General features: G+C 39.3%; 1 protein-coding gene and 1 long non-coding RNA gene across 2 annotated transcripts; one reads left to right on the forward strand and one right to left on the reverse strand.

Moving 5' to 3' along the window:
• Window positions 1-10,027: 10,027 nt before the first annotated feature.
• On the reverse strand, window positions 10,028-10,476 carry LOC146579011 (uncharacterized). The gene is made up of 2 exons (XR_014891657.1): window positions 10,262-10,476; window positions 10,028-10,171 (listed from the first exon to the last, which is right to left on the reverse strand). It is a non-coding gene; the product is annotated as an uncharacterized LOC146579011 (long non-coding RNA).
• Window positions 10,477-28,465: 17,989 nt separating this feature from the next.
• On the forward strand, window positions 28,466-112,152 carry npy2rl (neuropeptide Y receptor Y2, like). The gene is made up of 7 exons (XM_085260565.1): window positions 28,466-28,758; window positions 28,973-29,107; window positions 69,950-70,192; window positions 79,287-79,419; window positions 99,618-99,783; window positions 105,395-105,548; window positions 106,199-112,152. Exons 3-7 carry the CDS (start codon window positions 70,013-70,015, stop codon window positions 106,781-106,783), a joined length of 1,218 nt encoding a protein of 405 aa, XP_085116691.1. The 5' UTR covers window positions 28,466-28,758; window positions 28,973-29,107; window positions 69,950-70,012; the 3' UTR covers window positions 106,784-112,152.
• The last annotated feature ends 32,027 nt before the right edge of the window (window positions 112,153-144,179 follow it).

Below are 144,179 nucleotides of genomic sequence, written 5' to 3' on the forward strand. Positions count from 1 at the left end.
AGCTGTGAGAGCAGTCCCGTCTTTCGAATGTTGGAACACTGAGCACTGAGTTGTTTCGCCGTCATTGTGGATGTTGGATATCGAAGAATCCATAGGTCCCGCATCCTATTCATGTAGCCCCTTCCGCCGGGGTTACTTGCGTAGTAGCATTCCAACAACGCCCTGTTTTCGTCTCTTGCCCACCCAGGGGGTCTAGCCTTAGGACCCTTACTGGATATATATATATATATATATAGTCTCTTGCCCACCGATGCCTTCTTGTTCCAGTAGCCCACTTTTCGTCAGGGTGCCCTGGTTCCTCAACACCTGACGCGGACCTTGTTGATCCGGGCGACGTCCGAGCCGGCATGCCTTCATATTTATCTGTCTCGCTCATGTCTGCGGTAGGCTCGCTTAGCATAGGGGGTCTAGCCTTAGGACCCTTACTGGATACAGACGCCCAAGGCAGGAATCTAACTTGCGATCCTGGGTTCCAAAGGCGTGTAGTCTAACTACTACGCTATCCAACAACAACAGGGCGTTGTTGGAATGCTACTACGCAAGTAACCCCGGCGGCAGGGGCTACATGAATAGGAGGCTCGGAGCACTAGGTGCGGTGACTCCCAAGCTAGGCGAGTGGCTCCAGCAGATCCCGGGAACAACATCGGAGATCTCTGTCCAGAAGAGCGCAGTCCTGGGAACAGCTAAGATACTGCGCAGGACCCTCAAGCTCCCAGGCCTCTGGTAGAGGACCCGAGCTTGAAGGATAAACCGCCCGCAGGGGCGTGCTGGGTGTGGGTGTTTGTTAGGAATCACCTTGTGCTCTGATCTAAAACAAATACCTACACAAGAATGCCAAATAGTCTGCAGTTAAGGGGAGAGTTTTGGGGCCTGCTTGAAAGGAAACAATCAAGGCAGCTTTCGGATAGAGGGACAAAGAGAAGGATTAAACAACTCCTTCAAAAAGCCAATCCAACACAGGGTATGGCAAAGGGTGCTGGTTGATCCCAGAGAGCAAGTACAAACAAAGTGGAAGGTTAAAAAAAAAAAAAATCCCCCAAAACATATGGGTTGACAGAATCAACGCTTGAAAATAGAAAAATGACAACAAAACAAATGGGCAGAAACAGTTGTGTTGTTAACAGAATGGTTAGGGATAGTCTGGTTAGTGTTATGGGTCGTCAGGTTCGCCCAGTTGCCTGAGTTCAGAAGCTGTTAGTTATTTTCTTTTTATTGCAATCACATTAAAAAACCTTTAAAAGTGTTATACTCACATCTTGACCATTCTCAAAACAAAAAAATTGTTTTGTGTCAAAAATGAACTGAACCTTGACTAACGTCACATAACTGCCTCTGATCTTTTATACCAGAGCACCCAGGGAGGAGAGTTGGGTCGATTGATGGGTCAACAAAACATCACAAGTACTTGGTTTTACTCAAACATTGACCTTTCTCAAAACCTACCCACATGGAAAAGAAATAGGAAAAACTTATAAAAGACTTCATCAGCTTTAGCTTGCTTCATATAGTGAATCATATAAGGCTTATATGAGTTACTCATGAAAGTGGCCACTTTCTCATTACTTTCATATATTGTTTTAGGAAGTATCCAAAACATACAAGTTTCATTTATATAATTTTTCAAGAGATCTTATATCTGTTTTCACTCTTGTATGCTTTTCATATAAGTTTCACACAAGACAGATACAAACTTTATAAGATTTATATATATCTTTTCCATATGGGTAAACAAGTTGACCTTGTGCCTAATATCAGACAAACCTTGAACACAATCACATGTAATGGTTAGTTACTGTTTTATTCAACATGTTATCAATAAAAAATTAATTCATGCAAGTGTCAGTGCTTCTACTGAGATTGTTTTATTATTATTATTATTATTATTATTATTATTTTTAAAAACCCCTACATGGTGATGGTCTGTTAGTCTCTGCTCTTTGTAACAGGAAGACAAGTTAAACGGAGAGCATCATTCAGCTTTGATGTAGTTTGTGGAGTTGTACCAATTTTAAAAGTAAACTGACTTCCAACTTTTTAACGTGTACTAATTTTTCAATTTTGTTGTGGTGCTTTTACTCATTTTATTGAAATGATGGCAGTTACGTCGGGGCAATGAGTTCTTGTCACAAACAGATGCCGTGACAATCTGACTTGTAAACAAGTCAGATTTTGTTTTCTCAACCCTCCTGCTGTCTTAGAACATAACAAACCTCTTAGGAAAGTCAGTGGAGATTTTCGTAATGCATGTAAATCTATTTAAACCACAGTCAACCATACGAATGTTTAATTTGCGTGGCGCTTTTGTGGACGTGATGTGTTTTTCTTCCAGTCACCAAGCGGCTCAACATGAGTATGCTCCATTATCACTGTCAGATTCAGACACTGATTAAATATAAACACTTGTTGGATAATTAATAGCCGCAGTGGTAACAAAAAGTGTTCGTAGTGTTATTTTTTTGGTGGGGGTGAGTGGGTGGGTCAATAATTAGAAAGAAATCTCGATTTTTAAGGCACTTGACAGCACTATTGAACCACTTTGCAAATTAATTGGTGATTTCAGCGTGCACTCATTAAAAGTTTGGTGTATTTGTTTGCAAATTAAGTTTCTGTGGAAGTTTTGTTCTGCAGCCGAATATTTGGAGTTTGTCATCTTCATTTACTGTTTCCTAATGTGGCCATTACCCAGCTGTTTAATATCGCTGCTGTGATGAATAACATTGCAAATAAAATTTGACACCCGGAAATGTAACGGGGAAAAAAACAAACAAACAACAACCACAAGGACGGGACAGAAACACTGAGCTCTAATGTCTTTTTTTTTTTTTTCCCACACAAACAAACTGTGGCATGCTCTAACTGCTGGGTCATTAGTACTCTGCTGCAGTCTGGACAGATTTGTGAGTTTAGCTTAACTGTCCTTGAAGTGTGTATTTGGTCTACTAAGTATTATGATGCAAAATGACTGCAAATAGTTGGGCTATTGATCTTGTTTGACGTTTACAGCAGGAGTCCTCGTAAAGGCAGCAATACGTTTCTTCTTTTATTCCTCCTAAGAGCTTTTCTTGAAGCTGCTGAAAGAACATTTATAAAGGAACTCAGAGAAATCCTGAAAAAATACTTTGTATCAGTTTTGCTTTCTGCTGTTTGTGCCTCTTTTGAAATGTTTTCCTGCTTTTGATGACAGTTGATTAGCATAACACCAGGATAGAAACACAAATTGTTCATCTCTATATGTTGTTCATTTATATTTTTTGAATGATTTTTTTTCACTCATTTTTATTTTCTTTTTTAAAATATATTATACTTTTTATTATTATTTTTTTTACCCATTTACCTCTTTTAGATTTAATTAATTGCTTTTTTCATTGTTATTTTTATTAAATTATTCATTTTAGTTTTTTAAATTTGTATTTATTTTTATATAGTTTTGTATTTGTTTGTTCTTCTTCTTCACTATGTGTTAATAGGCCTCTCTGCTTTGAATCACACTTGCTATTAATCTCAGTCTCTCTTCCACAGCATGTCTTTCATCCTTTCTTCTCTCACCCCAACCGGTCGCAGCAGATGGCCGCCCCTTCCTGAGCCTGGTTCTGCTGGAGGTTTCTTCCAGTTAAAAGGGAGTTTTTCCTTCACACTGTTGCCAAAGTGTTTGTTCATAGGGGGTCATATGATTGTTGGATTTTTCTCTGTATGTATCATTGTATGGTCTACCTTACAATATAAAACGCCTTGAGGCGACTGTTGTTGTGATTTGGTGCTGTATAAATAAAATTGCATTGAACTGAATTCTTATTTTTTTTCTTTTTCTTCTTTTAATTCCTGATGAGGTCAGAACAGGTAGCTGATCAGTGTAAGGCTGATGTATTTGGTCCAGGTGAACCCTATATTGATGTTATTGGACCATATAATATAAGATAGCTGATGAAATTCAGGTGTGCTCGAAAGGCCAGTTTCTGTGGTGCAATAACGAGGTAAAGCTAGAGTCCTGTGGTATGTAAACTACTAAAAAACATTCTAAAAAAAGAAGACTTAATCTGAACCTGACCAGTGAGTGCAAAACACAAAGGTTTTCAAAAGGCACATCAACCATGGTGACCACCTCTAGCCCTCCAGCAACCTGATGTAGACTATAACGCTCTTTTAAATGAGGACTGTAATCTCCCCCCAAATATGCCGAACGTTTAAAAGACAGAAGTTTATTGTATAACCTCTTACCCTTTGTTGTGTTGTGCTTTCGATTTTTCTCTCCTAGGTCTCCTAATGTGAGGTACAAGGCTGTTAGATACAGAACTACTCCTTACAACACAAACACAAACCCTAAATGTCAACCACAATATGGTTTCCATTTTGAAGAACTGTTGGCTCTGCTGATACACTCCTACTCATTTTTGTTTCTCAGCAGGTTGGCAGAGCTGACATTTTACAGATGAACTTGACTCCCTGCTGCTTCTGCCAACCAAGGTTAGGTTTGTTTGGCAATCGTGGCTCAAGAGTTGGCAGTTTGTCTTGTAATCAAAAGGTTGCCGGTTCGAGCCGCTGCTCAGACAGTCTCGGTTGCTGTGTCCTTGTGCAAGACACTTCACCCGTTGCCTACCGGTGGTGGTCAGAGCGCCAGTGTCCGGCAGCCTCGCTTTGGGGTCCTAAGGGACTAAGTAAAGCGCTATACAAATATAGGCCATTTGTTTTGGTATTCGTTTTCCACAGACCTCCGGGGATCTGATGACAACTCATCAGTGACACTTCTAAAATAATACTCGTGTCCAAGATGGCTTGTTTCACAACTTCACAGTTTTCAGTTACCAAAAGGCGAAGGTATTACAGAGAAGAAAAAAAAAACAGTGAGAACAAAAGAATAGCTTCCCACAAAGCTTTGTTGGTTGAAACACACCAGAAAAACAGCCATATGTCACATTTATAGGCAGGTCTCCTTTATTTTCTCATTTTGTTTTATTTCCTAATCTACACAAAAACGTTTGTTCTGCCTCTTGTAAGACGATGTGAAAAGTTGAGAAGGTTGAATTTTAACTGAATGGTCAAAATTCTTCTTTTAAGCAAACAGTTTTATGGACTTAACCAGTGAGTGAAAGTACGTTCAAAAACACACAAACAGAAAATGTACACTAATTAGAAGTTTCTACAATCCTTTCAATATGGACTTCATCATGTTTTGTAGCCCCGTAACATTCTCTTGGTCACTGGAGAGCTATCCAGGATTAGCTTGGGGTTTGGGCTTGGTCAACACCCACCGCTTTTCTATAGAAATTTAACCCATTAAACTCATTTTAATATCTGAACCTATGTACTTATTATTACCTAAACTTAGCTGGTCAGTTTTTCTTCCTACAACATAACCAAGTAGCTATAAATGCCTCAAACATACTGGAGCAGGATCATTACTTAATGTTTCTGAAATCAGTCTCCTGGAGAGGATACCACCTACTGGGACTATTAGACGCTCACATAGGCAACAACAGTGAGATGTGACAGGGAGGATCATCCTGTCTGATATGAACCCGAGTGTCATTCTGTTATTGCACTTCTGTGCCAACCACAGTTTGTCTATTACGAACACCATGTTCAGTCATACAGAGTATTTGTAACTGCATTATCATCTTATGTTTAGATTTGTCCAAGAAAATATGTTTCTTGGACATTCAGGTGAAGAAAGGAGTTGAAGTCTCAACTGATTGTCACCTGGCAGGAGTTGGATCAGGTGGTAGGGAAGGATGCTGGACAGGCCTGGTGCACCAATATGTAAAGTGAGGGTGCACTGGGAGTGTCTGGTGAATGCCTCGGTCTGTGAAATCCTTTCAATTTATTACTTGATCTCCAGACTGTTTTCTTTTAGTCATCCAGTGTAATTTACCTTTACACGTATCACACCATATTCCTTCACAGCTCCATTACAAAGCAAGTCACATCTCCTCACTGCCGTCTTCTGTTGTTATTATCAGCTCTGGTCATGCACAACCTTCAGCATTCACTTGTCTGGATGCGTCAGACATGACGCACACTCATTCATTGCATTCCTCCACCTTCTCTCTGTGCATTTATCCTGACTGCTCTTCTGTCGGATTCAAAACGTGAAAACATATTAGTCACGTCAGTGACATAGTTTCTCTTTGAATATATTGTGTAATGAGAAAAACACCAAAAAGTATTTTCTGCTGTAGCAAACAGTGTCGGTACTCTGCATTTATATTGGTTCTCTGTATTTACATTAGCTTCTCTTTCCTTTTGCATCATAACCAGTATCAGTCTGTTGTCAGTTCTGAAAATTGGAAAACACATGATGGATGGATCCGTGTGAAAATTGTAATTGAAATTCCTTATTATGAATGTGGTCATGGATCATATTGAGCATGGCGTTAATGTGTTTACATGCTCTGAGATTTTGGTAATCCCGTCATTCTATTAGAAGTGCAACATGTGTCTAATAAACCTGGCAAGGACATCAAGTCACACAGAGTCATGGTTGCTATTATTTCCCTTTCTTTACATGCTTAACCATCCTCAATGCAATTACCATAACAGCTGAAGGATGCATCATTTAAACAAGCTATCCTAGCTGTCACAGGGCAAGAGGGAGGTTATGGCCTGAGCAGGCCACCAGTCTGTTGTATATATAAGTTGTATATATAGGCATAGAATGGGTTAACATTATCTTCATGAGCAAGAAGGATAAAACTAAAGCAACTTACCTTAAACAGAATACTGCCTTGAAGTTTATCTGCTTTTCAAATGTGGTTAGAAATGGGTCATGCTGTTCTTGAATCCAATCACTTTGTGAATAAGATTCAGAATTTCAAAAGGCCAAAGGGCCCAAAATTTGGAATCTTCTGCTGTAAAGCAATCAATAAATGTAAAAATATGATCACTATTCATGTGGAGGCCTGAGGCCAAGAACACTGAGCTGATCCCTCCTGGCTGAGGAAACATTAACCCTCACTTAGCGGTACTGCTGGAGGAAGGCAGTAATGTTACTGGCAGCTGGCTGTTGCACTTGCATATATAAAAAACATATATTGGTCCCAAAAGGTTTGCTGAAATAAATTACACAGCCAAAGCAGCTCTATTAAGGTATTTATCTTGATTTAACTAACTTTTAATCACAGAAGCGACATTTACAAAGCCACAAGATTCACTTATTTTAAAAGGTAGGTCTGTGGTTTGGGGGTTTGGTCTGGGGACCACAAAGGACTGCCCACTCACTCAAGTGAGGCAGGTAATCCATGTAGCTGGCCTTGCCACACCTTCCTCTGGTTTGGGAAGGACATACAGTATTTTGGTAAAGTATCAAGAAGGTATGTACCAGACTATGGTGGACTCCGGTTGCACGCATACCCTTGTCCTGTTGAACCAGGCCTGTGGGGCCTTTTGAGGAGACACAATGCTTTTCCAAGCAAAAAAAAAAAAAAAAGAAGATGGTCAAATGGTGTGCCCAGACACTGCACAGTGATACCCCCATTTTGTGATGAATAGGCACAGATTGTATAAAGCTGTGACAATCACACTAAAACACCCAGTTGTTGATGCCAAAAAGCTGTTGGGAATTAATCTTCCAGATGGCTCATTATAACCCAATGGTTCTGCACATGGGATATGATAAAACTGTATCAAATTATGACCAAGAGGTTACGATCAGGTTTGTGTCACTGAGGCCCAGTGTTGGTCAAGTTACTTGAAAAAAAGTAATCACTAACTAATTACTGATTACTTCCTCCAAAAAGAAATCACATTACTTTACTGATTACTTATTTTCAAACGTAATTAATTACTTAGTTTTTTTAAAAACGATTTACAGCCTGAATAGGTGATAAAGCGATAGATCTTTCAGCCCAATTCTACTTTTTCTGCATAATCCATCATAGAAAATGTAATCAAATGAAAAAGTTTCTTTTTAAAACTTGTTTTATTAGTTTTAATCTTTTAACTTTATGCATCAAGCAAAAATTTAATTATATGCAACATTCTCTGACTTGAATAAATTAGTTTAACATTTAAACCTATTTTCTGCACATTCCAGCACATAAAATAAAAAATTTTTGTGTTTACACTCACTCTTTCAAATAGATGCAAGTAAAACACAGCAGAAAATAAATAAAGTCAAAGACTCAGCGGTCCTGTTGCTCTATTTTCACCTGTGAAGCAGGAGTGGGGTAGCTTAACACTGCTGTGTTAAGTTCGTTTTTGAATGGTGGGAGTCACCACTTGGACCCATATTTCTATCCTTCATGCTAAGCTAATCTGAATTCACTCTAACTACTGTTTAACACACATAGATTAACTGTATGTCAGTTTTTATGTCAAAAGGAATAATTAAATGGCACCTTCATGCTTAAAACTCAAAGTTAGACAAACCTTGTGAGGACTTTGTCCTCAGAATGCACCATGTGATCAGAGGCCTGCTTGTAAAATTCTTTCGGACTTGAAATTTTATTAGGCTTGCCATATTTAGTAAAATGTGCCAAATCAGTTTGGGAAGTCTTGATTGACAAAGCTGCTAGGAAGGCAACTCTGTTTGCAGTGACTGTCATCAGGACAATGATTTACTGTCAGTACACATGACACGCAGTGTGAAACACACCCCAAAGAGCTTTGTCATGGGAGAAGGCTTCACCAACATCAAGCTAATCTTTGGCGTTTGGTGTCAACAGATGAAGAGCGCCATTCTAGCTGCGATGGAAACACTTCACTATGAATTTAGCTTGCAGATATCAGTTTCAGAGCATATTGATTGTAGATGGGTAGGTTTGACTGATGCACAGCTATCTGCACCTACACAATGTAAAGCAATATGAACAAAAATCCTTATTTTAATGTAATAGAAGAGGAATGCATGTGAAGACATGTCTGCCTCTGAAATCAATGCAAGCAAGCGGAAGAGCTGCCTGTCTTGAAATGATGTTCAATCACGTCTCATAAAAGAGTTAAATCTTATTTCACAAAAGGAAAGATTCTCCTCGAAGGCTCGGGGCTACGGTAGAGCTTTTAAGGTAAATGATAGCAGGGGGCATTTGTTAGTTTACAAGGACCACCACACAGTTATAATATTATTTAAAGTCCTACTTTGAAATGAAAGTTCTCTGATGAGTTTTTGACAGCACTGCTTTATTACAGAAGTTCTTCAAATGAAAAAAACAAAAAAACAAGCTGGTGTCCTTTGAAATAGCTCATGCATTAGATGCTTGACTCATTTATTACGTCACTTATGTTTCTTGGGTCAAATCACAAATTCAGTCACATTTATTTCTCATTAAATGTACTGTTATCACTACGTGTTGGATACACTGTGTATGTTAACGCAGGTCAACAGCAAGCCAAGCTCAATTTTCATCAGCCAGAAAACTAAACTGATGGTGTATATAAAGATTCAGGACACAGGAGGGGAAGTTTAAACACGGATAGGCAGGTTTTCTGTACAATGTTTTTTCCCAACTGACTGCGGCTTCTGCTTCCCACAATCCATTGCGAACACAGATTACTCCTTCAATATAAGATACAACAAAAAAAAACTAATGCTGACTGTATAGAAAATATTTTTAACTAAATGATTCTTTTTTTAACATAAATTACCACAGATGAAATATGACATTTTTATCACTAAATTATTATGAACCATTTTTAATCTTTTACTTGCGACAGAACATTAAATCATTTTTATTAAAAACTGTTTTGTGTAATCTAGTGGGGATAACAAAACTGTCAAAGTCTTCTGAAATCTACAAAAACTAATAGTTCCAATATTTCAGTCCGAACTGCAGTATCAGATTGGCTAACCAACACTGTCAGTGCTAGTGTTTGAAATATTTCTCCTATAAAGATATATTATATGAAAAGTCAAGGAAATTTCCAAGGAGCTGAATGGTTCCTTCGCTGCTTCTGCACCATGGTCTAAAGTTCTGGAAAATAAAGGCAAAGTTCTAAATTTCTCATTTCTATAAAAAGTAACAAGACCAAAACATATATGTTTACAATTGTAGATTTGTCACGGACGAGAATGCGGTGGACTCAAGAGCAGACTCAATTTGCTTAGAACTGTGTATAATTTATTGAAAAGAACAAAACGTGAACGGAACTGGGTTTAACAAAAACCATACGCAGAAAACTAAAGGAAATCCGTGGGCGGAGAAACCGGCGTAGAGCACGGGGAGACTTCTAACGGGAACTTCTGTAAACACAGGGGAGAAATGTTACTGAATGGGAAACAAACGAGTAAGGGACAAAGGTACGGAGTGCCAGTGAATAGTCTTGGGCTTACTTGGCGACCCTAGTCATTTAACGGGGAAAAGGCTGCCAGGGGTGTATTCCAAAGAGGGTCAAGAGTGGAGAGTCCGGTCCAGATTTCGAAGAGATGGAGAATACAGACTGAAGGGCAGGCTGAGGAGAAGTGGAGTATATAATCCTCAGGCTCCGAGCAGATGGGAGGACAGGATGGAGACCAAAAACAGCACTACTGGTGAGTGCGATGGGTGGAGAATCTGAAGAATACAGGAAACAAAAACATATTAACCCAAGGTCCAGATATACAGAGTCAGAGCTCAGAGGAGGCCGAGTTTACCACAGATGGTAGCAGGACGAACTGGCGAGGAGTGGCAGGCCGTGCTGGCTTAAAAACCCTCTAGGTGGAGCCCCGGAGATTGACAACAGGTGATGAGCTGGCCAACTCCACTCCCAGGGACAAATGACAGGAACCTGGACCACGCCCAACCAGACACTCCCACAGCATATGACAAGATTGTTTGTGAAATGCTAGAGCACTCAACAAATTATAGCCAAACATACTTAAAAAGTTCCTATAATTCCATAAAGAACTACAAAGTGTTTAGGTACATTTAACCCTAGAACACTATCGCTAAAAATAGTAACACCATCACTAACGCCGGGTGATTTTTACCCAATATAACAAAAAGTACTTGTCATCAAAATATATAAAATATATAACAACACATGACAAATTAGAGTGGTTTTCTTTTATTTTCAGCTGTGCCATATCTAACAAAATGGAGAAAAAAAAGTTTCATGGGGGGACCTTAAAAAATGCTCCAAAATTTCTGGAAAATTAGCAGTTGGAGAACAAAACAAACCCTAAAGAATCAGAATCAGAATACTTTATTGATCCCTGGGGGAAATTATTTATTGTTACAGTGCTCCATTTTAAACCAACATTAAGACAAGACAGACAATACACTAACTAAGAATAGTATAATATATACATATATATACATACATACATACATAAGTCACTCATAAATAAATAGTTGGAAAAGAAACATGTGTAGCTGTAGTAGCAAACAGTGTGTTAAGTGGATGCGTTGTACAGGGAGATGGCCACAGGCAGGAACGATTTCTGTGTCGTTCAGTGGTGCTTTTCGGTAATCTCAGTCTCTCACTGAACGAGCTCCTGTGACTGACCAGCATGTCATGGAGTGGGTGGGAGGTGTTATCCAACATTGTCTTTATCTTGGACAGCATCTGCCTCTCCGACACCACCTTGAGGGAGTCCAGCTCCATCCCCACAACATTGCTGGCCTTACGGATTAGTTTATTAAGTCTGTTGGCATCTGCGACTCTCAGCCTGCTCCCCCAGCATGTAACAGCATAGAGGATCGCCACAACAGACTCATAGAAAATCCTGAGCATTTTCTGGCAGATGTTGAAGGACCTCAGTCGCCTCAAAAAATAGAGACGACTCTGGCCCTTCCTGTAAAGTGCTGTGGTGTTTTTAGCCCAGTCCAGTTTATTGTCAATGTGTACTCCAAGGTATTTATAGTCCTCCACAATGTCAACACTGACCCCCTGGATTGAAACAGGGGTCAAGTGTTTCCTGGTCTTCCTGAAGTCCACGATCAGTTCCTTGGTCTTTGCCACGTTGAGCTGCAGATGATTCTGCTCACACCACGTGACAAAGGAGTCGACCACAGCCCGGTACTCCATCTCATCATCCCTGCTGATGCATCCAACCACCGCAGAGTCATCAGAAAACTTCTGAAGATGGCAGGTCTCTGTGCAGTGGCTGAAGTCTGTGGTGTAGAGGGTGAAGAGGAAGGGGGAGAGGACAGTCCCCTGTGGTGCCCCTGTGTTGCTGATCACCTTGTCAGACACACACTGTGGGAGACGTACATATTGTGGTCTTCCTGTCAGGTAATCAACAATCCAGGACACCAGAGAAGCATCCACCTGCATCGCTGCTAACTTATCACCCAGGAGGGTCGGCCTGATGGTGTTGAAAGCACTGGAAAAGTCAAAAAACATGACCCTCACAGTGCTCGCCGGCTGGTCCAGATGGGTGTAGACACGATTGAGCAGGTAGATGATGGCGTCCTCAGTTCCGAGACGAGGCTGATAAGTGAACTGAAGGGGATCCAGGTGTGGTCTTACTATGGGTCGCAGCTGGTCCAGGATGAGCCTTTCCAGGGTCTTCATGATGTGGGAGGTCAGTGCCACGGGCCTGTAATCCTGGGGGCCACTGGGACGTGGCGTCTTTGGTACAGGGACGAGGCATGGTGTCTTCCACATCACCGGGACCCTCTGCAGACTCAAACTCAGCATAAACAGTTTATGAAAGACTCCACACAGCTGGGGGGCACAGGTCTTGAGGACGAGGGGACTCACTCCGTCTGGTCCAGCAGACTTGCCTGAGTGAAGTCTCCTCATTTGCATCTCAACCTGGTATTGAGTGAAGGTGATGGGTGGGGGAGGGATTCCAGGCTGACTACAGGTGAGGTTGTGGGGGTGGGAGCAGACACTGTGGTGTCGAATCTATTGAAAAACAGATTCAACTCGTTGGCTCTATTCTCACCTCCCTCAGTTCCCCTGCTGTTGGTTGGCCTGAACCCAGTGATGGTCTTCATGCCCCTCCACACCTCTCTCATGCTGTTCTGCTGGAGTTTCCACTGTATGCATCCTTGACGTTAGCATACAGTAAGTCTAAAGTTTTCTCTCCCCTGGTGGGACAGTCCACATATTGTTTGAATGTTGGTAGTGTATTGTCCAGTGATACATGGTTGAAGTCACCCGAGATCACAATAAAGGCACTCGGGTGTTGAGTCTGTAACCGAGCTATGGCAGAGTGGATAGTGTCACATGCAGCTGTGGGGTTAGCAGAGGGGGGAACATAAACAGCCACCAAGATGACGTGAATATAATGATGCTGGAAACTTGGTCTTTGGTCCACCCATTCCTGGGATATTTGAGTCTTCCCTGGTGAAGGCACAGTCTCCTTGACACGCGAACAGCTGCAGGAGAGAGAAACAAAAAAATGGCATTTTTTGAGTGGGTAAAAATGACCAGTTGACTAAAATATTTTTTTTAACCATATGAATTCACTTGGAAATCACCACTTGTTGATATTTATTCATAACCACTGCACTAAATAAGGATAACATGCAAATTCCAGGACCACTCTTACTTACCTATTCCTTACATGCAGTCAGTACACACAGGGTAGTAATGGCGTGGACACACCGGTCGACGGCAGACATGGCACCTGTATCCCGTCTTCCTGTCCAAGCCTGTGGGGCAGTCAGCACACCTCACTAAGGGACCACTGCTTTCTGCTGCCACTGGTCCTGCCTCGCCTTCAAGAGTGCCAGGGGTAGGGATGTCGAGCACGCTACAGATCAGGACTCTGAGTTGACGTGACAGATTTGAAGAGGGGAGCCTCTGCTCTGCCCATGGTTTGATGAGTGCCAATGCCAAAGCCTGCATATAAGGCCTCTTCTGCATTTGGTTTTCATCTCTCTTCATTGCATTCTCATTGTGAATGATCCATGAGTTTATCACACCAGCATTGATCATGCCATAGAACACGCAAAGGGGCCATCTCTTGGTTTTTCTTCCACAACCATAGTGAGCGCACATCTGGCCAAAAGTATCGACACCTCCCTTTGTTTTGTTGTAAAATTCAATCACTTCGGGCTTACGAGTGGGTCCTATGCTTGGTTGTGTATGCATGGATGACAGGAGCAGTACAACCTTCTTTTTTGAAGCTTTGTCAGGGAGGAAGGACACCAAGGTTAGTTCTTTCGTAAAGAGAAATGCACTGGAGCCTGGCGCGTGATTTTCTTTAACTTTCATCCCTTGTGGGATCTCCCTTTTGTTTGCTTTTATTGTTCCCACTAAGGTCATGCCACAGCTAGCTACATAACATAGCTTTTAGATAAAAAAAAGAAAAGAAAAAGAAATCTAATCAGCTAACAATTGCCAAGTTAAACAAACCTTACCTATGTGTTACTCACTAGCTGGGATGCCAAAGACACTAAACCTGCAACAGGGTGACGGCTGTAGTTGAAGAGGTACAGTAGAGTACGCTTGGGGAGTGTGATCGTGTGTACAACGTCTCTTTATGTCTGTCTCCACGTTGGTTGAGTGTGGAGTAAGTGCATATGAGAGCATGAGGGTGGGAATGGATGTTTGTATCTGTGTGTGCCTGTATGTCTGTGTCTATATGTCAGGTTGGGTGTCAGGCGCCACCTCTCTGGGGACATCTCAGGCCCTCCAAGGTTTGGAGGCCTATCTCCCCGTACCACCACTTCCCCTGCCAGTGGCGGACCCCCTCAGACATCGGTGCGTTGGTGGTTCTTTGTGTCCGGGGATGGGCGTCCAGGTACACACCGGCTCACTCCTTGGCGGCCGCTTATCGGGGCCTGGAGCCTGGGGCTCGCTCGGGCCACTTCGGAGGTGGGGTGCCCCCGGCCTCTCGGCCTGGGGCTCGGTCACTCAGGCGCAGCTGGCTACCGGCGGAGCTCACGGGCGCGTCACTGCAACTCCCCCTGGCTTCTGCTCCGCGGCTGCTGAGTGAGCCCTCATCTGGGACTCTCCTCAGCTCTTTCCGGGACAGTGGCGCAGCTGCCCCTCTGTTGGTCTTCCTTGGTCTCTTGTGTTCTGGGGGCCTCTGGATGTCTGGAGTTTTGATCTCCTCCACACCTGCTTCACGCCCTGGAGGACGGGGCTGTGGCCCCCCCACACCCTCTAGCAGATTATTACATGAAGGAACCTTTAAAAAAAAACAAAAAACAAGCGCGTCCATGCTCACAGGTGTACACACGGGTGATCACACCCACAAACTACACCCTTTTTGGCTCCTACCTCAAAGCACACTGTGTTCTGTTGATCTTATGTGCTGCACAATAATGTTTAACATTTAGTATTTACTGTCATATTCCCATATATCATTGTGATGTTGTTTATTCTATTACTCTTGTTCTCTTCTGCTTGCTTTCTTTTTTCTTTCTCAGCAGGTGATCCAGGTGATTGATATATGCATTTTTTTTCTCTGCCCGTTCTGTTGGTTTTTGTCTTTTGCCCTTCTCCCCCGTCCTTCTTCTCAGCTGTTTCTCTTTCCCTCTTTCTTTCTCCCCTTCTTTCCCCCAGTCAAGTCTGTCCCGTATTCAGTAAGTGAAAATAAAATAAACAATAAAAGGTGAATCAAATGGACCATTACGGCAAGGCTGGGATGGTCAGTTTGGTAAAGTAAATCCGTTGGGCATCTTTCTTTGCCTTTAGACAACAATTCTGATGGCAAAAGAGCCAAACGGGACAGGCCAAAAAAAAAAAAAAAAAAAAAGAAGAGGTACAGTAAATATGGTGAGCCTGAATGTTGTCACCCTTGAAATGCGGCAAGATCGCCTGATTTTATACACTAACACTATCACCAGGTGAAATCCACCCAAAACCTACTTTATCCTCTATCACTATTGCCGGGTGAAATTCACCCGAACACATGCCTGTAGGAAAAAGCGGGATTTGGGGTAGGGAAACACCCACGCCTTCAAAGACGTCAAAGACAATGCTGAAGCTACCCAGGGATCCACCACACTCAGACAAACGCAACATATTGAAAATTATGTAAATACATTTGCTCGGGTGAAAATCACCCGGCGATAGTGTTCTAGGGTTAAAAGAATATCACAATCTCAAATGTTGTCTTTGGGGGGCAACATTAACTATAATAACCTCTTGTAGTTGAGATTAAATATTCATAGTAACTAGAATTATGACTTTCTTTAATGCAATTGAAATGAGAAATTAGCCATTATTTGTGTTGTACTCATGGTTCTTTCTCCCTGTCACCCAAATTGAGCAAAAGTGGTTAAAATTCTTCAACAGAGATTTTTTTTGTATTGGAAAGTCTAACAAGGACATCCAAGTTCACCGAGTAGACGACACAACTTTCATTCTGAACAACAACCTTTTATGATATCTACCTGCTTTCACATGAAAAAAACTGTTAGGAAGCCTCGCTGATGTAAGCAACCAGGGTAATCTTCTTATGCATCTCACAAATATAAACCTCTTAACTTATGTTCAGTTTTGTCATATTAAACTCTAAGCTAAACACATTTAAATTGTTTGTCTGCTGCTGACAAACACAAGCAGATTGTTGGATATCACTCAGCTCTCTCACATGCTGATTCTCATTGAAAAAAGGGAAACTGCACATGTTCATTCATTGGTTGGATGAATAAAAGTCAGACTGCAATGCACAGGTTTCATTTGCGAAATAACATCCATCTGTCTCAAATAGCAAGTAGGTGCTGCAATTGAACTGACTGCAACTTATTATTTTCTGTATAAAAAAATACAATTTCTGATGAGACACCTCATGGGGAAATAGATTCACAACAATGAACACCATGGGAACAGTGTTATATGACAACAGCAATAAACAGTGAAAGCAAGAAATAGCACACATCTGTACCACAGAAAGTAATGGGAATGCCCATGTGCATGTTTCAGCACATTCCCTGTAAATTGCTGGTTGGTTCAGAGTGCTGTCATCCACACTCTGAATCGGTTTAAATTGGTGCCTTTCAAGCTGTCCATAATTATGAACATAATAATTATCCATAATTTATCCATTTAAGCTACACCTGCATTCATATCTGTACCTCTAACATAATCGGTTCAGGGCATTTACAGGATCCAGTTTGAACACAAATGTCACCACTCCAGCAACATTTAACCTGCCTTCTTTTGGAAATAATTTATTCATTAATTATTTTATCTATTTATCTGTTTTTCCTTACCCACTAGAGACAAAATTTCAGGAGTGGGACCACACCTCCATACACGCCCCTTCCTGTTCTTTGTTCTTGTTTCCATGCCCCACCCTCCCACTTTTTTGAATTCATTCACTTCTCACAATTCATTCACACTGGGATCTGCCCGGCCTGGGAGCCACTGCCAGTCCGATCTGACACCTTTCCCACACCACACCGTCAATTTGTGCTCAAGCTATTTGCCATTATCTGCTGAAATTGACCTAAATGAGAATATGAATTACCCGTTATTGTTACTTTTGCTCGTTTTTCTAATGTGTGTATGGAAGTTTGTATGGTGTAATAAATGGATGATTGTATGTTAGTATCTGTTTACATTTGTATAACAAGTGTTCTACAAATAAAATATTATTATATTTATATTTTTTAACAGGCATTGACATCCCAGCAGTATCGCTACAATTGGTTTAAATCTGGTGCTTTTAGTTTCTCTCTGAAAGGATGTTTGTTTCTAAGTGTTTTTTTTTTTTTTTTAACTTATGGCCACATGTTACCATTGGCAAACTTCTCCAAACAAGTGATGGCAGCTCCCAATTTTCTAGCTGGATGCTGAATATAAACACTGGGGCAACACTTATATCTGCATGCATGAATAAATGACAGGAATGAAAATGGGACCAGCTATGAGGAACGCCTGGATGCGAGTCATTAAAATAACTTGTTTACCATTATTATGCATAAAACTAGCTTATAGAGTAACTTCACCATAATGCCATAACAGGTCTGTCTTAGTTCATTTTGTCTTACGTCTCGGCTCCCCTGATTCTAACTTGGACTTGGCCTGCATGAGAATCTTTGTTCCCTTACTGATTTATACTGAAGCTTAGTTTGCTCAAGTGTCCTGTTTTTACTTCCTGCCTTTCATTTTGTTGCCTTATTTCTGCTCCACCATCATTGGTCCCACCAATTTAATTTAGTTCTAGTTTTACTGATAAACTCTGCCTTTATCCCCCATCATGCAGACCCTGGAAACCTCCAGCGGGAGGGAAAATAGATAAATAGATGAAAAAACAGATATTGCCTATCTCCAGAGTGATCGGTTCCTGGAAGTTGCAAGGTGAAATTAGTCACAAGTCATATACAGTGTTGTACCAAAAACCTCTGTGCAATTGCTCTGGTTGCTAGCAAATTGCTGCAGCTGATTGTAGTTTGCATGAACGGTGCTGCTAATGCTCACTGAGTCGTGTGAAACTGTGTGAAAAGTGAGACACAAAATGTGTTGGTTGCCACAAGAAGCCATACATTTGAAGCTAATAGGTCTCCTGTTCCTGGTGTGTCACATCTTTCATAGTGCACATAGTGTTTCTTCCAAAGTATGATCAATTTTGGCAATCCACAAGCAATCATAATGATCACAAGAGGGATTTTACATTAATCCTCCAGTTTTTCCATGTGTAGTTCAAGCATGTGTTCCTTGAGATCTTCATTTTTTTCCATGTTTTCTCAGTTTAGGTACAGTTTTTGTGCTTCTGGTTTTTAGTTTTTATCTACCTCTGACCTGCATGTGATCTGCAGTACATGTTGTTCAATTTCATTGTCAGAATTCTTAACTTCCCCCTACAATCTAGATTAATCACACTTTAGAATAGTTTTCATCTGTAGCATTTTTCAATCTACTTTTAATCAAGCTGTACTTTAGACTGCAGTGTAAACATTTAATAGGAACTGGAATATGTGTGCATTTTGAAAGACTTGGTTCTTTTGTCAGTTTTTCCATCTCAGTCTTTGCGATGGCAAACATTTCACGACAGCTCTGATTTTGCTTTCTTTTTGCTTTCATCTTTTAACAGTGGGTTGTCACTGAAGGCTTTTAGGTCTTGTTCTTGTTAAAGAAACAAACACTAGTTCTACTTAACATGCAGTTATTTGATTAAGGCATGACGGAGTAAAGCTGAGCCCAGAAAGCTGAATCTCAGAAGAAAATGAACATATTAAAGTATCGTGGCAAAACTGTCAAAAGAGATATTTTATTTTGGATCTCTGGATTGTGTCTGACAAAATGCATCCAGTCTATACAGCAGAACAGGGGAAGGACTCTGCTTACAAAACACCTCCTTTCCTGCAGGCGGAAAGTTGCATATTGTGGCACTTGAAAAGAAAGTGTCTTCTCTTTTCTCTTGGTCTCTCTCGCTCTTCCTTTTCACCGTCTCCAGCTGTCATCATCGTCATCTGTGGAGCTTTTCTGTGTTTTAATCCCAGACACTGTGACTGGCACGCTCATTACAGCGAGGCTTCAAACGCTGACGAGGAAAAGAATCGACTGTGCTGGAGTGGTGACAAATATAGCTCTCTGCAGCCAGACGCATTACAAAGTTTTCAACAGAGGTACTAGGAGAGGTTTTCTATGTGTTCCCATTAAAAATGTGTCAGAGAGTTATTCTCAGCATTTGTGACAACCGTGGGAAATGAAATTCCCTTGTACTGAGTGGTGAATATTAGAGCGTCCAAAAAACTGTCTGATGGAAAGTAAGACTGTGTGCGACCTGTGTTATATAACTGTGTATGAGTGAGTGTGCTGGGTAGATGAAACCTTAAGTCTGATATTCACACTCGGCTGGTGGTCCTGACAAGAGTAATCTGTCTTCTGACAGGACACGAAGCACCACAACGTATTCAGGCCACTGGAAAGTCCTGCAAATTTCTGAGAAAAACAAGGAATGGCAGACCAAATATTAAAGTTCACTTCAGTTCAGTTTCATATTTGTGCAATTTTTTTTTAACTTGATGTTGATCTTCTAATGAAATTTTGCAGTATTTTAAATCTGTGCCATCTAGGACTTGTTAGAGCTAAAGAAAAAAACTATTGCTTACTATGTAAATCACCTTTTATCTTAAGACACTTAACATCTGATGTTTCATGTGTAGTGATGATGCTCATGATGATAGCAAAATAACCAAACTCGTCTTTTCTGCAACTTTACAAAACAAGGTAAATACAATGTATTTTACTAAAGCAGCTATTACATTACTAGAGCTAACATTTGAGAATGTAAATAATAGTTTGACTTGTAACATTGTGTTAATGGGGCCTTGGCCTTATGGTTTTTTCCTTGATATTACCTGATGTGAGTTGAAAAAAAAATAGAGGATGTCACAAAGTGTCAAACTTACAAGGAATCAATTCATTGCAATAGTCATTGCGTGTAGGATCAACATTAATTCTAGTAAAAGCTTCTTTGACATGGCTTCATTAATGGTTCAGTCTATCGTCTCTGCTCATCCCATCAGAGTCCTGAAAAACCACATAACCCATAAAGAGTACAGTTTCCTACATCTTTATTTTGCTTTCTAGTGGAATTATGCCTTTTCCATTTCGACTTTTTAACCAGTATATCTTACCACAACAATTAACATCTGTCCTTTATTTTTTATTAAAATGTTAAAGTAGGTATAGCTAGGTATAGTTTTTTTTCCTTTAAGCAGATTAAGACTTTTATTCATTACTTTGATAATGCTTCTGTTATTCTTCTGATGAGAAAAAGAAATAGAAATATTTCAAATGGGATTACAAAAATAAAAAATGCTGGACGTTTGTAAAGTCATGCTGCTATTTTGAAGAGCTAATAGCTAGTAACATACACACACACACACACACACACACACACACAGAACAAGGCACTGTAACTGGAAATGTACCATAGACTGTATAAATGGACTGTATATGGATGTAGCCACCATCAAGCCATACAAAGGTCCTATTACAAAGCCTAGACTGAGTATTTTATCTGTTTATCTGATTCACTGGTAACAAGCCAATAAATATATCCACAGTAATCCTCTTTTCTGACTCTCAGGATGACTATTTAGAGAATGGACTTCATGGTTTATGGAATATGATCTGAAATGAGTAACTGAGAGTATGCAATCATCTGAAATTATTTAGACAGCTCAGGGTTGAGGGCCATTTCCCATAGATTTCTAAATGACGTCAACTTTTGCATACAGGCTTGTTTTGAGCTACTAGAACAATAATTGTTTTGTCTAGATTTTATGTTGTACAAGTGTATGGCTTTGGTGAACTGGATAAAGAAATATATAATAAGTTGACTTAATTTAAAAAGAAAATGCAGGCTTTGTGTGCCCACGTAAAAAATGAAAATGGGAAATGAAATGGAAATTTCAAATGAAAGAGAACCGTACTCATGTGTGCGTGTATGTGCAAGACTGTTGTAATTAATTAAATACAGCTCGTTTGACTAAAAGCAGAGGGGCCAATGTACCTAATAAGCCTTTTAATGAGGTTAACCCACAAGCTCTTAAATAATCAATTACACTGCAATGACTACAACAAAGGGCCTGTACCACCATATTGGATGGAGACAGAGCGAGTACAATTATAAACCCAGTGGAGATCCGCTGATGAGTTGGCTGTTCACTGTAGATGTGTAAGCTGTGGTAAGAGAGTCAATATTGGTGTTTTAAGTAGCTGTCTTTACTTCAAATACCTTAAAACTGGTGAGAATCAAATGATTCCACTTTCCATTTCCCATTGGTCTCAAATGATTTAACCTTGATCAGCACTGGGGCAGCAGCTCAGAACAGCTGCAGAATTTTCTTTAAATAAAGCAAAAGAGAATCAATCAGTCAGAAAATGGTTCACAATGTCAGGAAAGTTTTGAATTTTTAACCTACTGTTGGTTTTTGAATTTGATGTGTTGACTTTATGAACAAAACACATGACCTTAAAAAAAGTTGAATTAAAGTCTGTATTCTAATCTATCAAGATACACATGGCCACTGATTTTGAGAAGAGTAACCAATGCTTAACTGCCTTAGACTTCATTCCTTGTTCTGGCCAATAGGGGGCAACTTGTCTGGTTGCAAATGGCAAGACAGACTGAGAACATTATCCTTGTAACCTTTAGACAGTGTTGGGAAGGTTACTTTTAAAATGTATTCCACTACAGATTACAGAATACATGCCCCCAAATGTATTTTGTAACGTATTCCGTTACATTACTCAATGAGAGTGACGTATTCTGAATACTTTGGATTACATATTATCATGCTTTTTTTTTTTTTTTTTTTACAACTACATGAATGTACTATTGCTGTGATTTATTACTATTACTGAAGGTCTTGCTTCTTATTTTGTGTTTCAAGACAACAACAGAAAAAATTACAAGCTTAAGGCTTCAGAACCTGACTACACTAACCAATGGAAACATCACAGTAGCTATTAGCTTACAGTCTAAAGTGTTTTCCACAGTATAGATTTAATTTGTGTTAGTCACAGTAGCACGCACCTAAGCTTTCTTAAATACATAAATGAAATATACAACTGAAGGCCATAATTGGTCTTCACTGACTTATTCGTCATGTAGATTCTTGGACTACAAATAGCAGTAGACGAAGTGCCAGGCACTGCACGCTCTGCTTGGAGTGGCCCTCCAGCTCACAGAGCATGTGTCTGGATAAACAAAAAGTCTGAAATACATAGTCCATAAAATGTAACATTGGAGTACATGAAGGTAAACAGATGCTAAAACAAAGACTGGGGTGAAGGACAGGACTATTTATACACAAGGTGATCAGGGAACTCAAAAGAGGACGATAATGGGACATAGCTGAAACAAATCTAGACAGCGACGGAGAACTGAACGGAAAAAGGAAAAACTAACTGCACAAAACATGATAATTATCAAAATAAAACAGGAAATTAATGAGAACCACATTTGAAATTAGGAAACCCAGAAACACAAAGGAATTTAATGGTGGGAAAATACAAGAGGATGACAGAAAAAGAAAAAAAAAAAATCAGCAGACTAACTAAACTTCCAAAAAATGGACAGAAACTAGAATGAGTTAATAGCTGACTAACCTCCCAGCATACATTTTGCCTTCCAAAAACAGTTGACTGATCATATTTTCTTAAAACAGATATTTCTATCACAACTTCAGCTAATTCCAAGGTGAATGCGCCAATGAAGTGCATTGGTCAAGTAATAAAGCTGTTCTTTATAGCACAATAGATCATATTTTCTCCATTTTGTTAAAAAATGAAAGTTTTTTAAAATTACTCAGAGATCGTTGTTTCACTTTCTAACCAAGTAAATGTAGGCTCAAGAATTGATTCTCTTATACGTTTATCAATTAGAAACATTTTCACAACACATTCTCTTAAAGCAACAAATGTGAAACTCCTGACCTGCTGTTGTGAGGACCACTTCTTATCCTGCTGAGTTATTGGGTAGTTAAGCAGTCACATGACAGGATTTATGGGTTCAGAATTTACATATAGATGAACATAAATGACTTACAAGCGCTGTTAAACAATCACGCTCTGTTTATAAAACTCATCTGTCTACATGGAGAAGATCTAGTGTGACTATCTCTTAACAATTTAGTGACCAAATTAGCGGTGAATCAAATCTCATTGAATAAAAAAGAAAAACACAAGCAAATAACTTCTGTTATACAAGTTAACAACATCAACACCCGCATACAGACAAGCTTTGATCCAGAACACAATGCTGCTGATCTACTATGGGTTTCTTTTTTTTTTTGTGTGGGACTAGCAGTGAGGAGATTAAGGTGTTCTTGTCCAGCTGATGAGCTAAGAGTGAATTTTCAAAATGACAGTGATAGTGCACCAACACACCCATAAAACTGTTTTTGCAGGTGAGTTAAAAATTCAAATATATAAATCACAAACTGAAGACCAAGTGAGCTCTGTGTGCAGTCTGTCATCTCCTCCTGTGGCATGATGGGGATCTGAAGTCCATAAATGCTGGTCTGTGATAATTTTGCACGTTCAGCTGACTCCATTTTCAAATTTGCTTCTTCAAACTGATAGTGTCACACACACACACACACCACACACACGCTGACATGCTGGCACCAGACTTCACACTTCATTTTGCTTTAGATTTGCACTCTGCCAACACACATCAGAGCCTCACAACACACACACACACACACACACGAGCTTCTTCAGCATCAATGAATAGCACACTAAAAGCCAACACGTGATATCCTCCTCACAACACATTTGCAGCACAAGCTCTGACACACACACACACACACACACACACGAAGCGGGCTTTGTTGCAACACTCACACATGGCTGGTTGATGTAAACCGTCGCCCTCAGCAGCTGGTGGACACCAGATTCCCCAAATTTGTGTCGCTTTGACTTGAATCAGCAGGCTGTTGTGACAGTGAGCGAGCTGCACTGAGAACCTCAATCTGACTCATTAATTTACATGAGTGTCCTGTACAGAGGCTTTTCCTCCTTTTATGGATTATGTATTTAGGCATGTATTATGCATTTGAAGAGTGTTGCTGCATGTTACATTCCACAGGAGGTCCAGGGGAAAAGAAAGACGGTCAAGAAATACATTTCACCCATTTTCCTGTAAGTAAAACTGTACTTTCATTCTCGTTTACGTTCCCCACCCTCCCTCCTCTTTTCAATTCTTTAACTTCTTCACTTCTATTTAGTACAAGGGGATCTGCCAGGCCTGGGAGCTGCCGCCAGTCTCCTTTGAGGCCTTCTCCAAACTGCAGCTCAATTCATGTCCAAGCCTTTCACCTTTATCAACTAAAATGCTGCCAAACCTCAAATGAGGACGTGGGCCCAGTGAGTGATCTAGAATATAACTAGAGTAAAGACTGAGTCTTTGATATCAGATGAAAAACAGTCAAATTAAAAACTCTTTGTCTCCCAGTCCCAAACTTTTGTTCTCATACGTCAGTGAAAAATCCATAAGTGGTTCCACCACATATGTGAAGGTTTCTCATTTATACCATAAAAAATAAGTAATTTTGCCCAGTGGCAGGTTTCATAGCATGTTGCTTTGTGTAATGCTTGATATTTTTCTTTTCCTCTATAACAGTTCTATAGCTCTAGTTTCATTTAGTAGCCTCTTTCCCGTGGAAGACTTTTCTTCTCCCAAACTGATTATCTTTTCTTTACTCCAGAGTTCCTTTCACTTCATTACAATTCATTCAAACATCTGGAAGATCTGAGCATTTTTTAGTTTTTTCTGGTGTTACATACTGTCAACGGCCACTTTATTAGGTACATCTGTTCAACTGGCTTTGAATGCAATGATCTAAACAGCCAATCACATGGCACCAACTCAGTGCATTTAAGAGTGTCAACACAGTCAAGTTCAAACCAAGTATCAGAATGGAGCAGAAAAGCTGATTAAAATGACCTTGACTGTCTAGTTCATTGGTTGCAGGTGCAAAAACATTGCAGTTGCTCTAATGTCCATTGGAGGGTGGCTGACAGATAGATGGCAAGACAGGCAGCGGTGAGTGCCGGCTGTATGCTGGGCTTCATCTCAGTGAATCAGAGCCACTGGACTTGTCTGCTGGACTGTGTGTGTGCTCCTGGTGACTTTTTGAGCTTTCAAATGTAACTATTTAAGGAAAATGTGGCTTGCTGTGTGGTTAATTGTCTGATTAGAGTATCCAAGAAGTCTGCACTTCAGTTTTGCTGATTGAAACTCTAGGAATTTGTTTTTATTTAGCACTAATTAATAGGAATCTGTAACTATGCTATGCAGGTATATACTTTATGAATGACATCATAGAGCCCACAATTATTTGCCATAAAGTGTATCTGTGTAGCTGAAATGTTAATTAAGGTCTACTTTAAAACATATGCAGACTATACATGGATATTAGACACACATAAGTAACATAAACATACACTTACTACTGCCTTGGACAGATGCTAATTTATGGGTATTTATAGATTTGGACTGTAGCTGCAGACATATAATGCAGATAAAAACAGCTGCAGAGTTATATAACCTGAACAATAATCAGTTTTTGGTGGACACTGATTATTTTTACCTATTTAAGTTATTATGCTCTGGACCTGGGCCCAGGCTTCTGGATTAAATCTCGTAGAAACCCTGAGATGACAGCCATGATGCCTCTCTCATTCTGTATAAAACAAATTGTTTAACCTCCACTTGGACTCCGTGTTGTTTGTCTTTGACAGATACAGATTCTGAATATAAGATCAATTTGAAATAAGGTCTGGGTTGCAAAAAGCACAAGTGGCCTGCAGTCCTTTAGAATAACATGTGGAGAAAAACATTTCCAGCACGATTATTAAACATGACTGACAGCTTGTTCATGAGGTCGATTCAGTCTGTCTGTTTGTAAAACGACTTTGTCAGCGAGATGGCTTCATCCATTGTTTTCTGTGGGATTAATTAAGATGTATTACCTCACTGGATGGTCAGCAGTTATTTTACCACTCAGAGGAACCAGTCAGGCTGAAAAATCATTTGTTTCAGTGAGCTGAATTAACCGGGTTGCACTGTAATATGATTCTACTGCTGAAGTACACACAGGTACAAGGATTAATAAGGACATCAAGGTTTGTGTGTGTTGTGTGTGTATGTTGTGTGCGCAACTATGCAGCTCCATATTCGTATTCTTGGACTCTGCTAGAATAGCTTTGTATGATTCCCAGTTATCAACTGAAACAAGCTCCTCACCTTTTTAGCAGCGGCATCCTGTCAGGGCAAGTAAGGCAAGCAGTGTTTGCCAAGCAAAATCTAAAATCAGACATCATTAAAATCTACCAAAGTGGAAGCGATCTCTCTCTTTTCATCTTAACTAGCTTTCTGTCATAACATTTTTAAATTCATCCTTAAGTTACTGTAATTTTGGAAGCAAGGTTAAAAAAATAATAATATTGTTAACTTCTTTATGATCCAAACAACCTAAACGTAGAAATACTTTCTCTTTTCACATACTGTAATTTACCGGCAGTGCTGGGATCCCGACAGCAGGAATTTCAGTGCATTTTAATGATAAAAGTGGATTAATTACATATTCAACAACCTTGCAGCCTTTGACTCACAGGGATTACTTGTACAAATACTGACCTCATAATTTTAAACTTTGGCATGTTAAATGTGAACATCTGTCATTGAAAAGAGAGAGAGAGAGAGAGAGAGAGAGAGAGAGAGAGAGAGAGAGAGAGAGAGAGAGAGAGAGAGAGAGAGAGAGAGAGACTGAGCTAAAAAAAATCCCACCGTGACGCCACAAACACACACATATAGTTTTCATCTTTCAGCACGTTCGTCACTCACCGATATAATAAATGAGTGGCTCCTGTTTCTGTACTCTCCTCCCTCCTCTGCCTTGTCTTCTACCCACTTTTCCTCCTCTGCAGCCTTTATCAAAACACATTTCTCCTCCTCTTCCTCTTCTCATTCTCTAATTTTCCTTCCCTGGTGTCCCTCCTTTTTTCTTTCCCCTATCTCCTCCGTCTACCCCTCTTGCCTTTGTCTTCCTTATCCTTTAAATTCCCTTTAAATCTCATTCCCTCCTCTCATCATTCTTAATCCCGTTTCTTTGGTCTTCTTTTGTTTCTGCCTCTCTCACCCCTCTGTCTTCATCAGAGAAACACAATTAAATCGAAAATAAAAAATAAGATCATTACAACAAATTATAAAGTAAAATAAAAGAATATGAAAAATAAAGATAAGAAAATGAATTAATGAAGAAGTCTATTAACCTAACCCTTTTAAATGATTAACTAAAATGCGAATAATTAAAAAAAAATACAGAATTCCATTATTTAGTTTAAATGATTTAAAATTGCTATAAAAAATTGGCAAAATAGAATTTGTAAAGTATTTCTTCTTAAATCTGGCAGCAGTCTGAACCCTTTGTGGTCTGATTGTGGAACTGAAACTGAAATGTTATCTCTCTAGTGGGGAGGGAGCGTGAGCTCGTGTGTGAGGTCAACAGTTATGTGGTGGAGATATCACTCAAAAAAACACTAATTGTATTACACATTACTCTTACTTTTCTTTATAGTAATGCAGATGAAGTTGATCTACATTCCTACACTCACCTGTCATCACAGTTGTGATGATACAAGTGGCAGACATGTGCTTGCCCTGAAGGGGGCTCAGCCTTTGCAGTTACAGTAAGGAGCTCAGTTATTCTCAGTCATAAGAGCCTCAGAGTGACCACAGCTCCTCATTAGTAAAAGAAGATAAGGCAGTTCAGAATGCCACCTGGATACGTTTTTTGCATATGCCGCAGTGAGAAAACCCTTGAGCCCAGGCCACAGTGGAGCAGCTATGATCTGGGATCACCTTTTTCTGTGCCCACGTTTGAAGAACTGGAAGTGGAGGGTGAGGAAAGGGAGATCTAAGCATCTAAGCCGCAGAAATTCAATGGATGGATGAATAAAATGAAAATTAACTCCTCCCTCACATAGCTTCCAGCACCTCCATAGCCCCCCCCCCACACACACACACGCCCCGTTGTCTCTTCCCCCCCTCCCCCAGTCTTCACCACCTTGTCTATCCTCCCTCCCCACGTTCTTCTCTCGCCCCCCCTCTTAAAAACGAGAAGCCCTCCTCCTATGACCCTCCACTCCTTTTTACGCGCCGTGCGTAAAGCTTTTCAGTCCGTGTCCAGAGCGCACAGTCCAGCAGAAGAGAGAGCAGGAGAAGAACATATGTGCATGTTTTAAACACCGATGTAGAGTGTGTACGTTTACATTTGGCTCTCCGTGCAGGAGGTGACTCCGTCTTTAAAAGTGTCCTCGGCTCCTTGGAGGCTCGTTTGGGGGCCGAACTTACCGGCGGGTTCCGCTGATCCAAAGTGACAGAGGCGCGGATGTCAGCGCTGCCTCAGACAGCAGCCGAGCGATTGTTTCCTAAAATAGGGCAAAGGACAACCGAGACCTCGCTTCCCGCTCCAGGTTGGGTAAATTCAAAAAGACATTGGAGAGAGAAAGAGGCGGGCAGAGGAGAGAGACTTGTAAGCGGGACTTACACACGAGGATCCAGAGGATGGGGATTTAAACTCTCAACCAACGTCAGACACCCGCCCCTTTCTTCCTTTCTTTTTGTTAATTTTTTCCCCTTTTAAATTAGATTTCAAGTTTTTGTTTTATTTATTTATGTTGATGGCAGCCGGGAGCCGCGTGACTCTTCCCGGAGTTTTCCGCTCGGGCTGCCAGGGAAAGAGAGAGGAGAGATCCGAGATACGAGAGCGGTGCCGGGACCCGAGCTAAGCGCTGAGCGCCTGAGAGGAGAGACTCGGAGCAGGTCAGTGTGTCAGGAACGCACGCACACCACGCGCTCACACATGCACCTGCTGTGTCAGTACAGGAAGCATGCTTGTACTGTAAGCGCGCACACGTGCACTTATGGACGCACGCGCACGCTGATTTACAATGAATACAAAATGCGCGCGAGAAAAAAGAGCGAGCCTTCAGATGTCGGGCTAATTTACTTTTCGCACTTTTATTTTTTATTAATAGGACGGCCTTATTTTCTTTTCACGGTTCATTTCCGTTAATCCAATTTCACATTGTTATTTAATTTATTTGATTTTCACGTAAAAAAAAAAAAATTACAAGTAATTTAATACTTATTTTTAATATTTTAGTTCATCCTATTTCATTTCATGAATTAAATTTTTATATTTTCTAATATTTTCCTTTTTTTGATTTTTATAAATTTATTTTATAAATTTACATTTTATGTACTTTTTCACTTCATTACACACACACACACACACACACACACACACACACACACACACACACACAATCAAAATATATATTAATTTCATTTAAAATTATTTTGGAGTTGTTATGTATGCAGTATTGTGTGTGCCTCACTGGTCTCACTTAGACTCTGGTGATTATAAAGAAGACACCCAAGAGTATGTCTTCTTTATATTGTGACTGTGAATGTACACACCAGAAGTAGGTACTGTGTTCAGAAAGTTTTGGCTCTAAAAGTTCTAGTGTTATTTTGGTTTCAATGGTCTCCACGTTGAAAATGTGTCCTTTAAAAGCAAATGTTGGTTTCGCACGCAGCGCTGATATGCTGTTAAATGAGAGAGAAACAACAGCGCCGTGATTGCACATGTTCACTGCTTGTCTTATCCTCCCTGCGATAAGGAGCGCAGCTGTTTAAATATTAAACCATCATTTCCAGCAGAAATCTGTCCTGCACACTTCTCCTCCAACGATTCGCCCACAAACACTCACTTTAATGTGTGCGTCTGAGTGTCAGTGTGGCTTCTGAGACGACAGAAAGCTGCAGGCTTAAGAAAAGTCCTAATGTTGGTTGTTTCTGTCGGAGGTCTTAAAAAGAATCAGAGGCTTAGTGAGGTTTCCTCTCTGAGCTGATAGCTGGTGACTTGGGATGGGTACCGCACCGGTTCTGACATAAATGGTAGTAACCAGATCGAAAAGCAGCGCACATTTCGGTGTTTTATTTCCTGAGATGTCATACACTTTGGATTCTAGCCAATCATTTTACCTTTGCAAGCATAGTAGGCGGGCCCAGGTACGTACATTCTTTTAGAGCAGAGCTACAGATTAAAAATGCCCAAGGCGAAGTGGTCAAAAGTCTGGCTGTACTTCATAGCAAAAGATGTAAACTCAGCAGCCTGCAACAAGTGCTTTAAGCTGATACTGTGCAAAGGAGGTAACTCCTCAAATCTGATGAAACACCTGGCAATGTATAGCATTTTTTAAAAGCTGAGAAATGCACCGTATTTGATAGCTTGCTGCGAGACCTCACATCGAGCACATCTACTGCGGGTGTGGTGCCTGTTATCGGATCCGGAGTTAGCAACATCCCCCAAGAACCCGAAGACGAGAGTCCTGGCCCCTAGCCCTGCCAGTGTAGCAGAAATGATGAGGATGATGATGGCAGCAGCAGCCGTTCTTCTCTGCGTGAGTAGCTTAATGTTGTTCGTTTGTAATTTACGCTGAGCACAAGTGTAATTTACGTTGAGTAGGCTAACCACGTTATTAAATTAATGCATGTAAGGTGAACTAGCAAACACCGTCGTAGTTACATGCGGCTGTCTTCTTGTTTGATGGCAGATACTCCCTTCACCCTGGCCAAAAAGGCTAAAATGACCAAAGAAAAAGTGGAAAACAGTTAAACATGAGAGGTTTAGGACAAAGTTTGTGTTTTTTTCCATTGTTTAAGCACTGCTTCCAGCTAAGAGTGATACCATAAATCCCCTATAGCTGCAGAAAAGGCTAATATTGTTATCTTTTTACAAAAAAACAGCTAAACATAAGAGGTTTTTGGAGTTTTGAAGTTTCGTTCTTCATTCTTTAAGCACCGGTTCAAGAACTGTTTAAGCACCAGCACCGTTTCAAAAGTACCGGTTTGGTACTGGTATCGGATAAAACCTAAACGATCCCATCCCTACTGGTGACCTGCTTCCAATAATTCATCCGTCTGACCACATTTTAATGTGGCCACCTTTTAAATGGTACACACTGTTCCTGGATGTTGAAGTTCTAACATAGATGTTGTTCATTAGATGAACGGATAGTAAATCCAGCTTGAGGAAAACAAGCTTTTCATTTCTGTGTACCATCTGATTCAGAAGTCAGCAAATTACTTAATGGACCTTTGAAGTCCTATGTGACAACATTTAGTCCCATTGACATAAAACCTGAGACCAGCTCACAATATCAGCTGTGGGAAATTAATTATTAGCTATCGATGACCAAATTGGTGCTCCGCTCGGCATGTGTGTCCAGCGGCCTTAATCAAACACGCCTACGCTGCCGCCTGGTCCAGAGATGCACATTGGATCCTGAATCATGTGCAGCTCCTTCCTGTTTGCCATTTGTGAGTCTGTAGAGCAGCAACAGCTCTCTGAAAGCTCTCAGTGGAATGGAAGCTGAGTGATCAGGGAGAGTTTGTGCTGCACAGGTGAGTTCACGAGCACCTTCCTGCTCCTGGAGGAGCTCCCGTTTAGCTTTACAGTATTCATGCTACAGGTGCTTGTTGACTCCAATATATCTGGTTAATGTTTACTGTGAGAACGCCTGGGTGTCAAGTATATTCAGGTGCGTATTATGTTTGGAATGACCGCTGAGTCAATTTTACTTTTGTGTTTGGTCAGTTTTGTCCTGTTTTCTGATACTAGGAAGGCAACAGTATGACAGTTTGAATTGAGGCATTAGTGCTTTGAGCACATTGTTTGGAAGCATTGCCAGCAGAGACGCAGCTCTTCTGTTCTGTTCATAGAGTTCTTTAGATAAGTGTACTTTTTCAACCCAGTCTCGTGCCAAACAGGAAGGTATCATTTCCCAAACTTAACCAAGTAGCTTTTTGTGCATAGTGCGACAGTCACGTTAGGGAAAACAGTGGCTGGAACAGCAAAGGTTATGGTGAATATATGTAATGAACTTGCAATCTAGATGCATTTAGAATGGCTTTGATGATGGAGATCTGGTCTATAATTGATCTATATGAGTTGCTGTTTCAGAGCAACTTTGCTGCATCAAGTTGGCAATAAAACAGCAATAGGATAATAATTTTGCAATTGAATGAGGTCAAGTTGCCAATTACATTCAATCTCTATCCATTTTTTTCTCTTGCTTTTCAGGGTTACAGAGCTGGAGTCTATCTCAGCTCATGCAGGGTGAGATGCAGGGTAAACCCCTGGACAAGTAGCCTATTTATTGCAGAAAGAGTTATAACCATTCCTAGTCAATTTAAAATCACCAATTAACCTAGCATACATGCTTTTAGGATGTGGGAGGAGTCCGGTGTACCTGAGAGAACACACATAGACATGGGGGGGAAATTAGCAAAGTCCACCTAGAAGGGTGCTAGCCGAACAGTAGATTCAAACTGAGGACTTTCTTCCTGTGAGGGGATGGCGCTAACCACCACATTACCATGCCACTCCTACATGATTATCTGTTTGTGATAATACAGCAATTAAGTTAGACGTCTAAGTTAGACTGCATAACAGTGATAGCAGCCAGTCCAAGTTGGGTTTGGAGACAAACTGCCGCCCACAAGAAGACCTATGCAATGACCTTGTGAAGTTGAATGTGCAACACCTTCAACATCTGGGGGACTATTTGGTCTCCACAAATTTGCAAAAAACAAAAAAAACAAACCCCTAACCTAAAATCAAAATTAGTACAGGTTTAGTCTAGTTTTTACTCTCGACTGAGCAATGGACATAAATCAGTAGCTTTCACTACCTTAAGGTTCTTTTCAAGAAGAAAATTCACAAAAAGCTTTGCAATACAGATGCATCAATTGAAACAGTATAAAGATATAAAACCGAATACAGGGAAGTCTGTACAAGTGAGTCTTGAGTTAGTTTTTAAAAGTATCAATAGTATTCACAGTCCTTAGGTCCAGTGGAAAGGAGTTTCTATCCAGTCTTAAAGACTAGTTTTCAGTGGCTAAACCTAACCAAGTAGCTTTTGAGAAAATGTCCAGAATCACAAATTAATAGATTAAATGATGCAAGTGTTTTAGTGTTTGATGAACTGACAAGAAAATGTGTTCCTTTTGCAACCAGAGTCGCCCCCTGCTGGTCATTTGAGAGAATGCAGGTATAAAGCACATCTGTATCAGCTTCAACTTTTAGACCCATGTTCTTCATACATATATGGTCTATAGTTGCAGCAGAGGTGGGACCAAGTCATTGTTTTGCAAGTCTCAAGTAAGTCTCAAGTCTTTATCCTCAAGTCTCAAGTCAAGTCTCAAGTAATGTCAGGCAAGTCAGAGTCGAGTCTCAAGTCACTGGTGTAAAAGTCCGAGTCAAGTCACAAGTCTGAAACTTTGAATTTCAAGTCCTTTCGAGTTTAAAAAAAAAAAAAAAAAACGAAAAAATAATGTTGCAGTTATATGCTAAATGTAAATATTAGACCATGTAATTTTAAAATCTGTGTTTTTCTCAACACATGACAAAATAGTGAACTTAGAAAATATACACAAATTGTGAAATTGCACCTCTTTAAAATGCAGCTCAATTAAACCTAGCTCCAAGAATAGTTTTCACCGACAGTTCTGAGATAAGCTGCATGTTATTCTTGGATGCGGTTGTAGGACCGGCTTTAAAATCGCATGACAAAAATATCATACACATTAAAAAAAACTGTATCACCAACGTAGCCTGGACAACATTTGCTAGTTAGATGAAGTCAGCTATCTCATCTTAGCATATTTATATGCATATTTATAATCATACGGTTCTTGGAGTGAGTGCACACACTCATGAAGTTTAGTAACTTCCGGTCACTGCAACAAGCCCAGGTACAGTTTACCGACGGATGGGTGCAGGACCTTGAAATGCACCGTGTAGAAAGTAAAGACCATCGTACATATCATAAGTTTACCAGTCTCACAAATCGTCGTCATAAATATACATTCGTTAACCGTTTATTAATATAACCTTTGAGCTCAACGGTAATTAATTAGTAGTGGAAATAATTTCTGGTAGCATCACAGAAATGTAGCAGTGACAATAATACTGTATGCTGTAATCGTACTGGGCAATTAGTGATACAAAAAACCTGTTTTATCCTGTGAATAAAAGTATATGTTTTTGTCAATGTGCCATAATAACAGAAGCGAAACGCAATATTGTGTCAGGACAATTCACTATTTATGCACAATAAACAAAGGAGCATAGCACGACAATTTCTGTTCAGCGCCAGACTTGCTTGTAACCTATATCACCAATTATGTTAAGAAAATGACGTATTAACTACTAAAAAACACTGACCTTCGTGTAAATGCTTGGAGCAGACTAACCTGTGAGCTGGAGTGTTCTGGGACGTTATATTTGATCTTTGAATGGCTGCAATCCAGGCCACCCATCGCATCTTTGTTACTTCGGAAACATGGCTTGAACAATTTCTCTTCAACGAGGTAATCCGATAACAACCGATCTCTTTACCCGTCGGCTTCCCGTGGCTGTCATGCGACCGGCTATTGCAGTTAATAATACAACGGCTTCTTGACATTTTTGTGTTTCTTTTTATCGCTGTGTAACTGATTTTAATTGAAAGCCTGCGTGCGCTATTACCGCTTGCCACGAGTTCCCAGAATCCTTTGCGGTTCTACCCGTGAATGACGTCACATTTTCAATCCCTATATAATATGCATGTTAAATTTTATATTTGGGGTAAAATATCAAGTCTTTTCAAGTAAACCGGTTCAAGTCCAATTCAAGTCCCAAGTCATTGGTGTAAAAGTCCAAGTCAAGTCACAAGTCTTAGAATATTTTTTCAAGTCAAGTCTAAAGTCATAAAATTAATGACTCGAGTCTGACTCGAGTCCAAGTCATGTGACTCGAGTCCACACCTCTGAGTTGCAGTTCTACACTTTCATGGATATTTTCATGTGCACTGAACTTTATGTTTGGCAGCTTTACAGTGAACTTTGAGCTTTCTGAGTCCAACACAGAGTCATAACGGGTGCATTCAGAATTTGTTTTGAATGTGGTTTTTTTTTTTTTTTTTTTTTTAAACTGTGCAGGTATATTAACAAGGAGAGGAAGACTTACTTCACATACACTCACTCCATCTTGACTGCAGTAGCAGATTGTGACTGACAGAGCTGGTTTACAGTCACTCGATGTTCCAGGCTCTTTAATCTCCTCCTCTGTTGGATATGCCACTTTTGATTGATTACAGTGAATCAGACTTTGATGTGTCAGTCTGACCGGTCAATCGATCAGTCACTGTCACTCACCGAGCTTGTTCTGACAGTGGCATCACTCATACTGCTAGTTTCCTCCAGCTGCTTGCGCTTTCTCAGGCTCATTTAATCTCATTGAGTCTTGTCAAGAAGTAACGGCGTCTGCTTGGATTGACCGTTATAAACTGAGACTGATATGTGTTTTGAAAGAGTGCTAATGGACATATCAGAAAAATCAAAACATGAATACTGAATAGAAATTGATTCACGCATGAATGATATAGCGCTTTAAATCTGTCAAACTGCAGCTCTGAGTTGAAGTTTTGTCTGCTTTTGCTTGCAGGGTCTAAATGGCTTTCTGTGAAATACAGTTGTTGGGCTTTCAGATCTCTTGTTCAGGTTATTTAGCTTCGGTGTTCTTGTTTTCAAGGGAGATGAATGTTGAGATGTCTTTTGAATGGGAGAATATATTGTTCTAAAACCTGCATATATGTTTAAGCATTGACGAGCAAGCTGCTGATTCCATATAAGACATTGAAGCACTTCCATACCATCAGTGATGCAGGTCTTTGAACTGAACACTGATAAAAAGCCTGGGTGGTCCCTCGCCTCTTTACTCCAGGGACACAGCATCTGTGGTTTCCATTTTAGTTCATTCCACTTTAAATGAGCTCTGGTTTAGAGGCGACAGCAGTGTTTCTGGATCATGGCCATTCAGGTTGTGTCTTTTTTGCATGATAGAGCTTTGACTTGCATTCGTGAATGGCATATTCCTGAGCCAGCGCTGTAAATTCCATATCAGAGTCATTCCTGTTTTTAATGTAGAGCCACCTGAGTGCCTGAAGACCACCAGATGAGCATCCAGTACTGATTTTTGTCCTTGTCCCATGTGCTGAGATATTTCTCTTTCTTGATTTTATTATGTGCAGGAGATGATATTAAAAGTCTTTAGAATTTGACCCTGAGGAACATTATTTTGAATATGCTTCACTTTTTTTTTGTGAACCACTGCCTGTCTTTACTTCTGAGAAACTGCCTCTGTAAGATCCCCTTTTTGTACCCAGTCCAGCTGTTTCTTTTTAGCACCAGTTATTTTTCTAGCTTTTTGTTTTGTTGTGTTTCCTCACAACATTTCTGAGATGCATTCATTCCATCAAACTCAAACTAATAATAGTTTTCTCATGTATTTAATATCTGATATGTTTTCTATTTGCTGTTGTGAATAAAAAAGGTGTTTATGATATTTTCAGTTACTGCATTCTATTTTTATTTGCATTTTGCACAACATCCCAACTTTTTTTGTCATTGTTGTTGTACTTAATAATAATAATAATAATAATAAAAAAAGCAGTAGCTAATTCACCTTCGACACAGTTTCCACGGTGTCAGCACCATCATTTGAGCTGCATATGTGCCACCACAATGCTTAACCTGAATGAAAGGGCATAATATTGTGGTATCTATCTTTTCTGCAGGGGACTGCATCCATACCATTCAACCAAATATTGGTCCTAATTGACTCTCCTTTATCAGTGTTACCATGGCACTGGCATCTAATAGGAACCCACAATGTGCCACCACAGTGCACTCACAAATGTGACCAACAGAAAATGGGAATGATCCCGGCATGTACAACCAGCGCTTCTCTCAGTGTGTCTGTTCACATGGTTACATAATCACAAAAAGCCCCACACTCGCGCACTCAGGCCTCACCACCAATCACCCCGCTGCTCGTGTGTGTTGTCTGATTTCAGGGCACACACATAACACACACCAGGACTGAGGATGTCGAGGTGTGATTCCCTCAGTGTGTTTTCCCCATTGTTTCACTGTTTCTCCTGTCTAATGAGCACACCATGGCTACAGATGTTGGGCAATTAAAGTTACAGGAAGCCGTGTGAGAGATTATCAACAGCCACACACACACACACACACACACACACACACACGGAGGGTGATCTAATGGCTGCTGGCAGCTGAGCTTCAACACGCAGCTTTGCAGCTTTTCCCCCTGAGGCAGCAAATGTTCTGTTTTAGCCCCGCCCTCCATCTCGCTATATCACCTTTCAATCATTCTGATGGTCAGCCTCCTATCCTGAAGGTTGTAACCCGCCATCATCTCCTGAAATATATTTTCTCTCTTGTCTACCAGAGATGGAAGTGACTTCTGTCTTACAAATCAAGGTCAAACATCCAAAAAGTTGATTGATGGAAAACTGTAACAGAGACCAGTAAGTCTCAAGCTGTGGTTCCTAGTGTGAGTGGTATAATAATTTACTCCACCACCAACCCCTCCAGCCTCTAGCTTTGGACTTTGAAGAGGAAAAGTCATGATGTTGTGATTTAAAAACAAGAAAATAATGGTGGGAAATTCAACAGCCACTTTATTTGGTATGTCTTGCTAGTACCAGGTCAAGACACCCATTGACCTTCACTACTGCTTTAATTCTTCATGGCATCGATTCAACAACGTGCTGGAAACATTTCTTTGAGATTTTTGTCCTTATCTACACAAACAAATCTGCAGCAAATTTGTCAGCTGCATATCCATGATGAGAATCTGCTGTTCCACCACATCCCAGAGGTGCTCTACTGGATTGAGACCTGCTGACTACTGAGGCCATTGGGATACAGTGAACTCTTTTTCATATTCAACAAACAAGTTTGTGATGAAGTTTTGTGAAATGGTGCGTTATTCTGCTGGAAGCAGCCATCAGAAGATGAATACAGATTGGTCACAAAGGGATGCACGTAGTCAGCAACAACACTCAGGTACACCGAGGGCTGTAAATTTGAAAGTGCTCCATCCAAGCAGGATGAATCTGTGCGTTCATGCCACGTTCTGACGCTACCATCCAAATGTAGCAGCAGAGATTGAGACTCATCAGACCGGCCAACCTTTATCTAAGCGTCTGTTGTGCAGTTTTGGTGAGTCAGTGTGAATTGTAGTTTTGGTTTTCTGTTTTTCCTTGCACCTGGTGTGATCTTCTGCTGGTTTTACTTTAGCCCATCTGCTTTAAGGTTTGACGTGTCATGCCTTCAGAGATGCTCTTCTGTATTCCTTGGTTGAGTTGTTATTCGAGTTACTGTTGCCTTTCTATAAGCATGAATCAGTCTGGCCGTTCTCCTGTGTCCTCTAGGATCAACAAGGCATTTTCACTGGATGTTTTCTCTTTATTTGAAACATTCTCAGTAAACCCAAGAGATGGCTGTGTGGGAAGATCCCAGTAAATACTTAGATCACCCTGTCTGGCATCAACAACCATGCTGTGTTCAAAGTCAGTTAAATCACCTTTCTCCCCATTCTGATTCTTAGTTTTAAAATGCAGCATGATGTTGACCACATCTACATGGATGCATGTACAGTGTTAATGCCATGCAATGTGACCATATATACCAGGTGTACCTAATAAAGTGTCTGGTGAGTGTCTATAAGTGATCCATTTGTTTTTAAACGGTTAGCAATTGTTGAATTTGTTGCTGTAACATGAACTTTTGGGTTGAATCAAATCTTTTTAATCTGAAAGATAGCTGTGACATGAATTTAAGCCTCTTTTCTAATTTTGCCTTTTGCAAAGTGTTAACCATGAATCTTATCATATCTGTGCACGTAAATCTGTTGTGGGATGAGTTTTTCATCATTCCGTGTCTTAAATATGATGCTTGATGTGCAGCTCTGATCATTTGCATCTCATTTGCATTATTACAGAACGTTCAATATGATTTGTGCTCTCAGACATTATTTGCTGATGATGTGCTCGTGCCCGTCGGAGCATCTTGTTAGTCTGAATGAGCAGAGAAAACAAAATGAGCTAGGCGGGTTAATTAAGAGGTCTCATTTAAAACTGTACATGTCAGCAATCAGATAATCGAAGAGCATGGTTGCACATGGCTTCATTTGTTCATTTCTCTAATATTCTTTCTTCCTCATCACTTCCTGTCTGTTTTTTTTTCTCCATTCTTCTGTATGCAACACATAACTCAAAGTATGTGAACGATATCTAAAAAGAATAAAGAGCAGCAAGCCATTTACATTGGAGAATTTCCAACTCGATGTTGGAAGTTGGAGTTGATTAAATTATTGTCTTTATCACACCAGATTGCTTCATTCATTGTTCAGAGTTGTAAAAATGTTTGTGTAGCTGAACAACTTCTCCGAACCACCAGCTTGTTTGCCTGCAGTGGCCACCCTTAACTTGTCCCGTTTCTGATTGATGTTAATCCTCTACCGTGTGCCCGTCTTCATCTTTCTCAGATGAGTTAATTAAACCTGACATTATTACTGAGCTTACAGCTGACTTTGTTTCAGCATTCAACCATAAAACCACGTGTTTATCTCCTTATCAACAGACGATTACCACCCACACTCGCAGGGGCTGTTCGTGTTCCATTAGTCGTGCAACCACCAACTTCACTCTTTTAAGAAGTCCACATATATTGATTCGGTTTATGTGTGTTTGTTTTGTGTGCTTATATCTTTATGGCTTGAAAACATGTTGTAAACATGGCTTTGAACTTTACATCTCATTTTTACTACCTTTAAAATCACTCACTGATGCCATAAGGTTTATGACTTCGGCTGACCCATTTCTTTCAGTCTGTCCTTGCATGTTTTCTTTTTCCTGACTGTCTTTTTATGTAAATTGGATTTTGTGCATTTTTATTGCATCTGTGTAGTTCTTGTTTACTGCTTAGCTCCTACCTTAGCAATACAAGCAAAAGGTCAAATGCAAATTATATTATACGAATCATAATAACAAACTTTTGTAGCTTTTTTTTTTTTTTTTTTTTTTTTTTACACATTCCAAAACTATCTTACGAAGTGGTTTTTAAAGAATACACAGAAGGAAAACAAATACAAAATAAAAGTATAATAGAAATGAGAGAAAACACCCCAAATTTGAATGTGTTACTTAACAGGCCATGGGGCAGGCCATGATTTCGGCATGCAGAAAATACAACGAAAATGCAAAATGACCAGAAAGGGACAAAGTAACTATAAAGACTGCAAACAATGAATAAAAATCTTCAGAATTAGATTTTAAATGACCAAAAAGAATGCACAATGCCCACAAATGGATGCAAAAGGATAAAAGATCTAAAATGACCAGAATGGCACACAGAAATAAGACACATACTAACAAAACAAGACAATGCCCTCCCAGATCCAAAATGACCAAACTGAGACCTAAAAAGAGCAAAATGACCATGAAACAATCACACTGACAAACAAAAGAATCAGCATTAAACACAAAACATGCAAAATAAAACACAACTTCCTTAAATAAGAAAGAAAACCCTCACAAATGGCTGCTATAGTAGGGTCTACCTTACAATATAAAAAGGGCCTTCAGGCAGCTGTTGTTGTGATTTAGTGCTTTACAAATAAAACTGAAATGAATTGAAAGGTTAATGCTAAAATGACCAAAATGGTGAAAAGAAGACTGAAAATACTAACCAATATCAATCATAAAATGTGTGCAATACTGCATGATATTAGTCAAATATAACACAAATTAGAAAAGATACAAACCCCCACATTTTACAAATTACAAAACCGAGGCATACAAAATACCCAAAACAACATAAAACAATGTTACTGTGAATATTATGAAAAAAAAAAAAAAAAAAAAAAAAAAGAATCACAAAATATTGCTGTAAACTTAGCAAAATGCGTAAAGTCATACAATATGGCAAAATTGGAGAATTAAAGAAAATTATAAATGGGCAAAATGACAACAAAATCAGACATAAACTTAACAAATTATGAATAACAGGTACAAAAGGACATAATTTCCATGAAATAAGAAGAAAATGAGACAAAATTAGATGTTAAGGAAGCACAAATCACCAAAATCAGACATGAAACCACCTAAACATAATTTGAAATCCCATATGGCCATAAAGACAAGAAAAAAAAAAAAAGAGATATCAAACAAGCAGAAAGATGGAAAACAAGACAAAGAAAATTAGATGAGAAATGATATATAAAATGATATTTTAGCTATCTAGAACTTTGGAGGACTTACTTTGACCAAATGCCAGCAAAATGTGCATGTTTTAACTGAGAATCCAGAAGGAATTATCATAGAAGGCAATATATAGAGAAAGACAGGGGACCAAAGGTAGAGCCTTGAGGAACACCATGAATAAATCTAATATGGGTCGGAGATGTCACCATTCTGGTCTATGCATCAACTTTGTTTTGCATTTCCATTTTCACTAAATAGGAAAAGAGTCTATTGAAAGAGGTGGATGTTAACCTAACTAAAACCCTAACATAGGGTGATTGATGGTGACCTGGATCATGTTAATAGATGAACCATTATTTGAGTTTGTGTCCACTTCCTAAGTTGTCATTGTTTCTAAAATTGAAAGATCTGTATTTATATCCACTTTATACCTCAATAAACTTTTTGAATTAAACTGTAAGTTTTTAAAATGCAATTTACCTAATGTAATAATTCCTCATACCTTCAATAGGAAAAGTCACCCCCACAGTACTGTTTGAGGGTTGTGAATCACTTTTTATTAGACCAACAGATAAGGTCCCACTGGGTACAGAGGAGGATTAAGAACTCCCCAGCAGAAATGGACTTTTCTGTGTAAACAGCAGCTGCGCAGATGTTATAAAATCATAAATCTTAAACACTTTAATTTAGCAGAAAAATACACAAAGCACCAAAATGGTTTTTAAGTGTAAAAGTAAATAGACGTCTTTTCCTTTTTATCTCCTGTCTCAGCTGAGTTCGAAAGATTTTTCCCGGTGGATAGAGTTGACATTTACATCCTGCAGCTAGACTTTTCCCTCCCCTCCCTCCTTCCGTCGTTTAATTTCACTGCAGTCCATCTCGGCTTTATTGCTTTGATAAATCCTAGACTGTCAGACAGGTGGCCTGCAGGTGAGGAGCATGTGAGCAGCTGCACAAATCCAGCAGTGTAGCTTCAAATCTGCTCATACACGCCATCTCCAGTCACTTTGTATTATTCACACTTCAGTCCTTTTTTTTTTGTTTCTCATACTCCTCTCTCGTGTTTTGTCTTTACCTTCTTTGTCTCTTTGTTCTTTGATTCCCTCCCATCATTCCTCCTCTCTTTCTTGTCATCTTCTGTTAATGTTTGTCTCATTCTTTTCCTTCATTTCTTTCTCCCTGACTTCGTCTGCTTCTCTTCCCACATGTATCTCCTGTTTCAAAACCTCTTACCTGATAAGAGGTTTGTGTGGGTGTATGCAGACCTTCTGACTGCTACAACTGATATGTCGCAGTTCTGAACCCTCTCCAGATAAATAAATTAAAATTAAAACCAGAAGTAGAAGTAGAATAAGTAGAATGCATTTGTCCTATACACCTGTGTAGGTGACATTCACAGCAGAATAACAACACAGAGGCACCTGTTAGAACTAGTATTAATAAAATACATAAAAAATTTTTTTATAAATAAATAAATCAATACAGTTAAATTGAGACTGGTATTGTCTTGAATTCCTCAAAATTCATAAATCAGGAAAAAAATATGGGACTGACACATTAAATTAAAATCCCAACAATCAGATAACCCCATATGTTGCTATGCTGCTTTCTTTGAGCCAGAAGTGACCATATTTGTAGAATAACGTGACCACACCACTAAGTTTAAGCCTCAATATGATCCAAATGGTTGAATTATACCCACATTTTAAACTTGCTTTCCTTTGGTCTTTCATTGGTAAATATGCGTTTTGGGACGTGTAGCTGGAGTCAGGATAATCTTTAACCTCACCAATTAGCCCGTCCTCATCTATTGTTCCCCACCCATGAGCAGCAGGATAGCAAATAAGGAACAGGAGTTGAACAAGAAGCAGAGGCAGCCAGACTGGAAACAGGGCAGTGTCCCGAAGTGCTGGTGTGCCTAACTATTGCCTGTATGGCCTGAAAATAATAGGGACAGCATTTTTTGTTCCTCAGACCTTCAGTTTGACTCCAATTATTTTTGTCTGCTGTTTATCTGAAGTGTCAAAGAGTCTCCGAGAAAGGCTGTGAAAGTTATACTATACTGTACATAACTACAACTTTGTCCCAGAGGGTTCGGTCTCTCACTCTGTTTGGATAACAATATACAGTAAATACTGAACAGATAACTGATTCAGACTGAGGAGATGGCTGCACTTTAAAAGGTTGAGTATTTGTGCTGCTTACATTTAGCCAACCCCCCCCCCCCCCAAAAAAAAAAAAAAACAAAAAAAAAAAAAAAAACAACCTAAGAGTTGTTCTGTCAGTTCTGCTCAGTGTTGACAAAATCCCCCAAATGTTAAACATGCTTTTGTATTTTCTGGTCTCCACTCGTACATAGATACTCATCCTCTCAGTCTGACGCTCTCTCTGATGCTTTCTCTCTCTCTGTCTCCATTTAGCTGCACATCACCAGTCCGCTGATTTATTCATCTCTCATTTTTTTTAATTCTCTGTCACATGCAGCACCTCTATTTTTGTCCTTGTCCCAGAGAGCATGAGCAGAAAAAGCATCAAGTATAAATGTGCATCACTGTACTGAGTGTTTGGCAGTAACAAGCCTTCACATATGTTCAGATGCTTCACCTAATTCACAATTGATCACTGGAAGTCTTTAGTTTCCTGATGAAATTAAGTGTTTTCCCTCAAATTATACATGATTATCATATTCAGCTACAGTTTGAATTAGACTTAATCAATTTCAGAGAAAATCAATGCTGAACTTTAACAGTCCATCTGTCTCCAACACTGCACTGGCGTGGCCTGGAGTCAACTTGGTGACCACCCGTCACTAGGTACATACATGCATATTCCCAGACTGGTTGGTGAGTGGTTGTTGAATGTTGCCAACTGTGGGTAGATGTATTTGCAGGAGTCCACTCTGCAGGTGGGGGAGAGTCATAGGAGAGGTAGAGAATAAACTTCTGTCTTGTGAAGTCTGGGAGATGATTGAATGTTAGGGTGGGTACAGTTTCCTCTGGGGTGGGGTCGGGTGGGCTGCCCCGGGTCCTGTATGGCTGGGTGGTCCTGCTGCCGTAGGCCCTGATCTGGATGGGCCTGGGCTCCCTTGCCTTGGTGGATGCCGAAGGACGGGGGTGCCTACTGGGGTCAGTGGGGGAGCTGGCCCCAGGGAGGGGCATCTTGCTCCTCCCTTCTTTTCCTCCCCATCCCCGGCTGCCTCCCTCTTCCCGCTCCAACACACCCACCCACACAAGTAGGGTCTTGGGGTGCGGGTGTGTCACCAGGGTGCAGGGGAGTTTGTTTGGGGAGTGTGTTTGTGTGTACAGTGTCCATGTATGTCTATCCCTACGTTGGGTGAGTGCTGAGTATTTGTATATGTGTGCATGAGGGTGGGAATGCATGTTTGTGTCTGTGTACCTGTTTGTGACTATATGTCAGGTCGGGTCTTACACTCCACCTCTCTGGGAACTCCCAGGCCCATCTCCCCTCACCACACTCCCTGCCAGTAACTGATGCCCTCTGGGGTCGGTGCGTTGGTGGTTCTTGGTGTCCGGGGCTGGGCGCTCAGGTATGTACCAGCTCACTCACGATGACTACTTGGCGGGGCCTGGTGCCCGGTGAGGCCTCTTCTGGGGCAAAAGGGGCCCTCGGGCCTGCGGCTCATTTCACTCTGGCACAGCTGGCTGCCGGCAGAGCCGGCGGGCACGGGACTGCAGCCCCCTCTGGCTTCTGCTCCGTGGCTACTGGGTGACCCCTCATCTGGGGCTCTCCTCAGCTCTTCCCAGGAGGGTGGCACGGATGCGCCTCTGGTGGTCCTCCTTGGGCTCTCACACTCTGGGGCCTCTGGATGTCTGGAGCCTGGATCTCCTCCATACCTGCTTCATGCCCTGGGAGACAAGGCTATGGCTCTCTACATCCTTTAGCAGACCATTACATGGGGAAACCTTTTGAATACAAGTGCGCTGATCCACACAGGTGTGCACACAGGTGTTCACTGTTCATTGGCATAAACTACACCTTTATTGGTGCCATTTCCAAGCACATTGTGCGCTGTCGGTCCTGTTTGCTACACAACAACATATGCAACAACACACAGATTGTGTGTTGGTGTTGTGTTTAGTATGTTGCTCTGTTTTTTTTCTTTTGCGTGTTTTCTCTTTTTCTCTCAACAGGTGATCCAGGAGATCTTTTTTCCTTCTTTCTCTTCCCTTCTGTTTTTCTTTTCCTTCATCTTTCTTTCTCCCTTTCCTATCGCTCAGTCATGTCTGTCCCGTCTGTAACAACTGAAAATAAAATAAAAATAAATAATAACGAAAGGTCGATCAAAAAAAAGTATTTGGTTTCAAACAGCTATGCAGTGCTGCACTTAAAACCTCCCTGTTACTGCTTTGATCCCAGTAACCCACATTTTTCATGGAAGACGTCACTAGTCAGCAAATGCTCAGCAAAACTTAAAGTGTGATACAAACTACAAATGTTAGTGTTTTGCACCATTTGAAATGTGTTGGAATAGCAGGGCATAACTTTTAGTCTGAAGGCAAAAGTTATTTTCTTCTGGAGCAATTACAAAGAGGGTTTTGGTGCATTACCCTCTCCAAATCCTCCAGAATCCTGGACAAAATCAAATCAAACCAAGACCCCATTTGTGCAATATGCAGTCTTTGTATTTTCATTGTAAATTCTTTCAGAGGAAACATTTGAAACACTTGATGTGTTATATGTGATGGGTATAATTTTGTAGTTTTTGGGTTGTTCTTGGACATATATTTTGGAAAAACACTGTGGGAGTCTGATACCATTTTCCTACTAGCATTAATCAGGAGAAATAGGCTTGAAAAGGTTTTGGCTTCAACTTCACATAACAACAGAAGCAGGAGGTGCTAATGATAAACAGCTGCTTGAATCTCACTAACCACACAGGGAAGGTATATTTTTAACAGTCAGGCTCATTTTCAACAGTTGATTTTTGCTGAAATGGGTTTTCGTGCTTGGGTGAGAAAGATAGAAGAGGCTTGTGTGTGCCAGAGAGCAGCTTGTCTCTCCATCTGTAATCAACAGTGTGACACTAATCCTCAGACTGTGTGTCGAGTAGGGAATCTCAGTCCCAAAAACTGAAGAGTACGAGCCACAGGCTCTCATTCGGCCCATCCAATCAGGCAGTGATTTATACCTGAATAGGATGGGACAACAGCTGAACTGAAGATGTTGTTCAGGCAGTGACTTCTCAGGGTATTAAGCAACATATTGCTTATTTCATTTCCATTTTGTGTTTTTGTAGCTCAGCTCTCATTTTTGGATTGTCAGTCACATATTTATACATTATTCATTGTTTTGTTTCTGTCATATAAGCTGTCACCAATAACAAACAAATTATGGTACAAAACAGGAAGAAAAATACACAACTAAAAGTTTCACTATTGATTTTCATGACTTGATAAATTGTTGGTTTGTTTCCCTCGCAGCTTGTGATTTACCATCCTTGCTACTCTAGAATTACTAGTGGATTTGTTTGGGTGTTTGTATGTTTGACACTTGTGCAAACTACCTTTGTGTAAATGTGTAGCTGTCTGTAAAGGAACAGCAACAGAACACTGATGCTTTGACTGTCACAATCAGCAGGGCTGACTGTGTGTAGAGTGAAGGGTGGACCCAAATGCAGACGGAAACAAAATGTGAAACATGACTTAAATAACAAAAAACGAGCCGTTTGAGGCTGGCAAAATAACTGTAAACAAAAGGCAAAATGCAAGGCTAACAATGAACTAAACTGGGTGAGCTAAATTAACTAAAAACCTACAACAGGAACATGGACCTGACATGAGGAAACTTGACACAACTTCTTGGCTTGCAAACAAAGCAGACAATCTGACAATGACACACTGAAAACAGAGGACTTAAATGCACAGGAGGTGATTAGGGGAAGTGCGAACACATGGAGGAACAGCTGACTGACATGAACCTAATGACAGGACAGGGGAAGTGAAACTAAATACAATGAACAAAGAACACACGACTCCTTCAAAATAAAACAGGAAACACTGAAACTAGACATGACAATACGAGCTTAACAGACCTAACGCGTGATGAACGATACAAGAACTCAAACATAGAAACCAAGGAAACAATAAATAATAACTGCCTTTCCTTAGCTAAAGCTAAATAGGAATGACACAAACTAATCACAAATCTAAAATGAGACAAATACAAAATGAACTCAGAGCGCTGGGTCAGAGACCCAGCCTGTGACACTGACTTCATCTAATGCCATCAGCAGGTTGTATTTTTTTTTTAGTTCAGTCTTTTGTGGGAAAATACTAAAAAAAATATAACAAGAAGATTAAAATTGGATTTCACATCTGCAAATATTTCTTCTCTCTGTAGACACCAAAACCATTCACAAATGCTCAGATGTCATCATCTTGCTAAGCCAAGACAATTTTTATGTTTTTTTGCCTTTAAAAAAAGTAAATCAATAAAGGCCATGGGCTGGGTTAAAATGACTTGGTTTTGTCAGATTTAAGTTGCAGTTATAGTTTGGGTGAAGAAAGATAGTAGATGAAGCGTGAATGGTGGAGACTAAATCAGATCTTCAAAAATTAGGAAAAAAGAAAAAGAAAAAAAATGTATGCAATGATACACTGAATACCCTCACTTGAATTAAAACCTTTACAATTAAAAAATAAATTAAAATAAATATATAAGGTCTTATTAAAATTAATCATGACCTCTTCAAATACAAATGTATAATTTTTCACTTCCTAATTCCTTTTGTTCTGGAAGACTGCATGCCAAAAACTCTATAATTAAAAACAGGATAAGTTTTACAACATTTGCTAAAATATATCATGCTTATAGTTTTTCTTCTGTGATCTAACATTTAATACATGTTCATAAATGCAAAACGTTGGACACAAGGAAGCTATTTTTAACCATAACCATTCAGGTTTACTAAGAGTCTGTTTTCTGTTAACCCACCAAACAACTGGTCTAATAGTTTAAACAGCATATCATAATCTCTAATAATACAAACAGAAAAGTAAATTATGAATAACTTAATAAAAAATCAATAAAATTCCAACTATAACTACGGCGACTCCTTTAGTCCTTGATATATAATTCATACCTCCCATGTTTTATTGCAGTTTCCTTTCCTTAATTCATTCCAAACAAATGACTGTTAAAAAAAATAAAATAAAAATAAAAGCTGACATTCAGTGAACATTACAAATACCAAAAGGGAAAACTGTAAGATCTGTGAAAGAAGGCTATTTATTCATTGACATGTAAATGTCACGGATAATTTCTTTAATTTCACCTGCAGCTTTATTCTGGCATTTAGACAATGGTGGCATTTGGAATCACTGATACTGAGTGGGTGACTGAAATGTTAATTATATTCAAGCTAAGCTGCTTTTCAGTTTGTGAGGAAAACATTTCAGTTACAAATCAAAATTAGAAGAAACAGTAATTGGTTATTAGCTGCGTAGTCCTTTCCACATCCAAACATTATGTTACTGAGAGACTTTTACCGCTTCAGCCGCTATTACTCCACTTCTTAATGTTAGACATCAAAATTTAATGAAGTGTTGGGATTTTGTGCAAAAGCTGCCAGCTGCTGTTTCACTTCTCACCAGTTTGGGAATATATTTCTTTGTCTTGTTGGTTTAATTCCCCTACTTGGCTTTTTATTTTTGTGTTGCCCATTTCCCCCTATTTTAAATCATTTTTTCAGGTTTCAGGGTCTTTTTAACATAGAAATGACTCAGCAGTTTTAGTAATTATACTCACTTCAGGAATTTTTGATTAGCACACACACATCACATTACAGTCATGACTTTCTTTGCCCAACTTCAGTTTCTATCAACCATTGAAAGCCTTTCTCTAAAATTCTACTCCATGTTACATGATCAGTCACAACATTGCTGCAGTTAGCAGCACATTCATCCTGCCCGTCTCCAAATCTGCCACACCACAGAGATGCTCTGATGAATTCAGGTGCTAACTGGGTGAAGGCCCCTGAAGTACACTAAATGAACGGCCATATTCAGTTTGGCTTTGTGCCATAGTCTATTTTCTTGCTGGAAAAAGCCAAGAAATCTGAGGCCATATATGGATGTACATCTGAGCAGCAGGAGCAAGACCCAGCTAGATTGTGGCATTCAAAGTGATTACTGATTGCAATTACAAAGTGGCCCACAAAACCATCCCCCACACCATTACAGCAGAGGCGGCAAGTCTGCATTATTGATACCAATCAGGTTGGGACCAGATATTGGTTGCTGATTCTGGCTAATAATCTACACCCTCCAAAGATGTGCAGGATTATCAGACCTGGCATATTTTTCTTTTAATCTTTAACTTTTTTGGGTGTTTCTCTTTTATGGACTTTGCAACCTACATCTCTGTTCTCAGCTGACATCAGAGGAACTAAAGTATTTGTGTTGTTGTTAGCCAATCAACTCAACGCACTTGTGGTGTGTTGTGAAGAGTGAAAAATGAGGTGCCACATTGCATTGCTGATTGATTGGATGATGCTTATCAGGTGAATGTCTGTGTCAGGACTCTCCTTCCTCACATTTGACCTCCTGGAATCATATTTAATTGAGACCACCATATTTTCCTTAACCTAACAAACGAAAATAAATTTCTGAGTACATTTTCTGAGCAAAACCCAAGTAAATCAAAGTGCAAAACACAGAGATTTCAACTGGATTCCAACCACAGTTTCCTAACAAATATCTAACACTGCCATTCCTGGAGCCTTCTGATGAACACTTAGCAGCTCTTTGAAATGGGAGCATTACCTCACAGCTCAGTAAGTGTAAAGATGAACGCTTGAAAAAGCTGCCAATTGCTAAATTCCCAAGGATTTCCAAGCCATATTCCAAAGGAAAAATATGCATTTGCATTTGATTTCAAAAGACTTAACAGTCAAATCTAATGAAGAAAGTGGACAATTGTTAAATCTGATGTGGGTAAACAGTCGATTATCACATTCTGTTTTTTGCTCTTGTTTTTTAAGGTCTATTCTTTATGTGTTAAGGCAAAGAACATTTGTGATTGTTTCTGTTATTTCTGTGCACCTATGTCACTTTTTAAGCAGTGCCAGTTGGAATATTATATCATAAGGACATATAATTCCTAGCATTTTGACTGACAGCTGGTTGATTTGATTAGGTGGCTTCATCGTGGCTCATCAGCTCATCAGAGAATGAAGTCTGAGCAGTGTTTTAAATATTTTATCTCGTGCATTGTCTTTATTCTCTGATTTGTTTTAATAATTTAAATGCTGAAGGTGTGGGAGCAGCTTTGGAAAGGCTCCCCAGTGGAATGTTTTTAGGTTATGTTCTCCAGTTTTGTTGTTGTGTACCAGTAACATAAAAAAAAATAACATTAATTTCTCACAGTTTAGTTCATAAGTTTGTTCACAGTTTGGGTTTTTTCTTTTGTTTTTGGTTTGATTCCCCGTCATCAGCACTTCCTGCTCCTGTTATTACAGCTTAAATGTAATTCATGGTTCTCCTGGCATGCTGTCTTCTGGGTCTCCTTTCTGATTAAATTTACAGGACCTTGTGCTGCTCAGCTCTTTCCCTGATGCACTTCTTATGTAGGTCAGGAAAGATCAATGCGAATTAGAATTTACTAACTTTTAGTACAGAGCGTACGTCATGTTTAATATTCTACTTTTTGATTTTTGCCATTCTTGAGGGTCAAAGAGATCACCTTCTTCCTCAGGATGACAGTGATGTGATCACATTTTCCTACGTGTCACTGCTGATTTGCACAGGATTTACCATTTGTCAGTGCACACTGTAAAACATTTTTATCATCTATAGGGAGTGCAGAATTATTAGGCAAGTTGTATTTTTGAGGAATAATTTTATTATTGAACAACAACCATGTTCTCAGTGAACCCAAAAAACTCATTAATATCAAAGCTGAATGTTTTTGGAAGTAGTTTTTAGTTTGTTTTTAGTTTTAGCTATTTTAGGGGGATATCTGTGTGTGCAGGTGACTATTACTGTGCAGAATTATTAGGCAACTTAACAAAAAACAAATATATACCCATTTCAATTGTTTATTTTTACCAGTGAAACCAATATAACATCTCCACATTCACAAATATACATTTCTGACATTCAAAAACAAAACAAAAATAAATCAGCGACCAATATAGCCACCTTTCTTTGCAAGGACACTCAAAAGCCTGCCATCCATGGATTCTGTCAGTGTTTTGATCTGTTCACCATCAAGATTGCGTGCAGCAGCAACCACAGCCTCCCAGACACTGTTCAGAGAGGTGTACTGTTTTCCCTCCTTGTAAATCTCACACTTGATGATGGACCACAGGTTCTCAATGGGGTTCAGATCAGGTGAACAAGGAGGCCATGTCATTAGTTTTTCTTCTTTTATAGCCTTTCTTGCCAGCCACGCTGTGGAGTACTTGGACGCATGTGATGGAGCATTGTCCTGCATGAAAATCATGTTTTTCTTGAAGGATGCAGACTTCTTCCTGTACCACTGCTTGAAAGTGTCTTCCAGAAACTGGCAGTAGGACTGGGAGTTGAGCTTGACTCCATCCTCAACCCGAAAAGGCCCCACAAGCTCATCTTTGATGATACCAGCCCAAACCAGTACTCCACCTCCACCTTGCTGGCGTCTGAGTCGGACTGGAGCTCTCTGCCCTTTACCAATCCAGCCACGGGCCCATCCATCTGGCCCATCAAGACTCACTCTCATTTCATCAGTCCATAAAACCTTAGAAAAACCAGTCTTGAGATATTTCTTGGCCCAGTCTTGACGTTTCAGCTTGTGTGTCTTGTTCAGTGGTGGTCGTCTTTCAGCCTTTCTTACCTTGGCCATGTCTCTGAGTATTGCACACCTTGTGCTTTTGGGCACTCCAGTGATGTTGCAGCTCTGAAATATGGCCAAACTGGTGGCAAGTGGCATCTTGGCAGCTGCACGCTTGACTTTTGTCAGTTCATGGGCAGTTATTTTGCGCCTTGGTTTTTCCACACGCTTCTTGCGACCCTGTTGACTATTTTGAATGAAACGCTTGATTGTTCGATGATCACGCTTCAGAAGCTTTGCAATTTTGAGACTGCTGCATCCCTCTGCAAGATATCTCACTATTTTTGACTTTTCTGAGCCTGTCAAGTCCTTCTTTTGACCCATTTTGCCAAAGGAAAGTACGTTGCCTAATAATTATGCACACCTGATATAGGATGTTGATGTCATTAGACCACACCCCTTCTCATTACAGAGATGCACATCACCTAATATGCTTAATTGGTAGTAGGCTTTCGAGCCTATACAGCTTGGAGTAAGACAACATGCATGAAGAGGATGATGTGGACAAAATACTCATTTGCCTAATAATTCTGCACTCCCTGTATAGAAATCTACAGATTTTAGCCAGATATTTGTCTTTAAAACATTTAAATTTACAGATTCGTCAAAAGGTACGACAATGATGATTTTTGCTTTTTGCTCAGGCATAACTACTAAAAGATTGGGGTTTCTGAAAGTTTTTCTGGTAATAGGAATATTTCATTTACATTAATATGTTGATAAAACAGCATTTAGCTGAAATGTGTTCCTGATAACTGATTGTTCTCTGAGGATTGATCGTGTTTTTTAGAGGGGTTCACGGTTTCTTAAAGATTCCTGCTTTGATCAAATAGTAGGACCACATTTTTGAACTGTTGACTTGGTCGACTGACACATACATACACACATAATAATGGATTGTATTTATACAGCGCTTTTAAAGGCACCCAAAGCGCTTTACAATTGCACTATTCATTCACTCTCACATTCACACACTGGTGGAGGCAAACTACAGTTGTAGCCACAGCTGCCCTGGGGCAGACTGACAGAAGCGAGGCTGCTATATCTCGCCATCGGCCCCTCTGGCCAACACCAGTAGGCGGTAGGTGAAGTGTCTTGCCCAAAGACACAACGACCGTGACTGGCCAAGCTGGGGCTCGAACCGGCAACCTTCCGGTTACAAGACGAACTGCCAACTCTTGAGCCACGATCGCCCCAGCATTCATGGTTTTGCAGAAGAAGCACACTAATGACTGTGGTGCTCCAATATGTTTGCATGTATGAAGTAACGGTAAAACAACTGTTGGACTTCCTGTGATGAAATTTGGTTTTGATATTGTTTCCAGAGGATTAAAACCTTAGTGCTGGTAATGATAGTTGTCATGATAAATTTTACTGAATTTCGTGCTTTGGTTCCATTCCTCAATGGTTTGGCTCACAGGTGAGTCCAGATATATAATTTCAGGAAGATTGACCATTCTCCATTAGGTTTCCTGTTGTGGCCATCATTTTTGTTTTTTATTGAAAGAAAACTTCTACTGAATGGGATCAGACAGTCATTGTACCCAGAGGTATCACAAGTTTTGTAATTCTTTGACTGCTACAGCTAGATCAAAATTCTGACTGGTCACTCAAAACCACTGGAACAAGTTCATGGTGTCCAGAGAACGCATCCTAATGATATGGGTACTCTGTATGTTTCACCACTCTGAGGCTGGCATGTTGTGCTTAGCCTTACAGTTAAATTTTGTTTCAGTACTCTTTGTCTCCCGTGGTTCTTTTTAACCGACTTTTCAACTGAAACAATACAAATGTAAAGTACAGATTCTTGTTTTTTTTTTTTCTGAAACATCTACTAGATGGGTGGTAAAATAATGTTTAGATCAGAAATTCATTGCTACCATGAATTCTGATAACCTCTATAACTCTTAGAGTCTCTCTATAGTGCTGCCGTGTGGTCAAAGTTTTGACTCATGTACTTGGGCTCAAAATGTAATCCTCATTCCCCAATGCAGTAAGCAGTGTTTATTTTGGGGTCCTACTTTGGGTTTGCTTTTGGTGAGACTCAAACACTGATGTTAGTGGACGCATTTATGGAAGGCATTCCTCAAATCATTACAAAAGAGATACAAAAGGTGTACTGGTAACCTGTCCACATATATCTTTGGTGATTTTTGTATCCGAGTGGTTAACATTTTGTTTAAATAGGATTTCTTACTTAAAAGTACTTCACACTTTTTTATGTTTTAGTCCAACATTAAAGAAAAGAGTCTGTGTTTCTAGGCTTAGATCTTTAATCTCTTTCATCTCTGTCGTCAGACTGCTTTGCTGGACTGATGTGGATTGAAGTGGACATCTGGCCTTATGTCCAGCGGCACGATTGTGATTTCACAGTGATGCGATCCCATCAAATCCTCCCTAATGAGCAGCACTCTAAAGGCTCAGTGATTGATTCTCATTTGAAACTGGGGTCGGGGGAAAAAGGGAATTAGAAACACTCCCTTGTGCTCTGTTTCTGCTTTCTGACCACATAACCAGGACGCTCCTTGCTGTCTTTTTCTCTGACCTTAGCTGTGACTCAGACCGTGTCATTTCCTGCTCGGCAGCAAAAAGAAATGGTGTGACTTCCTGTGTTAAAGTGTCACAGCCCGCCGGGTGACTGTTGTTTCCTTTGTCTAAATCTTTTCTCTTTGCATTTGATGGGAGTTGTGAGCTTGTTGTGACTCTTGTAACTTTAGTTTTTATTGCATTTTGAAAGCTATGTCACGTTAGAAAGGGATCCTTTTGAAGAAAAAAATGAAAAGCAGAAACACCCACAAGCAACATTCTTGACTTTTAACGAGTGTTTGAACTTAGTATGTTAGTCCCAAAAAACCTGGCACTTATTGGAGTTCTTGAAAGGTGGTGACGACTTCTGCCTCTGTATGGACTATTTTGCATTTAAAACCTTTTTTGGTGGAGGAGTATCTATGCTGGCCCCTGAGGACAAATCACACAAGCATTTTTCAACTTCAACAAATTGTTTTCAAATATGTACAAGTTTGCTAAGTAATGCTCCCCATGAATTTTCAAATTTTGGAAGATGCACATATTTTACATCAGAAAGGTCAGAGGGCCCGGTGGCGCCAGTGTCTGACAGCCTCATCTCTGTCAGTGCGCCCCAGGGCAGCTGTGGCTACAATGTAGCTTGCCATCACCAGTGTGAGTAATGCGTGTGTGGATGACTGAATGTAGTGTAAAGCACTTTGGGGTCCTTAGGGACTAAGTAAAATGCTATACAAATACAGGCCATTTACCGTCATATAAGCACTTAACCCTTTAACTTATTTACAGTCCTTTTTTTGCAGGTAGACTTGATTAGACAGTGGTCTAGGCTATGAACTGGATTCAGGAGAGTCCAACATTTAGCCATATTTTCAACATGTTTTGCCCTGTCTGCTGTTGAGGCTACTTGCAATACCCTCAAGGTGTTTTTTACGGTAAGGAAAGGAGGATATAATATCAAGTTAGACGAAAGTAGGGGTGCTGAGAGTACCGCAGCACCCCATCACAACAAATAGATAACACAGCACTTCCTGCCAAATGGAAAACATAGATAAAGGTGTTAAAACATTTTATATGCTATTCACGTTATCAGTTATCACAGAAGTGTGTAAAGTTTAAATTTTTCTTCAAATCAAGCCTAGCGTCATGGTCAAATGACACAGGCTATCATAATAGTAAGGAAATTAAATATAGTTCAAACATCTGGTTAAATCTCTTTCCTCTGCAATGAGAAATTAATGAAGCCACTGAATCAGAAGCGCTTCCATTTCATATGAACAGGATTTTAATATTTTTGTTGCTCTGCTGGTGTGCAGTGGTGCATGTTTTATTTCTTAATAACTAGTCCTTATGAGGTATCTGGCAAGTCTCCTGCCCACTGTTATAAATTGGCTTATTATTAACTCCCCTGGTTGAACAGTGCTTAAACGACTGAGTCATAACAAGCTCAAATGCAGTAAATTAAAACGATCTTGCTCTAGATATCAATAGAAACTTTTTTTTCTTTTGCTTTAACACATTTAGTCATCAGCATTTAAATCACTGATGTGATCTGTGCTTGTTTGATCTGAATATGTTGAGGCCTAAAGCTTAGTCATTTGGCTTTATACCTCATTTTTTACCACTGACACGAGGGCTGTGTGTAGGCTTAATGAGCCAGTCATTTAGGGGATTGATTAATGACTGAATGTGAAGTTCAGTCACCCAACTAATTTGTCATTACACCAAAGAGTTGTCAAGTTTATCTGGAACTGTCCTGCTATTTAGGCCCAGCGGTTTACTAATGGTGAAATATATTTCCCTGGAGGGAACTGTAGGCTAGTTAAACAGAGAGGCATCAGGTAAAAGTGACAGAAAGTTAGTTACTAAAGTTTGGCTTATTGATTTGTCCCCATTACCAAAAGGCCAGAAGTTCAGACAACAGCAGCAAAGACAAGGTTAAAAAAAAGTATTTTGCATTAAAAAAGAAAAAGAAAACAAAATAAAACGTCAGTTCTCAAATTTACAGCTTATTCACAGGTAACAATACAGATAAATGTTATTTTATATTCACTGTTACCTCTGGGAGATATCACATCGCAGAAAACCCTCCCCAAATTTGGAGCGATATTCCACCCTTTTCTGACTGACAACCATGGCCTCATATGTGGCAGTGGTAGTTCCCATACTAGTTATAACCATGTATAACTGTCGGACAATCTGAAGCCTGCAAATAATAACAGAGCACACAGTCTGATGCCAAAAACAGAGCTAACGCCACACACCTTTGAGATTGTGAGACCAAATCTTGGTCTTACTTGTCCAGATATAAATCCAGGAACACATTTTTTCAAAAGCTCAATTTTCTGTGACCTAAAATGCCATTTGGATGTAGACGATAGAGATGGACTGATCCGATATTATGTATCGGTATCGGTCCGATACTGACCCAAATTACTGGATCGGATATCGGCGAGAAATAAAAAATGTAATCCGATCCATTAAATATCAAAAAAGCACCTTACAAAACTTGCTACACGGCGTAACTCGGCTCATAACCGTAGCACGGTGCAGCAGTGTGCATCACGTGATAGAGCGGCTGTGTGTATTTGTAGCCTTGCTAGCAATCCGGCATTTCATCTCCGAGGAAGTTTTCCCAGAGAGAAGTAAAGCAAGTGTGTAAGTTCATTTCTGAATGTTTGTAAAGCATTCCCACGTTAAGCTTAACAACCGATATATGGAGCGACTGCCCCTCTCTCTCTCCTCTCCTGCTGCTACTTCAATCGCGAAACTGCTTAATGATCTTCTTTGTTTTTGGCCCACTTTGTGCCAGAAAGAGGAAACCAGCGGCTGAACAACAGCAGCACTATTAAGCTTGATAAGCTGTTGTTAGAATTTATTTAATATTACTTTCTACACCAGGATCTTTTTCTACGTAGCTGACAGCTGGTAACTGTGCAGGGGCGGATCTAGCAAAGTTTAGCCAGGGGGGCTGATAGGGCATGAACAGGGAAAAGGGGGCACAAAGACATACTTTTCTTTCTTATTCTCATTTAAAACGTCTAGCTTCTAATAAATAATTATCCGAATCTTACACCCAAAGTTCTTATCTGATGTAAAGTGTATAGAAGTCCATTACTGTATATAGTAACAGTTAAGACTAATATATCCTAATAAGATATAGTACTTTTTCCTTTGGGAAAGTACCATCTGTGAATTCTGCAATTCTGTTGAAGAAAGATGTTGAATCTATTTAATTATTCTTGAAAAATAATTTATTTCTGTGCATTTCCCCACACTGCATCAAATTAAATTTCATTACATCGATTAAGCATCATGAGGTGGAGGGTGGTTCCCTATTTTTTTTTTTTGCTGGGAGTTTGCAACCCTATTAGTTAGCTTGCTTTTTTTTTTTTTTTTTTTTTTTTTTGCCTGTCCCGTTTGGCTCTTTTGCCATCAGAATTGTTGTCTAAAGGCAAAGAAAGATGCCCAACGGATTTACTTTACCAAATTGACCATCCCAGCCTTGCCGTAATGGTCCATTTGATTCACCTTTTATTGTTTATTTTATTTTCACTTACTGAATACGGGACAGACTTGACTGGGGGAAAGAAGGGGAGAAAGAAAGAGGGAAAGAGAAACAGCTGAGAAGAGGGACGGGGGAGAAGGGCAAAAGACAAAAACCAACAGAACGGGCAGAAAAAAAAAAGAAAAGGAAAAAAAAGCATATATCAATCACCTGGATCACCTGCTGAGAAAGAAAAAAGAAAACAAGCAGAAGAGAACAAGAGTAATAGAATAAACAACATCACATTAGTTAGGTTGCTTAATATTTCCACTAAGTACTCTTTAAAATACCAGAATAGGGAGGATGGAGTAGGTTTAAGTTTATTAGATTGATCAGTGTTGCTGAACTATGAAATATTTTGGGCGCAGTGTATTTTTTACATACAGGTATAACAGAATAGCTTTAGTGTTGTTGTTTATTTAAACTTGAGTATGAACTTATACAAAATGCAGCAAGATATTTAAAAAAACGTTTTATTGATTAAAAAACACTATATCGGATTCATATCGGTATCGGCAGATATCCAAATTTATGATATTGGTATCGGACATAAAAATATGGTATCGTGCCATCTCTAATAGACGAGAGGGCAAAATGCACAAAAACCCCCGGAGAATAGAGGCATCCTAATCCCATGACATGATAAAGACCAAGCCTCAAGCTCCAAAATATAGTTATATCCTTCATCTATCCAGAGGTCTGTATTAGGCCAGGTTGCATCCTTTGGCCAGCTGGGTCTGGCTCCTGAACTTTAAATTTGACATCTCTGATATGTAAGAACTTTAGAAGGTACTTGAAGGGATGAATGGATAATCATGCAGTTTTTAAATAATGCCAACGTTACTCAGAGTACAAAAGGATTTACTCTTATCACCTTCTCGCTCAGGTCCACTCGGCTGTTTTGCCCTGTAAAACCTTCAACCAACAGTACTGCCTGATCTTAGGAAGCCAGTTTGTGTGTAGGTGCTCAGACAGACAGAAAAGTCAGCAGAGCTTTATTAACCCTCGTTTCTCTTTGGGTCACTGAGTTTTATGTAGACTCCCCCAAGAACCCCTGTATGATTAAACTGGTTGGTTTACAGCACTGTGTTGGCTTCTGGAACAGATGCATCCTCTTGATGTTTTCCTTCTCTTTGATTTGACCCAGCTTGTACAAATAAATGAGGGGCAGTCATCCGCAGAGAGATGCACCAAGATCTGAGGCATCTGTTGAATGTCAATGAAGCAGTTTGACAAAAATGAAATAAAATCAAAGTGTTTGACTCCGTGCAGCCAATATGTAATGATAGAGACAGACAGCGTGTTAAATTGAGAGTTTAGTCAGGAGTGATAGATTTACAATGTAAACAGTTGTTTAAGGTGTAATGAGAAGATTAGCAGGAGAAACACATGAAGGGGATTTGCTCTGTTTCTGTCAGAGCTGGCAAGAAAACAAAGGACAAATAACAGCGAGAAGAGGCGTGCAGCCGTCACACTATTTAGATTATATTAAAGGCACCTGCTTAGTGAAAACATGGACACTGGCAATCAAGTGTTTGAAGGAGTGCATTTTCAGCCCATCATTTAAAATAAAAGGAGCCTGTTCTTAAGCCATAAACACTCTTTGAGACATTTCTTTCCAAGATGCTGTGTTTTCAACTCAAATGGCAACAGAAGCTCAGACACCATTGTTTTGTTCGGGATTTGAAATACAGTTCATTTCGTTTTACAAACCAGTTTTTCCTGTTGGCCTACATTCTAACAGAGTTAAGCTTAATTGCAATTTGTAGCCAGAGTGGGTGTTAATAGTTCTAAAGTTAGACATTTTGTTTTTATTGGAAATGTATTTGCTAAATATATTTAGAACAAAAACTTTAGTTTTTGAAAATGTGGCAGTGTCAAGAGGTTGGATACTTTTTATGAAAGTTAATACATTATGAAATACAATTATTTTAATCAAGCTTATGAGAAAATCGTAATGGCAGCATTATCGTAGGGCTATTTCACACAGGCCTTAGAGATCAGTCAGCTTCAGGTCATAAGGGAAATGTGTATATACGGATGTGGCTGGCTCACTTAGTGAAATCAGTTGCAAAGAGGCTGCTACACCAAAAAAAAAACAAAACCCTGCTTTTAATTGCTTTAGTTGTGAGCACATTGCCTCCACTGCCCATAGTTTGCCCTGACTTAAATAGTGGATGAACGTCAGTGAAACTCATTAACTATGAGTCAGACCAACAATGGAGAAAGTTGGCCTGGTAAAAGTTGTGCCTTACTGCTGCACCCATTACTCTTCAAAAGGTGTTGAATTCTCATGATTTAAAACCATATTAGCATTAAAACATCCCGCTTTTACAGGAGTAGAGGATGAGGAGTAAATGTATCCACACCACCTCCTCTTGTACTGATTCACTGAGGCCCTTCACATTCTTATAGCCTTACAGGAAAGTTGAGGTCTGGTTGTATGAAGCAGTGCCTCTGGAGCATGGAGCTCTTTTGAAATAGCTTGTGGTGAACTTTGAATGACCAAAAAGATTTTTTTTTATATATCAGTCGAGAATAGGGGCAACTTCTTCTGCATATTATGCCAGCTGCTTATCTGTCTGTGGTCTTGTTTGAAATTCTTTGCACATTATTGGTTCTGCAATGTTTTAGCTGTCTAATGTAACATCAGCATTGTTGTTGCAGCATGCTGGAACTGTTCTGGAAATCCCAGGCCGCTAATTTGAGCTTGTTCTTCACTTTAATATGTGCAGCAGGGGTGGTTTAAAAGAGTTTGAGTCCAGCCTACTCCACATTAATTTCTGTAACACCATTCTGATAAAAGAGAAATGGATAAGTAAAACATCGGCCAAAATTGTTCGCCTTTGCTGTCATGCATTCATCCATGCATGGTCTCTGTTAGTTACTAGCCTATTTAATGACCAGCCTTAGAGCACTGATCATTGATTTTAGATGATTGAAAATGATTATTCATAACTAATTAATGTGATTTTTAGGTGTGTGATATACAAAAATAGTACAAGGAAAGTTAGTATTTGTAACATCACTATCAAGTCTGTGATGTCCCCAAAGCATACAAACAATGTCATTAGAAAATGAAAAATAAAGATACTTCCCAAATCTGGGAAATTATTTTGTTATAGCAGCTGAAATGATTATAAAATAATAACAATGATGGTAATAATATCTGCCAGATGCTTCTCTGCCAGACAGATGTATTACAGAGCATGTGGGTAGCTTAGCTGATTCAGACTGTTAGAGACAGTGCATCAGAAATGGATGACCCCATTTGTAGCCAACCACAAAGCACCTACCTGATCAGTTCACTCAGTGTCACCTACTCCGATGCTGCTCCCACAGCAGACGGCAGCAGAGTGATAAAAATCTCTATCATGTTGTTGCTTAGATTGCAGTTTTAAAAAATAATTTATTATTATTATTATTATTATTATTCAGTTCAGTTTTATTTGTAGACTGCCAAATAACAATAACAGAAGCCTCAAGAAGTAGTCTTGCCCATCACTAGTTCTCCAACCATAACCACTGCAGAACTGTTAGAAGTATTTCTGTAGGTCCTATGAACTGTATGATCTGTCTGAGAAACAGCCTTTGTGAAATCGTGTCCTATGATGATTGTACTGAAAGTCTGCACTGTGCGACATCAGCTGGTATATTCATAACATTTCTCTTACTCTTAAGCTTTCAGTGCAGCTTTTATATATAAAAGCTAATTGTAAATCAACATTAGTGGGTCCCTCAAGAATTGAAAATTATGTGGCAAAAAAGGTGATTATTAGAACCCGGATATCCGAAAACACACAAAGACATTTATTGTTTCTTTATTTTTGATGTGATATACTTAAAGTGCACAATGAAAGCCATTATTTCTTAATTTCTGCTCTTCAGGTTTCAAGTCAGCCTCAGTTCCCTGTGACTCAAGATCAGGCTCCTCGATCATGATCCTGTAGAACTAGCTAACATTATTACTTTGCTTTGGCATCCCCAAAGAATGCAAAGAGTAATTTCTAAGAAAAAAACGTCCCTCTGCTTCTTAGAAATACTATTTAAAATCACCAATATTCAAAAATATGCCACACTTTACTATTCCACTCTTGGAAAGCCTTCAAACAACCTTAAAAGACGTTTAAGGATTCTGTGAATTGGGAAAACATGGCTGGTTTATCACAACTGTAAAGAACTTTAAAGTTGACACTGAGATCCAAACGTATCATTTGTGAAATCATCCCCTGGTGCAGATGCAAGATTTATGTCTGCAGTCACAGAGAAAAGACAGAAACAGATACTGTAACGTGGCTCCAGAGGTTAAGAGTCTTAACTGAAACAATTTAGTTTCTTGCTTCTGGAGGCAAATCTCAGCAAGCATGCGATGCATAGAGAAGGCATCTCTTCTGTCTGTGTTCAGTAACAAACAAAGTATTTTAGGACTATATGTGGCTTTGAGAGAGGGATTAATTGAAGAAGTCATTTAAACTTTGGTCACCAGGCATGAGACTTTAAATATATTTTTGGAAGTGAATGCATCACATTTACAGAGAGAAGCCAGAGGTCTGGCATCAGTTTGAAGCTACACTTCACTTATTAGTTCTTCTAAGCCTGTGCTTTGATCCATTTTTTTCTACATCAGCTCTTTTTAATTTTGAACCTTACACAGGAGGTTTGGCACCAGAAAGCTTTAATTTACATTTTAAAGGCTGACCTTTATGTTGTACTGTTGAAGTTCTGTGTTACAACCGAAATTAGCTGTGATGTGACAAAATTAGAACAAAGCTATTAAATGACTAACTAACGGGTTTGGCCTCTGCTCTTCTTCTTTTACTTAGTGGACGTGATATTATTTAATCGGTGGTTGACGTCAGATATGAGTTTATTAAATTCAGTTTCATTTTAGGATATCTTTCCAACAGTTGTTCAGGGTTCATGGATAGTTTCCTTAAAGGCTTTCAGTGCTTCTTCTTGAAATTTTGACACAACACAAAAGCTGGCCAAAGAATCCCAGCTATTCCAAAATTACAAGCCAAGCAATGGTTCAGTCAAGAACAACAATTTGTATAACAGTCTAATATTATTATCTAGTGGTGGACCTCGATTTTTTTTCTACTATTCTATTACTACTCTTCTACTATATCTAGATGATATCCTGGTGGCTCTTTTGACTGGCTCCCGGAAAGCATCCGGGCATTTTCCAATGCTATGCTCTGCATTAGCTTGTGCTGCCGTACTGGCCCACCTATCGCCGTCTGCTGGAGTGCACGCCAGCAGTGCCATTTGGTGGCTATTTCTGAGTTTACGATGGACATTCAGCACGTGGTTGGTAAGTCCAACCATGTGGCTGACTGTTTGTCCCACGCACTAGTTTCTCCTATTTATGTTGGCATAGACTATTACGCCATGACTGCTGACCAGAGTGGTAACTTGGACATCCTTGCCCTTAAGCCTGCTCAGACAGGCCTCATCCTGGAGGACAGACCAGTGCAGGATGGTGGTCCTCCCCTGGTCTGTGATATTTCCACCAGTCACCCACGCCCGGTGCTTCCCGTTTCATGGTGTCGTCGCATTTTTGACTCATGCATGCTCTGTCACATCCAGGGGTCCGGGCCTCTGTTAAACTGGTCAGCTCCAAGTTTTTTGGCCAGGCCTTCACAAAACTGTGAAGGAATGGGCCCTAGCCCTGATACCTTTGTCCCAAAGACTTTAGAAACTTATAAGTTTGTTTTGTCAGGCAATGCTCATAGTACACCACTGCGTCTGCTGTATGACAGCCCGTTTAGAGTCCTCGAATCGGGCCGGACTTTGGAGGTTGTAGGGAGACTGTGTGTGTTGATAGACTTAAACCTGCAGATGTTCTTGGGGACAATCAAGTAGGGTCGGCCCAGCCCCCCCCCCCACCACGGCCGCCTGTCTTCCAAGGGGTTAACTAACTCTGGTTTTCCCCCTAGGAGCCCTCAACCGATGGAGTTTCAGTTTTCTTCAGTCTTTACTTTTTCTGCCCACACCCCCTAATTCTCAGGATAGAGCTTTCTCTACCAGTTTTCTCCCTCCCAAGTTCAGCCTTTCCGCCCGTTTGCTTAAGCCCAGGGTCCTGGACTAAAAGGAGACACTACTACGCGTTCGAGGAAGGCGGGACCACCAGGAGGCTCCAGTCACACTGGATGCAAATGGGTTAGCTTTTGGTGCTTTGAATGCTCAGTTCTGTGAAGCGGAGATTAAAGTTGGAGTAAAATATTATATTATTATAATATTAGGATCTCTTGTGTTGTCTTTACATCCACAATCTGTTAGTTATCTTATCCTCGCCGCTTGCGAAAGCTGTAAATACTAGAGTCCTTATATACCATCCAATGTAAGGTTAATACCACAGCAGCCCAAAGTAACAATATTGGCAATTACCAGAATCATTTTTGATGTTTCTGTAATGGTTAATCCACCAGTAGTCAATTTAGTTCAGTTCAATTCTTTTCAGTTTTATTTATATAGCACCAATCCCAACAGTCACCTCAATGCATTTCATATTGTAAGGTAAAGAGAAAGCCATGATTGTTGGCTAGCTGTTGTTAGCATAATAACTTTGAACTCCTCCCTCTCATCCAAGAATGGTCCCTTCTGGCTAAAAAAAACCGCAAACCACTAACCTTGAGGCTTTGAAATGCCAAAGTTCATGGCTGACATCTACATCTACTTTTTAAAACTAGATTTGGTTATATCTACTCATTAATTATTTCCTTTATTTCAAAAAAAGTAACCATTCAGTATTTTTTTAAGCTATGAATCAAACAGGCATACCCTCAGATTCAGTGCATGACAATGACTTGGACTGCAGTCTGGATGTTTTGCTCCTAGTACAAGGAGCAGGGGGCCTTTCACATGTCTGTGCCCAGAGGCCAGTTAATACATAACAGATGAATATTAACCTTTTCAGCTAACTCTGGCAGTTCTTTGCAATTCTTTCAGTCCTCTGATGACCAATGAATGTGACTGACTAAACTAACACAAACACACAGCCCTCACCTGTCTCTTTTTTGTATACATATAAACATGAAAAAGATGCTTTGTTGAGTCCTTTTGTGAGTTTAGTTTGCTGAGCACTGTCTCGCAGTGTTGTGTTTCTTGTGGTGAGTATGATTCGGCACAGTCACTGATCTTGTCAGCCGAGAGAAAGAGCAGGAGGGAGCTGAATTCCCTCTAGCAACTTGCTCAGTGAATTAGCTCGCTGGGGTGCGTGTGTTTGTGTGTGAATGTGTTTCTTTGTATGTGCTTATTCCCACATGGATTTGTGTGAGTACATGTGCAAGTGCATTTAGATTCACATTGGTGTGTGTTTGTGTTACCATTCTTGTGTTGTTGTTGTTGTTGGTGTGTGTGTGTGTGTGTGTGTGTGTGTGTGTGTGTCTGTCTGTCTGTTTGATGAAATGTCCTTTGAGGCTTATTTAACTGACGTACATATCAGAGCTGTGAAATGGAGAGGTCACAGTTGCATGTGCATGGTAGTGTTCAGACACTATGACACAGCTGGTGTGACATCTTCCCACCTGTGAACCACACAGTCTGACTTTGTGCACCATTATACAGAAACTAGAAACTTTCTTCCAAGATGGCACCTATCCATTTCAATTTAGGTTCTTGCAGTAGGTGGACATCTGGAACTAAAAATACAACAAAATAACAATAAAAAAAAAGGACTATATTGTATAGTGCAGAATTGTGAAGCGCTATACAAATACAGGCCATTTAATATTTACCATTCTGGTTTTTACACATTGTCAAGATTGTAACTGAACTAAGAGAAGCTGTTGCTGATTTTGCTTTCACTGTCTAACACACTAGGTCCCATCAAAACTAGACAGTATAATCAGATTAAGATGTACCAATTTTTCCACTATTACGTACTTTGTTCGACTTGACTTAAGTCAGATTTTAGGATTTTCCATTACGTGATAGTATCTGCTCGGTTGGGGTTGAAAATGTGACATCAAGGAGACTACATCCCACAAAACGGCTAATGAGAGCGACTCCTTCACAAAAATCCATCCAAGCACATTGAGGTGGTATTCAATTATAATACCACCTCAATGTGCTTGGGGTGATTAGAGCATGGAAAATGAATAAAACTGAGTAGAGTAGAATAGAGTCGAGTCGAGCCAATCCAAGTAGGTACTATAGGAAAAGAGGCTATAGTGTCTACTCAGCTTGTTCAGCTCCAGCCTTTGTTAATGGGACATAAGCATGCATGCTGATATAAACTACTGATGCTATCAATAGCATCTAGGGGCGATCGTGGTTCAAGAGTTGGGAGGTCGCCTTGTAATCGGAAGGTTGCCGGTTCGAGCCCCGGCTTGGACAGTCTTGGTCGTTGTGTGATTTTTATGTTTAGGTTTCATTGGGCAAGCACTGCTTGGCTTGCATGCCCAGTTTTTGAATATCTACATAATAAAGATATAAAAAGTGAGACATCTGACATTGTGGAATTTCAGATGTAACTGTTTTTGATAACTTAAAATATAAGTTATCAAAAACAGCATCCTCACAGTCAATAAAATCATTACTTTGCATTTGTATGTTTAAAGTAACTGCTAAAGTTTTTGCAGTTACCTTCCTAGAGATTATGGATATTGCATTTTATACAGCATCTGAAACTTAACTACTACTTAACCTAAGTTCCTTTTTTCCTGGTCTTATCAAATCCTGGTGATAAGAAATACAAAATCCAGTACTAGTTTTTAAATGCCCAAACTTTGTAGGCTCTCAGACTTTTACTTTGTCCACATGGGCTAAATGAGCAGCGATATTAACAGCCTGAAGGTGTTACTTCACTGAGAGCTGCCCAGTATTGCGCCCATCTGCTGCTCTACCAACCAGGCCAGACATTTCTGCCTGCTGCAGGGCACCTCGACACTTAGGATTCAGTCTTTTGATTAAATTTTTGAGGCAAAAATTTTGATACTCAAAATGAGACAAAGTAACAATATTTTTTTTTTAAATCAAAACCAGATATTTAAAAGTGCACACTTTTTAAACTGCTGCTGTTTTAACTGGATATTATTGTTGGTAATGCAAGCAGCATGAGGTCAGTTACTGTTTCACTAGTTTGATTCAGTATTGTTAGTTTTATTTATCTCAAATTAAAAATAAATATTTTATCAGAGTATCACAGGAATGTTTAACACTTTTCAACTTTGTTTATTTATCGTTATTATTAACATTGTTGTTGTTGTTGGTGGAATTATTCATGAATTGTCATATATGTATGTATATGTGTGTTTGACTGTTCTGCAGATTATCTGAGGCTCTACTTTTGGGAGTAATCTGATCTCATTTATATTCTATGCTGCTTTCCAGGAACAGGGATTAAGGATAACATTGTGACACAGGTTGATTTGACAGTGACCTGATTACTTTTAGGTGTGTGTGAAAATGGGTAACGTGATTTTCATAGAAATGAAGGCATTGTAGTTGTTGAGTAAAAAAGTATTTTTCACAAACTTCAGCTTCACATTTTCAGAACAACAATGTTTAGGGTTCAGTTAAATGTAATTTTACTTATATGGCACCAAATAAAATAAAGAAACATTCCCCTCAAGGTGCTTTATGATATAAGGTAAAGACCCTACAATAACATTTCATATTGTTGCAGGATGAAGTGTTCCTGATTTAATCCTGTGTTTAGTGGGGCATTCTAGTAATCTGTCTGTGTTTACAGCAGATTGGATAGTTATTATGGGCAAACACCAATGGTTGACTTAAACTGGGGTTTTAGAGTAATCAGCATCAAATAACATGGTTTTCCTACTTTAACCTGATTGCTTGCTGTAATCTGTTGAGTATGACGTGAATTAAAACAAAGTTTATTGATATGGCTTGAAGATTTAATTATCTCATTACTTGCCATTGTAGTGTCAAATACAGTATATACTAAATTTTCTCTATCAAACGTTCTTTCACTTGTCAGAAGAGCTCCCCCTTCAAAAATCCTTTCATCATGTGTGAAAAATGTTGAACTTATTTTAGTCTTTTGATTCGTTTTTAAACTATTGTAACATCACTTATATTGTTAAAAAAGTTACAGTTGGAGGTGGTTGGATTCAGGACACAGAGGTTTCAGTTATGTAACTGCAGCTATACCATAGCCTTTTTTTTAAACATTCATTCTTGAATAATCAGGCCCCATCTTATCTTACAGACATTAAATTCAAATATAAATTTTTGCTAAATTTTCATTTCTGTTTGTTAGCTACTTGTACTGTTACTTGGGTTAACTTTTAAATCATAACTTTTAGTTAAATATTCACTATGTTTTTAGCTGACCTTGTTTTTAATTAGCCAATGTTAAGGTTCACATAATTGAGGTAGGAGAGTACAAACAACCAGGTCCAGAAGATCTTGGTCAAACAATTGATTTTAATGAATACACGCGTGGGAAGACCAGTCTGTACGCAGACAGCACTTGATCTTCGACTTAATCAAAGCATACACAGATTTTTATAGCATCAGGGTTTGAATTAACGACGCCCCTTCATACGTCACAGACAGAATATATACATACGTCAAATCAAAACCATAATGACTTTTAACACAGTTTAAAGGAACGTTGTCTTCTATCTTCATGGCCGGTACTTCCTGTCACTGCCGGATGCTCTCTTGTCATCTTGACACCTCAGCAGCAGTTCTGCGACAAACTGCTCTTTTGCAACCCCAAGCAAAACATGATTAAACTTCCACCTATAAATGATTCTCTCTAACTGAGTGTGTGTGTGTGTCGTCCTCAAATGCTCTCTCAATTCACCCGTTGCACTTCTGACCTTTTACCAGACCAGAGGCTCATCCTTATGTGTAATAACCTAACTGAAACTACATGTACTATGTTGAATAAATGTTTTAATCAAGAACCTCTACTAAAAGTTTAGTAAAAGAATATAAAAGTATAACAGACAATTTGGATAACCTAGTAATTCAAATAGCCTCGTCTAACCTGCTCAGAATGACTTTCGGTTTCAGTTCTGCAAAGCCTTCTGCAACTTCCTGTCAACTGCAACTTAGTCTTTCTGAAAGACACACACACTGTTTAAACCTCTGAATACAATATCAATGCTGCAGATTATATTATTAATGCAATGGTAATGATGATGATTATTTAACAATAGCAGTAAAATAATTTCCCTGCTCCACACCACATATTTAGCCTTCTATGCTTTGTTCCTCCATGAAATCTGTTTGCGAATCATTAAAGGTCACAGTTACTGACTAGCTAGTTAAAGGAATAAAAGAGTCAGATCTTTATCTGAGCATTTGAGTGAAGATATAAAATAAGATTAAATATTCGATTCAGGTAGTAGAATGGTCATGCTGCTCCATAATCAGAATCAGAATCAGAATCAGAATGGGTTTATTGCCAGATGTTGAGGTTTACAACATTAGGAAATTGCTGCGGTGCTTCAGTGCAATATGACATAGCTTTATCAATCAGTCGGTGTATCTTATGTAAGATGTACTTCAGTCCAAAAAAAACCTCCATATACTCTACTCTTTCTTTAAGCATGTTAATTTAACATTTGTCCATTGGTATATTTCTTTGTTTTCCCACAGGTCCTGTGAGTATAACTGTGTGACTGTAAAATGGCGCTGCCAGCTAAGCACATATGATCTGACATGGAGGCCATCATTGCAGTCAACTCCACACAGGACGAGCTCCCACCCGACGATGACCCCCTTAACAATGCTTTCCTCGAATACGACCCTAACACTGGTGTCGCTCCCTCAGCTCTTCCTACACTGGCATTTGAAGGAGTGAATTTCTTAGAGGACCCCATCAGCCTACCAAGTGTACAGGTATTGGTCTCACTTCCATTAATTTTTCCATTATGAGGAAAAACATGAATAATTTATCCACTTCTAGTGCCTCAAATCTGCCTGGCAGGCCAACAGTGTAATAACTCACTGGAAATGATGGGCTATCACAATAAAAAAATATAGCATGTATTCTCATATACTTTATGAATTTGCCTAAATGATTTTTCCACCTTGCTATACATAAAGCTATAGAATAGAATAGAATTCAACTTTATTGTCAGTGCACATGTCACAAGTACAGGCAATGAAATGCTGTTTGCATCCATCCAGAAAGTGCTTTAGCCATGATATTACAAAATATATATTAGCAATTATATAGATATATTACAGAAATGGGTCTGTGTGTATGTATATATATATATATATATATACACATATATATATATACACATATATAAAAACACCCAGCACGCCCCTGCGGGCGGTATATCCTTCAAGCTCGGGTCCTCTACCAGAGGCCTGGGAGCTTGAGGGTCCTGCGCAGTATCTTAGCTGTTCCCAGGACTGCGCTCTTCTGGACAGAGATCTCCGATGTTATTCCCGGGATCTGCTGGAGCCACTCGCCTAGCTTGGGAGTCACCGCACCTAGTGCTCCGATTACCACGGGGACCACTGTTACCTTCACCCTCCAAATCCTCTCGAGCTCTTCTCTGAGCCCTTGGTATTTCTCCAGCTTCTCGTGTTCCTTCTTCCTGATATTGCTGTCATTCGGAACCGCTACATCGATCACTACGGCCGTCTTCTTCTGTTTGTCTACCACCACTATGTCCGGTTGGTTAGCCACCACCATTTTGTCCATCTGTATCTGGAAGTCCCACAGGATCTTAGCTCGGTCATTCTCCACCACCCTTGGGGGCATCTCCCATTTTGACCTCGGGACTTCCAGGTTATACTCGGCACAGATGTTCCTGTACACTATGCCGGCCACTTGGTTATGGCGTTCCATGTATGCCTTGCCTGCTAGCATCTTGCACCCTGCTGTTATGTGCTGGATTGTCTCTGGGGCATCTTTACACAGCCTGCACCTGGGGTCTTACCTGGTGTGATAGACCCCAGCCTCTATGGATCTATGGAGCTTGTTCTTGTGCTGCCATGATTAGTGCCTCTGTGCTGTCTTTCAGTCCAACTTTGTCCAGCCACTGGTAGGATTTCTGGATATCAGCCACCTCCTCTATCTGCCGGTGGTACATACCGTGCAGGGGCCTGTCCTTCCATGATGGTTCCTCGTCTCCCTCCTCTTTCTTGGGTTTCTGCTGCCTGAGGTATTCACTGAGCACTCGGTCAGTTGGGGCCATCTTCCCAATGTATTCTTGGATGTTCGTTGTCTCATCCTGGACTGTGGTGCTGACACTCACCAGTCCCCGGCCCCCTTCCTTCCACTTAGCGTACAGCCTCAGGGTGCTGGACTTGGGGTGAGACCCTCCATGCATGGTAAGGAGCTTTCTTGTCTTTATGTCAGTGGCTTCTATCTCCTCCTTTGGCCAGCCTATTACCCCAGCAGGGTACCTGATCACGGGCAGGGCGTACGTGTTGATGGCCCGGATCTTGTTCTTACCATTCAGCTGACTCCTCAGGACTTGCCTGGCCCTCTGCAGGTACTTGGTGGTTGCAGCTTTTCTAGCAGCCTCTTCATGGTTCCCATTCGCCTGCAGGATCCCCAGGTACTTGTAACTGTCCTCTATGTCTGCAATGTTGCCTTCTGGTAGTTCAATCCCCTCAGTTCTGACTACCTTCCCTCTCTTTGTTACCATTCAACTACACTTCTCCAGTCCGAACGACATTCCAATGTCATTGCTGTATCGCCTGGTAGTGTGGATCAGTGAATCGATGTCTCGTTCACTCTTGGCATACAGTTTGATGTCATCCATGTACAGGAGGTGGCTGACAACTGCTCCGTTCCGTAGTCGGTATCCGTAGCCAGTCTTGTTAATGATCTCACTGAGGGGGTTCAGGCCTATGCAGAACAGCAGTGGGGACAGAGCATCTCCTTGGTAGATCCCGCACTTGATGGTGACTTGTGCTATGGGCTTGGAGTTGGCCTCTAGTGTTGTACGCCACATCCCCATTGAGTTCCTGATGAAGGCTCTTAGGGTCCCATTGATCTTGTACAATTCTAGGCATTTCAGTATCCAGCTGTGGGGCATTGAGTCATAGGCCTTCCTGTAATCAATCCAGGCAGTGCACAGGTTGGTCAGTCTGGTCTTGCAGTCTCGGCTGACTGTTCTGTCTACCAGTAGCTGGTGTTTTGCGCCTCTGGTATTCTTGCCAATTCCTTTCTGTGTCCCGCTCATGTATTGACCCATGTGCCTGTTCATCTTAGCTGATATGATGCCTGACAGGAGCTTCCATGTGGTACTGAGGCAGGTTATTGGTCGGTAGTTGGAGGGGACCGGTCCCTTCTTGGGGTCCTTGGGGATCAGGACCGTCCGACCTTCGGTTAGCCATTCCGGGTGTCTCTCGTTAACTAGCAGCTGGTTCATTTGTGCTGCCAGACGCTCGTGGAGTGCAGTCAGCTTCTTTAGCCAGTAGGCGTGAACCATGTCGGGCTCTGGTGCTGTCCAACTCTTCATACTGGAGACCCTTTCTTGGATATCTGCCACTGTGATGGTTACTGGACCCTGTTCAGGGAGGTCGCTATGGTCTGCCCTCAGATCCACTAGCCACTGAGCATTGCCGTTATGGGTTGCGTCCTTCTCCCATATGCTCCTTCAGTATTGCTCCGTCTCCAGCCTTGGTGGTGCTGTTCTCTTATTATTATTGTTCCCTTGCCACTGAGAGTACACCTTTAGCTATATATATATATATATATATATATATATATATATATATATATATATATATATATATATATATATATATATATATATATATGTATATATGAAAACTATACAGAAATATGAACTATGCAAGTCATAAACAGTTGTAGAATTAAAATTATCGTATTGTACAGAATGTTAGTTTTTACAGAATTATACAGTAGCGCAGTTAAGTGAAATATGTGGATAATTTCTATAGAGGCTATATAAAGTGCTAGTGGTTGTGAGTGGTGGTTCAGCCATGTTATTATTGTGTGTATGAGGGTCTTGTCCATTATGTGTGTGTAGGTGGTTGTGGATGTGTGTATGTTCAGTCCATGAGTTTAATGTTGGACAGCTGTAGGGAAGAAGCTGTTCCGGTACCTGGTGGTCTTAGTCCGGAGGCTCCTGTAGCGCCTCCCAGAGGGCAGGAGGGTGAAGAGTCCATGTGATGGGTGACTGGGGTCTTTGATGATTTTCCCAGCCCTTTTCAGACACCGCTTCCTGTAGATGTCATTTATGGCAGGAAGTGGTGCTCCGGCGATGCATTGGGCAGTTTTCACGACCCTCTACAACGCCTTCCGGTCCGAGGCAGAGCAGTTCCTGTACCAGACTGTTATACAGTATTGTGGCGAGCTCAGAGATGGAGGAGACGGAGGTATTGTTCGGTCTTGCTTCCCATGAGCTAGCCAGGGAGCACAGCCGTTTATTAACATTTGGAGAAACACACACTGCCGCTAGCTAGCTGCTCAGCGCGGCAACAACAACAACAACAACACACAGGGCGCCCTCTGACCCCGGAAGGACACACCGTTGCAGCGAGAGGGCGTCACCCGTCACCATGGCAACATACACAAAACATAACTGTACAAACAGAACCCCGAACAGCCCTGACCCGCTACAGTATGTTTGTCAGTTTGCTCTTAATGGTGCAGCGATAGAAGTTCACCAGGATGTCTGAGGACAGGTGGTTCTTCCTCAGAGTCCTCAAGAAGAAGAGGCGCTGGTGAGCCTTCTTGACCAGCTTGGAGCAGTTGGTCGTCCAGATGACTATAGTACTTCATCAACCAGTAGCGATTTTTGATACGGGTGACACGGGCGGTTGCCCAAGGCGGCATCTTGGTGGGGCCATCACGGGCATCGGCAAAAAAAAAAAAAAAAAAAAAAAAAAAATTGCTCGTACTCATGCTGCCCTGACATCAGCCAGCGCATATTGGGAATGGCATAGGCACCGATCGGTTTTCTGTCGCCCATTTGTTGGGAGTAAGGGTGCCTTCCATTTGCGAGGTGCGCCTGCTGCTTGTGGTACAGGGAGGAGAGGGCGGGGCGGCGGGGGATTCACTGGCTGGCTGGAGCGGCATCTAATACCCAACTCGCAAAATAAAACCAACTAAAAACAAAACAACAAACACGAAAACACCATGATTATAATTTGCACCGATGTTTTTTTGAAATTCTATACGCGAAAAGTGAGCGTGAGAGCCCTCGGTGCGCCTGCTCGCTGCTGAAGTCAAAGTAAACTTTATTGTTATCTCTGATACATACAGTCCAGTACATAGAGAGACGAGACGACAAGCCTCCAGTTACAGCAGTGCAAGTAACCCGCTGAAAGGGGAGGGGGACATGCTGCTTCCAAATAGAGCAGATTTCATTCATAATGATGTAAATCCAACACCATTATGTATTCATGATTTGAACCCTGGGTTGTGTGAAATCCCAGAAATAAACCTTAGCCAAAGTGAATCTGTGAACTAAAGTGTAGGTCTATTAGGTCAAGTTGTGGTGATCCTCGAGTTGGGGGATTTGTGTTCACACTATAGTGCAAAATTAAAGATTTTTCTTTTTTTCTGACAGTACTTTTCTGTGTTCATAATTCCATCTACCTCAGGCCTCCAACATGTTTTACCGATGGCTGCAGACACTCACTGTTGTACCTCTTTGCTGACCACCGCCATACAACCTAACCATTCTTTTTTCTTAGTTTATTCATTAATATAAAATGATCAATTGTATCAAACGCCTTCTTTAAGTCTATAAAAACACCAACAGTATATTCCTTATTATCTATTGCATTAGATATCCCTTCTACAAGTTCCATCACTGCCATCGAAGTGGACCTTTTCGCTCTAAAGCCATATTGGTTATCACTTAGATTATGCTTCTCAATATATTTATCAAGTCTATTAACAAATAACTTTCCTAAAATTTTTGAGAACTGTGGGAGTAGTGATATTGGCCTGTAATTGGTAAACTGACATCTCTCTCCATTTTTATGGATTGGAATAACTTTTGCTATTTTCACTTGTGAGGGAAACACACCAGTTCGAAAGGACAGATTACAAATGTATGCGAAAGGTTGCACTATATATTCTATAATACTTTTAACTAACATCATGTCAATACCAAAACAGTCAGTGGACTTTTTATTTTTAAATGTCTTCAGAATGTTAATTATTTCTCTATGAGTTACAGCACCAATAAACATGGAGGACACATTCTGAGTAATATGTTTATTTAGGTCGTTATTATTTCTTGACTCTGAAATTTCTTTTGCTAAATTAAAGCCAACATTTACAAAGAAATCATTAAATTCATTTGCAATGTCTTTAGTTTTATCAAGCACAATATCTTTATCTTTTTTGAAATAGTCTGGATAATTCTTATTTTTTGAGCCCTTTTTGATTATACTGTTTAATATCCTCCATGTTTCTTGTGTGTTACTTCTACTTTGTGTGTTACTTCTACTACCTGAGCTACAGCCACCCCTGGCTGTAGCTCAGGTGGCAGAGCAGGTCAGCCACTAATCAGAAGGTCGGTGGTTCGATCCCAGGCTGCATCCTGGCTGCATGCCAAATGTCCTTGGGCAAGATACTAACCCCGTGTTTGCCTACTGGTGGTGGTGGTCAGAGGGCCCGGTGGCACCTGTGTTCGGCAGCCTCGCCTCTGTCAGTGCGCCCCAGGGCAGCTGTGGCTACAATGTAGCTTGCTATCGCCTGTGTGTGAATGGGTGAATGACTGAATGTAGTGTAAAGCGCTTTGGGGTCCTATGGACTAGAAAAGCGCTATACAAATGCAGGCCATTTACCATTTTACTTTGCTCCAATAATATTTGGTAATATTCTTTCTTACTTGTTCTTATAATATTTACTAATCTATTTTTATATAACTTGCACTTCATTTCAGCATCTTTTGTCCTCTGTTTTATGAATCTCCTATATAGATTTTTTTTTTTTTTTTACATGCATCTTCTATCCCCTTTGTGATCCATGGCTTATTTGATCTGTGATGCTTTCTAGTGATTTTCATTAAAGGACAATGTTTTTCATATAGTGAAACTACAGTTGATAGGAATGCATCATATGCACTATTTAATCTTCATTTGCAAAAACCTCATTCCAATTGCGTTCTTTTAAGTCCACCTGCAGGGCAGCAATGGCTCTTGTTGTTCTATGTCATATCATATCAAATGTTTGATTGTTTTGTTTGTAGTTTTAATCCCAAAATAATTTTGAAAAATTGCAAAAACAGGAAGATGATCGCTTATATCAGTTATAAGAAGTCCACCTACTATTTCATAGTCAATTTTACTTGTGAATATATTATCTATCAATGTAGCTGTATCAATTGCTATTCTACTTGGTTTTATAATTACAGGGAAAGGGGAATTACTCTACATTGTATTAATGAAATCTGTTGTTTTCTGATGTCCATTTGGGTTTAGCAAATCTATATTAAAATCACCACAAATTATTTGCACTTTATCATTTAGGTTGCTAAACATGGCAGCAAGTTTTTCATTGAATGTCTCGAGGCATGATCCTGGTGTCCTATAGATGCAACTTATAATTATATTGTTAGCTTTTTCAACATGGATTTCAATAGTAACACATTCCAATACGTCATCTATGGTGCTTGACATACATTCAATCAGACTACATTTCAAAACTTTATCTACATATAAAGCAACACCGCCTCCTTTTTTATTCACTCTGTTCATTGTAAATAATTCATATCCTCCCAGTCCCATTTCACTAACTTTCTCATTATCGAGCCATGTTTCTGATATTGCAATTATATTAAAATTTTTTAACTTACTTAAACATTCTGTAATTTTAGAAAATATTTTATACAGGCTTCTACTATTGAAATGTATGACCAACAATGCATTTGCCATTTTAATATTCCTATTGAATTGGTCGTCTGTATAGTACTCACAAGTATTATTGGTGTTATTGTAGAAGTGGTTATCTGGGTCAATGTTACTTTCAGGGTCATGCATGTTGTGCTCTGCATAGTTGAAACGTTTTGAAGTTTTTTTTCTCAGCGTGTGTCACAAAATAACCTCCTTGACAGTCCTTTTTATAATCAAAGTCTTCCTCTTCAATATCTCTGAATTGAAACCTATAATCTGTGTCCAAACTTGACATTTATGTGTTTTTTGTTTTTGTTGTTGTTTTTTCTATTGTTTTTTGAGCCGTAAGGCCAGAAACACTTTCCATTCCTGATTATGTATATTGCTCTAAGTCTTTGAGTTCTCTTATCATCACAACTTTCGCTTCTTTGGGATTGCCATTTAGTCTTATCATTACTTTGCAGTTCCTCGTCCATGTCGCTTATATCTTATTTTGTTTTTTCAGGCTGCATGCCTGTCTTGCAATTTCAGCAGTCTTTTTCGTTAAATGTGCATTTAAATACACATTGGTCCGTTTCAGCTTCTTTCCCTGTTTCAGTAACTCAATCTTTGTTTTGCGACTCACAAACCGAAGAATAATTGCTGGCTTTGTTTTACTGTCTTTTCTGGGGAGTGTGTGGCATGCTGCGATATGATGGCTCTGAATACTTACATTCTTCGTTTGAAGGAATTTTATCACTTGCTTTTCAAGTATTTGCAGCTCCTCTACCGGGGCATCTTCACCGTCTTTACCTCCGCCAGCTGTTACTCTGCTGTTCGGTGTTGCGTCTCCAGTCCACTTATGACTAAATCATCCATTCTTGTGTATTGTTCAAGGTCCTCGATTCGCCGTTCCAAGTCGTCTATTTTCTTGTCCTTCTCCTTTATCATGTTTTTTAGTTGTTTTATTTCATCCATTAGGTCATGTAGCATACCTTGTTGTTTAGCCACTTTGCTCAGTTCATCAGACATGAAATTAAGTGATTTCTTAATCTCCTCCAACTCCTCTTCAACTCCTGGGTTTGCTTTTTTAGGCGGCATTCTGAAAATGGTGAGATTGGTATTACCTTGTGATGGCCCGTTGAAGTCACTGTCGATTTACTTGTTGGTGCCTTGCTAGAGGAGCCTGGGCCCAGTGGCTTCTGGAGGATCCTGGGCCTGGTGGCTGCTGGAAGAGCCTGGGCCTAGTGGTTGTTGGAGGATCCTGGGCCTAGTGGCTGTTGGAGGATCTTGGGCCTGGTGGCAGCAGGAGGGTCCTGGGCCTGGTGGCTGCTGGAGGATCCTGGGCCTAGTGGCTGCTGGAGGATCTTGGGCCTGGTGGCAGCAGGAGGGTCCTGGGCCTGGTGGCTGCTGGAGGATCCTGGGCCTAGTGGCTGCTGGAGGATCTCTGTCAATCTCACCTGGGCCCACAACATCAACGTGCTGGTAAAGAAGGCCTAGCAGCAACTGCATTTCCTCCTTGTCCTTTTAGGAGACATTTTAGAGCTTCTAGTGGTCCTCAAGTATCGCGTGTCTTTCCAGGAATCATTGACAGCACAGTTTTTGAGTGGAGGCAGGTTGTCGCGGTACAAACGATGGTCCTATTTGCTGCTATGCTCCTTCCTGGTTGAACTGAATGTTCTTAGCAGCGTTTTCCTTCGTTTTTGGCTTTTACGTGTGGACGGGATTTTTAAAAAAAATGAAAACAGAAAATCTCAGTTTTCAAAAATACCCGTGTACGTGTGGACGTAGCCTAAAGTGATTGCAATTTTTCCCATTATTCCCATTTACCCTTACATCAGTCTGCAATACAGCCAGTTGACAAGTGACTGTAGGTTCAGACGCCCCAAATGTGTCTTATGTTTCAGTTTGTTTTTTATATTATAACACACTGTTTTGCTCTCTGTGTAAACAAAACATATTATAATTAAATAAATTTGGTAAAAGTAGGAAATAAAACATAAAACTATCTAAAAGAAGAGTATCATATAATCTCAATTCATTCTTCAGTTGAGGGATACAGAAGTTCCACTTCACATCACCTCTGTTTTTTCTAAATTAGTTTATTCTGCTGCAACAATTTACCTCTGAGAGATGTTTACAGCTGTTTGTTTGTTTTGTTTTACAGGTGGTGTTGATCCTGGCCTACAGCACCATTATTGTGCTGGGAGTTCTGGGTAATTCTCTTGTCATCTATGTCATCTATCGCTTCAAGACGCTCCGCACTGTCACCAACTTCTTCATTGCTAATTTGGCTGTTGGTAAGTTTATACATACAGACGCACGCCAGCAGCTTTTTGTTGCTTCTAATATAATACTGTCACTGTGCTCAGAGCAATAAAACACTTTCTGACATGTGTAGGTGGTGGTGTTTGTGTGTTTTTGTCTCCAAGTGCATGTCTTCTTAAGATTGCTGGGAACTTAATCTGTTTGGGAACATGAGCCCATGACAGAAATCATTCAAATTTAAGATTTAAAGATAAGAGTAAGGTTAAAAGTTTGGATTTGGTTGAGTTTATGGTAAAGTTAGGTTTGTGCTATTGTTAAAACAAGGACAGTGTGCCGTTATGGGTGCATGTCTGATGCAGGGGCGTTAACACCTTTCTTATATCACCACTCTGAAGACCGATGAGCGTTGTCAACAGGTTTACTGACATTCAAAAGGGTAAAGGCAAGGCAAGGCAAGGCAAATTTATTTGTATAGCACAATTCAACAACAAGGTGATTCAAAGTGCTTTACAGAGACATTAGAAACAAAGACAAATAAAAAGCATGATTTAAAATTGATTAGAACAAGCAAACAAACTAACTAACAACAAACAAAACAGTATATAGAATCAAAACAGATAAAATCAGAACAGTAGATAAAATCAGTAGTTAAATGTAAGTTTTGAAATTTAAGCTTAAAAGTGTGGATTTGGTGCTTTATTCAAATGCAGCTGAGAATAGGTGAGTCTTCATCCTGGATTTAAATAAACTGAGTGTTTCAGCTGATCTGAGGCTTTCTGGGAGTTTGTTCCAGATATAAGGAGCATAAAAGCTGAATGCAGCTTCTCTGTGTCTGGTTCTGACTCTGGGAACTGATAAAAGACCGGATCCAGATGACCTGAGGGATCTGGAAGGTTCATACTGGGTCAGGAGGTCATTGATGTATTTTGGTCCTAAACCATTCAGAGCTTTATAGACCAGCATCAGAACTTTAAAGTCTATCCTCTGACGGACAGGCAGCCAGTGTAAAGACCTCAGAGCTGGACTGATGTGGTCCACTTTTTTGGTCTTAGTGAGGACTCGAGCAGCAGAGTTCTGAATGAGCTGTAGTTGTCTGACTGATTTTTTAGGTAGACCTGTAAAGATGCTGTTACAGTAATCAAGCCTACTAAAGATGAATGCATGGACTAGTGTTTCCAGGTCCTGTTGAGACATCAGATCTTTGATCCTTGAAATATTCTTGAGGTGACAGTAAGCTGATTTTGTTATTGTCTTAATGTGTTTTTCTAAGTTTAGGTCTGCATCCATCACTACACCCAAATTTCTCGCCTGGTTTGTGGTTTTTAGGTGTATAGATTGAAGTTCTCTGGTGACCTGTAATTGTTTTTCTTTGGCGCCAAAGACTATTACCTCAGTTTTGTTTTTGTTTAGCTGGAGAAAATTGTGGCACAACCAGTCATTAATTTCCTCAATGCATTTACCAAGAGCCTGCACAGGGCCTCGGTCTCCTGGTGACATTGTGATATAAAACTAAAAGCAAGACAAAAAATACAGTCATGACATACATATGTGCAGCATAATATGCATTTATATACCACCCTGCTACTACATAGCATATGTCTAATTATGTAAACTTTTTAAACTACTACTGATGCTATCCCAGACGAACTCCAAAATCACAGGTAACTAGCTTAACAAAAGGACTAGCTTTACAGCCAAATACTGCATTAGCGGGCAACATATTGTACAAAAAACAAAGTTGCAACTTATACTTTAAGTACATACCGGCGATACAACCATAAACAGAAGATGTGGACAGTATTTCTTCCAACAGGACACCATAAACTGTGTGCCGATATGTTTCCCTTCTTCTTTCTCACTTGCTTTGCTTGACTGAGCGGATTACTTGGAGCAGCCACAGAGGGCGCTGTAAACACATAATAAATAACAACTGACTGAGAATGATATTTTAGTGATACAACATTTTACAACTTTTAGTGATACAGAACAGACAGCTTCATGTTAAGGATTCCTCAGGATGACAAGTCTTCAAGAATTGTGCATTTATACAATTTATGCAATTGCAATTTATATAAGCACAGAGATAAGTCCATTTTTAGAGCCCTAAGAAGATGATTACCCTTTCCTAACCTTCATTAGTGCTGTTTTGGTGCTTATTTACAATATTATTAGGAAGCACTGAAATCATTTTCATTGCTATGCAGATAATACCCAGTTTGATTTATTAATGAATGTAGATGATACAAATTATGTTCTTAAAATATAGGCATGTCTTCAAGACATCAAGACCTGGATGACCTCAAAGTTCCTACTTCTAAATTTAGACAAAACTGAGGTTATGGCACTCAGTTCTAAAAGTGTGAGAAACATGGTGTCTAAGCAGATAGTTACTTACTGGGTAATATCAACTTGGAGTCATTTTTAACAGGATTTGTCCTTCAGTGTTCACATTAAGCAAATATGTAGGACTGCGTTCATTCATTTGCTTAATATTGCTAAAGTCTCAGAACAGCCTTCAGCTGATCCAGAATATTTCAGCAAGAGAGCAAAATGAGATTGCAAAAGGAGACTTTTCTCTAAAATTGGCTTCTCTTCATTGGTTATTATTCAATAAGGTATTGAATAATCAGGCTCTGCCATATCTTAAAGACCTTATATCAGCCCATTATACTAACAGAGCACTTTACTCTCAGACTGCATGTTGTGGTTTTGAATAGTGGAGAACTGGAGATCAAGCATTCAGCCATCTCTAATAAATAACCTCCCAGTTTGAATTTGAGAGACTGTCACTCTCTCTACTCTTGACACTAGGTTTAAAACTTTCTTTTTCTTGAAGGTTGCAGTTGGCAAACTTTATCTTTGCTAAATCATTAGCAGTTATTATACTCTGGTTCTTGCTCCCATAGTGACTCTTTTGTCCTGTGTCTCTCTGCTTTCTTCTCTTTCCAGTCAGGACCAAGGAGTTGAGGCAGATGGCTGCCCCTCCCTGAGCCTGGTCCTGCTGGAGGTTTGAAAGTAAATTTAGAGAGTATAATAGAACCAGGTTTGGCCCCTTGTAGAAAAAATAGAAAGCCAATACATATCCTGAAGTGGAGATGTGTGGTATCAAGGCTTTCCAATCTTAATGCTTCCCACAGGAGGGATTTATTTGATTTGGATTTTTGAAACTATTTCCGAATGTTTTCTGCCATTTTCATTGCTTGTTCTGTTCTTTCTCCATTGTAAGTTTTACACATCCAGATGCTCGTTCCAGTGTTAAAAGGTTGTGCCACAGACATTATGAGCCATTTTGCCTGAAAACCCCTCTTTGGATTGTTTCATCACGTTAATAATGTTAGCGTTACCCATCTGGTGATCTGAATGATAAAAGTTAACTTAATGGAGACTGCCCTTGGTAATATTCCTTTTAATCCCTGGTGGTTTTGTGGATTTTCATCTTTAGATAGTGATCAATGTTTACATGCCACAAGCTCACATATTTGAAGCCTGCTAGCAAGAGAAATGGCAGATTGAGAGTGTGGTAGAAAGAGGAAAAGTTCCCAAGATGTTTCCCTGGAGAGGTTTATTCACTTCTGTTGCACTATCTAGTCATTCTACACTAGTGCCAACACTGAGTTCATCATTATTAGATCAATGAAATTGCATTATGAGGGCTAGATTCATGGGAATTGGTTAAATGAGTCCCAAAATGAAATTCAACCACTGAGAATGGTATGTCAACTTGATGTCAAGCGTAACAGGTAAACAGAGGTGGTCTTCTAATGTCAAAGTTGTAATCTTGCAATGAGTTTGATAGACTTCTTTGCATGTAAATGGAAAATGCAACTTAACCTTTTAAAGCCAAGTGTATCATATTTGATATGTGAGTTATGGTGAGTTTTTGAGACTTCTACATGATCAGTAAAGACTACCGCCCTCTTGTTTGTTTGTTTTTTTAATTTCATTGTGAGGTTCACTATACACTCCAACTTTTCCAAATGTTTGAATTTTCTGGTAATTATTTCAGGCTTCATGCTTTAAAGGCATAAAGAGCCAAAGCATCTGTTGCAAATCAGTACAAATAAGATAATTTTCCCCCAGAAAGCTCCAGAGAGACTAGACTTTTTAAATCTCCAAATAATAAGAATCACCAATTACAGGGGTTAACCAAAAAAAAAAAAAAAATCCAAAACATCACGACAGTCAACACAACTTGTACAACAAATACCAGAAAGGTACCGAAAATCTAATTCCTGGCTTGTTCTATGCACATATCTTTTTATAAAAAGTACCCCAGCCTAGATGTGATTCATATCATCATAGTCACTCATGCCCTGTTGATGGTGGTAGCGTCATCCTGGTAGAGACCACTCCCATTACCATAGAAATCTTTCATCATAAGATTAAGGTGTTCTCCCTGAACAGATTTCTGGGGCGAGTGAACCCAAACAACAGCAGCAAAATGCTGCCTGCAGCATAACACAGTTACCGTTTCTTCAAAGTAGGGGTCAAAAGTTCAGCTTATTCCTTTAATTTCTAACCCGTCTGTATATGTGTATGTGTAAGCTGTCAGTAAGGATGACTCAAACATCTGCCGCTGTGTGCTAGATCTTAGTGATGTCTCAAATTTGTTGGGTGGTTCGAGTGGGAGAGGCCAGCGGATGCAGAGATGAACTCAGACATTTGTTGTTTTTGTGACACGCAGGCATTTTAAATGGAGGAATCAGAGTTTTCTTAACCAATATGTGAAGAGTGTCTGTGTGAGCACATATATAAGGATTTTATACAGAGGACAGAAAAGTGACATCTAAAGAGTTCAAAAGAATTTCAAGAGATGCACAAATCCTATTTTGCCATTTTCCTTTTTATTTCATGTATGATGACCCAATTCATAATAATAATTCTTTATTTAAAAAGGACAGTACAGATTAACATCGTCCAAGTATAAAACATAAAATTGATGTACTGCACATAAGTTTATAGGTATTGCTAGTTTCCAACCATTGTCCCTTGTTGGGCTTACATTCACAATACACGGAGTTAAAACATACATTTTCATGAACCCAAAATAAACCATGAATACAGCTACAATTTTAGACAATGTAAAAAGAAAAAAAAGATTACTTAAAATGACTACAGCTCTGATTTCCCTTTAACCAACCTTTAACCTTCAATGATCTAATACCTGTAAGGCGAAAGCGCATCAAATCCGATTTTTTTGACCCTATGCGACCCATATCCGATCATGGTATGACAGTGTGAACGGCACAAATCCGATATTTTCAAATCCGATCTGGGTCACTTTCGTATGTGGTACTGAATCCGATACATATCCGATGTTTCAGAAAGCGACTGCTGTGTGTACGGTCAAGTCGCATTAAATCCGTCTTTTACGTCACTGACACAAAACAGACGCCAATTATCAGCACCGGAGAAGCGCCCGATAAGACATCGCGAACACCTCCTGGCCATCCGGTGAATATTTCAAAAAGAGCCAAAGCAGAAGTAAAATTATTGCACAGTTTCAGCACTAATAATAGGTCAAAAATGACTAATTCGGGAATGATTCTGCAGATAAAGCATGAGGAATTCTGGCTTTTGATCTATTAAATTAATGAAATTAAAATATTTTAATTGACCACCCTCCAGGTAGTGATTTCTCGCGCAGTTCTTCTTAAGTGAGAATTCAAGATTTTTCCCATTGTTGTCAGTAAAATAATTTGATGTGCACAAAATAAATATTTTAAATTACTTCCCCAGAAAAATGTATACAATAATTTAGACATTAGGGAAGAATATTTCATCTATGAACGTCTAAAGGAAATGTTGTCAGTCATCTGCATTTGTTAATGAGATGTAAATCTAGAATATTTATTTAAATTTTAGAAATATTAAGATGCATTTTCTTAGAACATTTGATGGTGCTGATTGCACACGATGAATCAAATGCAGTCTTTCAGTATTCATAGAGTGAGAGTCAAAACAAAGACTGAGCAGTAATGAGTGTAGCAACAGAAGACTGGTATCACGTGACTGAAGTTTTGTTTTCTGGCTGTAAAGGACTAAACTGCCTTTGTGCCAGTTTTACCTTTTTAATGAGTTGGAGACTATGTTGGTGTCAACATGAAGCATGAAACAGGACTGAACAGCAAGAGAAGCCAAGACAAATTCTTAATCACCTGCTTTGATACGTGGTAGGCAGTTTCACCGCAGTTTTATTTCTGTCTAATGAGACAAGTGTAAACAGTTTCACATGTCCCCCGGCTGTGATGCTTAGTTGTGAAACTTCACTCGGCTGCATGATTCACCGTACTTTGTTTTAGCGCAACTATTCATGTTCAAACTGAAAGATGGGTTGAAAATCTGTGTTTTTAGGTTATTCTCAGAAATGCCAACACAACTGAGAGAGTTTTGCCAGAAATTAGTGTGAACAAGACATAAATGATAGCAATTAATTAAAACATACAAAACATCCTGATAAATCTTAGAGAATTTAGTCTTCTAAATGCATGACTTAACATGAAACGACTAACTAAACAGGTGAATTTATAAGCACCACATCAGCACACATGCTAATGAATTTTAACAAACTGTGAGAGGTAATGGAGTGTGACGTGGGAGGGAAATTGCCTTAGCTGTCAGAGCTCGTCAGGCCTGAAGAAGCACAATAATATATTTTATTCAGAGCATACACTTCAGGGAGCATTGATGTAGCAGTAAACAAGACAACAAACATTGATGGACAGGTAAAATGTTTCTGCATAGAGAGAGAAGTATCAGTACTACAAGGCGTGTTAAGATGAGAGTGCACAGACAAAGAATCTCTGCAAAGAGACTGTTTGTTATTGTCAATAAATCTAATAAAGACACACAAATGCCTCCTCCTATTTTTGCTGTTGCTTAAAAAGCTGAACTATCATAGATCTCTGTTTTACAGACTTCTACTATTGTCTAAAAATTCCACGCTGTGTGAGTCGATCCTCCTTTAGTAGTACATTGTGTTTGGGAAAGGTTAAGATTTAACTTCGAGGGTATAATAATGTGTACTTCATTAATACCCATGGAGAAGTTCTCTGCAAAAACAACCAAAATCAATAATCATCACACAAAGAGTAACCCCTCGAAACTCACCACAATAATCAACAGTAAACACAAAGACTGCAATCCAAAAACTAAAAAAGAGCAAAATCCACAACAGAAACTTTTACCAACCAAAAACACAACAGAGAGCCCAGCAACCAACAACGTAGAAAAAAACACATTATCTCCTAACAAAAACCAGTAATTGAATAATATTTAAATTAACAACCAAAACTAACACCAGAATCTACCAAAACAAAAATGATCACAACACATAATAAACAACCAGCAGAATTCAAAAACGAAAAACCCAACCACAACAGCAGCTATTCACAATCAACAACAGCAAAAGGTCCCAAGGACTGACAATCCACAAAAATAGCAATTATCATCCAACATAAACCAAAAACAAAACCAAACAAAACAGAAAAACCTTACCACCGCTACTGGACGTATTTAAAAAAATTACCAATCAAGAATAGAAACCCAACCATCACTATAACAGCCAATAAAAAAGCCCCACAAGCCAACAAAATAAGTCAAAAAAAGTACTAGAAATGACAAACATCGCAATACCAACAATCACACATAGAAAGGCTGAACTCCATCCTGACTTGATTTTAATGTTTGAAGTAAACACAAATTATATAGCAGAAAGAAAAGTAGCTTACTTCTAAAAGATAATGTGATGTGATTAATTTTACGGTTAATATTGCGATGCATCTTTAAAATATCCATTCATATCAGGATGATTCACAACAATTTTATGCCCATAACTCTCTCACATGTTGTCTTTGGAGCAATCATTTGCAAATCTGTTCAGTTGTGTCGAGGCATGTAATAGAAAGGGATGTGATTGTGACAAGTGATGCTAAGTCAAAAGCAGTTTAATCTATTTTAGGACTATACCGGATTTTCCTTGGTCCCAAAAACCTGAGAACCCCTTGGCCTAGTTCAGTAACATCTCGCTATCGTGCAGTTATGAGTGTGGAACTTCCTTACACCCGTCTAATGCTGACAAAATAAGGTGGTAAATAGTTAATTGCAGTTTTATTATTTATAATAAATGATAAACAACTTTACATGCAGTCACAGCTCATTGTAGAACTGCTGTACATTTAAGCTAAAATCCTTTAAATTCACAACCACTTCACTGTTTTTAAATGAAGCATATGACTATTTTATAAAGCAGCAAGATGAAGACAGAAACAACCGCGTGTTGTATTGTTAAAATATCTTTAACCGTGACTCGATGACCTACATGCCTTCTGGTTTAAGCTTTTTGAGGCGCTGCAATCAGCTTTGTGAGGTCCCTGGCATCCCCTCTCCATCTGTCACAAAGTACAAAATGAGCTAATGAAGAAAAAGAAAAAAATAATTAGATCAAACGCCATTTGCTTACTCGTGTGTGTGTGCCTAACTCTACGTGTGTTCGTGTGCAGAAGCATCTTTATATAGCCCCGAGACTCGCTTGTTCTGAGAGGAGTAGAGAAAATTGGATGCAAAAATAAAATCCACCATTGGCCATCATTAATAAATGCTCACACATACTTACTGTTCATGTCCTGGAAAAACACTATTAACTTATTTTTGCCTTTTGCAAGTTTTGCAAATTAAATCCTCAGTTAAATCTCAGTGTAATGTTTTTCATTACTACTTCCTTGCACTCCTTCTCCTTTACTCCTTCACAATGCACTGTGGTCACTGCACATCTAGCAAGGCTTACATATAATATCAGTGGCATTATATATATGTTGGCTCAGTTTTATTAATTTAGATCCAGTTCACAATAAGGTGTTTTATATTGTAGGATAAATGCCATACAGTACTAGACTGAACATCACAGTAGTCAGATAATCCCTTATGATTAGCACTGGGTAAAAGCTGAAAGGCTACCTCAAAGCTTACCTGGTTCGACATAACATGGATATATGTGTAGGATATTGGCAGTGATTTGATAAACGCGGGTTGTAGCGGATATTCTATCAATATTATATATTTGCATGCTCTAGTTTGCTGAGGCTGTCCCAAGCCAGCTAAGAGACATTTTCCCAGACCCTGGGGTCTGGCCAGGCTCTCCTTCTGGTAAGAGATGCATAAAACACCTCTCCAAGGAAGGGTCCCGAGGTTGTATCCTGATCTAATGCCCAAACTACCTCCGCTTGCTCCTTTCAGTGTAGAGGAGTAGCAGCTCTACTCTGAGCTAGTCACTGTAGTCACTAGGGATGGCTATCATTTAGGTTTTATCCGATACCAGTACCAAACCGGTACTTTTGAAACGGTGCCGGTGCTTAAACGGTGCTCGAACCGGTGCTTAAAGAATCAAGAACACAAACTTTGTCCAAAAACCTCTCATGTTTAGCTGGGGGTTTTTTGTAAAAAGATAACAATGTTAGCCTTTTCTGAAGCTATGGGGCATATATGGTATCACTCTTGGCTGGAAGCAGTGCTTAAACAATGGAAAAAAAAACCCCACCAACTTTGTCCAAAAACCTCTCATGTTTAGTTGTTTTCCACTTTTTCTTTGGTCATTTTAGCCTTTTTGGCCAGGGTGAAGGGAGTATCTGTCATCAAACAAGAAGACAGCTGCATGTAACTACGATGGTGTTTGCTAGTTCACCTTACATTTGTTAATGTAATAACGTGGTTAGCCTACTCAACGGAAATTACACACGAACAACATTAAGCTACTCACGCAGAGAAGAACGGTGGCTGCTGCCATCATCATCCATCATCATTTCTGCTACACTGGCAGGGCTAGGGGCCAGGACTCTCCTCTTCGGGTTTTTGGGGGATGTTGCTAACTCCGGGTCCGATAACAGGCACCACACCTGCAGTAGATGTGCACGGTGTGAGGTCTCGCAGCAAGCTATCAAATACGGTGCATTTCTCGGCTTTTAAAAAAAACGCCATGCGTTGCCAGGTGTTTCATCGGATTTGAGGTGTTACCTCCTTTGACAGTATCACCTTAAAGCACTTGTTGCAGGCTGCTGAGTTTGCATCTTTTGCTGTGAAGTACAGCCAGACTTTGACCGCTTTGCTTTGGACATTTTTAATCTGTAGCTCTGCTCTAAAAGAACGTACGTACCTGGGCCCGCCTACTACGCTTGCAAAGGTAAAATGATTGGCTGGAATCCAAAGTGTATGACATCTCAGGAAAAAAAAGCACTGAAATAAAGCACCGAAATGTGCGCTGCTTTTCAGTCTGGTTACTACCGTTTATGTCAGAACCAGTGCCATAATGGCACCGGATACCGGTACCCATCCCTAGTAGTTACTACAGAGGCAGCTCATTTCTACTACATGTATCTGAGCTCTTAGCCATAGGTGAGGGGGTACTGCAGATAGACTAGTAACATGACAGCATTTCCTGTACTCTTAGCTCTCTCTCACCACAATAGACCCGTATTGCATGCTACAGATGGTTCACCAGTCTCCCTTGAGCTGATGTAATAACTTTAGAGATAAATTGCTCATATAGTGTAAAATGCATATGGTGAGCTTTTGTTTTCTTTTGTGGCATGCTGAGACTGAGAGCAGTATATTCTGCTCTGATCCAGGCAAATAGTCCAGAGTTTCAGGGATGCGTGTACTACAGTGAACGCATAAAGACGTTACATAAAACTGAGACATGACACAAGCAGATATGACAGTCTGCATAAACAGTCATGCTCAGTTTATCTCTCAGTACCCCATCCGTCTGGCAGGACACAAGCACAGCTTTCATGCCTTTGAAATCTTTTCTGGCATCTTCACCGTTTGCTTATAACATCTGAAGAAGTTAGATGCTTGTGTTTTCCAGCTGAACACACCTTCACTGATGGAGAGGAGAAGTGATAGATGTCAGTTTCTTTCTTTTTCAGCACATTATATCATAAGGAATGAAATTGAGTATGAGAAATGATAATCCGAATGAAAGTGCTGCTGAGAGTCTTTCATGGTGCCAGAGGCTGCTTTTTGTAAAAACGCTCTAAAACTGTGCACCCAAACTGAGCAACCTTGGACTCAGTAGATAAAATTTTGAAAATATAGTATAGCATGTTAAAATATAGCATGTTGCTGTCTCCGGCAGGTCAGGGTGAGATTTGAAAGCAAAAAAGTAATGAAACAGTCACAGTAGTCCTAAACAGCCTTTCCATTTTAGCCTTTTCACTGGGTAACATTTTAAAAACTGAGCTGTTAATTAGAATTGGGCCTGCTCATGAGGAGAGGTTTAAAGGTTACAAACACTGCTGCAGTGTCTTAGAAAAGACCTGCGGCTGAAAATGAAAAGCATTTGAGACCAAGCATTTACTTGGATGATCTGATATCGTCGTGTTGGTGTTGTTCCCACATCATCATGAAAATGTTGTTCCAGGTTCAACATTGCAAGTGACCAATCACATTCTTGTGACGTTATTCTTTTGCGCGCCAAGCCATTCGTGCATTTATGAAATTCCAATGTTGCAAGGACAATATCAGTTCTGCTTAGCGTTTATTAAAGGGTTAGGGTTAGGGTTAGGGTCAGGGTCCGTTGATCGGCGGACAGAGTACAGGTTTTTGTTTTACGGCGGTTTTTCCCAAAGTCGCAAAAGTATGACGTCACACATTCTGATTGGTCACTTGCAATGTTGAACCTGGAAGAACATTTTCATGATGATGTGGGAACAACACCAACATGACGATATCAGATCGTTCCATTTACTTTCATTTAGTCATGAGAGAAGTATTTTACCGAGAGAGAAAATGGAAGAGGAAAAAATTATGAGGCTGCCAGAGGGCCAACATTTAAAAGAAAGTTGAAACAAAGCACAGAAAAGAGAAGCTGAACTAAAAGTGACTGATGGTAAAATGTACTGACTTTAAATAAAACATAAACTGTTGCACTGCTTTATTATAAAATAGAATTTTAATAAGTAAGGTTACTATTATACAGGACATCGAAATATATTAAAAAATGTTTTTCCATAGTGTATAACAATGGAGAGTAAATATATTATGGGATAGGAACTACTTTTTCCACCTATCATAGTGATAGATGTAATACGGCCGTATAAATGCGTTACAGCTCACTCAGTTGATGACAGTAAGCGGAGTCTCATGTGGTTTTAATTCAGCTCCAGAAACAGACGGTTTGTGACACATGGGGCAAGGCCACAAACCTTGTCAAACATAAACAAAAGCAAATGATATAAATTATTAAATCATAGTAATTTAAATGATAAATTATGTATCTCTGCTGTGGCATAACCAACCATTACTTAAATCTATGGTACTTCCCCAGTAAAATCTACAAATTCACTGGTTGGCTATAGTTGGTTATTATCTCTGGGAGCTACTTTGACCATGAGCCAATGGAATCTAAATTCCTGTCATTTTCATGGTCATCTCTTGTTGACGGGGGCTAGAACTGGAACAAAGAACCAATCTTGGATGTAAAACTACAACTGTTAGAGACACCACTATATAAACCATCCATCCATTCACTTCCGCTTATCCTTTTCAGGGTCGCGGGGGGTGCTGGAGCCAGCTGTCATAGGGCGATAGGCGGGGTACACCCTGGACAGGTTGCCAGTCTGTCGCAGGGCCAACACACAGGGACAGACAACCATTCGCACTCACATTCATTCACACATTGTGGCAATTTGGATTATCCAATTAACCTATCCCCACAAGCTGCATGTCTTTGGGCAGTGGGAGGAAGCCGGAGTACCCGGAGGGAACCCACGCAAACACGGGGAGAACATGCAAACTCCACACAGAAAGACCCCGGCCTGATGGTGGAATTGAACTCAGGACCTTCTTGCTGTGCGGCAACAGTGCTAACCACCGTGCCACCGTGCTGCCTCACTATATAAACCATTAAACTTTTTTTTTTTTTTTTTTTTAGCATTTTACTTATTTTGAAACTGCAGTTCTTATCAAAACATGGACAACCATAATGGCCAGTGCTCTTATAGAATATGGCTTTAGATTAAGAGCAACTTTAGATTAATGCACCGACTTGAATTCTTGAATCCATGAACCTTTACTGAAAGGATCTGAGGCTTTAAGAGGATTGTAGGGTAAAAACCATGGTATTAGAGTAATGGAAGAAAGGGTTCCTAAATTCTGACCTATGATGCTTGCTGGTTTCCTATAATAATGGTTGAATTTGTGGCATCATTTTAAACCTTCTTTGGTATTGGTCAATGTTTTAGTCAGATAACTTATAATCTACTTTTTATCAGTTCTTTTTTTGTTAGATTGTTTTCTAATCTTCACTAATGCTTATTGAACCCCCTGACATTTGGTTCTGTTGAGGATTAATGTTATTCCTCCTCCAAGCTGAAGATCAGGTGGTGTTATGTAATAAACAAATATATGCATATGAATCTGCAGGCAGGGGACAAGTTTGTTGGTACTGAACGCTTGCTGTTTTCTGTTTGTTTCTTGAGGTTAAATGATCAATCACATTTGACCAGTTTGGTTCCATGGAAATAGATGGTCCATGTAGAGGCAAAAGGGGGAAGATATCCTTAAATTCACTGGTTATTAAAATCTTGGTCCAGATATTGGCTGCATCACAAGACACTAAGTCAACTGACAGTCCAGTGGTTTCGCAAAGTGGGAGATTTGTCTTTCAAGAAATTTACACAAAAATTAGCCCACCAAATTTTATTAGCTTGCCAGAGAGGTGGAACCTCTGCAAAGAACAGACCGACTAAAATGTGGATGAGGGTTCAGTCCACTCTTTAAACTGCAAAACAGAACATTACCACTGATGGAAGATGTGGTCTTTAAGTGCTTCTCTGTTACAGTGCACTCAGAAGCATGTTTTCACATCAGGATTTGTCATGATTTATAGTCGCTTAGAGATCTATTCTATGATGTTCAGCTTCATATTTTTCTACTTGGACTCTACATTTCCTTTGCCCAATTCACAGTTCAAAATAGTCCTTATTCACTTATACACTGCAGTGGTGCAGCCCCTAAATTTGTCCTTTGACTGTAACAAGATGCTGTCTGTCTGTCAAGGAATGTATGGAGAAATTAATAGTTATGTCGTCCTGTTGCAATTTAATTAGATTTAAAGGTTTTGCTTATACAGAGAAGTTTGCTTATACAAATGTAGGGTGCGCTGGAACATTTAATGGGCACATTCCTTTCATATTTGAGCCTCTTTCAGTTTGTCGACATCTGAAAAAGCCCCCTTTGAATTAAAAGACAGGGCTGCTGTGAAAGAAAAATCAAACGCAGAAGGAAACAGAGAGCGAGCGATGTGACCGATGTACTGTGAAATGTGCAGGAAGGTAGAAAGATAGCAGCTAGAAAGTTGTCGGTTCAATTCCCCTGCATGAAAACAGGAGCAGTCAGGCAGTGTGTGATAAACAAAGCAAGCACTGCACTTCCTCGCCCACAGGCTCATCTGCTGCCTCTCGTTCATTAATTCTCTCAGGCTCTCTGCTGAGAGTTTTGTCTGGTTGTCTTGATGGGAGCAGTGGCTGTTGTCTCATTATTGGACATTGGATGACTTTGAGCGGACTAACTAGCTTCTGAAGTGCGATTGTTACCCCGACACATCAGAACAGAAAAGTACAAACTGTGTCTGATTTTGGTGCAGCTATGCCTCCAGCATTAACACAATGAGGAAAACATTTACTGACCCTTCCAGCTAATATGAATGACATTTGAATTTTCATCTACTATTACTTTAGTTCTTTAGCTGTGATGGAGCAGACAAGTTTTGTGGCTGGCACAAAGAGATGATCTAGTGTGGCTGCCTCATTCATATACTTTAATATGCTTAATCACCAGGCCGCTCTCATTCCAGGGCATTGAAAAAGTAGTTTTGACATCCCAACTCGATCAGTTTGTCCATTTTCTACTCCACTTATGCAATTCAGGGTCACAAGGGTTTGGCACATATCGAAAGATGTCACTGGGTGGCAAGCATTTGACACCCTAAAAGGATGCTAGTCTAAATATATGCTAGTTGTACTTAATTGAAGTCTTACTTTTTTCATGTAGCTGATTCATGTTTCACTGTGTGTCTGGCTGTCTTTTTTCTTTCTGTCTCCCTTCATTCCTTTCTGTCTTTGCCCTGAAGCATCACAGGAAGCAGCAGGCCAAAATTTACAAAACCGAAGGAAAGCATTGGGCAAACATCAGAATCAGCTCAACCCCAAATGGCTTTTTTGTCCTAACATAATCTGGCACAATGCCCTTATCACAAATTTAATCATCAAAAACTGACATGGTTCAGAGATTTGCAGAATAGCCTTGGCCTCCTTCCGGGGACAGTCCCTGTGGGGGCTTCATGTACCAGAAAAAACAGTCACATCTAATTAGATGTCGAATACAGGGTTCGATTGAAACAGCTGCAGCTGTTGTTTATGCTATCTCTAACACCGGTAGAGAATCAGTCAGGAGAGCAGGTGGTCCAGTCGGAACAAGAATAACAGTGCAGAGTCGATTATCTGTTAGTCCTTCAGGTGAGGAATTAAAAAACATACAGACTTTTGCAGAATTTAGCCTTTAGTCAGATGGAAGCATTCAGTCAGGATTTGATTGTTTGGATTGCAGCAGGATTTATTGAATTCAAAGAAACCTTATTTCTGGAGGGGATCACAAACCTTTTGGAGTCTGATTTACTCTAGTGTAATGCACATTGGCAGCAGTACTGCAGTATCAAACACAAGCACCAACCCATGGCTGTAACATAAAAGCCAATGTGGATGTGCTGAAAGCTGCACTTTCTCAAATGTTAACTTGAGACAGGCTGAAAAAATGAGTTAATCCCCATAGGCTCCCATTTTTAAATGTCCAGCTTTATTGCAGAAATAAGCAAATTTACAGCTAGTAAAAGTAATTACTGTAGCTAATTTCCTCCTTCATAAAAACTCTCTATATTTTTTCTGGATACTGGAGTTATGGGGAAATCTGATTTGATTGAGCAATATCCTGATGCAGGTGTCTGTATCTGCTAGCTGTCTATTAGGCTTCACCTTTGGGTGGCTGTAGCTCAGGTTGTAGAGCAGGTCAACTACAAATCGGAAGGTTGGTGGTTCTGCTGGAGTCTGCATGCCAAATATCCTTGGGCAAGATACTATCTCCAAGTTGCTCTCTAGTGTATCCATTGGAGTATGAATGTGTGTGGATGTTAGATGGAGTACTTACATAGGAGTGTAGAAAATAGTGCTTGTGTTAATGGGTGCATGAGGCAAGTTGTAAAAAGTGCCTTGAGTGCTCAGAGTAGAAAAGCGCTATATAAGAACCAATCCATTTACAATTTACCTAAACTGGACCTGTGGACCATATTTGTGTTGTTTTCTCTATGTGTCTTTCCATTGCACACATATAGTTTTTGGATGTAATTTGCCAGCATCACCATCTGGTCAAAGTGTGGTAAGTAATATGTAGACGTGTAGTCAAGACCGCCTAAACCAAGACCAAGACAATACCAAGACCAGAGGGTATCGAGACCAAGACAAAGTCGAGACAAGACAAAAACGTCTTTAAACTGCTGCCAAATGCCGCTTCGTTTACGGGTGTCAGGCATATGTATGTGTTTTGGTTTTGCACAGCCCTCCTCACCGCTGTCTACTGTCTACCTCACTTACTGAGAGGACAGAAGCACGCTCCACTCTAGCTGAGCCACTGTGTGAGAGCTGAGCAGTGAAAGGAAATTAAGTGAAAAGGGGTTATTTTACACATGGATTAGTAAAGTAATCTTTCAGTTTTTTGCTTTTTTTAAATTCTTTGCATGGTTTCATTTGTATTGCCATTAAAATTGAGGCATGTGCAGAACATCAGTGTCTGATAGACATGAATCTACAGATGTTGACTGCCCCTCGGCACCAGCTGCTGCCCCCGCTGATGCTCACACATAGAGAACTGAATCTGATTGTACTGATCATGTGTACAATCTGTCCGTCTGCAGCTCTCCGGGCAGATGGCGTCTCTCCATGTCTGATGTTTCAGGGACAGCGGCTCAGATGCTCACAAGTCGCTTTGTCTCTGCGTGTATCCTCACATGACTCAACGAATCCTGAGAAGCTCAGTGCTCCCACGGCCTTCTCTGCTCTCATTGATGACATGTAAAAATTCAATTATAAAGGAACATTGAGGATAAAGGAGGAAAAAGACGATTATATGGTTATATAACAACAGTAGGCAAGAAAAACACAAGATCGGACAGGAATTAGCAGCAGAGTTTTTACTGCGGTTGCCATTTTTCCTTTAATTAGTCTGAAAAAACTTGAACGTTGTTTAATAGATATGACCTGCTTTTGGTGCCATCAGTGCAGTAAAAATGTGGTAGATTCGAACCGTAAAGAGAGACCCAGAGGGAGAAATAAGAGGCAAAGATACATCAGGTAAAACACATGAAAATGTTTTTAAAAATAACCTTTAGCATCAAATTAAAACACACAGGCATCATACATATATCATACTTCTACAGTTTAATTAGCTGCAGAATAAATATTCACAAACCTGTTTAGAAACCAAAGGAAATAATCAAACCAGTTTTTGGAGACTTTATTGTTGACAAAATCGGGAGAGATGTCAGGGTATGTTTGGAGCATAGGACCTCTACACATGGGGTTTGGACAAGCAGAGTAAATATAGGGACCGATTTTCCATATTTGCAGGTGAATTTACCAGGAGAAACTCTTTTCAAAGATTTTCATTTTGACATTTGAATCCACACACCAGCACTGATATGGAGTCACAGGCAGGGAGCAGGTGTCAGAAAGTTGCTGAGCTGAAAAGAGACTACAGCTACAGCACAATATGATTTTTTTGAGTCAAAACTCAAAGTGATGGAGGTGTAAAGTAAACTACACAATCAAAGTTCCTTACTTTTTTCTTTTTCTTTCTTGACACCTTGGACCCAGTTATGTAGTTGTTCCACCTGCTAGTCATTTTTAAGCTTGTGGAGCCATTTGTCTGAGTTGGTTGTAGTCTGAAGTCAATATTTTGGCTAAATGTTACATCAAGAGGGCTTTATGTGTAACAAACTGGATGTTATGAGATTCATACATTTACAATTAAAACAAAGCATCTTAAGCAACAGTTGGGCTCACATCAACCGTAACACTGAAAAATTGTGGCATCTTTAATGGAATGAGCCGATTGTGTTTGAGTGAAAAAAGAAAAAGAAAAGAAAGCTGATCTCAGTGTTACAAAAGTATTGTGTATAGTCAGGATCACAAATAAAACCACTGCATTAAACAACAACCCTTCCATTTTTTTTCTGTATTTGGGATAATGACTACATTTTGAGAACTTGGACAATAACAGGACAGATGAAACACTTGGAAAAAGCTGAAGCCATAAACCAACGTGAAAGCCAACATATCCCAGGTGTTCATGTGGGGTTTATGATGATGATGATGTTGTTGTTGTTGTTGTTGTTGTTGTTGTTGTTGTTGTTGTTGTTGTTTTGTAAAACAGTAAATTTAAAAAATCTTTTGAAAACAATAATAATTAATATGCATTTTTTGTTTCCTAGTAAATTGCTAATGAGAAGAAAGCAGGCATGAAATGCAAAACCTTGGCCTGAACCTTTTTCGAAGTGTGGTAGGTCAAAGACTGCACACTTTCGGAGCGGGAGTCGCAATTCGATTCGATTCCTGCCTGGGGCATCTGTCTCCAGTAAGGGTCCTAAAGGCTAGATCCCCCATGCTAAGCAAGCCTACCGCAGACATGAGCGAGAGAGATAAATATGAAGCCTTGATCAACAAGGTCCGGGCCAGGTGTTGAGGAACCAGGTCAACCCGATGAGAAATGGATTACTGGAACAAGAAGGCATCAGTGGGCAAGAGACGAAAACAGGGCGTTGTTGGAATACTACTACGCAAATAACGGAAGGTGTTACATGAATAGGATGAGGGACCTATGGAATCTTCAAGAGCCAACATCCACATTGATGGCGAAACAATTATTAGCTCATTGTTCAAACATTCAGAAGAAGGGACTGCTCTCACAGCTAAAGATTGACAAGGTACAACACACATGCTATGGCAAGGGCGAGTCAGGACAACAACTCATAGAAGAAAACACCTGTAGTGATCGATGTAGCGGTTCCAAATGACAGCAACATCAGGAAGAAGGAACATGAAAAGTTTGAGAAATACCAAGGGCTCAGAGAAGAGCTTGAGAAGATGTAGAGGTTGATGGTAACAGTGGTCCCAGTGTTAGTCAGAGCACTAGGTGCGGTGACTCCCAAGCTAGGTGAGTTGCTCCAGCAGATCCCAGGAACAACATTGGAGGTCTCTGTCCAGAAGAGCGCAGTCCTAGGAACAGCTAAGATACTGCGCAGGACCCTCAAGCTCCCAGGCCTCTGGTAGAGGACCCGAGCTTGAAGGATTGACCATCCGCAGGGGCGAGAGGGGAATTTTCTTTTATATATCATCATGGGTGCATGCTCTAGCTCATGTATTTTTTCCCTTTTCTTTTCATCTATCCTTTGCCCTCTTGTTGCAGGGGAAGTGTGTCTTTTTTAAACAACACAAAAAAACTAAAAAAAAAACAAACAGCTGAGACAGTTAAGGCTGGATGCCCGGTTAATTATCTATGATGGTGGAGAAGATACAAAAGGAGAGAGTTTAGTGGGTGGTGTAGAATTTCTGCAGCAATTTCAGAGAAAATTAACCTCAGAAATAGAATGAGTTTAATGTGTTTGTGATGAGAAGCAGACAAAAGAAGAAAGCAATGTTCTTCTTCATATACATAAAAACACAAAAATAAAATGGGAAAGATAGTAAGGGACGTAATCATACTATATTTGTGCCTTTATGAGTTAAATGGTAACACTGCATTAAATTTTTAGGGTGAGTAATCGGTGAACAGAAACATTTTTACCTGTATAGCAATGCCCTGCGATAGCGATAATGAAAAAAAAGACTCCATATGCCCAACAGACAATGCTTAATGAAATTCCACAACTTAAGACATTGAATGCTGCTGGATCCGAAAATAGCATTTGGTGCCTTAAGTTGGGAAAAAGCTAAACTATCCAACTTTATCAAGAGTAAATCCAAGGCAGGCAAAATGCACACACTTGCTTAACTTTTGCCTCCAGTGCCTCCTGGCACACAGACAGCAACATAAGTTGCATTTGTATAACTTAGTTTAGTGGAAGTTTTCTGTTATGTATTCATGAGAACTTTTACAGCCAAACATGTTTCTTCTTGTCTATCTCCAGCCGACCTGTTGGTCAACACTCTGTGCCTCCCCTTCACCCTCGTCTACACCCTGCAGGGTGAGTGGAAATTTGGTAGCACACTTTGCTTCCTACTGCCCTACGCCCAGGGGCTCACCGTGCATGTCTCCACTGTGACGCTCAACGTCATCGCACTGGACCGCCACAGGTGGGTGACACTTTAAGAAAATGTAATCTGTATTCACGATCTTCCTGGTGAGCTACCTGTTTCACCTGCTTCATAACCAGAGACGGGCACATTGGATTCTAATTGTGTTTCTATCACTATTATCTGTGGTTTGGGTATCTGTGGACAATTGATGACAGTGCATAATGTTGGAAACAGGCAAGTCCATCAAACAAAAAGAAGAAGTCAAAGAGAGTTTTTTTTTTCTACTTTGTATGGTCTGACGTGACAGTAAACAGATTTTCAATCTATACTTATATGCTTCGTTTGACTTTATGGATACCTACTGTACTGTAGGTATCCATAAAGTCCATAGGTATTCATGGTACTGGTACTGGTTAGTCAGTAGATCCACCTCCACACAAGTAGGTTTGATGGCTCATTTAAGCCATTTCTTTTTTTTTTCATGTGTTAGAATGGCACCGTGTTCCTGTTTTCCCCATTGTCCAGATTACTTACTTATCTTGGAGATCCAGTTTTCTTCAGCTGCTTCACACGTTCAGATGAACTCCAACTCCACCGTCCTGGACTGCAGCTGCGAAGGCGGTCTTTGTTCTCTTGCAGAGTTCATCTTATGTGAACTGGAGGGCCACGCCAACGAGACCCTGAACAATGAGAACTGGTTCATGTAATCCTATGCAGAACTCACCAAGGCTGCAGCACAGAACAAAGAGTTGGAGTTCATCCACAGCTCGGCAAAAGCAGCTCTTCTGTTGCTTAGTTATGTTTGTCAAAAGGTTCTTTTCAATACTTGCAGAGGAGAAATTTGGAAACGTTTGCAAACAAATGTTTTCAAGCACAAAAAGAATTTAAATCCTTATAAAATACTGCAAACAGAAATAAAACCTGTCAAACTTAACAAAGAAGATCAATGTACTTTATGACTAAGTAATAACATTCTTTGCACTTTGCACTTTGGGTTTACTGCCAATTAGAAAATCTTGGGCTGTTGTTTTTAATCACTCTGAACTACATTTCAAATGGTTGAAACAGAGTGCAGTATCATCCCAGTGAATGAAAAGTTATATAACATCCACAGCGAGGTACACCTCATTTGGAGGTAACGTTCAGAAGGGAATGGGGTGGAAATGAGATAACCCCACCAATACTCTATATATACAGATGTATGTAGCTGGAGATTATTATTGCACGTTGACTGTCCCTTATTCTCAGGGAAAGGATACAGCTAGATTACCGTGCTCTGATGGCCATCGTAATCAATTAACTTCACATTTTCACATCTATCCTGTTTTCTACATGACGTTTCTCAGATCTTTTGTGAAAATGCAATCAGTTTGTGCTCCCCTGAAGATTTTCACCTCCTCGCTGTGAGCTGACGTCATATTAATGACAAATCTAAAATCCATTTCCACCTTAATACACCTGGCCCAGAGAAAAGAGGATTACAGTGAAGATTCTCTGACTCTGTCATACCGCCACTGCACCGCTAACGGCACAATTAGACTTTGGCTGCCTGCTGTTTTGGCAGTTGGAGTGTAGGTGTTAAGTGCAGTGATGCAGTGACTTTAGAATGAACAACAGATTATTCATTTTAACCTCTATAAGCCTGCAGACTGGCTTTTAACTCTTTAAAGCCTGAACCATGAAATCATTGTCTGTAAAGGGTTAAGCACTGAAATGTTGCTTGCATGAACTGGTGGATAAACCATTACAGACATCTAAAAACTATAATATAGATTGATTTATTTTTGGTAATGGCCAGCACTTGTTAATTAAGAGCAACTGTGGCACCAATCTTGCTATACGTGGTGGTGTATATGTATACACATGTTAGGATGTTCCTGTGGCTGTCATCAGTATCTACAGGCAACAGGCCATTATGCTTATGTTCTCTCCACCACCTGTCCAAAGATTGCAAACAGACGAACGAATCTCTCCTCTGCATGTAAAGCAGATTTTCATTTGCTTATTTGTTTTTTGGGCAGATGGTTCCTGACAAACAAATTTACAAAAGATCACTTTTCAAGATCCAAGCATCTGTGCTCTTTGTTTTTTTTTTTCTTTTGTTTGTTTTTTTGAGAAAACATCAAGAGAGTCAAATCAACCTCATTTAGTCAGTCTACAGACTTGTTTGATGCACTTTAGTGTCCACTCTTCTGATTTGAATATGATATTGCTTTAAAACTTTGCTCTCCTGCTACAGCCCTACGGTCCTGTTAGCAAAGATTCAAGCTGCAAGAGTAGCTCTCCATGATTTATCAAACACTTGGCCTGGCAGCTCTTAGCAGCTCCTCAGTTCATCTTCTGTACGAAACAAGACTAGTTTGCGTAAAGCCAGGTTACCTGTGATTGGCTGCCCCCTTGTGCGCTTAAGATGACCATATAAGGGAGTACTTGTACATACTCTGACCTCATTATTTCAAACTTTGACTATGAGCCTCCACCCCAGTAACAATATATATACATATGACAGAAAATAGCTACCTTAACCCTTTAAAACCGGTCGGAGCGGGTACGCTCAGTTTTGTGTAACTATTTTTAAATCCCTGTAGATCCGGAACCAGTTAAGATAGCACAATAATTCTTTTGTATATGAAACTGGAGGAGTTGTACTTACATTTTATGTCATCAGCTTGTCCTAAGTCACAGTTTCCTTCCACATATAGCTTTGCAAAAACAGCATAAAAAGCATTTGCAGCAACAAAAACATAATATTCCAGAAACACGCTTTGCCGATTCGATCAGCTGTTCGTAACACTTCCTACTTTGGAATAGACGTCAGCGCGAACTATAGTGTGTCCACCATGACCTGGCCAAAACCGGAAGTGATGTCATTTTTGTGGAAAATGTAGTTGTTGTTTTTTTGTTTTTTTACCTTCGGGACCTTATAAGCCTGCACTGGTGTTGCTTGACTTCATGCTTGTCTGAATAGTTTCTAGGATGCTTAGAACTCAAATTGCCGGAAATAGTTTATTTTGATGCAAATGCTTTTTTTTTTCCCGCAAATTTGCATTATAATATTTATTTTTATTTTTCCAGCAGTATATAAAAATTGGTGTATCTCAAAAACAAAACTATGAAGACACTCAAAATACATTTCCTGTTGTTAGAAACTATTTTGTGCAACTTTTTTGTATTTACAGTTTTGTGGGACAAACCTCTTTAATTTCTTTACCTACAAATATATGTAAAAAAAAACAAAAACAAAAACGATTTTTAATTTTTTGTAGTTTATTGCAGTTTGTTGCAATTAATGTAGTTATTATAGACTTAACGCATACATATTATTAAAGTTTGGGCTATAATGGTTGTATTCATGTATACTTGGGAGCAACTTGAAATGCTCCCAAAAATGTCACTGCAGCATGTAAAAATATAAAGATAACTCTGGCGGACTTGGTTCTATGGTAGGTCTTAAAGGGTTAAAGAAAACGTTTCCTCTACATGGTGAATGATGACCAACTAGACCAACTTTATTTAAAGGCTGTATGAATAAGGGTGTTAAATTTGCTGAAAGTACAAATGTGTCTGGCGTCCTTCTTTAGTTAAAACTAACTCACCATGTAAATTAATGTAGTATTGTTCAAAGAGAAATTTCTGAGTTCATGCTCTGTGCTTCAGCAGTATTTAATTAAACTTAATTAAATGTGATGTGCCCACAGAGTTCTTTCTTCTACCCACGCTACATTAAAGCTGTAACTTTAATGTAACTTTCATTATGTTTCATGCTGGATGTGCCAAAGCACAAAGCCCAAACAAAACCTCAGTGTCAGGATGCCTCAGCTGTAAACTTCATCCATAATGATTTCATGTTACACCCTGTTTTTGTTTTCTCTATCAGCAGGGATTGTAAAAGCTAAAATACGTTTTACCAGAAGTTTTTTATAATTTAATCTGGGCAGCAATAAACAGATGGCTGCCAAAATCACCACAGAGACCCACTAGACTTGTGCTGAGTATGTGAAACCACTGTACTCACTGGAGGCTTGATCAAGAAACTTGAGAGTCAGAGTAATGAGTTTCATTCTTTTATCCTTAAGTTTTTTCTTAAGTGTTAAGAGTTTCTTATTGACTTCCATATTCAGTAGATTAGAAAAGAGCCTCAGTTGTAACCAGCAAAACAAACACATTTGGAAATATGAGTTTTTTGCAATGCGGCTTACATTAATTGGTGAGTGGCCTTCACTACTGGCTTGTTGGGTGTTTTTTATGTTCATGAGTGTTGCTGATTTGACCACAAACGGAAAGATTTGCAGCATTGATTCTGGCTGTAAAGAAGGACTTGATCTTGGCCTACAAAAAAACTGCACAAACAATGCACCCAGTTTAGGGTTGGTGTTGCATGTTTTAGCTACTTGCTAGATGAGCCTGCTGAGAATTTTTCTTTGTCATCTTTGTTTATGCAGATTGTACATTACAGTCAGCATGACTTCCAAACTCACATATATGCTTACTTTTGTGGGGTTTCATTTTAAGTTTCCTCTAATATCAGCGGTCCCCAACCTCTGTTGTGCCACGGACCGGTTTATGTCCGACAATTTTCACGGACCGGTCTTTAAGGTGTCGCGGATAAATACAACAAAATAGAACCGGTACCAAAAAATATATATATCTTTTTAACACACGGGAAAAGACCAAGGGAAACCGAGTTAACGATAAAAACGATCAAAAACATAACGATAAAAACCCTGAAAACTATAAATTTTACACCCGAGCCTCAACTCTCGTGGCCTGGTACCAAACGACTCAAGGACCTGTACCGGTCCATGTCCCGGGGGTTGGGGACCGCTACTCTAAGGTAGTGTCAACCACACAAAAAGTGTTTATTGCTATACGATGACGTTGTTCTATCTGAGCAGTGTCGCTGCATAATTTTCTATCTTGGGTCTTGCACTTTGGCCAGCTTCAAAATGAGACTTTACTGACTAATGGGTGACATTATGGTGAGATTAAATCCATCTTTTATATTTCTAATCAATTTATTGTGGCCTCTTTTCATGGTCATTCAATCCATGAAAGGTTTGTGTAAATGCACTGATTAATTCAGAAATAGGGAAAATCCTGACAAAAGGCCTGAGAGATCCATTTGGCCTTTCAGCTGATCCATCTACTGTTCGTTTATTGTAAGGAAGGGAAAAAGGGAAAGAACAAAGCTGAGGTATGCCAAATTACATTAAAAAAATGACTGAAAATTACTGGCAACAGGTCTCATGGAGTGATGATTCTGAATTTGAAGCTTTTGGTTCAAATCATCATCGTTATAAAACAGAGGAGGTCAGGAGCAGCAGTCAGTGTCTACAGCCATCTGTAAAACACAGTGGAGACTGTCGTTTGGGGCTGCTGTGTTGGGGATATGGTGAGAATTGATCAACTTTTGAATGCAGAAGGTTACTGTCAGATTTTGAAAACTTGTAAAAATAGCTACAAATGTTCCCCCTGAAAAGTAAGATTTTCTGAATAAAGTGTGACAAAACTTCCTGGTAATAACTAATGCAATCTAAAAATCAGGAAACTGATATAATATCAGTGGTTTTCTGTGTCCTGACCTGTTGAGAAAGAAACTATAAAGTGCGCCTCATGTGAACATTTCAAGTTTATATAAATATTTGGTATGCACCAATTTGCATTTCAGGTGTATCGTGTACCACCTGGAGACCAGGATGCGTAAGGACGTGTGTTTTACAGTGATAGCATTGACATGGGTGCTGAGTGCCATCCTGGCTAGCCCTCTTGCCATCTTCAGAGAGTACGGCTCTTTCACACTGGAGCCTGGACATACCATACAGGTATATGCAGTCACACACCTACAACACCATGTTTCTGAATCAAATATTTGTACAGATCGGCCCCCTCACTTCCCTCCTCATTCTTTCCCTTTGATCTTCCTGGTGCTGCTCACATCCCTCACGTTGCCTCCTCTTTTATCTCATCCTTCTTTCCTTCTTTTCTTTCCTTACATCCATTCCTCTCCAAACTCTTGTTTCCCACCTTATTCCTATTGTTCATAATCCCAGCCTCTCCAGTCACTGCAATCAAATGTAAACTATGTCAAAATTCTGATCTAGTCGCCAAAAGAATCCAATTTTTTAGTAACTTTTCTAAAGCTTTTGATCATATATCACATAATCTTGATTACCTTTGGATTGGAGCAAACATTGACTTGCCATTTTGTATGGACTTCTCATCTATTGGGAATACCCAAAGGGAAAAGAAAAAAAAAACATTGCGCAGAAAAACTGTAATGGCAAAATGTGACTTCATTTTTAATGTTACATCTTCTAGTTTCTGGAGATTTGCCTTTTTAACCATGTGGCTAAAATTAAATCCAGTGACCTGTGGGATATTAAGAGGCTAACCTAACCATGGTATTTAAAGTGTACCTTCATGTAACACAGACTAAACTCAACCAAACATCCCATTCTGTCCTCTGTCATAGGCGTGTATGGAGAAATGGCCCGGGACAAACACAGATGGCACCATCTACAGCATCTCCATGCTTATCCTGCAGTATTTCCTCCCCCTGTCCATCATTTCCTTTGCCTACGCCCGCATCTGGTCCAAATTGCGTGGTCATGTCAGTCCAGCAGAGAGTGGTGTCAACAGCAGCGTCGCCTCCGAACGCCACCGCCGACGCCGCAAAACCACCAAGATGCTGGTGACCATGGTGGTGGTGTTTGCCGTGAGCTGGCTTCCCTTCCACGCCTTCCAGCTGGCCACCGATATTGACAGCGCGGTGCTGGACATGCGGGACTTCCGCCTGCTCTACACCGTCTTCCACGTGATTGCCATGTGCTCCACCTTTGCAAACCCACTACTTTACGGCTGGATGAACCGCAACTACCGCGCTGCCTTTCTCGCTGTCTTTAAATGTCGCAGTGGCGGCGAGAGGGAAAGGGGTGGCCGACTGGACAGCATTCATCCCGCTGGGGGAGGGGCAGGAGGGGGAGGCAGAAGGGCAAAGAAGATAGTCCTTGAAACGCAGGATGTGGTGTCTACATGCCTCAACGCCACTGATGTGTGAGATGCCGAAGAGGGATGGAGGAGAGGAAGACATGGAAGAGAAAGGAAGGAAAAGAATATTCTTTTGTCTCCCAGAGGACAAAAGATTGCACATGGAGACAGAAGAAAAGAAGACCTAAAGATGTGTGAGAAAATAGAAACGGCACGAGTGAGAGGGAGCCAATGGGGGGGATTAAAGAGCCCAAATATAGAGGAGAAGGCGGGGATGATTGGGGATTAGAAGAGGAAGAATGACAGGAGAAACGATGAGGAGCTGCTGAATGACTCAAAGTCTTCTTAAACAACTGAAACTGCATCTTTCTGAGGACATGACCTTGCTGTGATGGAAAATTCCCACACTGTAAAGACATGCTTTGAGGGTGAAATTGTGTTTGAAGGATCTGTGACACTTAAAAAAAGCGGGCAGGCCTGTATGGAGAACAGATTAAGTAGGCACATTTTTATGGACAAAAAAAAAAATTACCAAAAGAAATGGAGTTTAAAATCTAGTCAGCACAGGGCTTTTTCTCCATCTTCAATCCACAGATGAAACATGTAACTCAAAAATATAATTCACAGTGGTTTACAAATGTGCTCTCTTACAGAAAGCGTATGAATTTTTAGGCCACTGTTAAATCGATTAAAAGAAAAGCTGGGGGGGATACAATTTGGATGCATGATGCAAGCTTGAGAAATTTCAAACACTGTTATGAAAATGTGCATTTGCTGTGGATTATCTGAAAATAAGCCAGATTGGAGGAATGCAAAACAGAAAACACAGAGGTGGGCAAGAAGTAGATGTGGTCAAATTATTCATATTAGAAGGTAGATGCTTTGTTGCTATTTTTAATTTTTTTTAATTGGCGGAGAATAGAGAGCAAGGGAATCTGAGACAAGGGCCGAAGCTGTAACTGTGATAAAAGGATCAGTAGGAGAAAAAGACAAGAGTTAAATGTGGGATAATGAGGCAACATAAAAAACAAGGTATTTCAAATGAACTGTATCCAATTTAGAAAGAAACATCAGAGAAAGGATCCCTACTTTCAAGCTAACACACGAATGTTTGAATAAAATGAAAACTTGAGTGATTTACTTCCTTTTCTTTGATCACTTTATCACCTTACTGAAGCCATAAATTTATCACATTGCAATTTTTCCAGTTATACAGACACAAAGACCAGGTCATTATTTTACGCTTCTAATATTAATCTTATTTTATTCATCTTTGCTCAGTCTACCAAGTCTTTTTTATTGAAACTCAATTACAGATGGAAGAAATATCATTAAAATATAATTGGCTACATTAAAGCAAAACTCATTAGGTAGATATGCCATTTTTCAATAACTTTAATGGATGCTTTGAATTCCAAATAACTTCCACAAGTGAATAGTTTATTCATAGACTTTTACATGGATTTAGGGCACTACGTTTGCACTCCACCATGAATTTCTTTTTTAAAAGAAGCTCATCTTGTCACTTATACTGTTAAAATATGATCTTGATTCCTGAGTTCATAGCGCCACTGAATGTTTTGTGAGAAATCTTGTCAACCCTTCCAAACACAGTCTTACGGCAGTTTGTGAACTAGTCATGACTAGTAGTCTATTAATTCATATTTCTGTGCACAAATCAGCTAACTGAACCCTCCCTGTCTTTCTGTTCTCACAAAGTCCTCATTTGCAGACTGTAGCTATACCTTGCCTATGAAGTCATGCCATCTGGGATGAGTTCCAGTCCACAGACATTAAAAAAGATGGAAGCTTCTGGAAATGAAAATTGAAATCATTTACCAAATTTACCCTGTATCTACTTTTGTAGATTTTGTAGCTTTGGATTCCAACCAAACAAAACTACCAAACTTCAACCAAATGGTGGCTTAGGCTAAATGTAATGCTGTGTTCACCATAAAGTCACATGAAACCTCACCAAGAGGTACCACATGTGTACATTTAAAAAAGTTTTCAAATTAAATTCAAATTACAAATTTGAAAGCCTTACAGCTGAGATTGCCTCATAGACTCTGGATTAGCCTGATGAAGGACAAACCAGAGCTAAATGATTCAACTTCTCTTTTATATGAAGACAAAACATAAAATGGGCTTTAAGTGAGCAAAGTCATAGACCCTCCTGATATCTTACTTACTGATGTTACAGTAACTTCTTTCTAGCACTCCATTACACTCTAGCTTTTGTTTGTCAGGCCACAATTCACCTTGAGTTTGGTGTTACCACACCACTGGGAATAGGGCTACATCATTCCAAGAGGCAGAGGCTGGCCTACGCAATCCTGCATCAACTCCCTAGATAGACATTATGCCTCTACACTATCAACAAGCACCTGACCTGTCCTTGCGATTCATCATAGAGCCAAAATATCCAGAGCTGTCAGCAGACTGAGTTCACTTTAATTCTAAAGGCTCCAACAACATTAACCTTTGTTCAGGCCTTCCTAAATAGGGTTAAACCCAAGAATTCCCAAATCCTAGGAACAACTAATCCACATCTTTTTACATTGAACATTTCAAGCATTGGTTTTCAGTCTGACTGGAAGTAAACACTGATCTCAGCCATCTGGAAATTGTGGGAAAACGGCGACCCACTGCTTGGTCTGCTGGAGGTGGTCTTTAATATTCCATGCTTAAAATGAGCATCTTGAGAAGACTGTGGTTCCACTGGTGGAATATAAATAAAATTTCACTTAAGTGAACCTAGTAAAGCTGCAATAGATTATTTGAACAGATGTTTAGAAAAAGCAAACACATGGAAAATCATAACACAATTGTCATTGCTGGAGTCAAAATGAGCTAAAAAGAATCGCAGCTGATTAAAACCAAGGGCAGAAGCATACACAATAAAGTCAGAAAATGAATGTACTGCAATGATAATGCCCTTTCATCCAAATGCCAGTGAACTGCTTGCAATGCTTTGTCCCACTCGACTTCCTTTGACCCACCAAACTGCCAATCAAATTGTTTACTGCAGTCGGCCCTGTTTCCTCTCTCTGCTCCTTATGTACTGGGATTCATTCAGGTCACACAGCTAAGTTCCCTAAAACTCAACTGTTGTTGTTCAAAAGTTCCACAGAATCTGGTAACCATCCATCCATTTCTAACATATTCGTCTTCTATCCAGGTAGAAAGTAGCAGGGTGTTTATAATTAAACATGATTAAAATAATATACTTTAACGGTTAAAAATCTTCTCTTCATTCAATCAACGGCTTCAGTGCCTTCCTTCGAAGACCTATGCCATAGGAATAGACAGGAAGTTCCTCCAGCAAGATGAAACAGTTGGGAAGAGCAGGTAGTTAAAAATATCGGGCCTCAATCAGACAGTCCTTTGGATCAGCCCCCCCCCCCCTTGGGGTCACCAGGAAAAAAAATGTGTTCCCTGATGGGTTGGTGAGTGGATGCTGCCTATCGCTACATGAAACTGGTTGCAAATATCTATTTAGTGTTCCATCAAAAAAACTCATTTGGCATTGGTTCCTAGCAAATTACGATGGTTATCTGTGGTTTGCACTGAAGATGCTAGCTTGTCTGTGTACACTCAGCACTTCCCAAGTAGTAAGGAAATTATGAAAGGCAGGACTTGAAGCACAGTTTCTATGGGAATGTAGACCGCACACATTTTCCATAAAGGTTGCACCTTTTGAAACAAGTTAAAACCTTTAAACTTCTTGGTAAGGTTTAGTAATAAACAATCTTCGCAATTAACTTATGGAGTTAAAAACTTTAACTTAGTACGGTTTCAAAAGAACTCCTTAGCGGTTCGTTTATGGTGTGAACGTGATGTGACCCCAATCCAAACCAACTACCAACTACTACCAAGTTTAAGTTAAAAAAACATCCCGTAACCATGCATGCTTTGTATTCTCAATGGGAAATCAACTACTGGCAATATATATGACAACTTATAATGGCCACCTGTTATATTGACAACATTCAAATCAGGTGGTCTGCTTCTGTTGACCTAATATGGTGGGCTTAGTGTTAGTAAGATATGTCTAAATAATGAATAAGCATAAATAAGCATAATGAGCACATCCCTCATGCTGATCCAGTCTTGCACTATCCCTTTTCTCTTGCCCTTAAGTATCCCACTATGTGCCTTGACAGCTTGTTGTAGAAAAGAATCAATGTGTTTCTGGTCTGGGTTAAGTAACATAAATAAAAGGCTAAACTTACTATTTTTGGAAGGTAGGAATATTTCCCACAAGTAATATCAACATTTCGTATGTGTTTCCACACATAATGTTTGCTCTTAATTTTCTGTTAATTATGAACTAATTAGTTCCTTTGTTCAAATTGTTATTACCAAAGGTTGTTTCTTTAAGTCTAAAATTTAATTGCCTAATTGTAATTCCAACTCTCAGGTTTCCCCTGGCAGGAGTTTCATCAACATACCAATTTGGTGCAGCTGGCTGATTGAAAAACGACCTGCACAAGGTGAATACATATCAGAGATAGAGATGTGAAAGAAAACGAATCAAAAGTAGACACAATTTCATTCTGTTTCAAAAACTGCAGATAAGCTCCTTTTTTTGGAGGGGGGGCTGAGCCTTGGTGTTCCTGACATCTATGCCTCTTTAAATCCTTCGATTAGAGGATCCTTTCTCTCTGAGCTGCATCACTGCTTCACCCGACCAGCAATCCCACAATCCCTCTGTTCCCTCCCACTGAACTGGTTTCTCTCTGTCCTTGTTTCAGCTCCTCATCTGTCTCTTTTCCTCCTATGAATGCATGCATTAAGCAGCTAGAAATGTACAAAAAGTATATGAAATATGTCAGTGTTCTTTTGATAAGTCTAAGTGCTTAGACACAAAAACAAAAAAATTATGCCTGCAAATTTATGTGTCAAAACTAACAGTTTAGAAATGACAGATTTAATTTTAAAAAATGACCTCAATTATTTAATTATATTTGTAAACAGTAGCAATTTTTAACCATAATGTGCTTTATTTAAATGACAGACTTCTGACTTAAAGTCGTTGGGATGAATTTTCATTGCTATTATACTTACGTGGACATATAAAGTGGTTCAGAAGGGTAGGTTGAAGATACATGGTTTGCTCAGACTCCCCAGATCCCCAAATGAGCTATGTGTAAACATCAACATCCACTCTTGTCCACAGAGTGCTACCCCGAAACATCTTTGTTTTGGTGAACTGCTCCCTCATCTCAAAGTCATTGGATGTTTTTCAACGAGGTATTTGGTTGGATGCCTGAAATAAGTTTCAGTTATGTCCATTTAGTTTTGTTTTGTTTTTCAACAACATATGTAAGAACATTGGCCATGCCCTAAAAAAGTGCTAACAATTGGCTAAGTGCAACTACATTTCGTCATAAGATCCAAAGTAATGCTCAATTACAGTTTTCCCAACAAAAGAAATTATCCTCAGAGCAATCCACTGGGAAACTTTATTGGGTAAGCCGGGGTTATGAACAGAGAATTAGCATTTATTATTATCAGAATACTTTTAGGGTTGCACTGATATGTAAGGCAGAGGAAACGCAAAAAGAAGAAAAGCAACCATAAATCACTTTTTACAACTCACTGATTGTATTCCTTTTTGTAATTTTGGTAATTGTAACTTTCAAGTTAACACATTATTCAAATTTTTTAACCAACCTTTACCCCTCCTTTGGAGGCATTTTAAAAGGTTGGGTTTAAACAACACCCTCACAATGTTAAATATATTGAAAAGCTAACTTTTGCCCTTTCTGAGTCTGAGGAACTCCCACTGATTCCAATATATTACTCAGCATGTTGAAAATTTTAAACAAATGGCTAACCACTATATTCCATTATGAAATACGCATCATTTCCTGAAGATTTTACGTGGACTTGTGCATCCTCCCAATATAAATCTTCCAATTATAGCTAGACATTTTTTAAATTCCACAAATGTAGCTATATCTCATCCATCTAGCCATCTATCTGTCTTTTGCTTATTCAGTTCAGACCTTAGAATCTTGAAAAATGAAGGCAATTGGACTTCTTTAAGTTGCATTCTTTATTTAAGCTCATAAGATTAGCATTACTTGGATGATCGAGAACCTAAACACACATTTCCAGGTCAGTGTCATGGTCTAGCTTGGGCCTATTCTGATACCATCTGTCTTTATTTCCCAGTGAACAACATTAAAAGATGAACTGAAGAATAATAAAACTTGCCCCTACTTTATTACCCAATGAAATCAGCTGTTTCATTCAGTCCCATTGCTCACATATGTATAAAAGCAAGCACCTAGCCATGCAGTCTGCCTTTAAAAACATTCGTCAGTTGTTCTGAAGGGTTCACTGAACTTGAGCGTGGTAATTTAGCAGGATATCACTGTTGCAACAACTTCATGAAATTTCTTAAAACTCTTAGTTATTCCACAACAGCGTCTGGACCAATAAAGTTACATGTCCACTAAGCCTCTTCTGCTACAGTATTGGACTCCTGATTTATCTTCCTCAAATGACCAACTAAGACCAAACAGAGTATCTTAATAAAGGTAAGCCTGGATGTTATTAACATTGCTAGAAAGATACAAAAGGAGATGGGCCAATTGTTTCCAATTGTTTCCATTTTCTCCAGAGTTCTCAATTCATGAGATGTAAGTCTTTTGACTCATATGAATTCTAAACACTGTCTATTAGTTTTTCAAATGGTCCAAAGTCTCCACAACTGTTTCTATGAAAAAATACAATAAAACCATCAGTGGAAAAAACTGTAGATGTGGCAAATACCATGGTACCATAGCTTAAAAATTCCTTTGAAATTAATCCAAAAATAAGATATGAATAGATTTAACCTGCCAATATTTTTCTTTTGTACTGCTTAAAAAAAAAAAATTATATGACTTTTCCCTTTCACTGAGTTTCAAAGGCCAAATTTAAACAAATTAAAAATGAAATACTTTCATAAACCTCTGCTTTAAATGCTTCTGGTGATTAAATGGGCTGTCTTTTCTGTTTGTTTGTTTGCTTGTCTTATAAGAAAAGAGTTGAACAGATATTTAGCTCCTTACAGGTTATATTGTGCCAGTTTGTGACAGAAGGCCACAGATGCTACTCGACCTTTATCAAATATGAATGTAAACTGCTTTGTAACATGGCTGTAATGTTGTATATTCTATAACTCTGTGTAAATATTGACTGTGTGAACGACTGTAACCAAGCACAAACTGTTGGCCTTTAACAGTGTCCAACAACAGATGTACTATTCTCAAGCACAAACGTGCCTCTGGACTCCTTCTGTGTGTCTGTGTCCTTTTATAACTAAAAACTGGAACTTACATACATCAAAAGTAGAATTTTTTATATCTCCAAGGTTATCTTGCAACCTCCAACAAACGAGCACCAAAAATTGTTCATAAACTGCATTTATTTTCTGAGATAATCCAAGCCCCTTCTTCTTTACATTTCTTAAAGGCTCACCAAAGTTAGACAATAGAAGACAATGGAGGAAGAAAAAGAAACATGCCTGGACTAATTAGTTTCAATATCAGCTGCAACAGTCATGGCAGCGTCAAAATTTGGCACTAACAATATGAAAGCATGGATCCATCCAGATTTGTATCAACGTGAGTGGTGGTGTAATGGTGTGTGGAATATTTTCTTAGCACACTTTTACTAGTAATTTTGCATTTATCACAGTATATCTGAGTATTGTCCATCCTTTTATGACCACAATGTGCCCGTTTCCTTATGGCTGTTTCTAGCAGGATAAGCTCAACATGTCATAACGCTCAGATCATCTCAAATGGGTTGCTTGAGCATGACAATGAATTTACTGGTACTCAAATGGCCCCAACAGTCGCCAGATCTCAATTTAGTGTAGCACCTTTAGGAATTTGTTGGAACAGGAGATTCACATCATTGATGTGCAGGTACAGTGTGATGCTATTGTGAAAAAAATTGAGGAATGTTTCCAGCCCTTTGTAAAAATCTGTTTAATTCAATTCAGTTTTGTTCCAGAGAACCAGGAGAGCATCCATCTGCCATGACCGGTAATCTGTGCCACAAAGAAAAGGGAATACAACCTGGTACTAGCAAGGGGTACCCAATAAAAGCCATCCAAAATTGTTACTACTACTAATCATACTTGTTCAAGGTTCAGCACCATTTTTGTAACTCCAATATAGAGGAAAGTCCAGCACTTACAAAAAGCTCTGCATTACTATTTTAGGACTTCCTTAACAATAAGGCGAAATTGTGTGCATCTATTTTTGGGTGACTGAAGCTGAAATGGAGTAAACCCATTTGCCAATAATTGATGGATGGGATCTTGATACATCTATGAATAGATCTGATAGTATCAATGCCAGGGATGCTGATTATAATTTCCATTTTCTGTCACAGAACGCTGATGGTTTCCCAAAGCTTTCAGGGTTGTTTTGTCTTTCTTTTTATTATTATTATTATTATTATTATTATTATTATTATTATTATTATTATTATTATTATTTTAGCCTTTTAGACCCTTCAGCAACCTCAAGTGTAATTCCTCATGGAAATACACTCATCACAGATTGGAAGGGTAGAAGGAGCAGATTGAAATTGGGCCCTCAAGCTTCCCAAATGATGAATTCCAAGTAATGGCATTTGCCTATCAGACTGGCACAAACGTTTTCCTCCATTTACATACAAAAGCTAAATTTTGTCTTTAATTTTTAAATGAAACCATAATGATAAATGTTCTGAACTGGATTAAAATAACTGCACTATTAAAAGCAATAAATCCCATCCAAATATAGTGGTTCAAATTAAGTTTTTTTTTTAAATCCCAAAAAACACCTTTATAGATATTCTCTGACGGTGTATTACTATTACAGCTTCAGTAATAAAATATGAAACAATATTTTGTTAATTTCCTTTTAGGTGCACATACAGGGTTATCAGTGATTTTTATATACATTATGTTGACAAATGACTGATATTTAACTGCGGTTATTGAAACCAACAAAAAGCTGAAATTTAAATTTTAATACAGACAAATATCCTTGACTGAATAAAAAAACACATGTCACATTCGACATGTTTTAGCAATTCAAAAGAAAAAAAACATATTAAAAAAATTTCCCTTCTTGCGGGCTGTCTATTACCACTGGGACCACTGTTACCTTCACCCTCTACATCTTCTAGAGTTCTTGTCTCAGCCCTTGGTATTTCTCCACCTTGTCATGTTCCTCCTTCTGATGCTGATATCATTCAGTATAGCTACATCTACAAGTAACCTGGCCTAAAACATACTCTCTCGCCACCTTTATCGTACTTTTTGATTAATGAGACCATCATTTACAAAATTAGCATCATTCTGTATTCATAAAAACTGAAAACTAACAGTTAAAATAATTAACTCCTCAGCAAAATGTTTACTGAGCTCATAGATCAAGTGAGCAGCAAGGTTGTTTTACCACAGACACCTAAAAGATTTGACTTATTTTTGCAACCACATAGGCTGTGCTCTGCTGGATACTGAAAATAATGCTGCTTTGAGGCACTTCCACTTTTCAGGTCTGTATGCAGTCTACCTTTCAAACATTTTTTTAAAAGACAATAAAAGCTCAGCATCCATCACCACATCATCACCATTTAATAGCAGCAGAAGACATTATTAATGGCTTGAACATTTGTAGTAGCACTCTAAAACCCGCCAGCCTCATTTTTTTTTCTGCTAGAGATCTTACAGGAAATTGTAACAAGGGTCCTCCAACACGATTCTCACAGTAAGGTTGCTTTGTACTGTGACAAACTGTGCATCGTAACCACCTCTCCCATTGTCAGCACACTGAGCTTAAATTTTCAGATCTGAGTGGCCTTCACTTTTTCTCTTCAATCCCTCTCCATTAACTCAAGCTGAGATGGAGTATCTGAACTCCTCTCTCAATCTCTGTTATACTCACTCACCCACTTCGCCTGGATATGAGTGCACAACAAAAGCACTCCCACAGAGCACATTATACTATTCACTCTGCGGCATTTTGTTGTTGTTGTTGTTTTTTACACAACTTATCGAATATTTAATGTAACAATATTCAGTCTTGCTGTTTGATAGTTGCTGATGTTAAGAAAGTATTAGTTTCTACTGCAAAGTTTATAGAGAGGTGCTTTGGAGGGTGTCCATGGCTAATGGGCCCCATTGGAGCCAAAGTTTAAAAATCTAAGTCCACTGGGTAAAAGTTTTGACATGTTTTCAATGAAAGGGGGAGAGGCAGTAGATACGATTCCATTTTAAGATCTTCTCATCAATAGTTGTGGCCAACTTAAGGGAAGTTGGATTACTATAAAATGAACATACTCTCCATAGACTGGCTGTGGGCGCAATTAGTGATTACACCATATGCTCAACAATGGGCGTAGTTGGCGTAGTTGTCCTCGTGTTGGCAATGTATCATATACGCCATGTTAATATTAATCTAAGATCGCCATGCCATAGCTTTGCAAGTTTGTGGGGGTACAGAAGTGCAACTCTTCCTATAGTCGAGTAAGTGTGGCTAAAGATGAAACACAGGACTTTAACCCGTGAAAATGGGGTTTGTGTGCTGTGTGAAATCAAAATTAAAGACTTAGCGGATTTATTTTTAAATTAGCTGTTGACAAGAAGAAAAAAAATGTGGCTTTTGTTCAGATACAAATTTTTAAACACATTTACTTCATCTAAAATTTGACCTTCAATCTTTCTGAAGGTTTGTTTTGTTTGTTTATATTTTTGTAAATTATAATATTTTAGGCTTGGCAGTTATGGCAAGTTTACAGTTGTGTGTGACAAAGAGGGTTTTCTGAGTTGCAGTTCTATATCTACTCTGACCTATTTACACTAACCAGATGCTAATTCGTTCAAAGTGGAAATACATGGGTCTCTATGGTTCTAATTGTGAAGAACTTTCATTCGTCTTCCAGCTTTAACATGAGATAAATAAAGAGGCAGCAGCTTGTTTTAACATGAAGGAAATGTTTTCCCATTATAATATTAATCTAATTGCAAACTACAGCCAACAAAGCAAACAAAAACAAGGTTTAAGAACACTTATGTCAAAACATTTAAAACTGAAAAATTAAATACCTTCTCAGATAACTGAAAAGTAAAAGACAATCATGCTGCATTTGTCAAAGTATGTTTAACAGGCAGGTTTGAGGTTACAAGAGCATGTAGTGCAGTGAAGAAATGTGGTGGTAGAACAACGTGAGAAGTTGTACAAAATTAATGTTAAAAAGTTACGTTCCCCAAGAAGAACACATTTGTTTGCATCTAATGTCTGAGATGGCAAGCTGATTCACACACACACCTTTTATGGGGAAGTAGTGGCAACATGTGGACATAATTATCCGGTTCTCAAGAGATCATGTTTAATTGCATTTATGTTCTAACTGGTGAAAGGATTGTTCAAGAAACAACAGTAAAATTGCAAAAGAAACTTTCCCTTGTTAGAAATTCCAAGAAGGACATCTGAAAGATGGAAACTTTAAAACTCCAACATTGCCCTAGCTTATTCTTAGTTGAAGTTGAATTTCTGGACACTATATGTATTTATTATTTAAATTAAATATCTCACATGCAAAACACTGCTCTGTATACCTTGGATTATTTTGGTTATGAGAAATCAGATGTTTCTGGAAGACATAAAATAGCTTTTTTACAATGGACAAAAGAAAATTGTAGATTTTGTAAAATTGTTCAAATGACAGAGAAGAAGAACCGCTTTTGAGGACAAGAACCTTCCAACAACATTTAGTCTAGAAAACGTAGACCATGGGGACTCAGGATCAGGGGTAGATGTTGTAACAGCAGATACAATTCTGCAATGTGTTGCTAAAAATATCATCTAGATCTATTTTTTAATGGAAGCCAAGTGAAGCAACTCAGGGAAGATTTCGGGCAAACTGCCCTGTATTGCTTGTCTTGACTGGGACAAGAAGTCAAAAGAAAAAAAAAAACATTTGGTCCTCGTTGTTGTTGTTTTTTTTAATTTATTGTTTAATAACATATTGTGCAATTTATTCAGGTTTGTCCTCCCACTGATGCTGTAGAAGTCTAAAACTCACAAAAACGATGCATCACATATTAAAAGAAGGAGCCAGTACATTTAATCCCTAGAAGACAAAACTGTATCATGACCTCATCAAAACTAAAATTTACTTTGGTCATATCTTATTCTATAATAAACTTTAACTGATGTTTTTACAGAACGCTATTTCCCTTGTTTACACTTTAGAGTGTTTTTTCCCTTCTCTGGCTTCAATAATCACTTTAGATTCACACCAGGGCCCTGTTTCAGGAAGCCGGTTTAGAAAACTCAGAGTGAAAAACGATACGCACGGTTGAGTAACCCCGAACTGTCCAACTCGGAATATTCGGTTTCAGAAAGGCTGATAACAATTAGTTCAATCAACGCGGAGTTGCTTTAACCCCAAGTGAAGCGCGCGGACGAGGATACATAAAGCCCTGATAAGCGGAGCACAGATTAAGCGAGTCACCATGGAGACGGAGGGAAAGAAGGCGTGATCAATGTATTTTACAGCGCTTGAGGCCGAAATTCTGATGGCAGCATATGCCGATAACATGCAAATTCCGCGGAAAAAAGTAACACAGCCACAGCTGCGAAAGACAGGGAGCATGCATGGCAAAACATAGCCGACAGAGTCAATGCGTGAGTGTTAATATAAACATTGATCTAGGGATTTCCACCCATTTAACACGTTATTTTATCATATGTTATTTTATTTGTTATTTTATACATTTTATTTTGTGATGTGATGTGAGCGCAGGTGCAACCCAACAGGCCCCAAACGTTCCTGGCAGCAAGTAAAAATGAAATATAAAAATATAGTCCAAACAGGTAAGGTGTAATTGTATTATGAGCCATAGTGCTTGGTCTGTTTGTCCCATGTAAATCAATTGCAGTTAGAGGCTACATTAATTTTCTTTCTGTAAGCACTTATTGACATTATCTGAGCACATTACAAGTACATATTTGCTTACTCTGTATGCTCAAATGTGGCCCGTTATAGCCAACAGAAAAAAAGCGGAGGCCCGAAAAACAGGTGGGGGTCCTCCACCACCACCACTCACAGAGGCTGAGCAGTTGGCCCTCAGCCAAAACAGTGGGCGCCCTGTGGCCGAAGGCATCTCTGCGGGGACATCCTCTGAGTCAATAACCCCGCAAGACACAAGTGCCTACATAAGGGGTAAATTCAAAATAATACATGATGTGCATACATCCTTTCTTCACAGTCACCTTTGCAGTGCTACTCATTCATTTGATAAACTCTTTACCATAATGAATTATTTTGTAGTGAAGTTATTTTCCTACTGATTTTGCCTTCCCTCAGTCTTGGTTGTCTTTGAGAGCATAATGACAATGAAGTGTAAGGTGATTGGTATGTTTGTTAATTGCCATTTGGTCCCTTGTAAGTTATAAGTGACCTGTATAAACCTCATATTCTATCAGTTGATGGTGGTGGTGTACTGCATCTGGTGCAGCCTCCTGTTGAGCCAGACCAACATGCAGTTGTGAGTAATACTCCACAGATTATATGAGTTTACAGTAGAACAGCAATGTTGTTTATTTCTTTACTACAGGAAAATAATGAAGAAACATTGACAGCTGTTACAGAGGAGGAAGCAACAGAGACACTCTATGAGGTGTACATCTTTTAATACTTTGTGTACAGGAAACACAGGTGACCAATAAAGCCAGTTGAACAAAAAATCTGTTTATTCTTCTTTCAACATGTTGAGGTGATGGGTCAAAAGAAATGATTGTGACATATGGTGTCTCTGACTGCTCTTCCATCTTGTATGTCCGTGGGAGGGTCAGGATGTTCATGGTTTGGATCACTGCTGATGTTTGGTTCAGAAGGACAGTGTTCTCCTCTAATTGTGGCAATGTTGTGAAGAATCACACATGCCACAATAATGTCACATGCCCTTTCTGGGGTGACCCTGAGTCTTTGCAGGCACTGGAACCGGGCCTTAAGCATTCCGATAGTCATTTCAATTCTGGCTCTTGTCCTGCAATTAGCCAGATTATATCGCTGCTGTGGGCCCGGTTCAGGGTCAGGGTAAGGGGTAAGCAAATAGGGTAAACATGGATACCCCCTATCACCAAGCAAGTAGCCAGTGAACTCTCCTAAGACAGAAGGATACACTTCAGTTCAAATGTCCCTGAAGCAATTGGTCTTTATATATTTTAAAGTATTCTCAACTCACCATGTCCAAATTTTGTGCTCAGTGTACATTCACGGAATATTTGTGAGTCATGGACAGAGCCTGGCCACTTGGCTTCCACATTTGTGATAATGTTGGCAGCATCACATATGATCTTCACAGTGCAGAGAACACAAATTAGCATCCATTACTATAATGAAATAATTTGTTAGTTTGAAATGCTACAGGGAACTATGTACCTGTACATTAATGCTGTGGAAAGACTTCCTGTTCACATAGTCTCCTTCATTTACTAAAGGAGCAATGACTGGAATGTGAGTGCCATCTATACAGCCAATCACGCCTGGGAACCCTGAAAATAAATGTAAAATTTAAGTAGTAGTCCAAGTATCACCACACCATAAATTAAGTTTTGGTCATCCTGATACCTGCAATTTTGTGGAATCCCTCTTTGATGAATCTTGTGGGTCTATGACCGGGGAACACCACAAACGTGTACAGGAGACGTTTCAGTGCAACTGTAACATTCCTGACTGCCCGACAGACGGTAGCCTTGGAAACGTGCTCAGCATCACCAATATTATACAGAAAGCTCCCGTTTGCAAAAAAACGAAGTGCAATACAAATAATATGTACAGAACTGAGAGCATGTCCGCGATGTGTCACATGCGTAATATATGGCCTGAGGATGTTATCCAAATAACTTATAGATTGTGCTGAGAAACGGTAACGTTCGCACAGGAAATCATCAGGTAATGATAAGATGTCCAGACGCGCTCGAATCACTCTCTCCCGGCGGAGAGCTCTGCGGAGAATTTGGGCTTCGATATCTACCGGCTCTTCAAGGAAGGGACACGCCATGTCTGAGACTTCCTACTGTCAGGTTTCCGACAAAGGGGCGGAGACAGTCAGGGTTAGTTGTAGTAAACCTGCTAGGGGGCAGGTTAGCTTCACGGCGTGTGTCGTCATAGTGACTCACTCAGGCTGCAGCTGAACTCGCTTTGTGAAACCGAAAACCCAGAGTTTTCGTTAACTCAGGGTATACTTACTCAGTTTTTCCACTAAACCGGCTTCCTGAAACAGGGCCCAGCTGCTGACATCAAACTTAATATTCAACAAAACTCTGAATCCCATTTGACAACTCCAGCTGACCATCATAAATATGAGTGACACTGATGTTCAGTCACATTTATCTGAATGTTCCTCATAGGATATTTATACAAAAAGAAAAACAGCAGTTTCAAAAAGAAGTACGGAGCTCAAACACAGTCATAGATGCCAATTAGAAGAAGGAGGACAAGATAGACCTACACAGAAAATAGGGAATGACACATAAACAGGGAACCATGGATGATGGGAAAAACTAAAACCTAACTAAGACATACTAAAAGTAAACACTAGAACTTAACATTTCTCTAATACAGCAAAAAAACAAATAAAAATAAGAAAAAACACTCAAAATGCTGGGCCACTGACCCAGCACCCTGACAGGATCTGGTCAACAGTGCCTGGTGTATCCCTGAGGTTGAAGCATGTATCCCAATTCTAAGGCACCAGAGATCCGTGGACAGTCACTGTCCTTAAAAAAGATTACAAAGATGAGAACATTCATGACAAGCCAAAACAACATCAAAGCACACCAACAGCTGTAATGTCCTCTGTTCATTATAGCAGAGTTGCTTTGTAGCACATTTAGATAATAGCTCATTTCCATCTGCAGTTCCTGGGCAGATATAAACATCACATAAGCTACAGATACTTTCATGTAGCTTGGACACCACAGAACAGAAACATCTTAATATGTTTCTATATCATTGAATGTATGAAGAGACAAATGTAGTTTGTTAACCTTTGTCTTCTAGCCATGGTGTTTACTCTTAGGCATGTCAGCATCCAGTCTTTTTCTTTATTATTTGGCAGAACAACCTGGATATGTTTGCTCTTCTGTTTTGAGCTTTGTGTTACAATGTCCAACAATTAGAAAATCCTAAAGGAGTGAAATTTTACCTACAAGCTTGCTCCGTGTGGTTATTGGCAGAGAGAAGTGAGCAGAATAGGTAAGGAAAGTAAAGTGAGAGGAAAATACAGACAGAGGAAGAGGTATTGATTGAAAACTGTGGGGAGCAGAGAGAAGGAGGAGATGGAGAATGACTGACAAGAAAATATTGGAGAGTGGATGGAGAGAGATCGGTGTCTCTGCACAGGGGAGACGGAGAGTGATAGCTTATTTCAGCCCATATGTCCCCTATTGTCTTGAGTTGATGGGATAATTGTCGGCATTGGGGAAAGAGTCAGTGGCGTTGACCCTTAATGACTGAGGCTAGCGGATGGATGGAAGAGAATTATAGGCTGCTGACGTGGATTGATATGGCGTATTAAGGTCTACATTATGATAATGCAAATGATTTTCCATAAGTGCTTCTCTAACCGAACAGTGAAGGATGATAGAGAACAATGTGGCAATTCACAGAAATGGTCATTAGAGTGTGGAGAACAAAAATCTCATTAAATGCTTTATCTGTTCACAGAGCATGTCTGGTCTGATGTCAGCTACTGACAAGAAACAAAGAGCATCTCACTATGAATCTGTCTTCATCTCAAATTACAAATAAGCAAATTTATCTCATAAATGTTGAGTCCATTGAAAGTCACAAAAATCAGCCATGTGTCATGTTAAATTGAACTAATGAGGAAAAGAAAATCAAGCCTTCAGGCACCAATATAGAGCTAACCAGAACATTTCTGTTCCATGTGCACAGCATAGTTCAAACCCGGTCAGTTCATCAGTCATATCTAAATCATGATTGTAACTCCTGGGTTAAAGAGAAGCCAGCGCAAAAGTGCCCTAAATCTGCATTTTTTCCATTGGCCAGCAGGGGTTAACCTCTTTGGAAGCCAGAAAAAGGAACTTCATTCTCAATTGATCGATGTCTGCAGTAAACACTTACTTACAATCTCAGTTACTAGTGTCAGGTGATATTTAATACAACATGATGTTTGTTTTGCACATTATAGTTCAAAGTAAAATCAAAAAGCACAACAACCTAAGGTATGAACCATCCAGTGCTCTGGTTCCAAATGTCACAGTGGCTACATCCACGACCTATATATCAATTGTACTTTTCACTAGTTAAGTAATAACCTAACCATACTCTTTCTGTGTCCAAATGTTAGCTGGGTTCAGTTTTAACAAAGATATTGTTGAATGATAACTAAACTGTTAACCAAACTTTCAGGTTAAGGTAAGCAAGGTAAGCATTACAAAAAAAACAAACAATCAAACTATAAATAAATAAAGAAATGACAAAAACCCCAAAAGAAAATCTCAAAACGTCTTATTATAGTCAATTTAACATATTGTTTTGACCCTAGTGGATTTCTAGTCCTTAAGAATGTAGATTTAGCAATGAACCAGTCAATTTACCAGTTCAGCAGTCAATGTTACACCTTATTTAGAAGCAAAAAATTTATGAAAATTTTGTCTGGTAGTGACAATAATATAAATTCTGCACTATAAACCCAAAAGCTCAAAGTGAGTAAATAAATTAAGTAATGCAAATGTAATTTTTGAAAACAGTCAAACTTATTATTTTGATCAACTTAAGCTATTTTGCATATTAAGTACCTGCTACTTGAAAAACAATTGTATTTATTTTATTTATTTATTTAAATTATACAGCATCAATAAATAATCTTTGGAAGGTTTGGATTCCCAAACACAAAAGGTGTTAGTTTTTAGTCTGATATGACAGCTGGACTGATTTAAATTCTGAGATAAGACAATTCTTTTTTGTGTGTTGTTTTTTTGGTGGCTTTTATTTCTTTTTGAAACATTTTATGACATAAAAAAAAACAATTCATAACTTAAATTCATTGGAGTAAATTATTTTTTATTTCAGAATTTAAAAAATCTGCGTCAACTGAATTATTTTAAAACAGTCAACTTCCTTTTTTATTTAATTTCCTTTTTTTTTTTAAATAAATAAAATAAAATTGTATTTTCTTTAAATAAAGACTCCACTAGTGAGGTCAAATACGGAGGTCTGCCCACTTGTCTGTCAGCAGTTGTTTGATTATGAAATTTGAGCGGGCATGATTGAACACTCATTGAAAGGCAGAACCATCAGCTGTAAAGTCCCTCTGCATTCATCACTGTTGACCGTTGCCAGCATTGTTTGCATCACACTAATTTTTCTAATATTCTTTAGATTTTAAGCCATTTTAGTGAAATCTCAGCAAAGCAATTCTCATTCGGTTGCACTGTTATATAACAATTAATAGACTAGCAGCTAATAACTTATTGAAGCCACTGCAGAGACAGACTAAGTTTTTAAACTGTAGACAGTGTGTTATAATTAGGAGTGCACGTAAGTGGTTCGCAGGTGCGCATGCGCTTTCAAAATAAAAGAGGTGCACCAGATAAGAGGTTGCAACTGTCTGTCTTCCTCCAGAAAATCTTATGTACGCAAACGCGCGTTGCAACTTCTAATATGGTGCACGTCTTTTATTTTGAAAGCGCATGCGCACCTGCAGACCACTTATGTGCACCCCTGGTTATAATGTAGTATTTTATTTTATTTTATTTTATTTTTTGATTCAGCTATTATGATGAAGTGCAATGTTTCAAATTTAAGGAGATGGAATTAATTCAGAATTCAGAATTAATAAAAAGAAATGGCCAGGAATAATTGTTAGGTAATTGGCATGAACTGGTAAAAGCGCAGAGAAAACTTAATCTTTAGTGATTTGACCACGTAGAGAAATGGCTGAACTTTTTGGGAGAAACCTTTTCTGTTCATCTGGACGTAGCATTTTCATTGGGAGAAACATTTCGTCCAAGTCACTGAATTTTTTGGAGTTCTGCTAACTTCTTTTAAATTTACAGTGCAAGATTACACCTGAGAAAATAGAAACTCTGGTTTTCAAAATCCTTAAGCAACCTCTTGAAATCTGACTAATGGCCCACTCGTGGATGTGTCCGTCCACATCCATTAGTGACTGAATATATACTTTCACAGATGTCCAAAATAGTCCAACAAAAGTAAAAATCAAAACATTGCAAGCCTGAGTATAAGTCCAAGACACCAAATATTTGAACACTTCAGAAAAGAATCACTCAACAAGAATTCAGTGAGGACATAACGCTTAGAGATCAGGACTTTTTTCTAGTGAGTGAACCAAATTAGAAGGTAACACCTTAATAATTAACCTGCTGTTGTGTATGGATCGTCTCACATGTTTTCTTGGTAGCTCATTTTTGGCATTTCTTCCTGCCATCAGATTGCATTTGTCTCTGCACATAAAAGAGTCTCAACTTTGACTGAGAACAATTTGACCCTCATACAGAGTTTTCCCTGTGCTGATTTGTTTAGATCGGCCCTAGCTCTGTAGCCTGCCACAAGAAAGCACATCTTTATCTATCAACTAACCCAACTCCATTCACCCTCTAAATGGGGTTGGCATTTAGTGCTCCATATTTAGTTTTCAGAGATATTTCAGTCAGCCATTTATTATCTTTAGATAGAAAGTGATATGGAATCTTGGTAACCCTTGGGAGAACAGCCACACTATTCATATTCTTGGCACTGAAAGAGTTGGGAGTATTTTTAACTCTCAGTGGAGCCTCAGTGTTTGCTTTTGGGGCCTGAAGGGATATTTGGATCAGGAAATGAACAATAATGTCAGGTTTAACAAACAGATTGCAGTTTTATAACCAGTGATCCAACCAACCTACTTAAACCAAACAAACGGGATGAACTTTCACTTGTTTTTGTCCCTGACTGTGATGATTATAATGCAGGAGGCAGGTAGATTGCATAGTTTGTGGTGAATTGTGTTTTGAATGTTCAATAGAAAGCTCCAATAAAAATACCCCTTCTTTTATCATTTTGCTCTCAAACTGGATTCAGAAATTTATCTAATAAATTTTATATTTTCGTTAGAAAATGTATTAAAATATTACTCCAACACATTGTCTCTGTTTATATCAGTCTCTCTCTCGCTATACACTAAAGCTTGGACACACCTTCTCATGTATTGGTTTTTCTTTATTTTCATGACATTATAGATTCTCACAGAATGCACCAAAACTATGAATAAACACATACAGAATTATGTAGTAAACAAAAAATGTGTGAAATAACTCATAAAAACACATTTTTGATTCTTCAAAATAACCACCCTTTGCTTTGTTTACTTCTTGATCTGTAAAAAGTAGTGAAATAGTAAAAATAAAGAAAAAACATTAAATGAGAAGGTTCAGACTTTCGACTGGTAGTGTATACTGAGGTTTCAGACTCTTTCGAAGATATTTGAGGGTGCATGCCTGACTGGGTAAACTCCAAGGTGTTTTTTATACTTGTAGAAGGCATTCGACTGTGTCCCTCTGAGTACTCTGCGGGAGGTGCTTCGGGAGTATGGGGTGTCTGGCCCATTGCTATGAGCCATTCAGTCCTTATAGAACCGTTGCAAGAGTTTGGTCTGCATATCCAGTAATAAGTTGGACTCATTCCTGGTGGGTGTTGGACTCTGCCAGGGCTGCCCTTTGTTGCCGATTCTGTTTATGATATTTATGTACAGAATTTTGCTTCATCAGGTGACGGCCTCCGGCTCACACTGGAGCTGTTCACAGCTGAGTGTGAAGCTGAGTGAATGAGAATCAGCATCTCCAAATCTGAGGTCGTGGTTCTCAGCCAGAAAAGGGCGCCCACTTTAGATCAAGGATGAGTTCCTGCCTCAAGTGAAGTTTAAGAATCATGTGGTCTTGTTCATGAGTGAGGAGAATGGGAGAGCGATAGATGGATTATTGCTGCACCGGTCTGTCGTGGTGAAGAGAGAACCTTAGTGTAAAAGCAAATATTTCAATTTACCGGTCGATCTACGTCCCAACCCTCACCTATGGTCACGAGCTTGGATAGTTACTGAAAGAACAAGATCGCAAATAGGCAACAAAAATGAGCTTGACTGGCTGGCCCTTAGAGATAGGGTGAGGAGTTCAGCCATGCGGGAGAGGCTCAGAGTAGAGCAGCTGCTCCTCCACATCGAAAGGAGTCAGTTGAGGTGGTTCGTGCATTTGACAAGGATGCCTCCTGGTTATCTTTTTAATGAGGCGTCCCAAATATGTCCCACTGGGAGGATGCCCCAGGAAAGAGCAACGACACAAATTATATCACTCAGTTGGCCTTTAGACGCCTTGGTGTTCCCCTGGACAAGCTGGAGGACATGAGCTGCTGCCCCCACAACCCCCTGCCCTCGATAAGCAGAAAAAAAATGTATGGCAGGATGAATTGATGAATGTCATGGTTGATTCATTTCTGACTTCTCAGACAACTCCAGTGTGCAATGTTAAATTTGGATATAAAACCAAGAATTCCGTTTCTTATCTGCCTGATTAAAATGATGTAAAATTATAATTATCCATTTTAAATTTGTACTCAGGCTACAATCATAAATAAGCCAACAATGCATGCTGATGTATGAATTTTGTTATGTACTGAATTTAAAAAAACATCTTGTAATTAAACAGCTACCAGTATTTTAATGGCATATTTGTTTGTCTGCAATAACAGGATGCAGATTAGAAGCAATCCCCTTCAAAGGAGAGTAACAATAAAAGAATTAACAAGGGGTTTATGTAAAAATATGACAGGCTGGATGTGAGATATTTTTCCCTTGCTTGTCTTTGTTTAGTTCTCTCTGATCTTTCCCCATGAATAAAACACACCAGTTTGAATTTGTTGTTACACTTTCTCTTACCGTACACTACTAAATCTCCATTTGCACTATTTGCCTATTTGCACTACTCTGCCTGGTTTACACTCAATGTCACTTACCCATTATATTGTATATTATATAGCTTTCTTGTTATATGTAAAATTGTATTTATTTAAATTTTTACTTTTTAATTATTTTACTTGCATTTTTAATCACTTTTATATTTAAATATATTTAAATGTTCATTTGCTATTTATCTAGGGATTGAGAGTAACGCAATTTCTATTCTCTGTATGTCCTGTACATGTGGCAGAATCGACAAATAAAGTTGACTTTGACTTTTTGACTTTGACTTTGAATTTTCAAAAGTTTATTAGTCAAAAATACAGGCACAATTTTCATTAATGTTCCAATTAATTTAATAAACAAAAGCAAAACAAAAAATGACACATCAGCTCCATCACAATTCAGAAATAAAGTTTGTTTTTTGGGTTTTTTGGCCAGTGATTGGCTGTACCGCACAAACTTATAAGACATTAAATATATACCCTAGGAGAAGTAGTAATTATTGGGGACTGCGGAAGGATGAATCTCATCCATCAGTGACTGAAGTGATGGTTTTGAAGATTCCACTTGCTTTTGCCGTCAGTGTTTTGAAACCAGACACGACAGCCATGGTGAGCCTGACAGAAAAACCATTTGTTAATTAACCATAAACTGGATAATCCAGCTTTCTAACATTTGATCAACATTTTGAACAATACACAAGATACAAGTTAAAATAACCATCTATTTAGGTGAGTGATGGCTTGGGCATGCTCTTTGTGTGTTTCATAAACATTCTGGGTTTGTTCAGCCTTGTTCAGTCAGACCATAAAGCACAGATCAGCCGTCTGTGCCAGCCCACATAATTTGAGTTTGCTCCATTTAATCCTGTGAAGTTTAGGTCTTTATGACCTTCATATCGCCATGCGTGTCACACATAAGTACACCTCTGGTTTCTAATGATTCTAGTTTAAGTATTCAGACCACTTGAGAGCATCTGTCATATTAACAGCATTACTTTTTTGCCTGCTGGGAATAACTATGAAGAACCCATGTGAACTGTTCAAAGTAGCTCTCACTTGGTTCAAATGACTTGTCAGATATCCCTTTTCTGTGAGAACACTCAAAACCAGAAGCCAAAGGCACTGTTTAACAGATAAAGCTGAATACCATTGTGATACATGTTATCTGTGATTAGAATTCAAGGTTTTGTCACCGGTTTCACGGTATACCCCTCAGGTGACATCATAATTGTTGTTGTCCCTGTCAGTCCTTAAGACAGTTACTCTAGTGACCAAGAAAATGAATAAAATGTGAAGAAATTTTGCCATCAAGACATTTTAATGATGAACTAATTTATACTAATTTATAATTACAATGCAGAGTTTATTTTATTCTAATCTAGAATCATTTCCTAACCCTCCTAACCTTTAATACCCTTAGCATCTAAATCTAACAGTCGGTGAAGGAAAGAAAAAAAAAAGTATTATCTAAAAAGTAAATCAACACAATCATGAGACAATGGTCTGACACAGGACTGTATGCAGACATACTTTGAGATTTTTCAATGACTGTGGTCATCTTAAAAAAAAATACTAACTTGGAGAAGAAATACAGAAGCAAGCAGCAGGCATTTTTTTGAAGTCCAAGAACATTATCTTGAGCCATCCACCCACCCCGTCACCCTCCCTTTGGAGGATCTTAAGACCTGTTGATGTGTCATAATTTTCTGCTATAATCATGTAAAACTTTCTCAGAGTTCAGAAATATAAATATGGTGCTGAAAATGTACAGAAATGTTTTGGAACAACCGATTCTCCTTGAGAGGACAGGCTCAGGAAATCAAACGCATTTATTGAGGCACTGAATTTCTTATTCTTTAGTCTGTGAATGCAGCTTGTTAAGAATCCTTGCACTTAAATGCTGACCTCAGTTACAGAACAATTGACATGGAAATACATTATTTAAGGACACTTAAACCCTTACCCTGATTATAAAGACTGAATATTTTCATTTTCCTCAAGTCAGATAAAAAAATGTTCCAACGGCTTTGCAAAGGTAATTAACTGCGAACATTTCCAGCAAATTTCAATCATCGCTAGCAACGAGGTCTCTTTGACAGATCACCTTCAGTGTCTCTGTGTGCAGCTGCCACTCATCAACTCAAGTTTGTCTTTCAGCAAAAAAGAAAATACAGTCTGCCAAAAAAGCAATGTGTTGGCCCATCTGTAATTACAGTGATGGGATCTGGAATCATGCCTGCTGCCACTGATACACATACTCGTGCCAAATTTGTGAAAAATGTGTGTTTCTGCAGTTAGAAAGTGATAAAAATGCTAAATTGCATTAACAGTTTGCAGCAAGAACTAAATTGCTCAAATTTCCCAAAATGCCACAATTTCTGAAGGAAATGTTTTACTTTTCACAGTTGAAAACTACTGCCTTAACATATCATACTTTCCCTCATTTATTAAAAAATGGTTTAATATCCCAAAATGCTGAGAATTCATCAAAGACACTTTTCACAAATGCCCACTCTTACCAAGCTGTCACGATCTGGAGGTTTGACTGGAAAGTTCCATCAGGCACCTGAGTTCCTTGGTCTCCACCTCTGGCCTTCCTTCCTTCCTTCCTTCCTTGGTCTCCACCCCTGGGCGGAGCCATCATCCTTCCTGCAAACACTCTAAAACGTACGAGCCATCTCTGTTTTGGTTATCTGCGTTTGAGTCCAGTTTAGCTATCGGCCTGTGGCCATTGTGACACAAGCTGCTTTACTTTGCCCAAATTGTGTTAATTTTCCAATGCCCTAGCTTTACAGACATATTAGGAAATGTTCTTTCTTCCTTCAATTTATACATCTGTCCTTGGTTTACCATTGTCAATGTGTTTGTTCTTGAAGCTGTAATTTATCCATAATGTTCCCCTTTTTCATAATGTCCATGAGTAACTTTCCAAATGATTTTAACCCTGTAAGACCCAACCCATCAATTAATAGCCAAAGATTTCAGATTTTTTTGGGGAGCTGAGATGCTTATTAACCCTAAAACAAAATTCACAACTTTTTGAGATATATCATGCTGTATATGATATAGTTGATATATTGGGTGTTTTGGGCCATTTTTGTTAAAGTTCATTTTAGACCAAAAAAAGAGTTTTGTCCATAACATTTTGAAATTATGGCAAGTATTGATGTTGATGAGATTGAGGTCTCAGAAACTCATGTATCAAATATGATACAAAGGGCATCATAGGGTTAACTTTCCACATTTTCCCTTTTTTCTTTTAAATTGCCAAACGTCTATACCAAAATGTCAAAATTTTACAACTAAAGTTTTCATTTTTCTATAATATGATTCTTCCCAAATCTGTTCGGTCAGAGTTGTCCTTTCTAAAGATGTCTAATTTTTGTCCAACTCAAAAAATCACAATATTCCTTACAGAGATAGAGGAATACACATAAAACCCCAAATAATTGGTCTCACTTTGGCTGAACAGTTTGCATGACTGAACGATGACACTGTTAGCTGAGCGCAAACAGAGAAACGACATCTGTTGGCTGACTGACACATCGGCGAGTACAAACGCAGAGGGAGTAAAGTAAACAGAAAGAGTGGCAACAAAACAGCTGGAGACACTAAAATCAATAAGACAATGAATGGAAATAAGGGGGTGAAGCTCATTCCCTGTGAATGATACACCTGGTTAAGATGCTCAGCTTGCTGCCATTGCAAACAGAAAACATGTCACTGCGTCTGTTTATCTGCTCGCCTCAGCTCACCCAGGGGGACGTCTGATTGCTGATGCAATCTTTGCATCTCTTCTCTCAGTGGGAAACCTCTAATTACTCTGTTAAACTGTGAGGAAAGCCTCTCCTCACTGGTTGAGTCTTGCACTTACTGTAACGTGTGCATTTTTTAAAAATTGTGTTGAACATTGTAAGATCGTAGTTGTGACATTTAAATTTGAATGGAAAGCCACTCTGTTTATTGATTGCTGTAAAACATGTTAACAGCTATAACAGCTCCAGCTCTTCTGGGAAGGCTTTCCATAAGGTTTAGGAGTGTCTTTATGGGAATTTTTGACCATTTTTCCAGAAGGTATTTGTGAGCTTGGACTGGACGAGAAGGACTGGCTTGCAGTCTACGCTCTACTTCATGCCAAAAGTGGTCTATCTGGCTGAGGTCAGAACTCTGTGCAGCATTATTCATTCCTTCAGAGAACATATCTCCGCTGCTCTAGGGACACCACTGCATTCAAGACTTTAAATTGCACTGATTGGCCATGGGAACCCATTCCACTAAGCTCTCTGCACACTGTTCTAGGGCTCATCTGAAGGCCACATGAAGTTTCAAGATCTGTAGCTATTTACTCTGCAGAAACCTGCTGATCTCTGCCTACCATGTGCCTCGTCTGCTGACCTTGGTCTCTGTAGACCATTAGGAACAGCTGTATGGGGCATGTGTTTTTAACAAATTTTGCATCAATTTGTTAATATCAGGGTTATTACTTAAAATGTTGTGGACAAAATGAAGGTTAATGACACTAAAAAACAGCTGTGCTTAAATAATTAATGTCACCTATTCTTATAGATCACATACGTCCATTATGCTGAAATGCCTCTCTGACTGGAAATATTTCAAAATTAAAGCCTGGATTGTGTTTATAGATTACAAATTTGAGAAGTGAACATTTACTGAATACATGTTAATTTCTACTGACATCTCCATTGCAATCTCTTTTTTTTAAATTAATTTTATGAATGCAGTGTACCTCATTAGGACAGAAACTTGACTCATAATGTCACTACTTATATTTCATGTGTAAATATGGATCATTTTGCTGACAAGCTTCCATGTGACTAAGTATTCATAGCTTGTTTCTACAAAAGAAAAACAAGCATTTTCTGTTTGGAGCCTTTAGTAGTCCTCTGTTGACTCCCTCTGCTGGAATGAGTTATAAATACGCATAATTCATACTGGCTAAAGAGAAATTGACTTCTGTTAATGACACATCAACATGTAGATCAGCTTTTCGCTGCTCCTGACTTTTAGCTGTCCTTCCACCATGGCACAGATTCAGTAGAAATCCACAATAACCTGTCCCCTACAGCATTTCAGGACTTTGCATTATTTTTGCCATCAGCTGTCATCTGTCTGTTTCCTGCTATCCATCAGCACACTGGAACACGTGACTCTTGTCTCCCACGGCTACACACGCATCGATTCTGCTGCAGACAAATGTGTGATTTTTGCGCTCTGACCTTCACATCTCTGCAGCCTCATTTCACTTGCACCATAATGACCATGGAAAAAATATCACACCCAAAGACACATTTGACAAAGTACTACTAAAATGTTATGTCCTAAGATCTTGCTATATGAAAAGCCCAAAGTGATTAGACTCTGTTTGCTCTGTTGGGTGGGGGGTGTTTGTTTTATATTTGTCAGTGTTTTCTTACACTTGCTGTACTTTCACTTTCACCCACGGATTAAAATCAAAGGTTTAGGAAAGATTTAAATCCACACATTTAAACGAGTAACTCTCTGAGTGACTCACTGTCTGAGGTGTCATAACCAAGCATGGTAGAGAATGAAATTTTAACACTTAAATACATCAATAGCTATTAGATTGATTACCATTAATTAAAAATTCCTGTGCGTTTGAGAGGCTTCACTGGGCAACCGATGTAGATTCACAAAGTTTAGCTTTTTTGTATGCTTGTAACTTTGAAACAGTTAAAAAAAAAGATATCACAAAGACTTATGTAAATTAAGTAATAAGTGGTAAAAACTCAATTACACTTCTGCTTAATTACCACAAGGACAGGCATTGGGACGACTTAATTAAAACTCTTAAATCAACAAAAGAAATTACTTTAGTGTCAGATGGAGATTAAGATGCAGATTAATGAGTCTCAGAGGACTTTCAGGAATGAGCCGACCTTGAGATTCAAACTCAATTTTTTTTTTACATTTTTTCTTCTTAGCTTTGAAAATGTTTGGTAGGTTTGTTTTTGTACTTTGATAGTTTTGCAATAGAAGTCAACACAAAGTGAGACAAATGACTCAGCATGGACAAAAACAATGGGAGCTACTCTCAGAGTAGCAGAAAATATTTCAATTGAATTTGGAGCTTATAATTAATATGCATGATATCTTTTCCCAGTAGGCACAAAACACACATTTGCTGAGCTACCACACTAGTAGTCAAAGGAGCTTGCAAAGAAAAGCGTCTGGACTTCTTTAAGTTGCTTGAAGACGTTTCACCTCTCATCCGAGAAGCTTCTTCAATTCTAAGGTCAAATGGTGGAGAGTCCCAGATATAAACCTAGTAGGAGGAACCCCCCCACGGAGGGACAAAAGGACCCCCTGATGATCCTCTAATCGCCTGAGCCAAGGTATGACACTGGGTGTGGGTCCCAATCAGCCAGAGTTTCGGGTGTGTTCATTGTGAAACCTGGCCCCACCTTGTCATGTGATTTCCTGAGGTCAGATGGCCCAGGATGTGAGTGGGCGTTAAGGCATCTGGGAAGGGATCTCAAAACTGGATTATAGATGGCAGAGAGTTGGTGTCGTAAACCCCCGCCTCTGTTCAAAGATGGTCGCTCACAGTGGACATAGATGGCTTCTTTCACTCCTCTTTCAAACCATCTGTCCTCTCTGTCCAAAATGTGAACACTGGCATCCTCGAAAGAGCGTCCTTTATCCTTAAGATGCAGATGGACTGCTGAGTCTTGTCCTGTGGAGGTGGCTCTTCTGTGTTGTGCCATGCGCTTGTGAAGTGGCTGTTTGGTCTCTCCAATGTAGAGGTCTGAGCATTCCTCGCTGCACTGTACAGCATACACCACATTGAGATCCCTTCCCAGGCGCCTTAACGCCCACTCACATCCTGGGCCATCTGACCTCAGGAATTCGTATGATAAGGTGGGGCCAGGTTTCACAATGAGCTCACCCGAAACTCTGGCTGATTGGGACCCACGCCCAGTTTCATACCTTGGCTCAGGCGATTAGAGGATCATCAGGGGGTCCTTTTGTCCCTCTGTGGGGGGTTACTCCCACTAGGTTTATATCTGGGACTCGCCACCATTTGACCTTAGAACTGAAGAAGCTTCTCGGATGAGAGGTGAAACGTCTTCAAGCAACTTAAAGAAGTCCAGATGCTTTTCTTTGCAAGCTCCTTTGACTACGATGACCTGGATGACTGAGAACCTTCACAGACATACCACACTAGTATTTAATGTTATGTGTATGTAACGTTTTTATTATGTGAGAGTTGCTTTTCTATCTTTCTATTTTATTTATTTATTTATTTTTACATATGATACATGGCTGTGTCTCAGTTTAGATGGCAGAGATGTTTAATTTCTCCTTTGTCGTCATCATCATCATCATCATCATCAGCAAGGATGGCAATCAGCAATGGCCATAACACTACAGCTGTTTTCTCTTGCTTTATGTCTTCCATATATCTTCAGGAGGATAACAAATCTTATTTTTTAAACAGCAGCTTTCATATTTAATATATATTCAGATCAAAATGACTCTCAAGTGGCTCTCCTTAAAAGTTAACATAACATTCTCAAATAAAGTTTCACACACTGCGTATCTTTTTCATCTTATTACTGTTATTCGTGATTAGTGCTTTTGAAGACAGAACTCGTCAGTTCTGACCCTAATCGTTCATTTATCCAAGAAGAAAGAATGCTGACAGCTGTACTCTCTATCTATTAATCCATTTAAACATTATATTCAAGTTCACCGAATCACATAGTCTTGTACAATAATTAACTGCTTTTGTGTAGCTTCAGTTTTCCCAGTAACTGTTTAACCTGCAGCAGGCCATTTTAAACCGTTTTTATCTCATTACACTGTTTTAATCATAAAAATGTGTGTTTTCCATTGGTATCTACTGACAATGAGTGAGTGTGCCTGATCTCGCATGAAAGGAAGTAGGAGGTTGAGACGGGCATTTCATCGTAGCTGTCAACATTTTCAACCAATTTAACAAAGTGCAGAAAATTATGCAAATCACACAAGCAATGATCACACTGATCGGTCAAATGACTGGTTGTCGCCTGTAATTACGTTGATTCATTTCCTGAGAGAGAAACCAATTGAATGCAAATCCCTCCATCTTCTCACTCTGTATTTCTCAAAGTGTCGTTGGCAGCTATACACACTGTGAGTTGTTGCCGGAAGGTTGCTGGTTATAATCCTTGATCGAGCTGAAAATAGACATGACATCCAGCTTTTATTTTAAGGCAGACAGCAATCATTTTGGCTCATTTATTTCCATGAACAATCCGCACTTTGATTTCTAAGAAGTTGTTGACATTCGACACTTGAGTATCAACTTCCAAATGCAGAGTGATTGTGAGTACCAGACTGTGAAGGACCACGGCAGACCCGATGGCATGAACATGCTTTGCAGCATACTTTATTAGCACACACACAGTTGCTGTAACAGTACTCTCAATGGCTGCAGCTCTCCCGCTGCCAGCAATATATATCACCAACAACAACAACAAACACAGAACTCGGTACAATATTTAAGTCAGCGGGGCATGATTGCAGATGCCGAGCAGGTGCGTCCGCCTTCTCTGCACGGCATCTGCAGGCCACGCCCTGCCACACAGACATGCTGCTTTTCCTATTTGAGAAACTGCTCATGTAAAGGGATTTTCCCCACACAACTCTTTCTATGTTTTACAGAAAATTATTACAAAAAGAAAGATTAAATTATGAATAAAATATAAACATCCAATGAGCAGCAGTTCTCCAGGTGAAAACGCCTGGTTGTTTTCAGAGGTCAGGGGAGACTGGTCATACTCCTTTGAGCTGAAAGGAAGGCAGAAGAAACTCAAATAATTACTAATTACAATTAAGATCCGAAGGAGAACATCTCTGAAATGAACACATGGACACATCGTGCTCTCTGGAAGCCTGTTTCCGCCACAAAAAAAACCAAAAAAACCCTCAAAATTTCGAGAAAAGTAACTCGAAATTTTGAGTTAGTGCTGCCAAACAGTGATCTACGTGAATGATGTCATTTCCTTGTTACCAGGAAGCTGATCCCTTAGCCACAAATGCTACAGCTAAGCTACCAGTATTACAGCTACCAACTACCAGTCATGAATGCGCAAATTGCTGAGTATTTTCAGCGTGGCTTCACAAATGATGACATCCTTGTGTTATTAGCTGAATCACATGGTGTTACTATCAGCAAAAGTACTCTTGAAAGCGCCAGTTTGTGGCGATCTGGTTTTGAGTGCACATTTCTCTGCGCCATATCCTGCGCCATATAATGTTGTGGAGAATACTTTCTTTGAACACTTGGCCCACTTGGTACTAAGGTACTAAGCTTTCATCACTGACCATGTATACCCTTTCATCCCTTCATAACAAAACTTTACCCATCTTTTTATGGGTATTTGCTGAAAATATTGGACCAAAGTTTTTGAGGAATGTTTCCAGGACCATGGTGTATCTATCCCATGAAGGCAGTTCTGAATGCAAAGGGAGGTCCAACCTGCTACTAGCAAAGTGTACTAAATAAAGTGTGGCCGAGTATATTTCCCAAACCATGTCCAAGCCTTTCAGACACATCTTGGATAGTCTTCTACTAGCAATTTATTAAAGAGTTTAGGTACTGACAAATGAAGTTAGTTAACATCATTTTTCAGATGTCTGTACAAATGATTAATTTCAATGCAGGATACATTTGATTAAAAGTACCTTCTACTTTGCACGTCATGTGAGATACATTCATATCACAAACCACTGCTTCCCCTGAAACTATTTTTTGAAAATCCCTGGAGGTCATTTGACAATTGTTCCTTGCCACAAGTTTGTATTATGAAAAATAGTTGCAGCATGGGAAATAGTTTTAGTTATTTTATGATTAACTGAAAGGATTTTTTTTTTTCCTTCATTTGATGGAAGAAGTTTCTGGGGACTGTAGAAATGCCATTAAAACAACCTTGTTAGTTTTTTAAAACCGCATTAAATTTAAACTTACATCAACTCTCTGACACCCATGAACAATAAAGGGCTCAAGTAGGGGGTAATTTTTGGATTAACTGGGGATTGAATTTGCATTTGAGAAAAATCTGTGAAATACTGTAGTCGTCTGTAGCCTTTTAGGATTGTTTCTGATTCAAGTATCTCAAGCGGGGGGGGGGGGGAATTGAGTTCCACTTATAGTGAAATGAAAGTCGCATCAACAGCCATAGATTTAAGGCAGAATGACATTCATTGATTTAAGCTACTTATGACTAATATAGTTTTGGTCCTAATAAAGCCCTGAGCTAGTCCAGAAAAACTTTAATATCACACCAGAAACCAGAAGATTATGATTGAGCTCCTATAATGAGGCTCCAATACAGCAATGTCACAATCACAAGTTTAACAATCCTGATTTTGGCAAATACACTGAATCTTTAAGTTTGCTTAATTGTCAGTTAGTCCACCAGTCATACTTAGATCAGGATGAACGTGATAGCATAATAGCTGATTAGCAAATTTCCACAACCCTGCGAGTCTAAATCATGCAACCCTAACACTAAGTTTTAGAAGAATCAAAACTTGCAAAAATTGCATATTCTGATGGTTGGGGTAATCACCAACCATCACTCCACCAGGCTGAAGTTAAGTAAACGATCATGTAGTTTACTAGACATTACACAACTAGACAGTTCAGCCTTCTTTAAAGAAACTAGCTCCATGTGAATATGACAGAGCTCGGTCGTTCTGACCCAAAGAAACATGCCATGCTGTAACTACATTTCCCTTTTCATTTCCTATCTTTTCTGATGTGTTTTGTTCTTCATCACAGAAATTAACTCATGGAAAATGAAGAAACAGCGATAAAAATCTGAATCATCGGTCGGATTCCTGCGTTTTTTCAACAAATTACTCAGATTATTCAGCTAATTATTTTTATTACTATTTTTAAAATACTGAGGAAAAATAAATTTCTGACTCACATTTTCACCTTTCTGTGTTATACCAGCTGAAAATGAAGCATGTACATTTCATTTTTGTTTTTATTTTGAGGCACAGAAGAGTATCTGTCTGCCACAGATGCTCTTTCTTGGAAAGCTGAGCATTGCACTGGGCCTTGCTTGTATGTTGTTGCCTCATGTGTTTGAGTCACAGAGGAAACAAAGTAGAAAAGTCCATCGTCCTCAGTTAAAACGACTGGAACTGGAGGTGTTTTGTTTGTCGCTCTAACAAAAGGAGACAGTGTCCCGGTGTTGTTGGTTTAAGGCTTCTTCTCTCTCTCTGAGCTCTGCCAAGTCCTGCACCATCCCGAGCCTCAGTCCCCTGCTGTTCCGCTGATTGCTTAATTAGAGGATTTTGTTGGCCGTCACTTCGTTTTGGGACGTTTCCCCAGCTAGGCACAGACAACATTTGGCACTGGCGCTGCTTGGATTCGTTTTTAACCTCCTTCACTGTGAGTGCCGTCAACACAATGATCCATTCTCGTCTCTGAGGCTTTCACAGGTACATTTAGGCTTCACTTTTACCCCTTCACAGTTTTCTTTCTGTTAAATGAAGTTTAACAATTTAAATTGGACTTTTTAAACATATATCTTGTTTTAATAAATGTTTTCAGAAACTAGTCACTAGTTTAACTTTATGATAAAGGCCGGGTTGTGTAAGCTTTGTAAAACATTGAGAACAAATCAGCTATAGACAAATTTGATGAAGATCCAGCTGAAAACAGGATGCTGGCACGGGACTCATAGTGACAGTTCAGTGGTGGGTGTTTTGGATTAGAACAACAACAACAACAACAAAAAGGCTCACTGTTCACTGTGGAGCAGCCCACTATGAAGGCTTTGTTCATCAGCTTGAGCTGCCAGGAACTCGGTTTTAAAAATAAACCACAAACGCAGGGATGTAACCTCAGCAAATGCTTCTACACATGCTACATTTATCACTTGTGTCACTTGCGGATTGTTAGAAAAATCATGTAGAAGAAATGAGGTCCAGAGGGATGTCGGTGATGGCAAATGGTGGGAGGGTCCATTTTTTTTGCACCCACATGAAAATAGCTGCCCATTGGATTAATTGCTTTGAATTGAGACACATTTATGTTTACCTTTGGGTGCAAATTCACAAAGTGGTGACGTCTCCAAAATCAACTTAAAGATATCATTCCTTATCAATGATCCTAGATGAACCAGTGAATTTTCAACTACTTCCCCTTACTATCTCACTGAATTTGTTCCAGCCACAGCAGTCTGGTTTTAGCTCAGGCTCATCTGTAAATGCAGTCAGGATATGCTATGCTTGTTTTTATAATTTGAGTGTTAAAACCCTGAACATAAGTAAATATGAGTCATATTGCACATATACCTGACAGTCATGCCTTACTATAAATCTAAAAGCAGATTTCTCACGTAGAAAAACTTAATGAAAAATAAGACGACATCAGTTTATGTGAAACACTGGTGAAAATTTCAGTTTGTCCTCATTACATTGTCTACTCTGAGTATATTATAGCCTATGCTTTTGTGTCAGACTCTTCAATGATGTCTTGAAAATTTAAACTACATTCATAGCGTCTATTCTTTTTGTTTCCCTGCTTCCCGCACAATTTCACAGTGAGCTTTATCCAGCAGCTTTATATCAAAACATGACATTTAGTTTGAAACAGCATGCTGTGATATTTGGTGGCATTTTGGATAATACAACATTTGTAAAACACTTTTCTTTTAATGCCACTGAAACAAATGGAATGTTGTCTTCAAAATAAAAAAACAAAACAAAAAACAGCTTACTTTGGATCCCTAGCTCTTGGGAATAATTTATCAAAGTAAGGCCATCTGACCCCTAAAAAGGTCACAAAGCTCTGGCCTTTTGATGACTGAATCACTGTTTTGGTATCATCTATATATTTTTTCTCTATCACAGTTTAAGATTTTATATTAAAACAACAGCTTCACAAAACGACCTTTCCTTCCTCATCTAAGATTCATATTTAATGTCTGGCTCAAAAATTTAAACTCAATTGAAGCTTCTTGTACAGAATTGGCATATTACTGTTTTTTTTTCTTCCAACTGGCTGTCCTTGACTATGAAAATGTTCTGCCTCTTTAACACGTCTTCAGTGTTCTGTATACCACGGTTCTTAATGCGTCATAAATATTTCAGATTTTCTACTCATCGTTTTTTTTTGTTATGAAAAAGTTAGAAGGACTTTCTTACAGTCAAGAAGAAACAAAAATCCAGTCTCATTCATTTATAAATGTATGCTGTTGAAATTTCCACACTACCTCAGATAGCTCTTTTCATTTGCTTTAACAACTACAATTCAAAATCTAATAAATCCTCCACCTTAGATATTGTCAGAGCACCTTTAACAAAGCTGGTTTGTGAAATTTCAGGCCTTCAGTCTATCTTCAGTACTTCAGTTGGCACTTATTAATAAGCTCTACTAGTGACTCTGACCATACTGTAATTAAAATTTTAAAAGGCATTCGCTGCGCCATCCGTAAATACAGTGATAAAAGCCATGCAACGAACATGATCCAGGAACACCCCCATCTTGGGATAAAGCTCTTTTAAATCAACAAAGCAAAGTGGAAAACTGTTCCTCGATCAGATGAGCTGAAATATGAATTGTAATCTTGGTAAATATAGATGCCATGTCCTGTGGACTAAAGAGGGACCATCTCGTTATGTCATCTTGTTACCAACAATTAATTTAATTTCATTATAATTATAGTGAGCATCTCTAAAGGTATGGGGGTGCTATGGAGCTGGCAGCTTTCATATTTGTAGAGGCATATTTGCAGTCTATACCTTTCACCATTTGGAAATCTGGAACATCGCGACATGAAAAATACATGAAGAAAGACCAAGGACTGATATGCAGGAATGGGAGAATATTTTTTCATTGATCCCAGTAGGTCACATGAAAGGGTGAGTCAAGAACTCACAATGGTTTCACCCAAAACCTTCACCCCTTTCCACACCTTGACTCATGTAATGAGGCCCACTATGTAGGACTTAATTATGTAGGACTCTCCACCATTTGGTTTTAGAACTAAAGAAGCTTCTCAAATAAGAGAAGAAACATTTTCAAGTATTTTGAAGGATTCCCATCTCTCTTCTTTCCAAGCTCCTTAGGTTACCTTGACCTGCATCACTGCAGCCCAAACTTTTCTGGAATTGAGGTTGTGGTAAATACTTATTTGACATTCCCACACTAACCTTGGCAAAGCTGATTCCAGATAACATACAATGTGAATATTCAGGTCTCTCATGAAAGGAGATTTTTTAATCTCTGCCTGATTAAATAAAGATGAAATGAAATAACAAGAAGCCCCAAAGGCTCTCTTTCATGAATAACAAAGGTATATAGGTCAAACATTTGGCTTTCTTCTTCATTTCAGCACCATTGTTGGTTTAAAAAAATGTGTAAAAGGAATATCTTAAGAAGAAGAACATAGCAGCATAGCCGAAACAAAAGACTTAAACCACCAAGAATTCATCACTATGCTGTGTATGCTCTACTACAGTAAATCCACAAGCAATTCAGCTCCGCATAAAAGTACACATTTTCATGTGTTTAGGGCCTCAGTCAAACAGGCTTAGAGAGATTTCCACCACTTTACCCCTCCAGAGGAATGGACGCAATCGGCAACCACCACTCTCCCACTCCCCAAAGCCTGAACAATAGATTATAGCAGAAAGCTCCCTCCTACCTCTTCACAGTGATGATAATTATCATCAGTTAGTGTGACTGAGGCAGTTACATATAGTCCTTTCCTCATGAGTAGAAACCCTCCCCCCTCATTGGAACACATATTTATATGTATGAAGTGGTTCCCACAGTGACACATTGAGACAGCTAAACATGAAATGAATATTTATCATATAATAATTTACCAGATTGTTAATTTACTACTGCATAATTGTATCTCTCTGAAAACTTGTCAAGCTATAGTTTACATATATGGCTGTTCACTGTTCACCCACTAGGAAAGATGGGTTTAGAGTCAAAGGTGAGGCCACACCTACCTTTGGCTAAGCCAGTCTAGTCTCTGTGGCACGTTTGGTTAACAGGGCTCCTGTTAACTGGAGCGTTCGCTGGTTCACGCCTACCTGACAATGTATTTTTCCTTAACCACACCCTTTAAAATATGTACAGATTTTAAGGTACAACTTAAAGTGATTGTAGAACATTGATAGTTCAATAAAGGATGAAGCACTTGCATTACATACCAGTTAAACCTCAGCATAATCACCATTTACCAGTATAACATTTAAAATATTAACATTGCAGACCACTGTTTGGAGGAGAGGAGGGAAGTCACACCCATCCCTTAAGTGAGCCAGCCCAGTCTCTTTGGCTTTTTCCCAGCAGAAGAATGTCCATCACATACAGGTTAAATAATATAGTGTTCTCTGTGGAGTGCAATACCTGGAGCTCTAAATAGGAGATACCAAACAGCCTAAATGTGTTCACATTTTGGACTAAGGAGAGA

This window comes from Mchenga conophoros, linkage group LG3, assembly GCF_057382185.1.
Source record: "Mchenga conophoros isolate Kocher_MC1m ecotype Shallow Benthic linkage group LG3, M_conophoros_male_GT1.1, whole genome shotgun sequence".
Classification (NCBI taxonomy): domain Eukaryota; kingdom Metazoa; phylum Chordata; class Actinopteri; order Cichliformes; family Cichlidae; genus Mchenga; species Mchenga conophoros.

Bases quoted from the DNA above. Each gene is read 5' to 3' on its own strand.
- npy2rl (XM_085260565.1), top strand. From the start codon at position 70,013: ATGGAGGCCATCATTGCAGTCAACTCCACACAGGACGAGCTCCCACCC. The intron at 70,193-79,286 runs GTATTGGTCTCA...TTTGTTTTACAG, and splicing joins TCAGCCTACCAAGTGTACAG to GTGGTGTTGATCCTGGCCTA. The intron at 79,420-99,617 runs GTAAGTTTATAC...GTCTATCTCCAG, and splicing joins CATTGCTAATTTGGCTGTTG to CCGACCTGTTGGTCAACACT.